The 126,934-nt window shown below is 38.6% G+C and overlaps 3 protein-coding genes and 1 long non-coding RNA gene across 8 annotated transcripts; 2 read left to right on the forward strand and 2 right to left on the reverse strand.

Moving 5' to 3' along the window:
• Positions 1 to 8,551: 8,551 nt before the first annotated feature.
• On the reverse strand, positions 8,552 to 65,997 carry SMAD4 (SMAD family member 4). 4 transcript variants are annotated; one of them, XR_014234412.1, is made up of 13 exons: positions 65,628 to 65,997; positions 50,147 to 50,523; positions 49,097 to 49,271; positions 48,640 to 48,669; positions 43,738 to 43,950; positions 40,604 to 40,723; positions 40,393 to 40,509; positions 38,913 to 38,966; positions 26,225 to 26,408; positions 25,031 to 25,199; positions 16,573 to 16,711; positions 15,923 to 16,035; positions 14,963 to 15,077 (listed from the first exon to the last, which is right to left on the reverse strand). XR_014234412.1 is itself a non-coding variant. In XM_082355432.1 (12 exons), exons 2-12 carry the CDS (start codon positions 50,393 to 50,395, stop codon positions 14,866 to 14,868), a joined length of 1,662 nt encoding a protein of 553 aa, XP_082211558.1. In that variant the 5' UTR covers positions 50,396 to 50,523; positions 65,628 to 65,995; the 3' UTR covers positions 8,552 to 14,865. The 4 variants fall into 4 exon arrangements, 3 of the variants coding, with proteins under 3 accessions (XP_082211558.1, XP_082211559.1, XP_082211560.1); XM_082355432.1 differs by lacking the exon at positions 15,923 to 16,035 and having other exon boundaries at positions 8,552 to 15,077; positions 65,628 to 65,995; XM_082355433.1 differs by lacking the exons at positions 15,923 to 16,035; positions 65,628 to 65,997 and adding an exon at positions 65,232 to 65,251 and having other exon boundaries at positions 8,552 to 15,077.
• LOC309611274 (uncharacterized protein) lies at positions 65,616 to 96,409 on the forward strand (the record flags this gene model as incomplete). Its single annotated transcript, XM_082355458.1, has 5 exons — positions 65,616 to 66,061; positions 88,364 to 88,476; positions 89,366 to 89,444; positions 91,972 to 92,061; positions 95,980 to 96,409. 5 exons carry the CDS (start codon positions 65,616 to 65,618, stop codon positions 96,155 to 96,157), a joined length of 906 nt encoding a protein of 301 aa, XP_082211584.1. The 3' UTR covers positions 96,158 to 96,409.
• A 4,282-nt stretch (positions 96,410 to 100,691) lies between these two features.
• On the reverse strand, positions 100,692 to 116,171 carry ELAC1 (elaC ribonuclease Z 1). Of its 2 annotated transcripts, XM_082355437.1 has the most exons (5): positions 116,046 to 116,150; positions 114,325 to 114,573; positions 110,084 to 110,248; positions 104,202 to 104,669; positions 100,692 to 102,206 (listed from the first exon to the last, which is right to left on the reverse strand). In XM_082355437.1, exons 3-5 carry the CDS (start codon positions 110,238 to 110,240, stop codon positions 101,740 to 101,742), a joined length of 1,092 nt encoding a protein of 363 aa, XP_082211563.1. In that variant the 5' UTR covers positions 110,241 to 110,248; positions 114,325 to 114,573; positions 116,046 to 116,150; the 3' UTR covers positions 100,692 to 101,739. The 2 variants fall into 2 exon arrangements, with proteins under 2 accessions (XP_082211563.1, XP_082211564.1); XM_082355438.1 differs by lacking the exon at positions 114,325 to 114,573 and having other exon boundaries at positions 116,046 to 116,171.
• Positions 116,172 to 116,180: 9 nt separating this feature from the next.
• On the forward strand, positions 116,181 to 117,655 carry LOC309611250. The gene is made up of 2 exons (XR_014234417.1): positions 116,181 to 116,351; positions 116,829 to 117,655. It is a non-coding gene; the product is annotated as an uncharacterized lncRNA (long non-coding RNA).
• The last annotated feature ends 9,279 nt before the right edge of the window (positions 117,656 to 126,934 follow it).

A 126,934-nucleotide genomic window follows, 5' to 3' on the forward strand; every position in this document is an offset into this window, starting at 1 on the left:
CAATGAGATACCACTACATACTCACTAGCATGGGTAAAATTAAAAAGACTCAAAATACCAAGTGTTGGTGAGGATGTGGAGAACTGAAATTTTCACAGTTTTCTAGTAGGAAAGTAAAATGATGTAAACACTTTGAAAAAGAATTTGGTACTTTCTCAAAATATGTGCATACAAGCAAGCAGTTTCACTCTTAGGTGTTTACTCAAGAGAAATAAAAACAGGTATCCATCCAAAAACTTGTACATTAATGTTCATAGCAGCCTGAGGCATAATAGGGAAAACCTAAAACAACCTTGACGTTTTGCCAAGATATTAGGTTTCTGACATTCTGAAATGCCTCCAGGTGGGCTGGTTCAATAAAGAACCAATTAAATTGAAAACCAGAAATAGTGACAAATGCATGAACCCTCTATTACTCTGTGGCTCATTCCTGGGCAAGATTTCAGCCGAGTCATGCCCCAATCACAAGTTGGGAACAACCTACTGATTACATATGACGGGTACCATTCTAGGCACTACAGAGCACACAAAGCAGTGCAAGTCATGGTCCTGCCTTAGCCTCTGAGCTCTCTAGTCTTAAGGAATTCCCGCCTGTCAGGCAGAGCCCACCTCCCGTTATAAAAGGAGAACCTGCCAAATACTCGCTCTCCCAGCCTCTCCTGCAGCCAAGATGTGGACCCAATGATCTAGGCTCTCCGATTATGTGTTCTTGACTCAGACTTCACTTGGTAGGCTACCGACAGAAGACCTGGGGACGGTGCAGAATCCGTGCTGGCAAGGGTGGCTGGAACTGCAGAGGCAGTTCCCCCAGGATCCAGGGGCAGCAACGACATCAGGCCAGCATGGGCAGCGCAGGCAAAGCTCGCTGCTGTTTCAGGGCCCAGCAGACAAGTTCTGCAATGTGACACAGGCAGTGCCTGGCTCTGTGGATTCCAAGCCCACATCTCCTGCTCTAGTTAGGATTCTAATTACCAAGCCGGATCCTTTTAACAAATTCCCTTTCCGCTTAAATTAACCAGAGTTGGTTTCTTTGCTTACTAGATAAACCAGGTCCTTAAGGGATTCACACTCCAGACAAGATGCTTACACAGATTCCCTGAAACAAGAGGGAACAAAGAAGATAGTATTACACAAGTGTTAAACTGGGTAGAATAAGCTAGAGGCTCAGAGCGAGAGGGATTGCTCAGTGATTGAGGGATTTTCAGAAGAGAGGCTTAGCGTGGAAGAGCCAGCATAAAGGTAGGAAGTGAGGGGTGCCCCGCCCCATAGCCACAGGGCTGTGAGACCTGCAGGCCCCGGGACCCCCTGTTCCCCAGGATTGCTCACGGTCTGGAGGAACATATCAGAGCATCCCTTTCTCTTCAGAGCCAGAGCCTCCGGGCAGCACCTTGGAGGACAGCTTCTCAGGGCTCACTCCGCAAGCAGCTCTAGAGTGTCCTGAAGAACGTGCTGATGACATCATTCAGGGAGAACAGCCCCACAGGAGCAAGTTCTAGTTCCTGGAGATCAGCCTCGAATGAAAGCAGCACAGAACTGAGAGGGATGCAGCTTATTTCAAGTCCACCAATCAACACATCTCAGGGAGCACCTAAAACATACAGCCAAGGGCTAGAACTCGTGTGTGGAACACGAAGTGTAAAGTGTGAGAACCCAGTGTGGCTGGAGAGACCTCCGGCTCTCCTGAGGACAGTCCCCTCTAGCACACGGGAGGTCTGAAGGGATGCTTCACAGCCAAGGTGGGCTCCCTCGGGTTGTGTCCCATGGGAACACCAGAGGGGAGGGCAGCAGTCGCAGGTGTCCCGGCCCTGCCCTCGTCCTGTTTCTGTGACCTGAGCTGCCTGAGGTGGCAGCTATGGCAGCCGGCTGTGTGCCATGGCAATCCTGCAAGTTTTGCCTCAACTAAAGTTTTCCCCAAGGTCCCAGCAGCCCTGGGCACCCAAACTCACATGAGATTTGTAAAAGGTTGTTCCTGACACAACTGTGCTGGTTCTGAACGTGGGGAGTGAGTTTGTGGGTGTTCATTTTCTCATTATACTCCATGTATCTTGTATATTATGTTCATTTGAATAGTACATGGTATTGCTTTAATTTAATTAAAAGTTTTACTTCCAAGAACTATAGCAAATGGGGATGTTTGCAAAGCTCTAAGGTATCTTGGGAAGCACACGACTAGCAAGCGCTGGACAGCGTGCCATGGACCGTGCATGGGTGGCAGTCCTGACTTCCGGTTTGAGGCTGGGTTAGATGTCACACCAGGCTGCTCTGATGCCAAGCTGGGGACGCCAGCTGTCACTGCTGCCAGGACCAGTGGGATGGACTCCATCCCTACTGGAACCCTTGCATCCCGGTCCCATCAGCTAGCTGCGTGGCTGCCTGACCTATTCTAAATCCCATCCTGCATATTCTGTTAAGCGTCTGTGTGAGGGGTGACTTCAGCTTTGCCCACTTCTCCAGGGTTTTCACCAGCAACTCACTACAGTGTCCTATCCCCCTCCTCCTACCTACACCTTCTGGTTCCAAGTAATCCTCAAGAATCCTATCACTAACAGTGAAGAGATGTCCATGGATGACAGCTAGGAGTCAGGCCTCATCCACACTGGAGCAGTGAAACAGGCCACCTCCAGAAAAGTAACTAATTAATGGAACTAAAAGGTTATCTGATGTGACTGACCATAATGAAAGGAGTTTCATCGTTCTTTTACAAAGTTGGAGGCTAAAGTAAGAGACACATAAACTAAGCAAATGTGCACATTAAAATACTGAGGCAATTAATTTTCAGGAAAAAAGCAAAAGCCAAAAAAAAATTATCCAAGAAAGAAAATACACACCAAGTGGCTCAGCTATGAATACTGAATTAATCAAAGTTATGACTTAATTCTATCAGTGAACGGGAAATAATGGTGGTAGTGATGGTGTGAGAGAGCCAAATCCTCATTTTTCAGAGTAGGAAGTCAGTGGATGTCTAAAAAAAACTTTTTTTAAACCAAGAAATGGCAACACAAGTATGCGATTTAGAAAGATGGAGGTAAACCCAGATAAAGAGCTAAGAAACAGGAATGGGAGTAGAGAGGGGTGAGGGTTAGGGTTAGGGCTTGAGAAAGAGAGACCTGTCTTTCATTATAAGCCTCACAGTATGACTTTTTTTAAGATTAAACTTTTTATTTTGAGAAAATTATAGAGTCACATGCAGTTGTAAGAAATGATACAGAGATTCCTCAGCAGTAACATCTTGCTAAATTATAGAGCAATTCCACACTGGGTTATCCACGTTAATACAGTTGACCCTTGAACAACACAGGTTAACCTGCGCTGGTCCACTTATACACAGTTGATTGAACGCACAGGTGTGGAACTTGTGGGGACTGTAAAGTGATACACAAATTTTCTACTGCTAAAGGGTCGGCACCCCTTGCCCCCCGGGTTGTCTAAGGTCAACTGTACAGTCAAGATACACATTTCCATCACTACAAGGATCCCTCTGTTACCTTTCTGCTGTATACCCACTGACCTCCAACCTTGGCCTCTAGCAACCACTAATCTGCTCTTCATTTCTGTACTTCTGTCATTTCAAGAATGTTCTATAATTGGAATAATTTGTAATTGGGAGGAATTGTCTTTTTTTTTACTCAGCAGCATACTCTGGAGATTCATCTAGATGTGCATGTATCAATTGTTTTTTCCTTTTTATTGCTGAGTAGTATTCCATGGTGTAGATGTATCACAGTTCGTTTAACCATTTGTCTGTTGAAGAACATCTGGGTTGTTTCCAGTTTTCAGCTATTACAAATAACGCTGCTATAAACATTCAGGTACAGGTTTTTTGTGTGAACATGACTTTTCAGTTCTCTGGGATAAATGCCCAGGAGTGCAGTTGGTGGACTTTGTGATTAGTTGCACGTTCGGTTTTTTAAAAAGAAACTGCCCGTTTTCCAGAGCGGTTGTAACATTTTACATCCCCACCAGCAATGTATGCGTGGTCCACTTTCTCTGCATCCCCATTAGCATATGACGTTGTATTTTTTAGTTTACCCATTATAGGTGTATAACGATATCTCATTGTGGTTTTAATTTGCATTTCTCTAATGGCTGGTGATGTTGAGTATCTTTTCATGTACTTATACGCCACCTGTATATCCTCTTCAGTGAAATGTCTCATGTCTTATGCCCATTTTCTAATGGGATTATTTGGTTTTTTTATTGTTGAGTTTTGAGAATTATTTATATATTCTAGATATTGTCATTTCATTCTCTTAACAGGGTCTTTCACAGAGCAAATATTTTTAATTTTGACAGAATGCAATTTATCAAATTTTCCATTTATGGATCTTGATTTTGGTGTCAAGTCTAAGAACTTCTTGCTTAATCCTAGATCCCAAAGATTTTTTTTCTAAAAGTTTTATAATTTTAGGTTTTACATGTTAAGTCTGTGATTCATTTTTAGTTAATTTACATATAAAGTATAAAACTTGGGTCAAGGTCCGTTTCCTTGTCTATGTGTGTCCAGCTTCTCCATCACCATTTGGTGAAAAAACTATCATTTCTCCATTGAATTGCTTTTGCACCTTTGTAAAAAGTCAGTTGTGCATATTTCTGTGGGTCTATTTCTGGGTTCTCTATTTCATCCTATTGATCTGTGTGTCTATCCCTCCAATACCACACAGTTTCGACTACAGTAATCAATATACAGTAATCATATATATATACACACACATATTCAGTATACACACACACACATACGCTATATTTATAACGTCTTGAATTCGAGTAAACTAACTCTTCCTACTTTATTCTTTTATCAAAATTGTCTTACCTTCTGGTTTGCCTTTCCATGTACATTTTAGAATAATCTTGTCTATACCTACAAAAAAAAAATCTTGCTGGGATTTTGACAGAAATTGCATTAAACCTGTATATCAATCTAGGGAGAATTGACATACTATATTGAGTGTTCCAATCCATGAACACACAGCATGTTTCTCCATTCATTTAGACGTTCTTCAATTTATTTCATCAGCATTTGCAGCATACAAGTCCTATCTATACATGTTTTGTTAGATTACACCTGTTTCTTTTTCAAGTGATTGTAAACAGTATTGTATTTTAATTTCAGCATCCACATGGTCATTGCTTATGATAAAACTACAGTTGACTTTTGTACGTAAATCTAGTATTCAGTGACCTCAGTAGACTCACTTATTAGTTCTAGGGGTTTTAAAATACATTCCTTGGGAATTTCTACATAGACAATCATGTCATCTACAAATAGGGATTGTTTTACTTCTTCCTTTTCAATCTGTATGCCTTTTATTTCCTTTTCTTGCTTTATTACACTGGCTAAAACTTTCAGCACTGTGCTGAATAAGAGTTGTGAAAGTAGACATCCTTGATTTGTTCCCGATCCTAGGTGGAAAGCATCTAGTTTCTCACCATTAAGTATTATGTTAGCTGTAGGTTTTTTTTGTTGATGTGCTTTATTAAATCGAGGAATTTCCCCTCTGTTCCTATTTTCTGAGTTTTTATCATGAATGTGTGTAGGATGATGAGATATTTTTCTTCTTTAGCCTGATAATGTGGTAGTTAGATTGATTTTCAAATACTGAGCCAGGTTGGCATTCCTAAAAGAAACTCCATTTGGTCATGGTGTATAATTTTTTGTATGTTGCTGAATTCTATTTGCTAATATTTTGTTAAGGATTTTTGCATATATATTCATGAGGGATATTGGTCTGTTGTTTTTTCTTTTTTTGTATTGTCTTCGTCTGGTTTTTTATCAGGGTAATACTAGCTTCATAAAATGAATGGGGAAGCATTCTCTTCTATTTTCTGGATAATATTGTGTAACTGGTATTAATTCTTCCTTGGTAGAATCTTCAGTGAAACCATCTGGGGACTGGAGATTTCTTTTCAGGGATTTTAAAATTATTTCCATCTCAATAGCTATAAGGCTATTCAAATAATTGATTTCATGTTGGGTGAGTGCTGGTAATTTGTGTTTTTCAACATTGGTCAATTTCATCTAAGTTGTCAAACTTACATGTGTAAAGTTATCTGTAGTATTCCCTTCTTATCCTTTTGATGTCTATAGTGGCTGTATTGATATCCCATTTTATTCCCCATATTGGTAATTTGTGTCTTGTCTTTTTCTGTCAGTCTTGGTAGAGGTTTGTTGATATTACTGATCTTTCCAAAGAACCTGTTGTTTCATTGATTTTCTGTTGGTTTTGTTTCAATTGTACTGATTTCTGCTCCAACTTTATTTCCTTCCTTCTGCTTGCTTTAGGTTTTTCTAAGTGTTTGAAGTGGAAGCTTTAAAGTATTGATTTGAGATGTTTTTTTCTCTGTTTGCATTTAGTGCTATAAATTTCCCTTTCAGCACTGCTTTAACTGAATCCCACAGATGTTGATGCTTTCATCTCATTCAGTTCAGTGTATTTTAAAAAAACTTCCCTTGAGACTTGCTCTTTAACCCATGGTTTAGAAATATACTGTTTAGTTTCTAAGTGCTTGGAGATTTTCCTGTTATCTATTACTGATTTCTAGTTGATTCCACTGTGGTTGGAGAACATTTTATATGATTTCAATTCTTTTAAATTTGTTAAGTTTTGAGTCTATCTTGGTATATGTTCTGTCTGCACTTGAAAAGCATAGTATTTTGCTGTTGTTGGATGACTTGTTCTGTAAGTGTCAGTTAGATCATATTGGTTGATGGGGGTGTTGAGTTCTTCTATATTATTGATGATTTTATGTTTAGCTATTCTATCAACTGTTTAAAAAGCTGTGTTGAAGTCCCCAACTATGGTTGTGGATATATTTCTCCATTCAATTCTATCATTTTTTGCTTCCCATATTTTGCTCTGTTGCTTGGTGTATACACACTTAGGATTAACTCTGTCTGGATGAATTACCTCTTTATCATTACATACTGTCCCTCTCTATCTGGCATTTTTCTTTGCTCTTAAATCTACTTTATCTGATATTAACATAGCCAATCCTGCTTTTCTTTGATTGTTTACCTAATATATTTTTTCCTATAAACTTTTTTCTTTCAGATTGCCTATTGTTATATTTGAAGTTTCTTGTAGACAGTATATAGTTGGGTCATGTTTCTTAATACAGTCTACCAATATCTGTCTTTTAATTAGTGTATTTAAACCATTTACATTTAATGTAATCATTAATATGTTAGATAATAAGTCTGACATTTTTAAAAACATTTTCTTTTTGTTCTGTTTTTTTGCTTGTTTTTTTCTCCCCCCTGCCTCATTGTGAGTTACCTGAAAATGTTTTAGGATTCCATTTTGATTTATCTATAGTATTTCTGAGTTTATCTCTTTGGTTAGCTTTTTCATAGTTTTAAATATTTACTCTGTATACATTTAGAATCACCTTAGGCAGTGTTGCAATTTTTGCTTCAACTAGCAAACATAATTTAGAAAACTCAAGATGAGATTTATGTATTAACACATATTTTTGCTTACCATATATATGTATTGTTTTGCTTACCATATTTTTAATTTCTTCTTGATATTACCTTTCTTCTTTTATCATTTCCTTTCTGTTTAGAGAAACTCCTTTAACCATTCTTTTAGGGTAGGTCTGCTGGTGACAAATTCCCTGAACCCATCCTGTCCATCTGTCTGGCCCAAAAGGACTACATCAAAATAAAGAAGTGGATGCCATCCCCAAAGTAGGGCCAGAACTAAAAGAATTGTTCTTTTAGAACAGAAAGGGCTGAGGGTAAAGGGCACTACAATTTATCACAGTGAGAAGACAGGGTGAGAAGGGTTTGAAGAGGAGTTGGGACTTTTCAGGTTGTCATTTGTGGGAGCTGTGATAAGGCAGGAGACGGAATAAAGCACAAAGAATCAAGGGTCAAAAGCAGAGGGCAGAGAGAGATGAAGAATACATAAAACTGCCCTTACACCTGAAGAGTTTCACAAAGGAATGTTTTTTTGTGTTTTGTTTTTTTCCCCTCAACAGAATGCCAATCGACAACCTCTTCAAGTTCAGCTTAAAATACTGTAAATTTTAGGTCAGGCGAGAACGAGTCTCTCGGCCTGATAAATGTCTCTGGAACTCACATCAGCAAGACCAGAAAGAAAATACTGGTTTGGTCGTGCGTTTTTTTTTTTTTTTTTTGCAAGCCATTGCCAAAGAATCACCTTACCTGACCACCCCCTGCCCCACATTGACCCTTCATTTCATAAAGGAGGCAGCTAGGGGGGAATAGCTTTCTTTATCCTTAGATGGGCAATGATAGGGTTGGTCTCCAATTTCCAATTTCTGTCTCTCCTTTAAGCATCTTGGTTCTCATAATTCCCTAGTACCTACCTCTTCAACCACCATCATTCCACTCTCTCCTTTTAGAAATGAGGAAAGAATGGGGACTGTTCTCCCATGGTCATATTTGCAATGCTGTAGTTCCCGTTTCAATGGTCACAAAGCAATGAAGGAAAATGTCCTCAAGTCTGAGAACTCACTACGTGATTAGAAATTCTTTCTAGATCTAAAACATCCACAGGCTTTAAGAAAAAGAATGAGCACATAATGATTTAATTGGCTTTCTCTTTTAATCAAAAACATACTTTGTTACAGAGTTCTCAGGAAAGGTTCAACTATTTTTTAGCCACAGACTTCAACCAGGCAAAAGTATACAGAAAGCCACAAAGGAACTACCAGAGCCTTAGCTGACCAGTTTTCCCAAAAGCAGAAGCTAAGTGTGGCTCTTCTCTGAGTTTTGGCATAGCTGCATTCCTCTGACTTCAGAGGAGGAGACAGAGTTGGGAAATACTATCACCAAATCTGTTCCCAATCCCCAGTCACCTCCTCCAAATGGTTCTGCAGCTCACCAGGTTTCCATCATCCAGGAGCTTTCACACTTTTCCCTTAAATCACATGTCCAAGGCATTGGCCAGAACCCATACTTGGAAGAAGTTTGCTGACTCCATGTTTGGCTTTTCAACCAATCCAAGCCCATGAGTCCTTCTATCAATGACAAGCAGCCACAGCAACAGCAGCTGGTTTCATTCCTTCCTTTCCAGCTACCACAGAGCTGGCCTCTACCAGGACTCCCCAGTCCCCTACCCTTGACCCCACCCCCAAGGAAGGTTCTCAAGGTCCTTGAAAAAGACAAGTCCATTAATTATACTCATCCAAGGATAGGCTGGAAGAGAACTCTGAAAGGAATGCTCCAGCCAAAAGTCTTCTAATCAAAACGGACCTAAAAAGAGCCAAAAATAAAGTGAAAAATCATCCACTGGTATTGATTTCTTGAGTCATATAAACCATTTTAATTGACACAGTTCAAGGGAATTTCCCTGTTTTGAGAACAGAAGAGTTAAGAAACCAAAGACCCAAAGCAATGACCTCTAATAACCATTAGGCATTTACAATAAGTTTTCAATCCATTTTAGTTTAAAAAAAAAAATTACCAGCACACAGTACTTAAGAGGATGGTGTCACACACATAGCAACCCAAAAGGTAGAATATCATGACTCCAAAAAAAGCCTTAATACACCTTGAATAGAGATGATGGGAAAATAAAATGAAGGCTTTTCTCCATTTTTTTTTTTTTTTAAGTATTTATTGCAGCCTCCAAGGCGGTGCTAGGCCTTTGGTTGAATTTAAGTTTTAAGGACATATTATGTAACTTCTTGTCCACAGAACAGTAATAAAATATCAAGCCTAGTCTCATTTGAATAATGTGGAAATAAGTAAAAAGCCCCCTCAGACAGCAGACCAAAGGTAAGGAAGAAATCAAAAACTGCTGCAAGGTAGGCAAGGTCACTTAAACTTCAGAGCTGGAAGAACTCATCTAGTCCAACTCCCTCATTTTACAGATGAGGCAACTGAGGCCCAAAGAAGGTAAATGACTTGCCCAAGGTCATACATCAAATTAGTGGCAGAGCACAAACTAGAGAGTGCAACTGTCTGGCCCCAGCCCAGAGCCACTACTAGTTTCAGGTTGAACAAGAACACTAGTTCTCAGACCTATTGAGAAAGCATCTGAAATAAACTGAAAATTATCCACACCAATAGAGAGAAATGATTGTCTTCACTGGAGTTTTCTCCTTAGTTCTTCCTATTTAAAAAAAAAAAAAAGATGATGATGAAAGGAAAAGAAAAAAAGGTTCATTCACTCATTCAAGTCTGATGTTAAAATCCCTGAAAACATCAGCAATCACTTTAGCTACTCCTTGGGGCAGGATATCAGACCCTCAATTCTCATAAAGGCACCTAAAGGTCAAAAATATCTGTAGAGGAGGAAGGCCAGAAGATAGGACTCAAAAAGGGGACACCAAAACAAAACAAAAATGACCCCCTCATTTTCCAAGGTTTTTGTTTTTTTGCTTTTTTTGCTGGTGTCCTCTAGGCAATGGTATTGCCTCTGGCTATTGACGCTAACTTAGTAACCAACACTTGTAACCCCAGTTTTCGTTTGAGCAGCATTCAAGTGGAAGCAACAAAACCTTTCAAAGGGGAAAATTATGAATACGACTCATTTCTCTCTATGTCAACTACCTGAAACTCAGCACGAATCAGGAAGCACACTAAGCAGTCAAACTGATATCAAACGCCAAAGCACCGAAGTTCTTTTCAATACTTTACAGGATACTTCCTCGGCTCCTGTCCCAGTTTGCCCTGGTGTTTTAAAGAAAGTTCTAATAAGTATGGTTATCTGGCTTCCTTGCCCAGTCGGGAAAATGAATCAGAAAGGGAAGAAGGAACTAAGGGGAGGTATACTAGTAACACACAGGAAGTGGTTGCCGTCATTAAAGGGGCGGGGGGAGTATAACAAAACCAAACATTCCAAACCATAGGAGTCTGCGACCATTTAGTGCAGGTAAAACAGTCCCGCATGTCTTAGCAGCCTCTGAAGTCTACAAGACAGGAGGCACAAAAGAAACACTGTATCTAGTATGTTCTCTAATATACATATAACCTCCACCCAAAAAAATGGCCAAAGTAAAAAAAGTTTTACTGCTTAAATAAGGCAAGTTTGGATTATGCAGAAAATTCCATTCCACAGTGATACCAGATAAATAAGATAAACAAGCTAGCAACACTGGGACAAGTGCTTACAGACAAGGCTGGGCCTGAGGGTGCTATGAATAAGGCCACTAACTTTCTACATCCTTCCTGATATATCTTCGGAGAAAAGAAATTATCTAGTTGTGAGGAAAAAATAGAAAGGGTGCACACAAGATTCTCATATCCCGTCTTCAATAATCTTGCAAAGGAGGACTTAGGTGATTATTTACAGATAGCTATCCGCAACAATGGGTTCTGCCTTTAGGAAGGAAAAAAAAAAAAAGCATTTCTTCTATCTGCTAGTCTTAGCCAAACCCCATCCACAAAAGAGTTGTTAACTGACTTTACAGGTAATTGCTTTCATACACTCATTTACCCCAGTAACCTAAAATTCACCATTTTCCCATTTCCCAATCTGCTATTATTAAATGCCAGTAAAATGACTCAATGATGGAGGGAGCAACCTATAGACATTAGCAACAAAAAGGATTCTGCCTTACTGAGAATAAAACTTCTTCTTCCAAAAGGCTCTCAAAGAGGTTCTGAACTAGACTGATTTTGCATAATAGCTAGTAACTACTAACTAGTTACCACCAAACCAGGAATCGAAATACTTCACCATATATTCTTTAACCTCCACATATACTTAAGGAGCACCATGGAACATGTAAAATTTCCCTTCTTCAGATGGGCATGGTCAAAAAGACAACTGCAATAAACTTTTAAAATAAGATATTTATCATCTGGAAGACAGGACATTTTATTTTGCCTTCAATGTTCTATTACAAATACCCCCTCCTCTCTACACTACACCCTTCCACACGAAAGTGGATTTTTAACTTTGAAATACAACACAGCTCATATGTGTTCAGTTTATTAGGGTATTCTGAGTATGGTTATCCCTAAGCCAGGTCACTCAACCTGTAAACCTACAATGCTTACAGGAGGAATGGGACAGGCAACCTATTTGCCTGTTAGGTCAATACAAACGAGCCATGCTTCTAGAAAAGCAAGGTTATATGGCAGTGATTTATCATCATTATCTTTGTATACCAGGGGTAGTATACTATAAAAAATGATAGACTATATCCCACAAAAGAATCTACTCCCTGGAAAATAAAGGCAACACCATTTTGGATTTAAGGATTTCCCTTTGATAATGCACTGAAAGGCACTAGACAAAAGTGGAATGGGCCTCATACTGGATTGATTATAAAGGTACAAACCTGGTTCATCTCTCTCTCAGCTTCCACTGAAATTCAATATTCTGAGAGTCTCTGAGATATGAACTAGCTAGAGAAAACCCACCCAGAACCATATACTCAGAGCAATCAGATTCCAAGAACTGTGGACACTATTCTACTCTTAAAATAGCCATAAAATCTTAAACACTGCGATTCTTTTAGTCTTACTCATCAAAGATGACTACCACTAAGAAACGTAAATACTGTTCAACAACTAAGCCCTCAGAAATAACTGATTATAATATACTAGATGTTTTCTCAAAAGCATGTGACTGAACCTAGGCACAAGTATAAAGCAATTAATAACTAGAAGTACTTCTGTGTACTTGTCGTATTTTTATGGCTCTTTGCAAAAAGAAACCAAAGTGGGTGGCTTGCCCAGAAAGACAGACTACTTAGCAAATATCTTCCACAATACTTTCCCTAGATGATTACACATGTAAACCTTCTTTAAAGTAGAATAGGAGGCAATGGATTATATCATAGCATGCTTATGGTTCTAATCAAATAACCTCGATTTTTAAAATCTGTTATTCTAAAACTCTCTCCTCTTGCTCCTATTCTTCATTCACAATAAAATAGACCTAAGTCAAAAATTTCTAGAGAATGAAGATACCTTTTAAAAAATCTGCCAATAAAACGTAAAATCACCAAACTTTACAGATTAAGATTAGGTCTTTAACAGAAGTATCTGTAAGTACTCCAGAGTATAAATGAGTTGGTAGAAATGTTATTTTAAAAAACAAAATACAAGTAGCTTGGATCAAGATATGTTTAAATCACAGCAATAAGCAAACTCAGTGGTTTCTAGGATGGTCTTAATAAGAAGACCTAAGCAAAGAAGTAGAAGATTTGTTGATTTAAGTTGATATAAGGATGACTATCATGCATTAAGTGTTTCTCATGTCTCAAACTTGTAACACACCTGAAATAATCTTATTACACTTAGAAAGGCCCTCCATGAAGAAAGCAAAAACATCTGAAAGATAATCCTTGATTTATTTCACACTATTTATCCTGTAGACAACCTATTTATCTTATAGACAATCAGGCCTAGTTTTGCTACAGTAAAATAAAAGTTAAAAAAAATAACCAACCCTACACTTGATACATAATGTCCATAGGGAAGTCCTGGTAGAGTGGGAGAAAAAAACCAAAGCTGCCCAATAGTACTGGCTGTTGCCTGTCATTTAGTAGAAGGTGTCTCGCCACTAAGGTTGGACTCAAAAGTGCAAAAGAAAAAAACCTTAAAAATCAAACCTAGAATTCAACTTTGCATGTTGAGATTCAGTTTTATTTATGCTACTAGCTAAGTAAAAAGCATACATATTGTATCTGTGGTACAGTCAATACATTTGCAACTTTTCTACTTAAATTCTCTATACAAAGTCACTGCCAATTGATATGATCATTGATGGCAAAGGGCTTAGAATAACCAAAAGGTATAAAAAAGTTTGCAGTCTTGCCCCAAGATACAAAAACTGAATTTTAAACAATGTCATAACATACATGATTTAAACAGTATACGAAAAAAAAGTCACACATCAAATCAAGTACAAAAATATCCAAACTACCTATTATGAACGGTAATGTTTCCATTATTCTGCACAGTATTTAACACAGAATTTAGCAGTTTCCAAAATACTCACTATTTAGTTTAAGCACTGCCACCTTTGCAGAACGGTAAGATATTAGATGGAGTGACACTGCTTTTAGTGTTTTTAAAAATACAAAAACTTTCCCTATGTTAATGAAGGAAAGAAATTCCTCCTCTAGGCTTCTTAGTAACCAACCCTGTGCCTAGAAATATAGAATACATCTACTGTTTAACAGGGCTAAAGTAGATTTCGTGATAAATAGTTATCCAACAAAGATAACAAATGTAATTTTAAATGATATTCCTTTGGTAATTTTAAGGAATTCTCAATATACAGAGATTAGTGTTTTGCCTTGGCAAAAGAAAAACTGAAGTCGCAAGACAATCTGAATTGAAATCATCTTCACTAGTTTAACTTGAAAAAAACATTTTGCATAAAAGGTTATAATACATTACTATCTTCTTTTTTAAACACAGAGTAAAGCTGCTCTTGGTAAAATTAACTCACCCACACGGCACAATATTTTGGAGTAAAGTGTGCTCAACGATAACAACTCACGCACGAGATAACATATAGGTGAATTAACTTTGAGAACTTCTCTGCCTTTAAAATCAGCAATATTGAATTTATTCTGTAGAATAACACACATATTAATGTTCTGCATATAAAAGGCTCTAAAACATTTTAAAGGGCTAAATTTTCCAGCATTGGAATGATTCCTTCATACATAACTGGTGAAGATATAATAAGAATGTGTTTTTCCTGATCTTCAAGCTCTGAGCCATGCCTGAAAAGTTCTAAATAGGAAAAAAAAATTGTTTTAATCCAGTTTCTGTCTGCTAGGAGCAAGGCAGCAAACACATTTTTCAACCCCTTATGAAAAGATAAAGCAGAACAAAAGTGAAATATATCTTCAGATTATAAACAGGATTGCATTTTATAGTCCACCATCCTGATAATGTTAAGGGCCCCAACATTAAGTTAAAAGACCTCAGTCTAAAGGCTGTGGGTCGGCAATAGGCATGGTGTGAAGTACTTCATCTAGGAGCTGGAGGGCCCGGTGTAAGTGAATCTCAATCCAGCAAGGTGTTTCCTTGATGCTCTGTCTTGGGTAATCAGGCCCCCAGCCTTTCACAAAACTCATCCTGAGTATGCATAAACGACGAAGGTCATCAACACCGATTCCAGCAGCAGCTGACAAACCTAACAGAAAAGATTTGGATGACGTCAGAGGGACAGTTGATCTCTTCCCATCCTCCCTAAATCTTACATTAATAAGGTGACCAGCTTTCTTTACTTCATTCTCCCCAGCATATAACTTCTCTGTCAAGGTGCCAAAAAGTAAGTGTAGATCTATACTTTATCAACAGGGACTGAAAACTTTTGGTTAAGACCATCTACATTCCACATGGGTCTTTCCAGCTACCATCAATTATGAATTACCACAATCCACCAACACCCCACCTGTTTTTCTCTTTAGAAGTAGAGGTGAAGGAATAAAAAACAACTTGTTTTTAAGAGGTAGTGCATGCCTACAGGTTGGTTCTAAGAACCTTACTGTCTGTCTAAACAGTCTAGTTCAGAGTAAGACATGACTAATAATGAGACAGTTAACAGTCCTGGTTCCACTAAGACTTCTTGGATGACCCAGATGATGTCTGTCTCTCAGTTTCACAATGTAACAGAGGTAATATGTAATTACTCAACAGGGGGCAGTAGATGAGAATGAAAAATTTAATAATAGTTCTGGATTCTTTAGTAGAAGTATGTTTGTAACATCAAAACTAGCAAATTAATGGTTTAGATGCCCAAATCTTTTAAAAAATAAAATTTTCTAAATGAGTATGCCTTATCTACCTCTAAATTGTAAACTCCTGAACATAAGTCACAACGTAGACTCTGCATCTAATTTTCCAGTCAGAACATACAGTCATATAGTCAATCTGCATTCATCAATATTACAATGAAACTAATGGGAGGAATTTGTATGTACTGTAGAGAAACCTGCAGGGCCACTGCAGTTTTCTTAGCCAGTGTGATTTGCTTACCACACTGAAGAGGTTAAGAACAGGGGTTGAATGAATCACTAGTTATGCCTTCAGACGTGGAAGATGGGTGCCACGTGTTTCCATCATAAAAGTCTATAGTCAGGAGTTTAACTCTGCAGTAAAAAATTCCCCATCAGTGTGAAACCTGGCACACAGTTCAATTTTACCCTAAAATTAAAAAAAAGTCTACAAGTTACCAAAATACCACCCTCACTTAGTTTTCTCTCCATGCTTAGCATACTTAAGAAAAAACTGGAGAGGTGCCTAACTCTGAAACTGAAATATGCTTTCCTTCTAGAATAAAGCAAAGCATGTCAGTGATCTCAACCCACCCTGGCTGGTGAGGCAAGAATTAAAAGCATCAGCAAAAAAAAGGGGAGACTGATCAATATAATATAATAACCCCCTTTCTCCTTTATCCCATAGTCCCTTTTTTGATACAAAAAGAATGAACACAGGGTCCTAGACAAAGGGCAACTATTACAGAAGAACAGTTCTTTTTTTTTTTTGTTTACAAATTCAAAAATGTTATCCCAGTAAAAAGAACTTTAATTTCTATTATTGTTTAAAGTAACTAATCAACTGAGTCAATCAAGATAAAACGCCAACTATTACACTTAAAAAAAAAAAAAAATCAAAAGTATACTTACTGATAGCTGGGGCTATTCCACCTACTGATCCGGGGCCAGGGATGTTTCCTGCCACGGCTGCTGCCTGGGCAGCTGCTGCAGCTTGTGCAGTAGCTGCCTGTTGTTGCATCTGACGATGACACTGACGCAAATCAAAGACCTTAAAAAAAAGTATAAGTCTCATGCCATGAGTCCAGCAGAAAATATTCATACATCAAAAACCAATGCACAATTTATTTAAAACTCATAGCTTGATTTAGCTCTCAGAATTAAAGAATTCAAAATTTTAATTTTTTATGTATATGTAGTTCTTAGGAAAGGCGGCTTGAAGCTCACCAAGAGGCACATTTCACTATGAGGACAGCTTTGGCCACCACAGCTCTCTGTATCCTTTATCTAGAGTTCAGTGTGGGGCAGCCGTTATGGTCCTTGTGAAAAACCACACCACTGTGTAAAATGAACAGTTAAGAAATCATCCCTCCCTTTCATAACCAAATTGCTGAGAGTTTTCTTTAGGATGAATCGATGGCCTAGGTCAATATGGCCAACTTCTTTTCTTTATCATTCTATTTGGAGGACTGAATAAAAGCACCGTCACTATATAAGAAAACAACTACATTTCTCAGAGATGCATACTTTAATCCATAGGAGCAAAATAACATGATATTTAGGACTTGTTTTAAAATACTTTAGAAACAGAGGAAAAAGAATAAATCAAGTAAATGTAAAATCTTAACAACTACTGAATCTCAGTGATAGATACATGGGATTTCATTAACTAGTTTCTCATTACTTTCTGTATGCTCGTGATTAAAAAAAAAAATGCTTAGCTTTGAATCCTATCACTGATACCTGCTACCTACATGTGTTAAATTTCTTAACCTCTCCAAGGCCTCAATTTTCTTATCTATAAAATGGGAATGCTAAGTGTACATGCTGTTTTATAAGGTTGTTATAAACTTGGCATAGTATACAGTAAGCTGTCAATAAATGTTACTTATTATATTTTATTTTATTTTTGGCCTCTCATGTAGCCATTGACCTTTCAGGATAAGTTAAGGAGTTCATAAGTAATTTCAATGTTCTTTATCAGCCATGCCAAGGGCTGGCATTTTTTAAAGCACTGGAAGATTACACAAGCAGAGTGATCATCTTAGAAGTTGTAGGAAAGGAAGACAAGGACAGAGTAGAAGCAAGACTGTTCAATGCACTCTTTTTATATCATTTTAATTTCTGAACCATGTGACTATATTCCTTTGTCAGGAGTAAATTACATTAAAAAAAACATCCTTCTAGTATGCACAAAACCCAAATATAAGCAAGCATAATTATCCTTGACAATAAAAAAAATCAAAGAATGCATAACATAGTACTTTATCAGATAAACAACAGGTTTGGAGCCCAAACCATTAGTTTTCAGATGCCTGAAAAAATTGTGACTGTCTTTAGCCATGGTATTTACATGAAACATAAGAGCACACAACAACAATAAACAAGAGAACCCTCTCCAAATAGCAAACCACATTCCTATTTACTTATTTCTCTACTCAATGCCAATCTTCCAGCATCAATGACGGAAAAACTTAGACTATCCCATTCTCTGAAGAGACAGAAATTTGTCACATATAGATGTATTTATTACCTGACCAAACTATCAGTCCTAAAAGGCTTCAGAACAGAAAGCATGACAAAGTCAGGTCTGGAAATCAGAAATCCCGCAATGCCCAGAACAAAAACCACTGTTTTTTCAAGATTCCCAAGAGTCCATTAGATTCTGAAATTTTCCACTGGGCTCTCTGACCTCTTAGAAGGCATCACTCAGCACAGTACAAAGTGGGACTCAAATATCTGAAACGTCAAACAGCTCTACAAGCACTTTCTTTTTTTTAAAGAAACTAACAAACCTTAGTTTTTAGAGCAGTTTTAGGCTCACGATAGAACTGAGTAAAAAGTAAAGCGAGCTCTGCCTCCTACTCAAGCACAGCCTCCCCCACCGTCAACGCCCCGCACCACAGTGGTGCCCCTGCTACATCGATGAACCTACCCTGACACAGCGTTATCACCCCAAATCATAGGCTACATTAGGGTTCACTCTTGGTTTTATAATTCTATGGGTTTAGACAAATGTATAACAACACGTATCCAATGTTGTAGTGCCATAGAGTATTTTCACTGCCCTAAAAATACTCTGCGCACTGCCTATGAGTTTTTCCCTCCTCTCTATCCCTGGAAACCACTCATCTTCTTACCGTCTCCATAGTTTTACCTTTTCCAGAATGTCACAGAGTTGGAGTCATACAACATGTATGTAGCCTTTTCAGATTGGCTTCTTTCACTTAGTAATATGCATTTTAGGTTCCTCCATGTCTTTTCATGACTTAATAGCTCATTTCTTTTTAGTGCTGAATAACATTCCACTCTGTGGATGTACCACAGTTTATTTACCCATTCACCTACTGAAGGACATGTTGGTTGCTTCTAAGTTTTTGGCAGCTGTGAATAAAGCTGCTATAAACATCCATGTGTAGGTTTTCGTGTGGACATATGTTTTCAAATCATTTGGGTAGATATTAAGGAGTGTGACTGATGGATCATATGGTTAGAATACATGTAGCTATGTAAGAAACTACCAAACTGTCTTCCAAAGCAACTGTACCATTTTGCATTTCCACCAGTAATGAATGAGAGTTCCTGTTGCTCCACATCCTGGCCAACATTTGGTTTTGTCAGTGTTTTGGATTTTAGCCATTCTACTAGTATGTAGTGGTATCTCACTGTTGTTTTAATTCACAATTCCCTAATGACATATGAACTTGAACATCTATTCATATGCTTACTTGCTATCAATGTATCCTCTTCACTGAAGCATCTATTCAGGTCTTTTGCCCACTTTTTAATCAGGTTGTTTTCTTACTGTTGAGTTTTAAGTGTTTTCTATATTTTCGATAACAGTCCTTTATCAGATGTGTCTTTTGCAAATATATTCTCCCAGTCTGTGGCTAATCATCTCATTCTCTTGACACTGTCCTTCGTAGAGCAGACATTTTTAATTTTAATGAAGTCCAGCCTATCAACTGTTTCTTTCATGGATCCTGCCTTTGATGTTGTATCTAAAAAGTCATTGCCATACCCAAGGTCATCTCCTATGTTATCCTCTAAGAGTTTTATTTTTTACATTTAGGTCTTTACAACCACTTAAAAAAAATTTTTTTTAACCATCATTAACCTAGTATGGCCCGGGAGGAGGGAATACAGCTTAAATTCCCAGGGTTCAAATATGTTCTCAACATATCCCCACCTCCACCATGAGTTATTAAAAATAACCAAGAGATATTCACACATAGGTTCTTTACAATATGTTATAAACAATCATAATTACGATTGTCTTAATCTAAATCTATGCTAACACCAGCAGCACATATTAACCACAAAGATGACATTTTAAAACTTTTATCTGCAGATGTAGTAAAAATGATTCATTAAGCACCTCAGCAAACCTTCTTTCCACATGGGTTATTTATGTAATTACAGCACCCACACCGAAAGACATAATTATTGGCTATACTGCTAACTAAAACTCAGGCTGCCTCCTCACTGTATACTCTGTCTGTCTATACCATAATAGGTTTCATCTGTTATACTGGATAGTAAAATTAAGGCTTTCATTGAAATGTAACCATCTTCCTTTCAAAATCTGACTGAGTTGTTGATAAAAACAATTCAAAGTAACCAAAGGTTTTAAATATTTTTTTTGGCTCAGATCCAAAACATATTTCTGATCACGACCCCTGGGCTAATCAACAATTTACCTCTGATTTCATTATTTAAACACATTTCCTGTGGTTACTCTCATATAAGTTTATTACAAACCTATTATTTAACAAAGGTGAGTGTCTTATAAAGATCACTGTCAACATCTTCAGGATATTCTCTTTCAACCAGGAGTCAAATTTTGGCATTCTTCTTTATAAGGCTCAATTACAGTACTCTGTTTAAATTAACACCAAAAAATAGTAATCGAGAAAGAGAAACAGATGATTGTGTTGGTGGTATACTGGGCATCTGAATATAAGACTGCTTTAAGGACTTGCTAAGTAATCTGACCTGGAGGTAAGAATCATGATATATAGTAACTGGGAATAAATTTAAGTGGGATCATAATAACCTTCAACCTAGTCCAGCTGTGGTTTAGAAACACAGCCTGCCCCCTGTCCCTAACATATATGTGTTCAAAAACAAACCTGACTCATCATCATAAGAGAAATGCATATCAAAAACCACCACAACGAGATACCACTTTACACCCTCTAGGATGGCTAAAATCAAAAAGACAGATAACAACAAGTATTCGTGAGACTGTAGAGAAATCAGAAACTTCATACACTGCTGCTGTAAATATAAAATGCTACAGCCACTTTGGAAAACGGTTTGGCAGTCACTTAAAAAGTTACACATAGAGTTACTTTATGATCCAGCAATTCCACTCCTTGGTATATGCAAGAGAAATGAAGACATATGTTCGCACAAAAATCTGTACATGAATGTTCATAGCGGTATTATTCATAATATAGCCAAAAAGTAGAAACTCTATGTCCATCAACTGATGTATGGATAAACAAAATGTGGTATATGAAATATTATTCAGCCCTAAAAGGAATGAAGTACAGATATATGCTACATGGATGAAGCTTGAAAACATTATGCTTAGTGAAAGAAGTCACAAAAGACCACATTATATGATTCCATTTATAAAAATTGTTCAGAGTAGGCAAATCTATACAGAGAAAAAGTAGATTAGTGGTTGTCTAGGGCTGGGGGAAATGGGGTGTTGGGAGGTAACAGATAAGGGTACAAGGTTTCTTTCTGGGGTGAAGAAAATGTTCTAAAATTGATTGTGGTGATGGTTGCACAACTCTGTGAATAAACTAAAAATCACTGAATTGTACTCTTTTAATGGGTGAATTACATGGTATGTGAATTATCTCAGTATCCCAATAAAGCTCTTTAAAAACCTGAGTGTCTACTGCTTAAGCAACACAAACAAAACAGACCTTACTTTTGAAAGCAAAAGAGCAATGCCACTTAAAGAGAATTCAAACATTTGCTCCATTTAAAGCTTGTAAAATGGCATTTTGTTACATCAGATTTTCATAAATATAAGGTGACTGCTATGTCATGAGAGAAGCAGGAAAAAAATATCAACATCTTCGGAGAAAAAAAATACAATTTAGTCCTAGCTTCTTGGTTTATAAAATGAAAGAATGGTTCTTCAAACCTATGTTTTCCTCATTTCAACTAAAAAGAAAAAAATGTGTTTGTGTGTATGTATGTGTATTGGGGGTAGGGATGGATTCCCCCATGTGGACTCCCCAATGTAAGGGCACTCCTTCCAAGGGTTCATGTATCTGTACGCAATTCACCCCAGTAACATGATTTCTGGTGAAAATCTACCTAACAACCTAAACTTTAGTTACTGCGGCCCAAAAAATTAGTAAATGAAGAAAAGGCCAATGGTTAGATTTAGGATAAACTTGCATCTCTTTCTGGCTAATAAGAAGACTCTTCTGAAGAACAATATACTTAGTAAACAGAAATAACTATTTTTAAATCTTAGTTAATACAACAAAAATGGGATGTTTTTTACTCCACTAAAATGTATCACAAGATAGTTATTTATTGTTCAAGGCAAAAGTCTGAGATTGCTATAAAAATCTCTCCATGACAGCGGTTTATCAAGTGATGACATGTCTCATACCTGGGTGGCTTTTCAAGGACCATTTGTACCAAAATAGAGATACTACATTATTTGACAATCTTAGAAATTAATTATACAAGATTCCACATTTTTTAAGCTTAAATGTTTTAAATACTACCTCATATCCGTTAAGTTCATAACTACTGTCTGGCACAAAGTATATATTCAACACTGTAGTCCTCTGTCCATTCACTTCTAATTGCACAAGTAATCCAGAGACTTGCAGTCAAGAGAGAGAAGGTGATTATGCATAGTTACGCATAATCACCTTCTCTCTCTGCTCCAAACATATACAAAGGCTAGAAAAACTATTAAAAATAGATATCTTCCAAGCCAATCATAAAATTCATGTGGAAATCCAAGGGGCTGGCAACAGCCAAAATAATCCTGAAAAATAACAAAGTTGGAGAGCTCACACTCCCCAATTTCAAAACTTCCTACAAAGCTACAGCAATCAAGAAAGGGTAGTACTGTCACAAGGATAGATATATACAGCAACGAAACAGAACTGATGGCCCAGAAAAAAAACCTTTATCACTTAAGGTCAACTGAGTTTTCAACAGGGTGTCAAGATAATTCAGTAAGGGAAAGAACAGTCTTTTGAACAAATGGTTGCTGGAACAACTGGTTCTCATACAAAAGAACGAAGTGGGATCCTTTCCCTACACCATACACAAAAATTCACTCAAAATGGATCATAGACCTAAATGTAAGACCTAAAAGTATAAAACGCTTAGAAGAAAACATAGGCATAAATCTTCATGACCTTGCCTTAGGCAATGGTTTCTTAGATATGACACCAAAAGCACAAGCAACCGAAGAATAGATGGACTATACCAAATTTTAAAACTTTTGTGCTGCAAATCATTAGCATGAAAAAAGTGAAAGATGAGCCAAAGAACGGAAGAAAATATTTGCAAATCATGTATCTGATAAAGGACTGATACCCAGAATATACAAAGAACGCTTACAAGAATAATAAAAAGACTAAAAGACCCAATTAAAAAATGGGAAAAGATCTGAACAGACATTTCTCCAAAGAAGATACACAAATGGCCAATAAACACACAAAAAGAAGTTCAACATTATTAGCCATTAAGGAAATGCAAATCAAAACCACAAAACCACTTCATATCCACTAGGATGGCTAAAATAAAAAAGGCAGATAATAACAAGTGTTGGTGAGAATACAGAGAAACAGAAACCCTCCATATACATTGCTGGTGGAAATGTAAAACAGCACTGCCATTCTGGAACACAGTCTGGCAGTCCCTCAGAAAGTCAGACATAGAGTTATCTTATGATACAGCAACTCCACTCCTAGGCATATATCCAAGAAAATGAAAAAATACATCTACCTAAAAACTTGTACATGACTATTCATAGCAGCATTATTCATAACAGCCAAAAAGTAGAAACAACTCATGTCCATTAACTTATGATGGATAAACAAAATCCACAGTGGAGAGCAAGGACGAAAGACAGAAGGTACTTGGGGTACCAGCACCAAACAGGTGTGGAGGACAGGAATTTGACTTCTCAGAGTGATATGGAAAGAGAAAACAGGCTCTCCAAGGGCTACAACTGGGCACCTGCCCATAAATCAAGTGCTGGTAAAACAGTTTGACAGTTAATTCAGAAATGCAACTAGGAATAAAATTCTTGTCCATGGCATAGGTAAGCATCAGAGAAATCTATGCAACAGGAATTAGGCCCTGAGCATACCTGGGGATTGGAACTCAATTTCCTCAAGGGACAAAAATTCCTCTACCTTCTAAATATAAGAATTGGTCCTGAGATGTGGATCCCAGGGTGCCAGACTAAGGCAAAACTGCCCTACAGGGAGAAGCAATGACAGGGAGGAAAAAAAAAAAAAATCTCTTGAGACAAACTTGCCAACAAATATTAACTAGATTACAAAGCATACGAGGAAACACAGCACCACTTAAAAATAATAACAAAGCACAAATAAGCAAAATTCCTTGTGGAAAAATTAGAAAACACAAATAAAGATAATTCTATTTGTGTGCTAAGCAATTTCCTAGGACTAAGTGATGAGGTAGAGTTAATTCCACTAACTTACAATAGCTAATCTTAAAGATGCTGAGGATGATGGTGAAAAATCTGAAATTAGAAATATATTTAGGGTATCTAATTACCATCTTCCGCTTTCAAAAACAGTGTATGTTATAAATTAAAATTAAAATAGGTTGAATATGTAATAATTAATGAAAAATACCTCAGGCTTAATTTGCAAAATAATATAGTAAATAAAACTATTTAATGCACAAAATAACCTTAAAAAAAGTGGTACTGAAGAATTTTTCATTTCTCAGTTCTTAATCCGAAAAGCTATACTTTTAGAATTCCCTTCCATAAAATCCTAAAGGTTGGCTAAGATGCAATTTCAGAGTCTGAGTTTTACATATTTTATATCAAAGGAAATTTGGAGGTTTCACTCAGTATTTTCAAGAGCCTGTGTATTACTCTAAAACATTTAACAAATTTGCTAATAAAACAATAGGGCATGAATGCATCCACAAAACTAGATAACCAATCATGTCAATAAAAGTCCCCAGGAAATGTGTTTTATATACAAACATAATTTCTGATTATTTAATACATAAAAAGACATTTTTACACTCCTCCCACCTCCATCTCAATTCTTGAAACAACAAACAGAGCTTCCCAAGTCTAAAATATTTGAGTAAAACTGCAACTAACCTTTATATATGCACTTGGGTAGATCTTATGAACAGCGTCTCCAGGTGCACGCCCAGCTTCTCTGTCTAAGTAGTAGCTCTGTACAAAGACTGCGTGGTCACTAAGGCACCTGACCCAAACATCACCTTCACCTTTACATTCCAACTGCACACCTTTGCCTATGTGCAACCTTAGGAAGAAAAAGTGAATCACATTTCATTTTGATAAGTATTTAAAAATAAATTTTAGTTCAGATTATACAGCATACCCAATACTGAAAAATTTTAAAGAATAAAGGACATTATATAACACCATAACCAAAAGATAGCCACTGTTAACATTTCTGTATGTTTCTTTCTTTTTTTAGTATCCTATTCATGTGTAATAATGATGAACATTCACATAATGCTTATTATGTGTCAGGAACATTCAATATAAATTCTCACTTAACCGTCACAATTCAATTAATTTAAAAATTCAGTTAATTACATGAGCCAAATTTTAACTGCTCAACAGCTACATGTGGCTGGAAGTTACTATACTGGACTGCACAGATATAAACCATTTCCTTCATCACAGAAAATTCTATTAGACAGCACTGGCTTAGAGAGTAGATAATCTGCCAAAATCACACAGCTAGTGATAGAGCCAAGATTATGTGCTTATGCACACACACATTTCCTTAAAGAGTTGAGATCACACAGTACCTAAAATTGTGTATGTTTTCCTCTAATATTTCATCTTAAGTATTTACATTTGATTACATAAACTTTTTATATTTTAATGACTGCATAAAAATGAAAGTTTATTAAAATTTACTTAACCATTTCCCTTTTATTATCAGTCTTCCATTATAAATAACACTTGTGGAAACATGTCTTCATTTTATGTTATTTCCTCTCAATAAATTTGTAGAAATACCATACAATCAGAGGAGATAAAAACTAGTTTTCAAATCGGGTTCCAAAAGGTCTAGTTACTATTCAAAACACAGAAACCTCACTAACTTTTAAAAAAAGACTGTATTTTATCATCTTTTAAATAACAAACATCTACAATTAAAATGAAATGCTTACAAATTCTGAATTTTCAAGACGATCTTTATTCTTTTATCTATATTCGAAAACATAATTTACATTGAAAGATATCTTTGAATAAAAGACAATGTACTATGTTTAATTTTTAAAATTAACTATCTAACTATACAATCAATACCTTGCTCTCTCAATGGCTTCTGTCCTGTGGACATTGGAGAGTTGACCCAAGCAAAAGCGATCTCCTCCAGAAGGGTCTACATAACCATCAACAGTAACAACAGGACAGCTTGAAGGAACCTTAAACGTCTCTCCTACTTGAACATCCATTTCAAAGTAAGCAATGGAACACCAATACTCAGGAGCTATAGGAGATAAATGGGAGAGAAGAGCCAATCATGTGAGAAAGATTTAAGGCTTTCACTTTCACTCCATATGACAAAGCTTTTCTTAAAGGGTGAAGGAAGGGGAGAGCACCCAAATGAATATATAATGCATTATAAAGTAGGCACTGCCATGTCTTCTACTTTTCAGCTTAGTATCTAACATTCTTGAAACTTAAAAAAAGTCATTTTTAAAATCTGGAATTTGGTTCTTACCTGAAAGTACCCAATCAACAAGAAATTTAAAGATGGGAAATGATTAGAATCATAAATTTTTTTACCATGATGTTTCATCTAACTGCACATAGTATTTTCTATGTAGTCTGAACTTTTATTTTTTTTTAAAGCACACTAATTCTAATACGTATTTCAGAGAAGTGTTCTTGAATAACATCAATCTATGGTATATATTATAGATCCCTAAATGAGAGAGAGGGCATAACCAAGTCAGACATCACAGACTAGAGTCAAGGTTAATTACACTCCAACTAGACAGTTTCTATGAGCAGAAATTTTCAATTGTCTCTTGGATGAAAGGTCATTTGTCCCATCTGTATTTTTAGTGAAGTCCATTCATGTTAACTACTACAATTTTTTCAAATTATTTTTTTACACAGCAGGTTCTTATTAGTCATCCATTTTATACACATCAGTGTATACATGTCAATCCCAATCTCCCAGTTCATCACACCACCATCCCCACCCCCCTGCCGCTTTCCCCCCTTGGTGTCCATATGTTTGTTCTCTACATCTGTGTCTCAATTTCTGCCCTGCTAACTGGTTCATCTGCACCATTTTTCTAGGTTCCACATATATGCGTTAATATACGATATTTGTTTTTCTCTGTCTCACTTACTTCACTCTGTATGAGAGTCTCTAGATCCATCCACGTTTCTACAAATGACCCAATGCGTTCCTTTTTATGGCTGAGTAATATTCCACTGTATATATGTACCACAACTTCTTTATCCATTCGTCTGTTGATGGGCATTTAGGTTACTTCCATGTCCTGGCTATTGTAAACAGTGCTGCAATGAACATTGGGGTGCATGTGTCCTTTTGAATTATGGTTTTCTCTGGGTATATGCCCGGTAGTGGGATTGCTGGGTCATATGGTAATTCTATTTTTAGTTTTTTAAAGAACCTTCATACTGTCCTCCATAGTGGCTGTATCAATTTACATTCCCACCAACAGTGCAAGAGGGTTCCCTTTTCTCCACACCCTCTCCAGCATCTGCTGTTTGTAGATTTTCTGATGATACCCATTCTAACTGGTGTGAGGTGATACCTCATTGTAGTTTTGATTTGCATTTCTCTAATAATTAGTGATGTTGAGCAGCTTTTCATGTGCTTCTTGGCCATCTGTATGTCTTCTTTGGAGAAATGTCTAGGTCTTCTGCCCATTTTTGGATTGGGTTGTTTGTTTCTTTAATATTGAGCTGAATGAGCTGTTTATATATTTTGGAGATTAATCCTTTGTCCGTTGATTCCTTTGCAAATATTTTCTCCCATTCTGAGGGTTGTCTTTTTGTCTTCTTTGTAGTTTCCTTTGCTGTGCAAATGTTTTAAGTTACATTAGGTCCCATTTGTTTATTTCTGTTATTTCCATTACTCTAGGAGGTGGATCAAAAAAGATCTTGCTGTAACGTATGTCAAAGAGTGTTCTTCCTATGTTTTCCTCTAAGAGTTTTATAGTGTCTGGTCTTACATTTAGGTCTCTAATCCATTTTGAGTTTATTTTTGTGTATGGTGTTAGGGAGTGTTCTAATTTCATTCTTTTACATGTAGCTGTCCAGTTTTCGCAGCACCACTTATTGAAGAGACTGTCTTTTCTCCATTGTATATCCTTGCCTCCTTTGTCATGGATTAGTTGACCATAGGTGCGTGGGTTTGCCTCTGGGCTTTCTATCTTGTTCCACTGATCTCTGTTTCTGTTTTTGTGCCAGTACCATATTGTCTTGATTACTGAAGCTTTGTAGTATAGCCTGAAGTCAGGAAGTCTGATTCCTCCAGCTCCGTTTTTTTCCCTCAAGACTCCCTTGGCTATTCGGGGTCTTTTGTGATTCCATACAAATTTTAAGATTTTTCCTTCTAGTTCTGCAAAAAATGCCATCGGTAATTTGATAGGGATTGCATTGAATCTGTAGATTGCTTTGGGTAGTAGAATCATCTTCACAATATTGATTCTTCCAAACCAAGAACATGGTATATCTCTCCATCTGTTGGTATCATCTTTAATTTCTTTCATCAGTGTCTTATACTTTTCTGCATACAGGTCTTTTGTCTCCCTGGGTAGGTTTATTCCTAGGTATTTTATTTTTTTTGTTGCAATGGTAAATGGGAGTGTTTCCTTAATTTCTCTTTCAGATTTTTCATCATTAGTGTATAGGAATGCAAGAGATTTCTGTGCATTAATTTTGTATCCTGCAACTTTACCAAATCCATTGATTAGCTCTAGTAGTTTTCTGGTAGCATCTTTGGGATTCTCTACGTATAGTTCATGTCATCTGCAAACAGTGATAGTTTTACTTCTTCTTTTCCAATCTGTATTCCTTTTACTTCTCTTTCTTGTCTGATTGCGGCGGCTAGGACTTCCAAAACTATGTTGAATAATAATGGTGAGAGTGGACATCCCTGTCTTCTTCCTGATCTTAGAGGAAATGCATTCACTTTTTCACCACTGAGAATGTTTGCTGTGGGTTTGTCGTATATGGCCTTTATTTTGTTGAGGTAGGTTCCCTCTATGCCCACTTTCTGGGGAGTTTTTATCATAAATAGGTGTTGAATTTTGTCAAAAGCTTTTTCTGCATCTATTGAGATGATCATATGGTTTTTATTCTTCAATTTGTTAATATGGTGTATCACACTGATTGATTTGCATATATTGAAGAATCCTTGCATCCCTGGGATAAATCCCACTTGATCGTGGTGTATGATCCTTTTAATGTGTTGTTGGATTCTGTTTGCTAGTATTTTGTTGAGGATTTTTGCATCTATATTCATCAGTGATATCGGTCTGTAATTTTCTTTTTTTGTAGTATCTTTGTCTGGTTTTGGTATCAGGGTGATGGTGGCCTCACAGAATGAGTTTGGGAGTGTTCCTTCCTCTGCAATTTTTTGGAAGAGTTTGAGAAGGATGGGTGTTAGCTCTTCTCTAAACGTTTGATAGAATTCACCTGTGAAGCCATCTGGTCCTGGACTTGTTTGTTGGAAGATTTTTAATCACAGTTTTAATTTCATTACTTGTGATTGGTCTGTTCATATTTTCTATTTCTTTCTGGTTCAGTCTTGGAAGGTTATACCTTTCTAAGAATTTGTCCATTTCTTCCAGGTTGTCCATTTTATTAGCATGGAGTTGCTTGCAGTAGTCTCTTAGGATGCTTCGTATTTCTGTGGTCTCTGTTGTAACTTCTCCTTTTTCATTTCTAATTTTATTGATTTGATTCCTCTCCCTCTTCTTGATGAGTCTGGCTAAAAGTTTATCAATTTTGTTTATCTTCTCAAAGAACCAGCTTTTAGCTTTATTGATTTTTGCTATTGTTTTCTTTGTCTCTCTTTCATTTATTTCTGCTCTGATCTTTATGATTTCTTTCCTTCTACTAACTTTGGGTTTTGTTTGTTCTTCTTTCTCTAGTTCCTTTCGGTGTAAGGTTAGATTGTTTATTTGAGATGTTTGTTGTTTCTTGAGGTAGGATTGTATTGCTATAAACTTCCCTCTTAGAACTGCTTTTGCTGCATCCCATAGGTTTTGGATCGTCGTGTTTTCATTGTCATTTGTCTCTAGGTATTTTTTGATTTCCTCTTTGATTTCTTCAGTGATCTCTTGGTTATTTAATAACATATTGTTTAGCTTCCATGTGTCTGTGTTTTTTACGTTTTTTTCCCTGTAACTGATTTCTAATCTCATAGCGTTGTGGTCAGAAAAGATGCTTGATATGATCTCAATATTCTTAAATTTACTGAGGCTTGATTTGTGACCCAAGATGTGATCTACCCTGGAGAATGTTCCGTGCGCACTTGAGAAGAAAGTGTAATCTGCTGTTTTGGGATGGAATGTCCTAAAAATATCAATTAAATCTATCTGTTCTACTGTGTCATTTAAAGCTTGTGTTTCCTTATTAATTTTCTGTTTGGATGATCTGTCCACTGGTGTAAGTGAGGTGTTAAAGTCCCCCACTATTATTGTGTTACTGTCAATTTCCTCTTTTAGAGCTGTCAGCAGTTGCCTTATGTATTGAGGTGCTCCTATGTTGGGTGCATATATAAGTGTTATATCTTCTTCTTGGACTGACCCCTTGATCATTCTGTAGTGTCCTTCCTTGTCTCTTGTAACCTTCTTTACTTTAAAGTCCATTTTATCTGATATGAGTATTGCTACTCCAGCTTTCTTTTGATTTCCATTTGCATGGAATATCTTTTTCCATCCCCTCACTTTCAGTCTGTATGTGTCCCGAGGTCTGAAGTGGGTCTCTTGTAGACAGCATATAGATGGGTCTTGTTTTTGTATCCATTCAGTGAGCCTGTGTCTTTTGGTTGGAGCATTTAATCCTTTCACGTTTAAGGTAATTATCGATATGTATGTTCCTATGACCATTTTCTTAATTGTTTTGGGTTTGTTTTTGTAGGTCCTTTTCTTCTCTTGTGTTTCCCACTTAGAGAAGTTCCTTTAGCATTTGTTGTAGAGCTGGTTTGGTGGTGCTGAATTCTCTTCGCTTTTGCTTGTCTGTAAAGCTTTTGATTTCTCCATCAAATCTGAATGAGATCCTTGCCGGGTAGAGTAATCCTGGTTGTAGGTTCTTCCCTTTCATCACTTTAAATATGTCATGCCACTCCTTTCCAGCTTGTAGAGTTTCTGCTGAGAAATCAGCTGTTAACGTTATGGGAGTTTCCTTGTATATGTTGTCATTTTTCCCTTGCTGCTTTCAATAATTTTTCTCTTTAATTTTTGCCAATTTGATTACTATGTGTCTCGGTGTGTTTCTCCTTGGGCTTATCCTGTATGGGACTCTCTGCACTTCCTTGACTTGGGTGGCTATTTCCTTTCCCATGTTAGGGAAGTTTTCAACTATATCTCTTCAAATATTTTCTCGGGTCCTTTCTCTCTCTCTTCTCCTTCTGAGACCCCTATAGTGAGAATGTTGCTGCATTTAATGTTGTCCCAGAGGTCTCTTAGGCTGCCTTCATTTCTTTTCATTCTTTTTTTTAAATTCTGTTCTGCAGCCGTATATTCCACCATTCTGTCTTCCAGGTCACTTATCCGTTCTTCTGCTTCAGTTATTCTGCTATTGACTCCTTCTAGTGTATTTTTCACTTCAGTTATTGTATTGTTCATCTCTGTTTGTCTGGTCTTTAATTCTTCTAGGTCTTTGTTAAACATTTCTTACATCTTCTCGATCTTTGCCTCCATTCTTTTTCCGAGGTCCTGGATCATCTTCACTATCATTATTCTGAATTCTTTTTCTGGAAGGTTGCCTATCTCCACTTCATTTAGTTGTTTTTCTAGGGTTTTATCTTGTTCCTTCATCTGGTACATAGACAAGATGAAAAGGCAGAGGGTTGTCTTTCTGTGAATGTGGTTTTAGTTCCACAGGCTGTAGGACTGTAGTTCTTCTTGCTTCTGCTGTCTGCCCTCTCTACAATTGGTTTTTAAACCTTTATTGGAGTATAATTGCTTTACAATGGTGTGCTAGTTTCTGCTGTATAACAAAGTGAATCAGCTATACATATACATACATCCCCATATCTCCTCCCTCTTGTGTCTCCCTCCTACCCTCCCTATCCCACCCCTCTAGGTGGTCGGAAAGCACCAAGCTGATCTCCCTGTGCTATGCGGCTGCTTCCCACTAGCTATCTATTTTACATTTGGTAGTGTACATATGTCCATGCCACTCTCTCACTTCGTCCCAGCTTACCCTTCCCCCTCCCCGTGTCCTCAAGTCCATTCTCTATGTCTGTGTCTTTATTCCTGTCCTGCCCCTAGGTTCTTCAGAACCATTTTTTTTTTTTAGATTCCACATATATGTGTTAGCATACGGTATTTGTTTTTCTCTTTCTGACTTAGTTCACTCTGTATGACAGTCTCTAGGTCCATCCACCTCACTATACATAACTCAAACGACTACAATTTTAACTCTGAAAATGTGTTTAATGTATTCATTTGAACTAGAATAAATGATTTTAAATAACTGAGGAAAAGAGAGCCACTACTAGGTTTGGTTTGCAAATATAGCTGATCAAGTATTTCTAATTTTTGTTTGAATAGAGTTATTACATAGAGCCCACATACATGCAGATTATTTGATTTTCCTTTTTTAAATAACAGGTATTTATGGGGTACATAAGAATCACTGTAGGCACACACAGCAGTAAACAAGGCAGCTACTGTCCTATTTTCATGGAGGTGCAGAGGCAGACAAGTAAGCAAATAAATGAACAAGATAACTCAGGTAATGATAAACACTGTGAAGAAAATAAAACAGGGTATGGGACAGAAGATGACTGGAAAGGTACTTCAGACTAGACAGTAGGGGCACATCCTATCTGAAAAAGTCAGACCTGAAAGACCATGTATCTATGTGGAGACTGAATGAACATCTCAAGAGGAAAGCAAATGCAAAAGCCCTAGAGCAGAAAGGGGTCTGACATAAGGGGGGAAAAAAGGCCAGTGCCATTTATTAGAGATTGAAAGTTTTCTATGATAAACCAATTATTTATCTGCATCTCACTGTGCCATTTATGAACTTTGGCTGACCTAGAATTTTCAACAATATGAGAAGATACTCAGAATGACAAAAAAAATACGTTTTTTCAAACCTCCCAAAAGATGTTAAAATGAAGTATGATTAATGCTTAAAATATATTAAAAACAAAAATCCTGTAAAGTCTATGTATCCAATTGCTTTTCAGAATGTTGTCAAGGAAAAAAGTACTTTCCAATGAAGTATTAGTAAAAGAGACCACATGAAAACTGGGTGATTCAAAAAGTTAATAATTCAAATGTTTTGCCATACAGAACAACCAACTAATCACAAACACTCCTTTAAATATTTTTATTATCATGAGAACATGAAAACTAGCGATATACTGAAGTGCCTTCTTAAAAAGCTAGTTTTGAAATATTTATGCAGCTGTTCCTTACAGTAAAGTTCTTTCTTAAAGGCATCACATTATGCTATGGACAAGAAGGTTCAGCCAACACAACAGGCAGGTATACTGGCTGAAGCGAAAACTAAAGAGGTTGTTTAAGACAAGATAACAATTACCCGATGTTTTGGCAGCAATAAACAGTAACAGCACTTTAAAAAGGTCTTTAAACAATCAGCCCAAACAGTAAATTTGGTTACAAACAATATCCTGAAGTCACGAATGTTTTCAACGCTGGTTAAAAAAATGAGATCCAAGTACATGCATTTCCTAGTTCATACTGAAGAACACTATTTACAAGTAAAGTTCCATGGCAAGCAATCTTTTTTCCAAGAGAGTCAACTGAGGGGGAAAAGGGGAGCTGTATAATCCCCATGTTTAAATACGAAAAATAACTTTTATCATCATAAATTGCAACATCTGCAACTACACTTAAACATTATGTTATTATTTCCCAGTCACCAAAGGGGTTTTTGTTTGCCTAATATTTCAGACACCATACAACAATGATGGTTACATAAAGCTGCATTTGGCAAGCTCTGAATATAAAAAAGAAAGTGACATCAGAGTTGCACTATGGACCAGGGATGAAAAATGACCATCTAATTAAAAGGATTATTAAGGCCCAGGAAAGCAGGAGGAAGGGGGTTACTATCTGTGAGGAGAGACAGGGCTAGAGGTAACCTAATAGGTAATCCAGAGAAGTTAGTGGTGTTGGGATACAAAATACCCCGTGAAAACCTTTTCTAGTCCACTCTCAATTTGCTATACAACCAGGAGGGAACACTCTTATTTTTAAAACAGGAGAAGGTAATAGGAAACGCTCATTAAGCCTTTCTGGATCTCTCTGTGCTCTTTTGCTCCAAGGACCAAATGTCACATAAGTGACAAGTCTGCAGCCTCTCAAAACTAGTATCAACAGCAAGACAGAATTTACTCATTTCCAAGAGAGCTTTCTTAACGTCCCAACTCATTTGAAAGGGAGTGGGATTGTTATGTGCTTGCTGACGTTGCTATTTTTAGTTTCTTGTTCCTTAAATTAGTGAGGTTGAACTGGTCCCATGAAGTCTATGGGCTGCTTGCTCATCACTGACCAGAGGAAAGGTTTTGAAAGACGAGTTAAGAACATGAATTTTTTTTAATATAAAAACTCAGCTAAATATTTTCTGTAATGAGAAAACGTATTACAAAGCACAGCTTTATCAAAAAATTGTTATTCAATTATAATAGAAAATGTAAGTCTCCAAGGCATTATCTTTAATTTCTGAAACAAGAGTCATTCAAGAAAAAGTTAGAAATTTCGTTGAAGCATCTAAATGACTCATTATGAAGTATTCCTTTTATTATTTATATCTGAACGAGATGTCCTATGAGAATCTTTCATGAACAAATAAAGGTACTCTCTTAAATGGTAGTTAGTTCCAAAGTACTAGAACACAACCTGAATTTGAAAATCTGTGAATTCTGTATTCATTTATCAGTGACCAAAACGACCTCAAAGACGCTGAGGAAACTCTTCGCTTTAATTTGCAATCAATATTTAATTTAATGAATATATCTCAGCTTTACAAAAAAGCAAAAGAGTGTTAGTCCATACAAAGAAATGATTAAAAATGAAATGATTAACTTTTTCCAAAAATATTTTTCAACTTAGTTATCGAAGCCTAGAAATCACTAAGTATATGTCCTGTCTGAAATCTTTTATACCAAGGTAAAGACCAATACTAATTTTTTTTCACTTTCAACAATTTATATTACTTATATTTCCTAAGACATACATGCAATTATATTCAAAAACACTTTGTCAAAATAGATATACTATATATTATTGATGATTTTTAATTATTAAAAATATTTTACGTATTCAGAGATACGCATATTTCCCAACTATACAGTCCTAAGTCAGTGGTAGAATATTTTAGCAGGTCTTAATCAAATCTTAAAGGGTTGCATTAACCATACACCTAATACAAAATATTTTTACTTTGGTTTCCTTTTCTATTTGTTCATGAAACAAGGATAGCAGATCTTGTAAACTACTAACTAGGGTTTACAAAGTACTAGATAGCAGGGGACACGAGGGATTAGGGAATGCTTCTTCACAACAGTGGTGTACTTGAGCTGGACTTTAAAAGAGGTCACCACACTTAAGAGGGTAGGGGTGTGAGGTATGGGCATCAAGATGGCCCCAATGATTCTCACCTCCTGATATTCACATCCTTGTATAGTCCCCTCTCCACAAAACAGGATCTTACAAAAATGAAGATGTGATTTATGAGGTTAAGTCTTAAAAGACCCCAAGGTTCTGTCTTGCTTTTTCTTGATCACTCAACTTTGAAGGAAGCAAGCTGCCATGTGAAGACACTCAAGAAACTCTACAGAGAGGTCCATGCAGAAAGAAACTGGAGCTTCCTGCCCACAATACCACTAACTTGCCAGGTATGTGGTAAGCCACCCTGAAAGTGAATTCCCCAACCCCAGAAAAGCTTTCAGATGGTGGCAGCCTGAGCCAACAACTTGACTGCAAGCTCAAGAGACTATGAGCCAGAGCAGACAACAGACAACTAATACAGAGTATATAACATAGCTGGCAGAGAACACCATGCACAAAAAAAGTACAGAGGGATGATATAGTGAAGCAAGCTTGGGTAAGCAGTTCAGGATGGTTAAAGTATGAAGAGATGAAGCTAGAGAAGTATGCAGGGTCCCAGATCAGAGATTCTTTACTGCCCAGCTAAGGAATTTGGACTTTATCCTATAGGCTAAGCAATAAGTAGGGAAGTCAGTGCAAGTTCTTCAACAGAGAAATAACATAACTAGATTCAAATTTTAAAAGAAATACTGAGTAGCAATAGAGATTAAATGGTATGGAGGATGGCACTATGACTGGAAGCTGTCCCATTAGGGAGACCAGTCGGCATATTCTCTTACCAGTGCAAGAGGAGAAATGAAGAACAGCTGTGAGGTAGAACTCTTCTGGGGCCCATCCGTATTCAGTCAGAGAGTTCACAGCCAGCTGGGTTCCAACAAGCTGACTCCATTAATGGTACAGGTGCAGAGCTGACCCCTCCCACAACCACGTGGACAAAGACCTTTCAGTATCATCCTCGCCATTAAGTCACTTCTCGTTCTACTCAAAAACAGAGGCTTTAATGCCAGTGCAGGGTCCTACAGATGCATATCCTCAAAACTACTGAATGCTATTCCCTAACCACCAAGAGCTGTTAGGCCTCAACATGAGTTCTACCATGAGAATGAAGTAAATCCATCAAGAGGCCAAAGCAATTGCTGAATCCAAAACGGAGTCCAAATAACTAGTTAAATGCCACCATTCCCAACCCCACTCCACCATTCATCCACGGTAGATCTTTCTTCAGAGCCCTGATTATCCCTACTCCTGTGGACCACCTTCTGCCAAGCCATATGAACATTGAGAACCACATCCCCCGATTTGCCAGGGGTCCCTACTGATTCTCAATGATGCTGCCTTGAAGCCAGCAAAATTCTCATTCTTAAGACTCTAGATTTCCCTCTTTTAACACAATATATTTATTAACACGAATTAAGATACTGATACAATGATTTCATCTATATAATTTCAAAAAGCAGTAAAACCAAACTACTGGATTGTTTAGGGATGCATTCATCGTTTTCAAAGAGCAAAAAAATAAAATCCATAAAAAGCAGGATAGTGGTTATCTCTGCAGGAGGAGATGAAAAGTTTTTCACTGAGACAAAATGCATGGGGAGGGAATATTTCTGGGGGTGCTGCAATGTTTTAATTTTCAGTCTGGGTGTTGGTTACACACGTGTTGGCTTTAATGTTATTCATCAGACTGTATGTATACTGGTTTTATGTACCTTCTGTTTATTACATTTCTTAATAAAAATGTTTATAGAAAGGCAAGACCCCTTGACCCACAAAAAATGTTTAGAACCACAAAAATATGCATATAACATACAGAAAATCCACTTAAGTGGATAATTTAACTAGTAATATGTATGATTTTAAAATATGTATGTTAAAAAATGTAAACATGTAACTAGTAAATATGTATCGTTAAAAAATATTTCTGTCCCACCAGCATTTTTCTCCTTATCAAAACAAATATTTGCCTCCCAAATCAGTAAAAGTTAATTAAAGTATCACATCTTCCGCTGGTGAGCATGACAAAACTGGTTCTCATACTCTGATGTGATCACTAAAGCAATGTGGCCTTTTGATCCAGAAATTCTTCAAATCCCCGAAACTGAAATATGAGAAGAATTATAAGCATAAAGATCTTACCCTCAATGTTTTTTTTTCTTTAAGAGCTAGAAGAAAAGTTAGAACCAACATAAATAATAAATAGCAGAACACTGTTTAAGAAAATTATGTATCTATTTGAGGAACTATAAGTTACTCTTTAAATTGACCATTATGGTTACTGTAGTTATATTTTAAAAAAATCTTCAATGGAAATATATACTGAAATATTTATGTATCAAATGATTATATAGTATTTCCATCAAAATAATAGGTAAGGATATGAAAAGTAGGTGAGGGTATAAATGAAACAAGATAGGCCATTAGTTGATAATAGCTGAAACTGAGGAATGAGTACAATGAGGAGGATTTTCTGTATTGGTATTTGGTATATGTTGAAATTCTCCATAATAAAATTTTTGTAAAACTAGGGGGAAAATTAAGGTGATGAACTGAAATTATATAGCTGCATCTTTCTAAGCTAAGAAAAACAGATATGATAGGATGGAGGGAAGAAAAGCAAATCAAAATCCACTGTTTATGTTAAGAAGCCTTCAATATTTTCTTTTATTTCCAAACTTTATTACTTCTATAGTTTACTTAGCTATTTGATCTACTCTTTTGAACATAATTTAGTGCAAATAGTTTCTAAATTCCAGTTAACCAGAGATTCCTGAATCTATCTTCTAAGACAGATACAGTGAATTATTTTTCTGTTCAGCATCTACTTCAGATTCTTCCTGGCTTTTTAAGCTACAGTTTTACAGCTGTTCTATTTTGAAACCTAGTTTCTTCTATTGCATATTTATGTATTACATGCATCTTAAAACCGGCATTTTGGTACTTTATATTTTAGCCGAAAATGCAGTTCTTGTCTTTTCTTTCAGAGACAGTTAAAAAGAATCAAATATGTACAGTTTATGTGTGCTTATATTGGTTACTCATAAACTGTTGATTAACTAATGCCATAATGAGTATTGTACTTATCTGAAAAGTTAAGTTACTCTGCAGTTATATTAAAACCTCTCTGTGTATATGTGTTTCAATTGCCATAAAGAAAAGCTAAATGTAGGGAATTCATTTTGAAATACACTTACCAGGATGGTTAGAAATGGGAGGCTGGAATGCAAGCTCATTGTGAACTGGCGGCCCTAAAGAAGAGACAATAAAAATCCCATTTTCATTTATTAAAAGTTTTCCAATGCTGAAACTTTTAATAAACCTTAAATATAACTATCATACCTTAGGAATTGTTTAGATCAAGCTTATGTAATGTCTAAGAACTTATAAGCTTAGTTTACCTTATAATTATAATAAGCAAATACTCTTGAATTACTTTTGTAGCTATTTAATAGCCAACATTTTAGTGCTGTATGCCAACTGTTAAACAATTTACTATAGTTGTACATGCAAAATTTAATGTAATTATAAATTATCCATGTAATACAGTACAATTCATAATGTAATATATAATAATTCAAATTGTTAGGTCCATTTTAAAACAAGTGTTTATGGTTTATTAAATTAAGAATATTTACAAAATGGCACAGTAGCTAACATAACTGAGAGATTATTATGTGTTAAGACATGTGCTAAACACCTCACATGAATTATTACATTTACTTCTTACAACATCCCTTGAGATAGATACTACTATTACTACCCTTAAGGTTTAGGGAGGTTAAATAACTTGCCAGTGGTCACACAGCCAGTTAAGGGTCCAAACTCAGCACCCTTAACAACTATGCTGGCCCAGGCAGCCATTAAAAATTACATTCTCTTAAGACATGGAAAAATAGTAACATAACTGTAAAAAAGCAGGGTACAACAACATAGTCACAGTCTGATGTCCTCCTCCCCCCAAATTTATATATATACCCGACTATATGACTGGAAGGAAAAATGTGACAAAATATTAGAAGTAGATATCTCTGGGTAGTAGGATTCTGGATAATTTTTATTTTCTTATTTACTCCTCTGTGTATTTTCCAAGTTTTCTTTGGTATTATTAAACTTATAATTGAGGAAAAGGGATTTAATATATATGAAAGATTTATACTCTTGATTTTACTAGGCCAAATGAACAATGTTCCTATTCTGCCTGAAACTACAAGCTATGGTTATCAGTAGGGTATCCCTCCCAATCAAGCCTGCACAGAGTAGAGGAATGAGATTCAACATCTGAGTGTCTATGGTATGCTGAACTCTGTGGTGAGAGAAACCTTGAGATCTTCGACACTCAAGGAGTTTCAATCCACTTAGGGTGGATATACAGATACACATGAGATCTAAGAACGTACACAAAACAAACAAACAAATGAATGGCAATCAATGTGGTGTTAATGAAATATCAGCAACAAAGAAATAAAAGTATTTTGTAAATATCAATCCTCTAAAACAAAGGTATAACACAACTATGAAAAATAAAACTGTTTACAAAAAATACTGAAAAGCACTAATCATTTAATGAAACTAAACTGTAAGATGAATAAAAGATGTAAAAACATTTTCTAAAAAATAGAAAGCAAACAAAGCTCTCAAAAAGAAAAGGCCCTTACAACAGACACAAGAGCTTACAGTAATGTCCGGGATGGGGCGGCAGAGGCGGGTGGTGCTGAAGGTGGCCGTTTTGGTGGTGAGGCAAATTAGGTGTGTATGGTGCAGTCCTACTTCCAGTCCAGGTGGTAGTGCTGTCTAAAAATTAAGGCCCACATGGATTAATTTGCTTTTATAAACTCTGCCTATTGTTTCTCAACTACTTAGAAGATTTTAAAAAGCATATACATACTATGATGGTAAGTAGCTGGCTGACCAGTAAATCCATTCTGCTGCTGTCCTGGCTGAGGCCCTGAAGCTATCTGCAACAATCCTTCACTATGGCTGCCTGCCAGTATACTGGCAGGCTGACCTAGAGGAACAAGAAGACATTAATATGGTACATTTATAGAGGCAATCCTATGGTTTTATACAGTAAATGAAGGATCAATTATATCTGATAGTCACAATTATAAAGATGAGCAAAAAGTGGAATTCACCCATGGCCTATATAATAAAAAACCCTACAGTCATCTATAAAGGCAAACCTTAACTTGAAGAAGTTCAAAATTATTCTATCTTTAAGTAATATCTAGCTAATTTTATTGGCCCATTTCTTCACAAATATTCTTCAAATGCCAGCAAAACCGCACTATAGGTCTAGCCTATCATAATAACTTCTTCAGAAGCACATCAGCTCACTCCCAGCCACTCCATCTAGCTCTGGACCTTTCTGACTAGGACTCCAAAAGTCCAGGCTCAAGAAAATGTTGAAAACTGGAAAGTTCATTATTATCAGCACTGGTACTGGTAATGGCAGAATGCTAGAGGGTGATCAAAGAAAAGGAGAGCAGGCAAATATTTTAAATGGAATGCGATGGGTAAGGTGGGAAAGTTAAAAAAAAAAAAAAAGGTAAGCTCCACTGTCCAATCAACACAGCATCTGCTAGTTAAAACAAAACAAAACAAAAAATCAGTCTATTTTGAAATTTTTTCATGTGCTTTTAAAAATAAAGAATTGCCTCTAAGAACACTATCATACTCCTGGATTCACAAGAAATTAGTTGCTCTCTCTGTATGTAATATACCAGGAGAACTATTCTATTCAAAACCATTCTAAGAAATTGCTTACATTTTAGGGCTTTATTTTTTGTACAGGAAAAGCTTAATTTCTTCAAGCAAGTATTAATTAAGTCAACTGTGATCTCACTTGGAAAGCAATGAAATTCCATAATTGTTATTTGTTACTGGCATTACCTCAGTCTTTTCTCATCTATATGGGAGTATAATCAGATAGAAGAGAGTAAATGACACCATTGCTCGAATATGCAATGAACAGCTCAAAGTATCAAGAAAAAGGAACATTTTTCTCCTCTCTACAACTCACATTTCCTTAAGGCTAAGATTATAAAATTAAAAGCTAAAGAGACTACTTCAATACTCCCTAAATTATTTTTTTTTAAGACGATGTTTTCAGCTACCATCCTATCCATCCCCCTCAAATTTTTGCAGGTTATCTTTAAAGGTTAATTACATTTTTACTCTTGCTTTTTAACAACTGTACATGTTACATACTCTTAGCTACCTTACAAAAATTGTCACTATGCAGAAGAAATTAAATTATTTTAATTTACTACAGATATTTAGAAAGAAACCCTGAAGATATTCAGGTACCAAATGAACATAAAGTGGGCTTAGCATAAAGCCCACTGCAGTTATCTGTACTGAGTATTTCCATTACACAATTCCAAGTACATAAAATGAAATTAAACAACTAAATCAGCTCATGTAGTCTTCCAATTCCCCTATTTTAGTCCAATTTCTTTTCTTTCTTCTAATTTTATCAATACACTTTTTGAGATCTAAGGAAACATTCTGAAACAAATTCTAAAACTTACGGTAATCATAACTCATTGTGAAAATATATCCAAAAAACACCAAGACAAAATTATCCACATTTCATTCATATCACTTTATTTGATCTTGAAAAGGACTCGGCCCCAGGGAATGTAACAGTTAAAATGAAGTCACTTTAGCAAGCATCAACAAAGGCATGCAAATTCAACCTCCAGGTGGTATCAACAGAGGTTAAGCGGCACTAATCTATGCTGAAGTGGCTGTAAGTACCTTCTCTTATTCTCCTTCCCTACCCACTGTTTGTCAACTATATTCCCAAATTGGTGAATAAAGAGTAGACAGATAACAGAAGCACCAAGTGGTTAAAGGTTCATGTTCTAAAGTATGTGTTTAACCTATATGGCCCACTTGGAATATGCTGTCTATAGTGAGACTGTCATCTCATGCAGCAAATCCAAAAGATACTGTTTGAAGAGGTAAAATGAATTAAAGAGGGGGAAATTTGGTATACTTTATTTGAAACTCAATTGTAGAAATCAGTCCTCCATTTATTCCAAAGATCAACTTTCTATGTTGAATCTGATCTGATATTAAAGTAAACAGAATAATGCTTCCTTTGATATCAACTAACAAAGTATCAGGCCAGATCTATCAACAATTCACTGCTGATGTGGGCTTAGATACAATCTCCTTAGCAAGCAGGTACAAATAACACAATACAAATGCCAAGACCCTGTTCTGTGATTAATTTAAAAACAAAAAAAAGGCCACTCAACTTGCCAAGTTGAAAACTGTCCAACCTTTGGTGGCTATGAAAATAAGGTCATTATTTCCTTGACCAGGCCCCAAGAAAAGCTGAACCTAATAGCACTCTGCCTCCATGACATGGCAGAGAAGGTGAGTACCTCTTTAATGGGAAGAATCTTTTGAAAATAGACTTGTTAGAAAAAAAATAAAGTTAGATACACAGAATTTAGCTTTATTTCAAAGTTGACTAAAATACTTAACATCTATCTTGAGGGTTATATGTTACAAACAAATTTGTCAAGATTCCTTTTTCTAAGTCTGCACAATTGGAGACTGAGATGACTATTATAAAGTAATATTCTGCCAGTAAAGCAAAATAAAAATACTGATTAGAGGAAAGCTTGCAATTCCATTAACACAGATTTTTATAAACCTCTTGGTTCAAAACTACTTGTTGGTAACTTAAATATTTCTCTAAAATAAATCTGAAAACTTAAGAGACTTCTTACTTCTGCATGTAATAAGGTACAAATTACACCATTAATTTAAATCATTACTTAAATTCCAAGTGACTGTACATCAACATAAGAACATTTAAATAAATTACAAACACCATTTTTTCCAGGACAACTCAAACACCTATTTAATGCTTGTTTACCTATGAAAGATACCATAGTAATTTTAATTTTCACTTGCTTGGAGGTTTCCTCCAAGTGGCTACCTATAAATATTTAATAGTTAGGAAAATTTATCTTGCTGACTACATCTGACTCTACAACTCACTTGTGGAAGCCACAGGAATGTTGGGAAAGTTGGTGGTGCTGGTAGCGTTAGACTCAGATGGGGCTAAGAGAGCTGGGGCGCTGTAGGTCTCCGTCGATGCACGATTACTTGGTGGATGCTGGATGGTTTGAATTGAATGCCCTTCAGTGGATAATGATGGCTGTCCCTCAAAGTCATGAACATATTCATCCTTCACCAACATACTAGGTGGAGCTATACAGAAAAGCAAACATATTTTAAAATCTTATAAGCCTCTATTCCCAGAAAAAAAAATCTTATAACTAATATAGCAACACCTAAAATCAACTATAGTGTGTATCAGTCTAACTCAGAATTTTCTCGTACTATTTATAAAGCATACTATTCTATCAGCAAAAGCTATTTATTTAGAGGTAGTGGCATCAGATCAACCTGACTGACTCCTTGAAATCTGAGGTAGACTATATTCCAACAACCTCCAGCAATGGTCCTAAAGAGGTATTTTTAGTTTCTTGATTAATAATCTAAAAGTAATAATCACCTTAAATACACAACATAAAGTAGACAAAAAATCAAGTGGCTGGGGAAAATATTTACCTAGTTAAGACGACCAAATTGAGATCAAATAATTACTTTTTTTAATCTTTTTGCTAATTTCACGGTGTAAAAATATGAGTGGGATCTGACAGCTATCCAATTCCAGATCTAGAATTACTGTTAAGTAACATATTCTTTGAAAGTGAAGTATACTGAATGTCCCCTAAAGGATTAGAATGAGCAGAAAAATCCCAACTGGTAAGTCAAACTGAAATTTCCTTCTAGAAACCCAATCCAAATAATGATGTTTGATAAATATGTAGTGTGAAAAAACTCGATAAACAACATCTTTCACCCACGTGGTTACACCTTAATAAGCAAAGCCAGGCTCTAGCTGATATAACACCTTTTCTTGAACAAACCAGGGAATAGTTAGTTGGCTTTGTTGTGAGGAAAAAAAGGAAAATTGAAACTGCATTTATAATAATCAATGGTTCTCTGCCCAGAACCTCCCCACTTCTTTTTAGGCTATAGTTTTGGGGTTTGCTTTTTATCTTTAGCAAACAACGCTTTACTGCATCTAAACTAACACTACCCTAGAATTTTATAATCCGTTGAACTCTAACACTAGGTTCTTTTCTTAGAGCAGTTAGCAGTCCACAAAAAGACATTCTCTTTTCATTGAGAATCAGCATATAATGCTCCTTATCTTTCTCTATGTTAATCTTTGAAAAAATCCATTACACATAAATACTAACTAGTTACACAGCTACTTTTTTATTAAACTGAGAATATTTCAAAGAGGTAAGAATCATCTATTGTTCAGATTTCCACATACAATCTCTTAAAGGGCTTTTTCATGCATCAAAAGTAATGAAGACATTGATATTTTTAAGACCCATAAATTTCACTACGAAGAGTTTCTCTTTAGAAAATTCTATGGAAACAGAGATAACCAAAAGGAGCTCAACATATCATTATATGTCAGTAAAAAAAGTGGATCTAACCACTCACCACTAATGTTGGCCAAATTATAAAAATGCAAAGAAAAAATCATTTGAGACATAAAGTGGGTATGACTGTATTTATTCAATTTTTAAAAACTTATACTCTTCAACAAAGTCCTATGATTTTCTGCATATAGATCCTGACATCTCTTATTAAATTCTTGGAAATTTTAGGGTTCTTTGCTGTTTATAGTGACTGGGATCTTTTTACCAAGATATTGGTATTGCTAGTACATAAGGAGAAATTTACTGATTTGAGGATATAGCTGGTCAACTTGATACTCATTATTTCTGCTTTTCAGTTGACGCTTTGGCTTCATGGGCAATCATAACAACTGAATTCTGGGCGTTCCCTGGTGGTCCAGTGCTTAGGACTCGGTGCTTTCACTGCTGTGGCCCGGGTTCAATCAATCCCTGGTCGGGAACTAAGATCCCACAAGCCACATGATGCAGCACCACCCCCACCCCCCAAAAAAAAGAAAGATTTGAAAATAACAACTGAATTCTGCTTTTAAACAGTTATGCCTCATAACTTTTTCTTGCCTAATACGTTGGTTAAACCTTCCCAAGTGTAAGTCTGGGACTTCTACCAGTCTACAGGTCTCTTTAATCAAATAACTTAAAACATAAGTTTCTTAGGTAAAACTGGGTATCAACAAGGATAGATGTCTGCAATATACTTTTGCCAAGAGAAAAAAAGTAGGTTATAAAACACTACTGTACACTATGATCATACTCATGTTTAAAAAATCATATAAGTAAAAAAGCAAGGTCCAGTACAGTGCACAATATGCTTTTTGTGTAAGAAAGAAGGGAAATAATACATGTATTTTTGCACAAAGAAACCCTGGAAGGAAACACCAGAAACTAATAAAAGTGATTACCTGAGGTAGGGGGGAATGGGGACAGGGGTGGGAGCACTTCTTTTCACTGTATACCTTTTTATAGTATTTTGATTTATGGACCATGTATTGCCTATTCAAAAAAATAAGATTAAAAAAAACATATAGTATATATTTTTAAAGTCCAGGAAACAGACACCAAACTATTAAGTATTTCTCTTTATGGACTAGCATTCAACAAATTAATTCACTGAAAAAATATTTATTGAGCACCTATGTTCCAGGTACTGTTCTAGCACTTGGGATACAACAGTAAACAAAAGAAAGATCACTGCCCTCACAGAGCTTACAGTCTTCTATGATATTTTTCTATTGTTTAAATATCTAATAGTGAGCACAAATTACTCCAGCCCCTCCTAGCTGTCTAATCTTGGGGAAGTTCCTTGATCTCTCCAGGCACCAGTCTCTACATCTGATAAAATGTAAATAATGCCACCTACCATGTAGGAGTATTATAAGAATGATGATACAATATTTGTAAATTATTTTGACACAAAATAAATACTTAGAAAGTGTTAGCTATTATGATTTAACCATACCCTTAGAGCGGTCATACGTGTATACAGAGATTGTAAAATGTTCTGTGAGGAGTAAAGAACACATAGCAGACAGAAAAGCTGAAGACACTGAGCTCATCCTAGGTCTCTGCTCTTTATTACCACCAGCAAGCAGGTCACAGCTTGTCTATGGTACTGTCACTGTCCTATTTACCTTTTCTTTCCTCCACTAGACTATGAGCTCCCTCAAGTGGAAAAAACATACTTTATTTATCTTATCGTCCCTGGAACCTAACACAGTACCAGGCAATACATGCTCATTAAATATTTGTTTAAATCAACACACAAGTCAATGTGGTCATGGAAAGTTTCATGAGAGAGATGAGACAGGCTGGAAATGATTACCACCAAGATTCCCACTCAAAAGTGAAGGAATTATCCCATTTGCTTAACTTTTAACTACCTGGCCTTATATTATTTCTTTGTCCAAATCTAAAAGGCCCTGTGAGAAACACCTGTTGTTTTCTGAGGAAAGAAGCCACTGAAGCCAGCCTTTACAAAGCCACCACTAGGGGGATCCATAAGGCTGAATATAGGGCTAGAGCAACTAAAACGGGCTATCAACCCACACAAGCCCATCAATAAGAGGTACTCATAACAGCAGTATTTTAGGACAGGAAGCAGTGTAATGAGTCTTCAGAATCAGATCTCCTCACAACCACCCCCCGAGGAAGATTCTGATATAGTTATCACTACAGCTGCCCAACCCCTAACACCCACTGAGCTAAAAGCTTTCATTCTCCAAAAACATAGATGGAGAATGGTGAAGATCTGAAGAGTGTTTACTTTCAAAAAGAGGTGATATGATATCAACGTCTGTGCGGTGAAGAGACTGGGCTTTACCCAATCAATCGTAAAGCTACCCTTCTCAGACCACCACAACAGCTTCCCTTATCAGCCCACTGTTCTCAGAAACCAACCAACCCTTAACAAGTATTAAAAGGCACTAGAGTCTTCCTTTATTATTACTGACATAGAAGAGAAGTGGAGAATAAAAACAAGTAGACTTCCATGCTCTTCCTAAATTTTAAGGTCAGATGATATTTCTGACCCACCTCTTAAGATTCTGCAACGAAAGAGGTGCTGAGCCACTAATCTGCCTTCAAAACAATGGCACACCTTACTAAGATGACAGTGGCTCTTTTATCAGAATTTCTCTGCAAATTAGTTCTTACAGAAATTTCAGTTCATTAACATGTTCCAAGAAACAGAGCTAAAGTTTTAACAGACCTCTGTCCTCAAATATTAGACACAAAAAACACCTCCCATATGTTACATTTCCGCACCTCAAAACACTCTCTCCTTTTAAAAATAGGATTAGAACATCTGTGATTGGCAGATACTTTAAAGTAGCCTTGTTTTATTTACTCAAAATGTAACAAGACTGAAAAAAATTAATACAGTATACAATTTTAAGTCCTTCATAAAATTACCATTCATAAAAATAAGTTAGGCTGAAATGAAGAAAAATGAGAATTTTGGTGTTTTTAAACTATATTACACATGATTCGAAATTATCAAACAGAGGTTATTTATACCCATTTAAATTAAAATAAATACTTTGAGGATTTTCAAAAAAATAAAAATAAAAAAATAAACTGGCTCTGTGAGATTTTCTTCCAAAATAGCCAGTTTTTACCAATTCAAAAACTATTCTTCTTTTGTATGTTTTATGTTCCCCTATCACATTTTTTAGACTACTTTCGGTCATAAACAGCAGTTCAAAGCCAAAGAGCCAACAGCCTATTTAAATCCAGTTTTAAATGCTGATGCCTGCCCCCCACAAATCTACATTTCCAAAGCAGTAAGTTTTTTTCTTGTCAATGTTACCAGCACCCACACAAACTAGTTCTAGGTCAATAAAGAATAAAGAGGATGGGGTAAAAGAAAAGAGAAAGTTATAAGAAACGAATTACCTACCATTACTCTGCAGTGTTAATCCTGAGAGATCTTAAATTTTTAAAGGGGAAAAGAAAATAAAACATTAATCATTAACATGAAAATAATTTCCATTATATTTAAAATAACAGATTGTAAATTTAAGCCAGGGATTCAAAACTTCCATGAACCATTTCAATTCAAGAATAGTAGTATAAATGCTATCTAACAATGCATAAATGCTTTCCATCTTATTTTTCAAAAACAATGTTCTAAATGGGCAAAATACCAACTATGCATACTTAGTTTTGGCAGTCAAAATACAAGTTTGTTCTGAATTCAAATTTAAATATTTGTATTTCATTAAAAATGTCTGATTCTTTAACCTTAGCTGAAGTCCTGGGCTATCTCCAAATCTGTAATTTAACTTAGAAAAATTAAAACACTATTGAGATCTTTTCCCTTTGTGCTTCTAAGCATAAAAGCAAAGTCTACTTACCAATTCCAGGTGATACAACTCGTTCATAGTGATATGGATTCACACAGACACTATCACATTTTAAGTCAAATGCATACTGACAATATTTAACATGTTTTAATTCGTTTTTGTGAAGATCAGGCCACCTCCAGAGACGGGCATAGATCACATGAGGAAATCCTTTCCGACCAGCCACCTAAGAAAAATAAATGACCATTTATTGAGCATCAGTTATACAGCACATGTTATACAAGACACTTTATATGTTCTCATTTAATCCTTACAGTCCTACAAAGTCAGTATTATAATCCCCATTTCTTAAATGAGAAAAACTAACGCTCAAAATAACTTACTTGGTCATGGTCACAAAGCAATAAACATAGGTATGATTTCAAGGCTTATGCTCAGGTTTTAAAAATGCAAAGAAAAGTAGAAGTTTGAAGAAGAAACCATGCCTAAAATCTAGAAATAAAAAATTTTAATCTAACAATATAAGCTTTCTATATGTTTCTTTAAAAATATTAAATACAGGAGATGTATTATGTAGTTCTATATGAAAAATCTGATCAGTGAAAATAAAAGGTAAAGAAAATTTGTAAATGTAAGTTTTTAACTCCGCAAGTATTAAAAATATGCTTGAATTCTTCTGGATTGTTTTTCATATGAAAAGTACCGAACATACAATATCAGATTTCTAAATTATAAAAGAACTGAGTATAACTCAGTTTTTTAAATGTGCATATAATACCAAAAAAAAAAAGGATACAAGGATGAATACCTAGTTACTAAAGATGTGGCTTTTCTTCTGATTTTTATTTTTATTTTCCAAATTTTCTACACAGAACATTTTTTTTCAGTCAAAACATTTAAAAAGTTTTAAGCTATATCTCTGTTGTATGGAAGATACATTCTTCCATGTGTTCCCATAATATGTACTGGTACAGGATGTACTATGATATCTAAAGAGACGGAGCAAGCATTAGATTTCCCATAGTAACTTAAGAGGAAACAAGAATTTGTAAAAATCTGCCACTATAGAAGATACAGAAAAGCTTCTAGAACAAGACTAACCTGAAGCCTTCCATCCAATGTTCTCTGTATAGTAACACATTTGCTAGGGTGAGCTCCATTTGTAGTTATAGCTGTTATTAAAGAATCCAATTCATCTTTTTTCTCCTTCAGTTTCTTTACCAAACTTTCAATTGCTCTTTTTGCAAATGTTTCACTCTCTCCACCTTGTCTATGGCACATCAAACTATGTACAATGCTCAGACAGGCATCATTACTTGTTGGTGTATTCGTAATAGACATATTGTCCATTTGTTAGTTATTTCTTTTAAATCAAATATGTTTCCAATTTCCGGAGCAATTTTGATCTTTTGGAGGCAGTGAAAAACAACAGCTAATGTTGCAATGAAAATTATTAGACATGTGGTATTCAGGATAACCTAAAAAAAAAAATGAGACACAGATATTAGAACACATTTCACAAACTAGATTCAATTTCTTGGGAAAAGATGGAATTGCTCCAGTTAAGTCAAAGACTGAATGGACATAATTAAAATGTGGTGCTTAGCATTTTAAATGACTTAATTAAACTGTTGCTGTTTTTGACATTCCCAAAATGTTAAAGTTAGGCCTTCTCATTATTATAGAGATATGTTCAATCAAGTCTTGTCGACTGTACTACACCCTAAAGTAAAATCTTAACACAACTTCTTAAAAAGATTACTTATGAAGACCAGCACTTTAAAATATTCTTGATCAACAACTAGCTAAACCTAGAAGTCTATCACTACACATGAAAAATTCACCATCACCTGGTACCAAATGCTGTTTATCAGTTAACAACACACAACTTTGTTATAAGAGACCACTGACAACAATAAAAAAATGAATAATTTTTAAATGGGCAAAGGATTCTAATACTCATTTCTCCAAAGAAGAATGGCCAATAAGCACATGAAAGGTACTCAGTATCATTAGTCATTACTGAATTGCAAATCGAAACTACAAAGAGATACCACTTCACATCCACATTTTGGATAAATCAAAAGAATAGACAAAAAGTATTGGCGAGGGACTTCCCTGGTGGTCCAGTGGTTAAGAATCTGTCTTGCAATGCAGGGGACACCAGTTCGATCCCTGGTCGGGGAACTAAGATCCCACATGCTACTGGGCAACTAAGCCCGCACACCACAACTAGAGAGCTCAAGTGCCACAACTACAGAGACCACACGCTCTGCAGCCCGCACCACAGCTAGAGAAGCCCGCACGCCACAACAAAAAGCCCACTCACTGCAATGAAAGATCCCACGTGCCGCAACTAAGACCCAATAAATAAATAAATAAATATTAAAAAAAAAAAAAAACTTTTGGCAAGAAAGTGGAGAAAATGGAACCCTCGTATGTTGCTGGTGGGATTGTAAAACGGTACAGCCACCTTGGAAAGAAGTCTGACAATTCCTCGAAATGTTAAACACAGAATTACCATATAACCCAGCAATCCTACCCTTAGTAATTCCATCCAAAATTACCAGAAACCTATGTCCACACAAAATATGTACATAAATGTTCACAGCAGTATCATTTATAACAGCCAAAAAGTAAATATAACCCAATGCCCCTCAACTGACGAATGTATAAATGAGTATGTCTATACAATGCAATATTATCCAGTCATAAAAAGGAATGAAGTACTGATATATGCTTCAACATGGATGAACCTGGAAAACATGTTAGGTGAAAGAAGCCACTCACAAAAGGCCATGTGTTGTATAATCCCATTTATATAAAATATTCGGAACAGGCAAATGACCAAAACAGAAAGTAGATTAGTGGCTGCCAAAGGCTGGGCGGGGGGATGAGTGACTGCTAATGGGCATGGAGTGTCTTGTGGGAGTGATGAAAATGTTCTAAAATTGATGGTTGTACAACTCTGTCACTATAGTGAAAACCATCAAATCATACACTTTAAAAGAGTGAATTTTATAGTATGTGAATTATATATCAATAAAGTTGTTATTTTTAAAAAAGAGAGACCACTGAATTCCTCAAACGATTTTACCCATAAAAGCAACAGGGTAAATTATTTTCAAAAAAATTAAAATATAGAAAATGAATATTAATTAAAAATCCATTCAACACTCATAACACAAACTAACTTATCTAACCTCAAAATCTCACATGGAATAAGAAAAGGCCATCAGCCTAAGAATAAACGAGATAAAGCAGGAGCAGAGGCTGTACTTACGCCAGGTTGTTTTTCATTTGTTTGTTGATGGTGTTGCATTCCATGCTTATTTTGCTTTTATTTTCTTTGGCTATTTACCTGAATTTTAAAAGCCTACCCTCCACGACCAAATTAATAAAACTAACTCATCAGTCCCTACCACAACCTGTTCCTTTTCTGACGACCTTTACTTGTACAGCTTAAACTCCACTCGATTACCCAGCGTTGGAAAGCCTGGTAAATCATTTTTGACCTACCTCTTTCTTTGACTACCCCCTACATTCTCTCACAAAGTTACATGATTCTTTACGTTAGTCATTTTAATTTCTATTCTACCAGACACTGCTGTAGTTTTGGGCTTCCTTTAAATTTATATCACTTGCTATTTAACACGTGTTCCCCTCTATTGTTATCTATTTTACATAAATGCCTGACCTAGGCAGAGAAAAAGCAGTTTTTCTTATACCTTTGATACTTAACCACTTGCCCACATGCAGAGGGTACACTTTCCAGATAACCAACGATTACCTGCCTGGTAGGTTTTGGAGTTAGAGATCTGGATTAGAATCCCAGCTCTCACACTAAGTAGTGGGCCAAACTAAGTTACTTAAATTCTCTCTGAACATGGATTAAAAGGAGAGCATACAAAGTGAAAAATCTATATTAATGTATAGTAAAAAGTAGCTACTGTCTGAATACTAAAATGTTTGTTTTAAAAAGAGATTTTCCTAAAACACATTATGTATTTTTCTGCATTTTCTCCTATTAAAATTTGTCAAAGAAAATTTAGAAGGGCAGAAACAGTAGTAAACCACCCATCCAGGACTCACAACACAAAGGCATACAGGAGCCAGGCAAATTATATAAACGAATAAAACGTGCCAGGTGTAAAGAAAAGTACTGAGGAGGACAAGTGCGTGTCCATCTAAAGTGAGTAGCTGTGGGACTTCCCTGCTGGTCCAGTGGTTAAGACTCCATGCGCTCAATGCAGGGGGCCTGGGTTCGACCCCTGGTCAGGGAATTAGATCCCACATGCCACAACTAAAAAAGATCCCGAATGCCACAACTAAGACCCGGCACAGCCAAATAAATAAATAAAGTGAATAGCTGCTACTCACTTCCAGCAGAAGTGGCATTTGAGCTGCCACATCTTCAATGCCTATTTATATGTCAAAAATAAGTATTGGCAACACACCTGCAGGGAAAGGGAAGGAAGGAAGGAGAAAGAGCAACCACTGTGTATGCCAAACCAAACCCACCTTCAACTCACATCTGGCCCAAGAGAATCACCAGTTTGAAATCTCAGAATGCCAACCTCACAATTATAATTTCTAGACTTCAAAAGCTCTCAGGGACAGGGAGTGTACTCGTCTTAGTCATCATTATATGCCCAATTCCTAGGACATATAACCGTCTCTTATTGTTCAATGAATGCATTTCTGCATGTGCTTTCAGATTCATGCTCAGGCTATTTCTTTTGCCTAAAATATCCAGTCCCATTTTATCTACTTGGTAAAGCCCTAGCCACCCTTCAAAGTGCAGCTTAAATGTCTCAATTTCTCCAAGAGTTTCCCCTAACACACTGTCTCCTCTCCCCACAATACTGAAGGAGAATTACTTCCCTGGTATGTTTACTGTGTGCCCTAGTATATTACCTGATGCCTCCATCAAATTAAACACACACCCCAATTACAACACATTATATTATAGTTATTTGATTATGTATTTGTTTCACACCCTGTTGCCGTTACGTTTAGAAGAAAACAGCAACACCTTCTCATCTTAAAAATTCCTAGTACAGTGCACATTCCTTTCATATACCAGGCAAATGCTTGCAAGTTGACTACAGCTTTTTCATTTGGTGTCATTTCCTTGCAACAAATTTTGAAGAATGCAAATACTTATGTTGTTGAAATCATCTTCTGATATTATATTCCAAAAGATTTGTTCCAATTTATAATGTAATTAAAGTGTTTGTAACTATTTCATCACAATATCCCTGTTGGATGTTATCATCTCTAAAATTTAAGCTATTTTTGGCCCTAACAGTTTCTCAGAAACTGTTTTAATTGCATATTTCTTTGAACACTAGTGGAAATATTCCTATGACCACAGGTGCCTGAAACATAATTTAAAAGTTCCTTGTATAAAAAATAATACCAGCAGGGGTATATAGGTGTTGTTCTACATTAAATAGCTCTAGATTATAATTTTTTAAAGAGTGGTATGGAATGATAGTAGACAAGGGCACTGAACTGGTATAAACAAAATTATGTATTCTAATCAAAGCTCTAGCAGCATGATTGGGCAAGTTAACATCTCTTTCAATTCTCTTATCTATAAAATGGAAACAATATCTGCCTTGCCAAGTTTATAGACTGGCCATGGTAATCAAATGCAACAGGATATAAAAGCAATCTGGGGACCATAAATTGGCCAATTCAGCAAACACTGTATCCGCTAGGAGCAAAGCACTACAGATAAAAAAACAAGTAGCACATAATCAGAAAGTGGTTCTCAATGCTACACAGCAGCCGTCCCCAACCTTTTTGGCACCAGGGACCGGTTTCATGGAAGACAATGTTTCCATGCACGGGGGAGGGAAGGGAATGGTTCAGGCTGTAATGCAAGCGATGGAGAGCGGCAGATGAAGCTACCCTCCCTCACCTGCCACTTACCTCCTGCTGTGCGGCCCAGGGGGTTGGGGACCCCTGCTTTTGAGAACACCCCATTTTTGTAACAAATAATTTATATCACCCCATTAGCTCTCCTGAAACAAAGTTCTAACCTACTTACGTTTTTTAAAAATTTAACAATGCCCTAATTATAATATAAAGGGGGAAAAGATTAATATATAATGAAGTGTGTACTTCAATAAAAATGCTCAGGCATATCAACAAAATCAGAAAGTATAATAAAGAGGTCAGATGCCTAAACTTATATAGTAAATCACCATAAACATGACAACTACAAATTCTGACCCTCCAAGACAGGTGTGTTGTTTTGGCACAATGGCATTGCAGTTGGTGACATGGATTTTCCAAAACAGTTAACTGTCGATAAAGTTCCAAACAAAACAACTTCAATTAAACTGAATTAATGGGATTGACATGTACACACTACTATACATATGTAAAATAGATAAATAAGAACCTACTGTATAGCACAGGGAACTCTATTCAGTACTCTGTAATGACCTATATGTGAAAAGAATCTAAAAAAGAGTGGATGTGTGTCTATGTATAACTGATTCACTTTACTGTACAGCAGAAACTAATTCAACATTGTACATCACCTATACTCCATTAAAAATTAATTAAAAAAACAAACAAAAAAAGAAATGAATTATGAGAAACTTAATTCCCGAAAACTGAATATATATTAAGATGGAGTTAGGTTCTAGGCTAATTATACGTTTTCCTCCTACATGAATATTCTGGGCATTTGAAAGTGTTGTGGGATGCAAAAAATTCTTCACAGTCTCTCACGTGCAGGATGGCATCCCTAGCCCCCATGCACCAAAGCCCCTCCCAGTAACTTCCACAACATCTCTTAAAGAGGCAGTACTTACTCCACTGAGAACCACTGATCCAGACGATCCAACATATCATTACACTAAGTAACAGATGCCTAAAAGAGGTAGGAATTAAAGTGATCTGGAAATAGGAATGCATGGAAAATCCACAGGTAAGCTAAGTCTTAGCATGATGTATCAGTCAGGCTAAGCTAGTCTATGTCACAGTGACAACCAACTCCCAAATATCAGTAGCTTAAAACAAAGGTTTCTTTTCTGCATAAACTATATGTCAATCACAGATACATGCCCATAACAGCAGTGTCCATCACTGCTCACTGTCATCTCTCATGGATTAGGCTAACAAAGTCTCCATTTCTACATATGTCCTTAAATGGCAGGGGAAAAGATAGGTAACTCATGCACTGGCTTTTAAAGGTTGACTATCACTTCTGCTCACACTGGATGGACCAAGTCATATGGCCATGCCAGTGGTTCTCAACCAGGGCAACTCTGTCCCTCCAGGGCCATTTGGCAATGTCTAGAGACAATGCTGACTGCCACAACTGGAAGGGGGAGGTGGAAGGCAGAGCAGTACACTGGCATCTAGTGGGCGGAGGCCAGGGCTGCTGCTAAACATTCAACAACACACAGGACAGCCCCTCCAACAAAGGATGATTTGGCCCCAAATGTCACTAGTGCCCAAGCTGAGAACCCAGGACCATGCCTAATTTCAAGGTGGGGGAGGGAGACAGAGAAGTAAATATTAACCATGTGCCAGAAGAGAGCCATCAGAATATGGACGGGAGAGTACTTGCAACTACCACATGTGAATAAGAATTTGCCAGACTGAAGGAAAATCATAGGAAAAAGCAGAGGGACAAGAGTGCAGATGTTTTGTCTAGAGCAGGTTTATGGTAGAGAGGGGGAGGAATAACAGCATTAGATCTGTATTAGAAAGAAAACTATAGTGAGAGCATGGAGAAGAGCTTTGCAAAGCGGAACAGAAAACCAGTCAGGAGACAGTGATCAGAAGAGTGACGGCCTAGATTAGGGGCACGAGCAATGGAAACAAAAGGGGAACCAGTAAGGCGTTTCTAGGTAGAACAGACTAGATTTTTTAGTCAACTAAGTATAAGGAGTAAAAAGGAGAGAGTCAAAAGATGGCCTATTTCCTAGATAGGTTAACTGAATATAAAGAAAGAAGAAAAGATTTAAAAGAGGTTAAGTAACAAATTCAGCTTTAAATATGCTGAGTTTGAAGAGCTCATTAGAGAAGTTAAGGCTACTTGAAAATCTCCAACACGCAGGTATTAGATAAAATCACCGTAATAGAACAAGCCATCCCACAGCGATGGGGTAACGGGAGGCAGGAAGTCAGCAAAAGGGACAGAGGTTTGTTCTTATATCTACCTATTTTGTGTTTTGTCTCTAGCCTTGCTGTTAAACATAAGCTGTCACCTGAAGTTGACCATAGGTGTAAAAGCAACTCCATGGACTACAAAGCCAAATTAATTAAAATACTCTCTAAAATTAAAAAGGCTGAGTACTGACCTGAGAGGCTCTCACGGAAATTCATAAACTGTAGTTAATGAATGTTGACATTTTTTTATTTCTCGGATGTGTTTACTTTTGGATTACTGACTACACTATGTGAAACAAACATGTATATTTTCTAGAAGTTATACTTTGGTCAAGGATCAAATATGGGAATATTTGAGAAAGTGCTTAAGTTTAACAAGAAAAAAAAAAAAAAAAAAAGCCTGGCCTGGTGAAGTATCACTAGAAAGAAATTCTAATCATAGGCTTACAAGCTGGGGCAGGGGGCAGGGGTCGGTGCACAGGATTAGTTCAACTGCCTGCAGTACAAGTTACAGCCTAGATTGAGCTTTGTCAAAATAAGTGCAATTGGAGGAGAACCTCCAAGAGCATAAAGAATTATATGTGCAGGTATTAATTATTACAAAGATATGAGATGGGAATAACACAATCAAAGAAACAAAAAGAACTTTTTTTGTGTGGTAACTTTTAAGATGAACTACAGGGACAAATTTAGAGATGTGCTTCTTGTTTACCCATTGGGATTAGATTTAAATGTCATACTGGTACACCAATTTCACCTTAAATAATCTAATTTAAAAATTAACATTTTTCTGAATGAATAAATTAAAGGTTGTTAAAAGAAGAATCAACAAAGTCCTCTAGTTGACATCTGTTTTTTGTCTGCCAGCATATAATTCCCCTTCTATAACAGTACTCTGATTTCCCAAGGAGAATCTCCCCATCTGTACAGATGGGACAATCCCAGTCCTAACCAGAGCTACCTCTTAGGTACATTAGCTGTTTCAAAGATGGGAGAGGACCCAAGTCAGGCTAATAACACAGCTCCAGGACTTTTGTTGGAACTACAGAGCGGGGGAAAACAAATAGCTCTTTGCTGGGCTTGAACTTGAAGCTGAGAATAGTTAGTCTGGAACCTACCTGAGACTTAAACTAACAGAAAGGAAAGCAAAGCCAAGAGATAGAATCCTGATGATATTGGCTTCTTGTGACCCTGGATCCAGCACTCTGAGGCCAGCTCTGATTCCAGACAAAGCCAATGAATTCCCTTTTTACTTAACTTGACTGCTACATATTTCCCAGTACATAACTGAACAAAAATTGAGTTAATCAAGGACCTATGGTATAGCACAGGGAACTATACTCAATATCCTGTAATAACCTATAAGGGAAAAAAAAAATCTGAAAAAGAATATATATATACTATCTATATATCTACATCCATATATATGTATCTGAATCACTGTGCTGCACACCTGAAACTAACACATTGTAAACCAACTATATACTTCAATTTTTTTAAAACTGAGTTAATATTCTCAGAAACAGCAGCAATATAATACAAACCACATATATAAACAATGGAACCAACCCGTAATCTTGTCAATGATACAGATAACGAGTTACTTTAAAATAGCAGTTGCCAAACTCTCTGGTCTCCAGTCCACTTACCTACATTCTTAATTATTGAGAATTCCAAATAGCCTTTGTTTATATGAGTTACATCTATTAATATTTACCATATCACAAATTAAAACAAATGTTTATTTACTCAAATTAATTTAAAATAATAAAGCCATTACATATTAATAACTTTTATGAAAAATAACTATTTTCTAAAACAAACAAAAAAGTCAGTATTCAGAGGCTTCCCTGGTGGCGCAGTGGTTAAGAATCCACCTGCCAATGCGGGGGTCACGGGTTCGAGCCCTGGTCTGGGAAGATCCCATATGCCGCGGAGCAACTAAGCCCGTGCACCACAACTACTGAGCCTGTGCTCTAGAGCCCGTGAGCCACAACTACTGAGCCCACGTGCCACAACTACTGAAGCCCGCGTGCCTAGAGCCCGTGCTCCGCAACAAGAGAAGCCACCGCAATGAGAAGCCCGTGCACCGCAACGAAGTGTAGCCCCCACTCGCCGCAACTAGAGAAAGCCCAGGCGCAGCAGCAAAGACCCAACGCAGCCAAAAATAAAATAAATAAAAATTTTTTAAAAGTCAGTATTCAGAGTGACATTGTTTTCCATTTTTGCAAATTTCTTTAATGTCCAGCTTAAGAGAAGCCAGCTGGATTTGCATATCTGCTTCTGCATTCAATCTATTGTGATATGTTGTTTTGGTTAACGCTTATGAAGAAAATATGCCTCACACAGATAATTAGAAAAGAGAAGAATATTTTAATGGCCCTTTTAGATAATGATGGATATTCATCTTTTATTCAACACCAAAATGCAACAAATGGCAATTCCTAAAGGTTAGTTGCAATGTGGAATCTGAAACTGCATCAGTGAACTTCTTGGCTCTGCTATATAAAAATCCATTGGTCCATATTGTGCTTTGAATGGATCTCCTACCCATGCATGATTTGTAACATCATACATTGGTCATCTGGAAAAACACTGGTTCGATGATTTATACGGACCTTCCTAATGTTGATACATTTCCTTACACAATGTATTTTTAAAAATCACATTCCTAAATCTCATCACCAATCTCATCAGAAAAATCTTTAAGTACTGGGAAGCTGGCAAGCCCATGGTGGTAGATACAAGTTTTCCAAAAATCTAATTTTCACTTGAAAGATCGTATTTTTATCATTGGCAGCAAATAGTTATTTTCCTTGAGTGGCAGGCTCACTTCACTTATTTTCAAGGAAATGCCTGCCAAATATCCAAGTCTAAGTAACTACAGTTTACCTATCAGTCATTCTTTTAAGTAAAAATAAAAAAGCAGATAGTTTAGCGTGCAGCTCAATCACACACGTGCTTTTCCTAGAGGTGAACCTTGTACACTGATGTGCAGAAGAACTTTATGCACACTTCCATTTAATCACACCGAATACTGAAAAGACATGCACTCCAGGGTAGATATTTTAAAAATTAAAACTTTTTACTGCTTCACCAAGGATATTAAGTGAAACTGGCATTTTTTCAAATGCTTAAAGTGTGTTTGGTGCCACTGCCTTGACTCAAGCTAAGGTGCCAGCAGTTTACCCACCACTGCTTCCCTACCATCAGTGCAAATGTCAACACAGTAAAAGGGCACATAATGTCTCAATTTTATTATGGGAATAATTTTGATTTCATGAACCCCTAGAAGATAAGGGTCATGGGGACCCCCAAGAGTCTGTGGACCACACTTTGGAAAATACCGTTTTAAAAGATTCGTGAAGTAGGATGAATTTTAATAACTGATAACTGAAAAATACATTTCATAAAACCTTCTAAATGAAGGGGACTATCAAGTCATCTAGCTTATTCTTTCAAAAGGGGCTGTATCAGACTTCCCCCTGAAGTAGGCCCAGGCCTACTAAGTATATATTGAGTGGGGCCCTACCTTTAAAAAGCACCCTGGGAGTCTGAGGTGTTGTCAGTTTTACAAAGCACTGACGTAGTCTATGCTAGTCCACATGCTTCACTTTACGAATTACCAAAAAGATAGTGAAACAAATTGCAATGTCAAGAATTTATGAAACTAATTTAAAAGATTAATTACACAGAAGTTATGCCATTTTTCTTACTATTAGCCAGCTGCTTAATTTCAACATCTATACACATAAAATTCTTCCTTCAACTAGTTTTGGTAGGAGACCTCTATGACACAGATGCACCTAGTGTGCTTATGTACAGTAATCCTTTCACCAGATGATTCAATGACTGGCCACATACTGATATCAAATGCTCCAGAATTCACTAGTGAATACCGCTGATAAATAACCTTAATCCAGTCTTACGTTTAGAAATACATTTTGACTTGAAAAAGACCTGAATTACATACATTCATCTACACTAAGATACAAAAATCATACCTTACTACATACCAAAAACAAAATATTCAGTAGAAGTCCTTTTTTTGACATCATAAATAAGATTTGCATTCTAAACATGCAGATTGGGGTTTGATGAACCCCAATGAATTTTAAGTAAATTACTCCAGTGCACCAATGATTGCAAAGTAAAGCTTGTACTGTATCAAAACAAATGAAGCAATAAAGATAAGCACACTAAAATATCCAAAGGCTTTAAAATCAAGAGGTCTTTTTTTTAACAATACAGATTCCCATGCCTCCTCCACTCCATTCTCACCCTGAATCTGTGTGTTTTGGGATGAGACAAAGAATATTTTGTTCTATTTTTTTTAAATAGCTCTTCCAGAGACGCAGATGCAACTACTTGTAGACCAGCACTTATGAACTACTTCAAGTAATATACTGATAAATGGAGAACTGAACATGCCCCCCCAGATGATCTCTAAAGAACTGCGATCTAGCTGGGCTTGTTGAGCAACTGTCTCACAGTGTGTAAGTTAACCTCTGATAGTAAAACCTAAATCAATGCAACTTGCTTCTCAGGAACCAGCAAAGTGACCAGTTAATTGATGCCTAGAAAATGTGATGGTTTCCAAGCAGATTAACCTCTAGGAAGATCAAATTCCCACTGGGAATTTAGATGCAAAGTTTGGCATCTAAACAAAGTCATTAGTCTTTAAAAGGAGCCCAAGTAAGCATTTTAGAATATGTCAAAATATCAACTTCCTATTTAGGATAGCAATGATAAACCAACTTCTCATCAGGGGAGATACAGCTTCCTATAACTTGCCACCAGACAATTCAAATTAATTGAAAAATGAAGAAAGAGATTCAAAGAGGAGAGAGACAGACAAGAGGGACAGATTTGGAAGCAAAACAAATGTGGCAATACCTTCAAGGAACCCGTTAAGTCGAAAGTGAGATAATTATATCACGCATGTGTATATCACTGTGTTAAAGAATGTAAAGCTGACACAAATGAAACAATTAAAAAAAAAAAAAAAAAAGAAGAAGTTAGAGGACCCTAACAGCTCAACCATTTCGGAACTCTGATCTGGCTGCACCCCAAGCCATTTGAGTCACAATTTCTGGAGGTGGGTTCCAGCCATCGGTATTTTGTAAAGCTCCCCAAGAGATTTCAAAATGTAGCCAAGGTTGAGAACCACTGCCCTAAACCTTGGGAGTGAAAAAGCAATAAAAAGACGAACCCCACACAGTTACAAGTTTTCCAAACGGCAAACAATTCTCATTTAAAATGTAAATAATGAAGTACAGTCTTTAAGCTTAAAGGTCTTTACAATTATCACCAACTTTAAATTAAGATGTAAAAATAGGCACTCTTTACAATCTCTAGTAGCTATCTGACCTATAATCTGCAGTAGTAAATAATCAAGACTTAAATTATAAGATTCTGATGACCTATCATCTTAGTTTTACATAAGTAAGTACTACCCTAGTTTTTATCCACTGTCATGGTTAAAACAAATTTTCCTGGATGCCAAGTACACCACGTAATAGTGTCAAGGTGACACAACCTAAAATATCTTGTTCCTGAGAAACTGGAATTTAGCCACATTTCCTATCACCAAAATTACACATATTAGGATGAGAAAAAAAATCCAAAAATTCTAAATCTAACTCATTATTAAGCATATGTTTTGGCATATTATGATGGTAATAGTACCATACTAAAATTTGCTCAAATGAATAATATCTAGACATTTTTGTCAACTGTTTGAATTCTCTTTTTAAAACAATTGAATATTCATCAACTGTGGAACAAAAAAGCCAAAATTTGATAATTTAACAGTGGTATTAAATTCTGTGTTATGCTGAGCTAACTCCTTTAACTTTAGTGTAGAAAATAATGATATCAATCAAACTCATTTCAGTCAAGTTAGTTTTATACATGATTGTCACCTCACCTTTAATCATCACTGAAACAAAACAAAAATTTCTGCCTAACTACACTATCTTCTAGGGGAAAAAAAGGAAATCCAAACATGTACAACGAGCAGGGAAATGGCTAACATGTTTAAAGAACGATTCACTCTAAAATCACTGAATAAAAAATTGAAAAAAAAGTCAGGCATAAGCTAGAAGGCGACACAACAGGACTGAAATAAGTAAAGCTTAATAAACGTAAGAAAAATAATGTATGTTCTCACCAAAATAGACAAAATTTTAGATAAGACTAAATATGCATTTTAAATGTAATGAGTGAGGCAGATCCTGTAGGGTTAACTGCCCTAGTAGAGGCCTCAGCAATTCACAGCTCAATTAGAATACTGTCTACTGATGTTACTATAACACCGGCTCAATCAGAAAAAACAGCTTCCAAGCCAGAGAGCTGGAGTGTGACTGGACAGCATAAATTAGTTTAATACTTGCTCTTTAATTTGGGGGGAAAAATCTGAAGGGGAATGCAGAAAAATGAATTCACACACAAATGGTGAAACAGCTCAACTAAAATGTAGCTTAAGAAAGTGTAGTATAGGTTTTTAGAAATAAGATTTGCTGCTTCCTAGCACAAGTAGAATTGCTTCGAGCAGCAAAGACTTCGGAAAAGGTCAATGATGCATACAAAACTTACTCCGAAAAATTTCAAAGTGACTTTCTCAGCACAAGTTTTCATTAAATCTGAAACGGGTTTGCAGTTTTTTCTACGCTCAAGATATACAACGAAGAAACTCAGCTAAACACGGAAGTTTCTACTTAGGCACTTCCACTTCAAAAATAAAAAAATTAAGATGCAATACCTCCTTAAAGCAACCTCACCCAAAAACCTGGAAAGCAAAGAAAAAGTCACTTCTATTAATAGACTCACAAAATGTTATATAAATTTTCTCTAGAACTACTCTTAGTTTTAATTCCAACAACTTATACCTACATAATTCATCACCACCCTTAGACTAAAGATACTCCAAATTTTAAACGCTTGGCCTACCTGTATTACACTTGTACTGTAACAAACTCAAAATCATAACACTATGGGAGAAACATTGTAACTAAAAAATCATATTTTAAGATGTTAATTGTATCAATCGTTTACAACTTGAAATGTCACGTACTAACCATATCAGAACTTTCCAAAAGAGAAAATAAATCCTTAGCAGAAAAAGAAAAATTGCACATTAGAACTCCCCAGGCTATATTTCAGCTGAAATATAGTCTAAGTACAACTTAGCAAAGACAATTTATGAAAACTACAATAAAAACTATTCAAGTGCAACGTTCTAAATCTAATTACTTTAACACCCGAATAATCAAACTGCTACTAGGACTAAAAGGATGCTAATTCTTGCAAAACTCAAATGTTGTTAAAAATCAGCCAAGACAACATGCTTTTAGAAAGTCAATTCAGACTAATTAAAATGATTCCCCATTATCTTATATTTATTATTCCTAAATAACTGGCAGCTTCACCTTAAACTACAGTCCAAAAACTAAAGGCGTTAAGAAACTAAATTCAAAATAAACTATTTGAAAATAGGCAGTTTCACCTTAAACTACAGTCCAAAAACTAAAGGCGTTAAGAAACTAAATTCAAAATAAACTATTTGAAAATATAAAAATATATATATTTTTAATTTTACTAAGGTTTTCGGGGGCGGAATAACTATCAATTTTCAATAGGGTTTTTTTTAAACCTCTCTATTCCCCCCCCCCCAAAAACCGTTGAAGTTAACAAAACACACCAATTTCTTTGAAAATCTTTTAAAATCTAGCTTAAGAAATCGTAACAGCAGTTTGGGGCATGTGATGGAGCCACCGCCCTACACACCCCACACCAATTTCACGCTCAGTACTTGTAGTCCTAGCAATAAGATAAACTATGCCTTTTATTTTTCATTAGGAGTGCGGGGGGCGGGTGTCAGTTAGCTGCTAAGAATGTTTCCTGCATACCGCCATCACCCACAGTACTCAAAAACTAAGTAAACAAACCAAAGCCAGAAACATAACTGGAATGACTCAACCAGGAAGAGAAAATAAGGGACAAAGAGCAAACAAAAATTTGCTTGAGAAAAGAAATTAAGACAAACCATTTACAACTTTCATTTAGACCTAAGGCAGTACACTCCGACCCGACTCGCTTGGCCAGGAGGGACACTGAAACTACTCAGAACAACAAAGAGCAGCGGCGGCCGCTGCAGGAGTCCCAGTCCGAGTTCAACTTGATTCCGCGACAAACTGCGAAGGGAGTTCGGGGCCGGAGGACCGACCCCGGAGACCGACGGACGCGAGGCACCAGGGCTCGGTCCGACCCGCGCCGGGGCCGCCGGCCCGTCAGGCGGCCGCCCTGGTTCTCCCGGCCGGCCCGCCGGCCTCCCGCGCGCTCCACGCCGCCGCCACCGCCGGGAGCCCGCCCCGGGGCGGGGAAGCCGCGGGCGGGGTGCGCGGGCCCGGTCGGGAGAAGGGGAGGGGACATGGCGCGTTACCTGGGCTCGGGCGACAGCGAGGGGCGTCCGCTCTCCCGCGGCGGCTCGTCCGCGGGGGCGCCGGGCCCGTCGTTCCCCCGGCGGCCCGGAGCGCTCCTCGGCCCCCGCGCCGAGGCGTCCGGGCCAGGCCGCCCCTCCTCGGCGCCGCGCCGCTGCCCGCGCGGGCCGGGCCGCCTCGAGCTCCCGGGCCGCCCCGCGGCAGGGGGTCCCTCTCGCGGGGCGCCCGGCTCCCCTCACCCGCTCCCGCCCCCTGGGCGGCCGTGGAGCCGAGGGGAGGGCAGGAAGGGCCTCCAGAGGAGAGCGGGCGGCCGCGAACGCGGGCTCCGCCACCCGAGCCGCTCCGTTACCGCAGCGGCGACGACGACCAGGGCCGTGTTGTTGCTGCCAACTTGTCGAGAGGACACTGAGCATGCGCGCGCAGACACCACATCCGGGTAATTTCAGGGTTTGGCTCTTTTCCCCCCGCAGCTTTCCTTTCTCTTGGCTGCCCCCGCCTCCAGCCGGAGTGACTAGGGTCGTTCTGCGCAGGCGCCCGCGGGGCAGCACAGTCGGCGGGGAGCCCAGAGTCCCAGCCTGGGATCGCCCTGGCCGAGGGCGCTTCCCGCAAAGGTCGGGGGAAAGGCTGCTTGGAGGGAGTGGTCATCAGACAAATGGGCGTCCCTTTGCCAAAAAGTACCCAAGCAGCGCGGGAGAACTCGACGTGTAGTGGGCGTCCAGTAAGTTTATAAATAGCGATCAAGCGGGCCTCGTTTATGAGGACCAGCGTGGGCACAAAAATTAGACTTTAACAGCTTGCTCTGGGGAGAAGGTAGTTGTAGCAGTTTAGTACTTTGGAAAGAGGCTAGGATGACTGCAGCCCTGGGTCACTAGAGACAAAGGTGTTTAAACTCTCGAGATGCCTTGTTAGGTTGAAAAGGTGCGCAGGCCAATCATAGAACCATAGATTTGAGAGCCTGGACAGGTGTTACGAAAAGTCAGTGGTTTCTGTTGGAAGAGATTTAGTCAGACCTCGGAGTTGTAAGGGACTTTCAAGGTCCTACAAGACACCTGTTAACTAGGTTACCTGCTGGGTAGGGAAAGGTGTAAACTCTGCTCTTGACTTTATATTTCTTTTATTTGAAAAATTTACAGGATGAATGCATTTATTTGATATTCTTAAAGTTTCAGAAAACATATACTAATTACATATATATTTTTTCACCAACCAGGAAATATTTCTGTTGGAGTCCCACCAAGACTTATTACTATCGGAAGGCTCTAAAGTCATGTCTTAAGTCTTGTCGCCCAGAAACTGTCTATTCCCCCACCTATGTTTTACACCCAGTTCCCTAATCCCATGCTGTCCTCTCTTTCACAGCTTGGGCTCTTTCCTCTTCTGCACGACAGCCTCTAAAACTGTCGTCTTCAAACTGGTGTTCCCTGGGGTTTATGAAGACGTCCCAAGACTAGTTTTAAGGGAACTCATTTCCAGATGCCTCACTGCAATGTGTACTATAGTCTAAAATTTCTCAGCTTGGGACTTTCCTGGCCGTCCAGTGGTTAACACTCCATGCTCCCAATGCAGGGGGCACGGGTTCGATCCCTGGTGGGGGAACTAAGATCCCGCATGCCGCATGCGGGCAAAGATTTAGAAAAAAAAAAAAAAATTGCTCAGCTTGAGAAAGCACCTGAAGACACAGCATCCCCTTTCAAAACTGTTCTACTCCCGCCATCCAACCAAAGTAAAAACTCTCACCCATTACTAAGGCACATCGATCCAAGATGTAAAAAACCTCCAGGACAATTCAGAGGAACAAGTCAGAAATTGGTGTCTGTGCTGAGAAAGTGAATGACTCAAAGCGAATGGTTATAAGTTATCTTGCAAGTTAGGTGGCTTTCAGTTATTTGCTATCAACAAAATTGAAGGAAAACCTAACTATGTGAGTTGATAATAGATCAACATGTGATTCTTGGCAGTATACCTCAGAAGGAGTTAAAAGAATTGAGTAACATTGCTATATCTGAACTTCTTCCATTGCTATCTCTAGCAATTATCTATACACATGCATCTTGTCATCTTTGCCGTACTCTGTTGGCCAGAAGCAAATCACAAGTCCCACCGCCTCTCAGGGGAAAGAGAGCACACAGGACATGAACACCTGGAGGCGGGATCATATGGGGCCACATTAGAGTCTCTATTTATTTATTCAAAGGACAATTCCTATAAGCTCAACCTCCTCAGAATTTCTTCAGTTTCCGTTGCCTCCTTGTTTAAAGGAAACCTGCCTTTCCCCTGGGACACTGCTTCCCCTCCCCCTCTCAAGTAGTAGGTCCTGTATTTTCAACCATGAGCCTCATAGACTGGGCCTGGAGGTGAGGTAGGCCTCCTGCTTGCTCCTCCACAATGCTTCCAGACCATCCCTCTCTCTCCTCCCCATTAACCTGCAGCTTTAAATCTTGTCATTCAGTATCCCTCATCATTGCTCTCATTCCCCTTCATTTTTTCATCATTTGCTCTTGTCAGTCACTCCAATACCATTTCAGTCTTAATCCTAAGCGGTTATAATATATAACCGATGATCATCCCCATTCCCTGCCCTCTCAGTTCCTTGACGTCTCCTCCAAGGATCTTGTCCTACCCTAACTCAGCCACTTATTCCCTTGGCATAATCACGGGAGCCTCATCAAACTCAATAACTTCTTCACAATTTCAAACACCTCACACTCTGAACACCCCCTCCTATTTCCATATTTCCCTGTAGTACTCGAACTCCAACAACTCTGCAATCCACTTATCCTCTCTCCCATCCTTACCCAGCTTACACTCCTGGCCAGTCATTACAATCACTCCCTGGCACATACTCTCAACCCCCTCTCCTCTTCCCCCTTTGCCGTGCTTACTGGGCAAAACCACAATCCTGATTCAAGCCAGCTCTCCATCTACTTCACATCAGCCCCCGTGCATCTGAATGTGGCTAAAGAAAAACACAATCACGCTGACTAGTTTCACTTTAATTTCATCACCTGGAACTTCAAGTGGGTCCTTAGTGCTGCCCAGGAATTCTACTTCCCTCTTCCATTCTTCTGGATGTCATACCTCTCTGTCCTCCAACCTGTACCTCCTTCCCTCTCATCCTCGTTTTTGATTCATAACCTTGTTTCCTATTCCAGTGAGAAAGTTGAAGCAATGAGACGAAAACTTACACAGAATCTCGCCATCTCATCTACCCATACCCACATACCAGCATCTGTAACCTCTTCTCCACCTTCCCTTCCATTACGTAGGTGAATTTTCCATGCTGCTAGCTAAAGCCAGTCCCTCTGCTAAGGCAATAGACCCCAATATCATCTTGCTTAATCAAGGGTGTCACCATCACTCCACCAATTATCCTCCCTCTATCTTATCAATGTTTCCCTCTCTACTGGGTGATTCCCATAAACTTTTATAAGCAGCTGTTATTTCTCCAGTCCTACAAAATCTTCTCTTTGACCCACTTCCACTGGCAGTAACTGCCCCATTTCTCTGCTTCCTTTGCAACAAAACTCCTAAAAGAGTTTTCTGTGCTGTCTCTAGTTCTTCTCCCATTCTAGAGCAACAGAATACATACCATATGATACAATTAATATAAAGTTGAAAAACATGCCAAATATGATGTATATGTTAAGACTAATACATAGGTAATAGAATCATAACAACACACATGAGATTACGTATGTGGGATATTTTAGGTCTTCAGCTGAGAGGGTCTCCCACCCTCTCTTAAACCCACTCCATTCATGCTTTCATCTTTATCACTTTGTCAAAACTGTTCTTGTCAAGGTCAACAATGAACTTCACATTGCCTAAGTCCAATGACCTATTCTCAATTATCATCTTAAATTGACCTCTTTATAACAACTGATACAGCTAACCACTTGATTCACCTTTTTTTTTAACTACACCCTCTTGGTTTTCCTCCTCATCACTTCATCAGATCCCTCATTCCCTTACTTCTTTCTTCTTTGTTGATTCCATCTCTTCTCCCAGACCTTGTAATGGCTCAGGGCTCATTCCTTGGATTTCTTCTCTTTTCTATCTCTACTCACATTTCATTGGTGATCTAATCAAGCCTCCTGACTTTCAGTACCATCTAAGATACATGAGATCATCATATATGATGACAACTCCCAAATTTATATCTTCAGCTCAGACCTCTCATTTAAATTCCAGATTATGATACCCAGCAGCCTACTGCACATATCCTCCCTCAAATCTGTTCAGCTCAACGACCTCCCTGTCTCAGTTGATGACAAGTCCATCCTTCAAGTTGCTCAGATCAAAAGCCCTGGAGTCATGCTGGACTTCCCTCTTTCTTATTCATCCCATGTCTAGTCCAGAGTCAGAATATCCCTCACCACCTCCACTGCTGCCCCTGGTCTGTTTCACCATCATCTCATGCTTGGCTTAGTCTTCTAAAAGCTCTCCCTGCTTTCATGCTTGCCCCTTAGAGTCTATTCTCAACATAACGGCCAGAGTGATCCTCCTAAAATATAAGTCAGATCATATCATTCCTCTGCTTAAATCCCTGCAATGGCTCCTCATTTCACTCAGAGTAAAAGTCTATATCCTTAAAATAGTCTACAGGGTTCTATGAGACCTACACCATCACCACATTTCTGATCATTACCTCTCTAATCGCATCTCCTGTTACTCTTCTCCTGGATGACTCTGCTGTAGACTTACTGACCTCCTAGCTGACCTTAGAAGACACCAGCCAGGTTCCCAAGGTAGGACCTTTGCATTAGCTGTTTCCTCTGCCTAGCACACGTTTCCCCAGATATCTGCATTGCTAATTCCCTCACTTACTTTAGTCAAATGTCATCTTCTCAGTGAGGCCCACCCTGACCTTTTTGAAATCACAACCTATTCTGAACCCTCATTCTGCACCCCAGATCACCCTTACCCTGCTCTATCTTTTCCCATAGCTCTTTTCTTCTAACATACTGTCTTATTTACTTACGTGTTATGCTTAGTGCTTATTGTCTATCATCTCCCCCTAGAATGAAAGCTCCACAAGAGCAGGGATTTATCTGTAGTGTTTACTAAGTTATCCCAAGTGCCTAGAGTTCCTATTGACATATAGGAGGTCTTCAATAAATATTTGTTGAATGAATGAACAAGGTGTTTCATGCTTCTATCCATACAAGTGGAAATGAGAAATAGAGTTCACTCTGAACCCTATTTTATTCTGGCAAAAATATTCTACACTTTAATGGTTGATCAAAATTCATAGTATGTAATTTAGATAAATTAGATATTCAAAACTGAACCAAAAGAATAACAAAATTATATTGGTAATACCATCGAGATAAATGTTTTAAACTTAGAGACTCAAAGTTTTTTTTTTAAATTTTTATAGGGAAATAAAATAGGCTGATCAATAAAAGACTTTCCAGCCTAAAATATTACATTAAAATATTCCGGGGCAAGTGGAATGGAAATATAAAGAGATAAAGAATGATGTTAAACTTCTTTTAAAGAAATGCTTGTTTATGTATTTTTTAAATGGATAATAGATGCATCATGATATTTAGATTCCCTTGGATACACTTAAAGAATGATGTAACAATCTTATTTTTAAATGCCAGTACCTATAATATGCCAAAAATAACAAACTTTGCCATTATTTAAACTTAAGATGAAACATTTTACATATGACCTTTAAAAATACAAGAAGAAACATAGTTTGTCAGATTTCTTTTAGGAAGTAAGCAAGAAATTTTGAAGACCACAGCCCCCAAAGGATCTAAGCTACCACCTTTCCTGAGACCTCCCTGGGTGAAACGTCTCAATTCCTAGATGCATCTCTGTCCTGGGCAGGCAAAGGCTTGAAATCTTTCTTTCCCTTTTATTTTCTTTGATGGCTCCACCTCCTGTGAACTGGAGCTTCCCCAGGGTGAGGAGAATACAGAGTTTTAACCTTTTCATCCCAGAGGTGGAGACAGAGAGCTCTCACCTCCTGTACTGCCCACCTAGGAAGGAATAGAATAATATACAGTATTCTTGTGGAAATGACATAGCAATTAACAGCTCCAGGCAAGAGTTAGTACATGAACATTTTGGGGTTAACCCAGTGTTTTGGTTTTGTTTTCCAATTATCCAAGTTGCCTCTGAAGATCACTTAACATTGATTAACCACTGTGTTTCCCACATTCCTAAAAGCACTATAGTAAACTCTGTCATCTCCTCTGGCTTAAAGCGTAGGAAGTTATGCTTGAGGGTGACTGATGTGCATTTGACTATCAGGTGATTTGTTGTTTTAGCTTTAGAGGCGGCCAAAGCCAGACTTGATGAGGAAGAGAGAAGATGGGTGGAGCCATGGCTCCAGTTCCCTTCTTTCTTGCTTGCTTGCTTGCTTTCTTCCTTGCCCTTTCTTTCTTTTCTTTTCTCTTTCTTTTCTTCCGCTTTCTTTTCTTTCTCTTCCTCCCCTTCCTTCCTTCCCAAACCGCTGTAATAGCTAGATCCAGCAAGGGCCACAAGGGCAGCTGTGGACAGATTCCCGAGGGGGGAAGGGGGTGAAGGCAGGAAGGAAGGAATTAGGTGGGAGGGGAAGGGAAATCACGGCCCACCTTTGTCTGGTGGCAGTCCTCTAAGTATAAACAGAGGCTGGGAGGCAGCTGAAAGTGTGGGACAGGAGCAATACGAGCCCTCTTCGTCAGTCCTAACCATTCATGCGATGAACGTTTTATTCAACATCTACCAGGTACCGAGTTCTAAGGGATTCTGAGATAAATCTACTATAGCACATGCCCTTGAGTACCTCCCAGTCAAGTGTGGGAAGAGTGAAGTGTTAGTAGACAATTCTGGTGATGTGGGGATGGAATATGTGAGAGAAAAGAGGGCAACCCCATCTTGCCTGAGGGAGTTCAGAAGTCTTCACAAGACAGTGACATTTGAGCTAGATCTTGAGGTAAAGTAGGAGTTTGCCAGTAGAAAGGGATTGAGCGGGGACTTTCAAGGCAGAGAAAACAGCCTAGAGATGTGGAAGCGGTTGGTGTGTTTGTGAATGATTAAAAAAAATTTCAATATGTAGCCACAGATATATTTGGCCTTATACAAAACAAAACATAGTACACTACTTATAAGAGGGTACTTATAGTGGCATTGTTTGCCGTAACAGGCTGTTGGGAATAACTCAAATGCCTACCAAAAGGAGGCTGGTTAAATAAATTATGGCACATCCATACAAAGGAACACTATATAACTGTCAGAGTAAACTTTTTTGCTGTACCTGTATGGAAAGATCTCCAAGGTTTACTGCCAAATGACAAAGCAAGGCCCAGGACAATGTGTATATTATGCTATCTTTTCTGTTAAAAAGGAGGAAAAGTAATGTGTATTTATGACAGCTGTGGTTGTGTGGAGTGGAGTGGGAACTGGGCAGATGGGGGATGGGTGGGAGGAAAGTTTTCACTGTACACTTTCTTTTATTTTTGAACCATGTGAATGTGTTCCCTATTGAAAAAATTAAATTGAAACTTGTTTGCAACTTGAAATTCAAAGCGACTGGAACGTATCTTCTTCTTCCTCTCCTATAAGACTCAGTGACCCTCTAGGACCCCTGATGTTTTTCAAGGTTGAGCACCCTTTCTTTCTGCTTCCAGAATAAGCTGTGAGTTCCCTGAGGACAGAGGTTCTCTTCTCTCACTCTCTCCAGAGTGCCTAACACTGGGCCTTGCATGGAATGTTAGAATATTTGTTGAGTGAATGCACGGAGGGGAGAGGTGGGAGATGAGGCTGGGAAGATAGATTTGGTGCCAGCCTATGAAGGAAGACATGCTGATGAGTTGAACAATGGAAGACAGGTATGTTTGGGGTTTTTTTTTTTACAGTTTTATTGAGGTATAATTTTACATTTACAAACTTTTTTAGGTAGAGAGATGAATTTGGGTAAATGTATACATCGTATAACCTCCACCACAATCCAGTTTTAGAACACTTTCATCACTCCAAAATGTTCCCTTCTGTCCCTCTGCAGTTAATCCCCACCTCTGTACTCCAGACCCCAGGTAACCACTGACATGCCTCCTGTTGCTAAGGTTTTGGTTTTTCTAGAATTTCATATAAATGAAATCTTAGAGTATGCAGATTTTTGTATCTGGATTCTTTCACTCAGTTGTTTTTGAGATCCAAAATGTTATTGTGTGTATCAGTAGTTAGTTCCTTTTTACTGTTCAGTAGTGTTATATTGTATGTATATGCAAATCCATAGAAACAGGAAGTAGATTATTGGTTGTCTGGGGATAGGAGAGAGGGGACTTGGGAGATATAGTGTTTCTTTTTAGGGTGATGGAAATGTTCTGGCATTAGATGGTGCTGAGGGTTGTACAAAATTGTGACTGTACTAAAAGACACTGAATTGTACACTTTAAAATATTAAAACTCGTAGAAACAGAGAATAAAGTGGTGGTTGACAGGGGATGGGGGGCAGGGGAAGTAGGGAGATGTTGGCCAAAAGGTACCAGTTTCTAGTTATAAGATGAATAAGTTCTGGGGACCTAATATTATATGCTGACTATTGTTAACAATACTGTATTGTATACTTAAAAGTCGCTAAGAGAGTAGATCTTACATGTTCTCACCACAAAAGAAAAAACAATGTAATTATGTGAGGTGATAGATTTATTAACCTTATAATGGTAATCATTTTGTGATATATACATGTATCAAATCATCACTTTGTACACTTGAAACTTAAATGATGTTATATATCAATTATATCTCAATATTGTCCCCATGTTGAGGGACATTCTATAAGAGAACTGATCTTTATTTTTCAAAAATGTCAATGTCATGACAGACTAAAGAACGGTTCTAGATTGAAGGAGACTCAATAGACATGACAACTAAACTCTACGCGTGATTCTGAATTGGGTATGGGGAAAAAATTGCTATCGAGGACATTATTGGGACAATTGACAAAATTGTAATATGGACAACAGAATCAATATTAGATTTCCTGATTTTGATGACTGTAGTGTGTGGGGCCAGGACTAGGTGTGGCAAGCAAGGCTCCTAGAGTGCAAAATTTAAGGAAGCCCCCCCTTGGGATCACTCACTCCCAGGCCTTGCTTGCCTCCCCCTAGATCTGGCCCTGCTGTTGTGATGATGTAAGAGAATGTCCTTGTTCTTAGGAAGTACACACTGAAGTATTAAGGGGAAAGGCATACCAATGTATGCAACTAACCCTCCAAGAGTTCAGAAATATTAATAATATTTATATTGGTAGAGAGAGAAAATATTAAAGCATATGTGGCAAAATGTTAATATTATAATTGGTGAATAGGGATAAAGGTATACAGAAGTTCTTTGTACTATTCTTGCAAGTTTTCTGTAAGTTGAATTTTTTAAGTCACTTGCCCATGTGATAAAGTTCCTTTAGCAGCAGAGCTGGAATTTGAACCCTCTGTAGCCTCCAGCCCGCCGCACACTGTACCGTGTGGAGCTGCCCGGTGACCCTTATAGTTATAAGCTGAAGCCAGGGCCTCGGAGGGCCTCCTGACCAGGTGCCTCAGGAAGGAGGTGGCCCAGGTGCCTTAGAGCAGTGTTTCTCCAACTTTTAACATGCACACAAATCTCTTGGGGATCTTGTTAAAAATGCAGATTCTGATTCAGTGGATCCCAGGTGGGGCTGGAGTGTCTGCATTTCTAACAAGTTCCCAGATGAGGTTGGTACTGCTGCTCCCTAGATCAGAGTTCCGGAGGCAAGGCCCTAGACTCTAGGGCCCAGAACTATAGGGTCTAAAATGCAAATTGTATTGGGGAAGGCAATAATGGTAAGGAACATTTAGGAGACAGTCCACAGTTGTGATTCTATGCACTTCAAATGGTTTTCAATCATAAAGTCAGCTTTCTTTTTTCAAACATCCTTTCATTCAATGTACATGCAGAGTGAGCCTACTGGATGCCATACTTTAGAGTAAGGAATTGAATGGTGATGAACATTAACTGAAAGGGTTATAATTTATCCAGTCTTTCCCCTTCCCTAGGAGACTCCAAATCAGCCTTAAATCTAGACAGTTTTTAGTCCAACAAGTGAACTTGGCATCTAACAGTCTCACAAAGCACCGAGCTGATCTCCCTGTGCTGTGCAGCTGCTTCCCACTAGCTATCTATTTTACATTTGGTAGTGTATACATGTCCATGCCACTCTCTCACTTCGTCCCAGCTTACCTTTCCTCCTCCCCATGTCCTCAGGTCACAGGCACAAGAGGGAACATTGCAGGCAGGGAGTGCTATAAATGATGATATCATCAAAAGCAAAAACAAACAAAAAAAAGAGTTGGCATCTGTGCTATGGTATCATTTTAGGGATGTAAGAATTTTATAATGAATATTTGTACAAAGGGTTTGTAGCTTTCAGCTCTAAGGGGGAAACTATCATACCTTAACATCACCAACGTCTTTTATTTTTGACGCATTTTTCCTGGGAGACAACCTTGAGGAAAATCATTAGCTCTACCTTGAACCAAAATTACAGTTACGATTTTCTTAGAGATTTGAGGATAATCAAGTGCCCCCTTTTAGAGGGGAGGTACTTGAAGGAGAAGAAGGATGCTGTGAGCATCTCAGCAGCACATACCCCACATCTAACCCTCAGGAAGGAGCCGTGTGAAGGGTGAGGATACCTGGTTCCAAGACTCAGCCTTTCAGTCCCCCTCTTCCAAGAGGAGGAGGCTGGCAGAGCCCTCACCTCTCTGAGGCTCCCAGAACACTTGCCACTGCTCTGAGCATTTTCTTTCCCTTTTTCCCAGTGGCAGCTGCTGCCTCTCTGCTTTTGCTTCTTCCCCTTTCCTTTGCCTGGCTGACTTTCACTTCCCTGGCACTTCTGATAAGCTGCACCCAGCTGCTGCCTTTTTTTTTTTTTTAATTTTTATTTATTTATTTATTTATTTATTTTTGGCTGTGTTGGGTCTTCGTTTCTGTGCGAGGGCTTTCTCTAGTTGTGGCAAGCAGGGGCCACTCTTCATCGCGGTGCGCGGGCCTCTCACTGTCGCGGCCTCTCTTGTTGCGGAGCACAGGCTCCAGACGCGCAGGCTCAGCAATTGTGGCTCACGGGCCTAGTTGCTCCGCGGCATGTGGGATCTTCCCAGACCAGGGCTCGAACCCATGTCCCCTGCACCGGCAGGCAGACTCTCAACCACTGCGCCACCAGGGAAGCCCTTTTTAACATCTTTATTGGAGTATAATTGCTTTACAATGGTGTGTTAGTTTCTGCTGTATCACAAAGTGAATCAGCTATACATATACATATATCCCCGTATCCCCGCGCTCTTGCGTCTTCCTCCCACCCTCCCTATCCCACCCCTCTAGGTGGTCACAAAGCACCGAGCTGATCTCCCTGTGCTGTGTGGCTGCTTCCCACTAGCTATCTATTTTACGTTTGGTAGTGTACATATGTCCATGCCACTCTTTCACTTCGTCCCAGCTTACCCTTCCCCCTCCCCGTGTCCTCAAGTCCATTCTCTACGTCTGTATCTTTTTTCCTGTCCTGCCCCTAGGTTCTTCAGAACTTTTTTTTTTTGAGATTCCATATATATGTGTTAGCATACGGTATTTATTTTTCTCTTTCTGACTTAGTTCACTCTGTATGACAGTCTCTAGGTCCATCTACCTCATTACAAATAACTCAATTTTGTTTCCTTTTATGGCGGAGTAATATTCCATTGTATATATGTGCCACATCTTCTTTATCCATTCATCTGTCGATGGACACTTAGGTTGCTTCCATGTCCTGGCTATTGTAAGTAGAGCTGCAATGAACATTGTGGTACATGACTCTTTTTGAATTATGGTTTTCTCCAAAATATACAAGCAGCTCATGCAGCTCAGCTGCTACCTTTTAACTGTCCCTACACTTCCTGCCCTCCGCTCCCTCCCTGCCTATGGCTACCCAGAGCTTGCCGGAGCCTGGCCTGCAAGGTGAACCCGGTGGAGAAGCACTGCAGGATCCAGGGTCTGCTCCTAAGTTGCGAGGGGGCCACAGCCCTTTCTGAGTTCGAGCAAGACTCTCCTCCATTGCTGGGTACCTGCATATCCATGCACGCATCTTTAATCGCCAAGGAAATGAGAAGGCCCTGGAGGCCACTGGTGGTCAGAGCTGTTTCCTCTCTCTCCTTTTCAGGGATGCTGGTTATCAGGTCAGCTCCTACCTGGTTCAACAATAACACCTATCCTCTCTAAAAAAGATGCCCTGGCTCAGGAGCCCCCTCCAGACTGGATGTCCCATCTGCCCTCCCCAGCACAGAGATAAATGGCTTTGCAGGGGAGCTTTCTGGTCTGAACCTGCCTGAGGCTACGCCGGTTAGTTAGAACGCAGGTCCTAAATCCTATCCTAACCGCAGTCCACAAAGTCCCCTGGGATAGGGTTCTTTGTTGGACAGTTTGACCCAAAGGCCCTGGAAGGCAGGCTTATGCCCTCCTCCCCTACAGCCTGCCCTCCATCCTAACTGCTCCCCCAGGGAGCAAATCAAAACTGATTCTTCAGCAAAGGAAAAAGCCACAGTGGGCAATCACAGGCCAGGGCTAGGGTTTGCCTCCCTCCCTTCCCCACTTTCCCAACTCTCAGTCATCCGTAGAGCCCAACCCTCTGTCTACCAGTGACTCCGTCTCAGCTGATCTCATCCAAAAAACCACAAGCCCGCAACTGGCACTTGATTTCCTACCATCTTGTGTGTTTGCATTCTCCTTCATTAGGAGACAATGAAATAGCGGTGGGCATTATGGATGAGCTTTGGAGTCAAAGGGACCTATGTTCAAATCCTTCTCCATCACTGTGTTCCTAGGCAAGTTACTGAATCTTCTCAGCTTTAGTTACTTCATCTGTAAAAATAGGTATCATCATACTTCTTTAAAGTTTTTTCCTTGAGAATTAACTGAAAATTCTCTCCAACAAAAATTTATTGTGTCTACTGTTTGCCAGGCCCTGCTCTAGATGGGTATGTAGTGGTGTATGAGACAAATCCTTTGTCTTTAAAGCACTTACATTCTACAGACAATAAACATGTAGCCAAACAAGTAATATAATATTAAATAGTGATTTTTTTGTTTTCAAAAAGATCATAGAGAATGACTAAATTTGGAGAGAGGGTGGAGTACTATTTTAAATAGGGTGATTAGGGAAGGTTGTCTGAAGAGGTGACATCTGAGCAGACCTGAGGTGTACAGGAGTGAGCTATGCAAAAATCTGGGGAGAGCAGGTTTAAAGATCCTGAAGCAGAAATGAACCTAGTGTGTTAATGTAACAACAGTAGGATCAGTGCAGATAGGACAGGGTAAGAGAGAGGAGCAAGGTTGGAGATAAGATCAAAGAGGTAATATGCGTGGGAAAGATTTAGCATGTAGTAAGTGTTCCATAAATTATTCTTGAAGGGATCTCATTTTCCTAACAAGGCTGTATGCTCTTGAGGGCGTTCATATTGAACAAATATTTACTGAGTGCCTACTAGGTGTCAGCTACAGTGCTGCAAGATAGGGATATAATAATGAACAAGACAGTCGTGGGAGAGAAAAATAATAAGAAAATGAGCAGGGTGCAGTGCAGGATTGTAACCTTAGGAGCTGAACTTGGACTCAGGGGCATCCTGACGCTTGCCATGCTATTATACAACACTGCTTAGGAAAGTGCCCAGTGAATCATTATTTGAATATTAAGAGATGGAAAAAGAGATACAGGGTAAATATGAACCAAAAGAACTCCATTTAATATCGCTCAATATAGACCTTAAAGTAGAAAACATCATAAGGGACAAAGAGGACTTCATATGCAGTATAGACTGAGAAGCTATAAAGATTATAAACTATATGCACCTAACAATATCACTTCAAAAAAATATAAAGCAACAACTGATAGAAGAATCAACAACCATAATTGGACATTTAATATAGAGTTCTTCCTTAACTTACTATGGGGTTATATCCTGATAAAAAGTTGAAAACACGTTTAATACACCTAACCTATTGATCATAGCTTAGCCTAGCCTACCTTAAGCATGCTCAGAACACTTAACATTAGCCAACAGTTGGGTAAAATTATCTAACACAAAGCATATTTTATAATAAAGTGTTGAATATTTCATGTAATTTATTGAATACCATACTGAAAGTGAAAAACAAAGTGGTTGTATGGGTACAGAATGGTTGTAAATGTATCAGTTGTTCATCTGGTGATGAACAAGCCTGGTGATCTTGTGGCTGACTGGGAACTATGACTCACTGCCACTGCCCAGCATTAGGAGAGAGTATTGTACTGCATGTCGATAGCCCAGGAAAAGATTAAATTTCAAAATTCAAAGTACAGTTTCTACTGAAACTGTATAGCTTTCCCATCATCGCATATTTGAAAAATCTTAAGTTGAACCATCATAGGTCAGGGACTGTGTGTATTACCTTAGAAACTGATAGATCAAATAGTTTGTTTTTTAAAAGTGAAGATAAAAAAAATATATATTTTAAATAAATTTATTTATTTTATTTATTTATTTTTGGCTGCATTGGGTCTTCGTTGTGGTGCGTCGGCTTCTCATTGCGGTGGCTTCTCGTTGCAGAGCACGGACTCTAGGCGAGTGGGCTTCAGTAGTTGTGGCACGGGGGCTCAGTAGTTGTGGCTCACGGGCTCTAGAGCACAGGCTCAGTAGTTGTGGCACACAGGCTTAGTTGCTCCGCGGCATGTGGGATCTTCCCAGACCAGGGCTTGAACCTGTGTCCCCTGCATTGGCAGGCGGATTCCTAACCACTGTGCCACCGGGGAAGCCCCACATACTTTCAATTCAGGTTCAGAACTGTGTAACCTCATCCATCTTACATGTATGTCTCCTTTCTGCCATGTCAAAATCTCAGTTCTCAATGACATCACAAATTACTGCAATGAGAAGCCTGTGCACCACAACGAAAGAGTAGTTGTGGCGAGCCGGGGCACAGTACACGCACAGTAATGAAGACCCAACACAGCCAAAAATAAATAAACAAAATAAATTTTAAAAAGAGGCCAAATGCACAAATTTTAAGGGGAAAAAAAATCCATAGATTTGATGAAATCAAAATTAAATATTTCTGTCCTATGGAGGCCATCATAAATGGAACTAACAGACAAGTGGTCAATTGGGAAAAGTTATTTGTAATATTCAAAATCAACACAAAATGAATATTTATAATATACAAAAAAACTCCTTTAAGATAGCTTTAAGGAAAAGACAGGGAATCTGACAGAAAACTAAATGAGCATAGGATACGAAGAGGCAATTCACAGAAGGAGAAACCTGAATGACTAATAAGTCTAGGAAGAGATGTTTAACCTCATTAGTAATCAGTGAAATGTAAATCAAAACTAAATACCATTTTACACCTCTCAGATTGGAGAAAAGAAAATCAGATGCCATTAACTGCTGGCAGTGGGTAGGGCGACAGGACGCTTAAGGTACTCCCGATGGGAGTGTAAGTGACTGCTCCTGGCGTGATCATTCAGGAGAGCCCTGGGCATTACTGCATGAGGATAAGGCTGGGTAGCCCTAAACCCCAGCAGTTCCACTCCTGAGCTTATCCTCAAAAGAAACTTAAGGTTGTTGTGAGAATCAAATGAGCTACATTCAGGAATCAAAGATTAGTTCTCTTGCCCCATCCCTTTTTGGCAAACACTTATTTCCAAGTGGCTCTCAGACTTTTTCACCTGGATGTACATAATGAAGTTGGCAAAAGGGATCTAGAAAGGGAATACCCTTTCACAAGATGACTGATTGCCAGCACTTGTCAGTCACTTCCTGGTTAACAATCATAGGAGCAACAACACTTTACACCCTTTGGGCACTTAAAAATTTGCTAAGCATTTTTGCATGTGTGATCTCATGTCAGCTATTCAATAATTCTGTGAGGAAGGTGCTGTTAACATTTTAAATTAATTTATTAAATTTTTAAAAAAATTTTTAATTGAAATATAGTTGATTTACAATATTTTGTTAGTTGCAGGTGTACAGCAAAGTGATTCGGTTATGCTTATGTATGTATATATCTATATTCTTTTCCATTATAGTTTATTTATTACAAGATACTGAATATAGGTCCCTGTGCTATACAGTAAATCATTGTTGTTTATCTATTTTATATATGGTAGCATGCATCTGTTAATCCCATACTCCCAATTTATCCCTGCCCCTTCCCCTTTGGTAACCATAAGTTTGTTTTCTCTGTCTGTGAGTCTGTTTCTGTTTTATAAATAAGTTCATTTGTACTAATTTTTATATTCCACATATAAGTGATATCATATAATATTTGTCTTTCTCTGTCTGTCTTCACTTAGTATGATCATCTCTAGGTCCATTTGTGTTGCTGCAAATGGCATTATTTCATTATTTTCTATGGCTTAGTAATATTCCACTGTATATATATACCACATCTTCTTTATCCATTCATCTGTCAATGGACACTTAGGTTGGCTCTTGTAAATAGTGCCTCTATGAACATTGGGGTGCATGTATCTTTTCGAATTAGAGCTTTCTTGTTTTCCAGATATATGCCCAGGAGTGGGATTGCAGGATCACATGGTAGTTCTATTTTTAGTTTTTTAAGGAACCTTCGTACTGTTCTCCACAGTGACTGCACCAATCTACATTCCCACCAGCAGTGTAGGAGGGTTCCCTTTTCTCCACACCTTCTCCAGCATTTATTATTTGTAGACTTTTTGATGATGGCCATTAACTCTTTTTTTTATAGATAAGGAAACAGAGGCTCAGAAGATAAAAATCCAAAGAAGTCTGATAGCTACTCCTCAGGATTGTCAGGATTTATATTGGATCAGATGGCTAGGGAGCACAGTGACCTGTTAGGTTATAGTAGTTACTACTCTTTTGGTTGCAAATAATAAAACTTTGACAGGAACAACTGAGGGAGGAAAGCCCTAAGGTGATGGGGAAGGCTTTCATTTCTACCCAAACTACAGCTGCTCTTGTCCTAGCTTTCCCTGATCTGTAACCTCTCACTGCTCCTCCCCACTCTGCCCTCAGCATCAAACACACCAGACCCCACCTGCTCAATCTCATCTACCATCATCACTTCCTTCCAAGGCCTCACTTAGCAGAAACCACCACGGATGAAGCCACCACTGCTACTTCGAGGGCATTTGCATTAGCAGGATCTTAAAAAAAAAAAAAAGAAAATCAGGAAAAAGTGATGGGAGAGAAATAAGACAAAGAAAACAAAATGCCAAAAGAAAATATACAAATGGCAAAAATATACTATTGAAAAGAGGCTCAATAGTAATAGTCATCAGTGAAATGCAAATTAAAACCACAATGAGACACCTCTTTATGCCTACTAGGATAGATAAAATTAAAATGATTTGCCATGCCAAGAGCTAACAAGGATGTGGAGCACCTGGAATGCTGGTAGGTGTGTAAAATGGGACAGTCACTTTGGAAAGCAGTTTGGCAGTATCTTAAAAAATTAAATATACATTTACCATATGACCCAGAAATTCCACTCTTAGATGTTTATCCCACTGCCCCAAGTTGAAAATGTATGTCTTCACAAGGACTTGTACACAAATGTTCATAGCATCTTTATTCAAAATAGCCAAAAACTGGAAATAACCCATATGTCCATCCACAGGTGAATGTACAAACAGATTGTGGTAAATTCATTCAATGACCTACTATGCAACAATAAAATGTCATGAATTATTGATACATGCCAAAACATGGTGGTTGGGACACCCAATTTGGGCATCTATATATTATATACTGTTAAATAATTAATTATTCTTCTACAGTATTTATAGTTTGGAATATTTATGTTGCAGTTCTTATGTTAACTAACCATTCCTTGTGGTGTTTCTCAACCTTACCTGATAATAAGAATTACCTGGTGCAATAGGCTGAATGATGGCCCAACTGTGTCCATGTCCTAATCTCTGGAACTTATGAATATTACCTTATATGGCAAAAGGGACTTTACGGATGCGATTAAATTAAGGATATTGAGGTGGAGAGATTATCCTGGATTATCTGGGTGGGCCTCATGTAATCATAATGGTCCTGACTAAAGAGACACAGGAGGATTTGGAGTCAAAGGGAAAGCAATGTGATGTTGCAAGCAGAAGTTGAAGTGGTGCACTTTGAAGATGGAAAATGGAGCCACAAGGCAAGGAATACCACTAGAAAGCCACTAGGAGGGACTTCCCTGGTGGCGCAGTAGTTAAGAATCCGCCTGCCAATGCAGGGCACACAGGTTTGATCCCTGGTCTGGGAAGATCCCACATGCCGCAGAGTAACTAAGCCTGTGTACCACAACTACTGAGCCTGCGCTCTAGAGCCCGTGAGCCACAACTACTGAGCCCACATGCCACAACTACTGAAGTCCGCACGCCTAGAGCCCATGCTCCGCAACAAGAGAAGCCACCACAATGAGAAGCCCGCGCACTGCAACGAAGAGTAGCCCCCGCTCGCCGCAGCTAGAGAAAGCCCACGTGCAGCAACAAAGACCCAACGCAGCCAAAGATAAAAAGGAAAAAAAAAAAAAAAAAAAAGCCTTGTTTTTAGAAAGCCACTAGGAGCTGAAAAAGGCAAGAAATTAATTTTCCCCTCAGAGTCTACTGAAGAAACCAGTCCTTTCCACCTTCTGACATTCGTCCATTGAAACTGATTCTGGACTTCTCGTCTCCAGAGCTATAAGATAATAAATTTATGTTGTTTTAAGTCACTAAGGATTTTGGTAATTAGTTACAGCAGCAGTAGTAAACTAATACACCTGGGTTATTTGTTAAACGTACAAATTACCATTCTTCTCCCCTGTAAATTCTGATTCCATTGGTCTGAGTGGGGAGCCCAGGAATCTGTTTTCTAACAAAGGTCCAGGTGATTTTTACCTTCAGGCAAATTTTGGAACTACTACTATAGTGGATTGTGATAGCCCAGCCAAATTCCTCATCACCAATTTTCTGGTAACAGACCCCATCTGCTTTGATTCGCGTGTGGAGACGTGACCAAGTATTGATGAATCCTGGAACTCACTTGAGTGCTTGAGACTGGTCCACGGGTGGACATATGGCTCACATTGGCCAATCACAATCTTTCTCTGTGAATTTATACATGGAAGCCATGCTTTTTCTTTGTACTGGGATTGCTATGCTAGGATGGATCATTGGACTGCCATTGCTGGCAACCGTCTCTGACTACACGGAGGAAGCCCATCTGCAGTAGGAAAGGGGATAACAAACAGAGGAGAGCAGAGTTAAAAGTTAGAAGGAGAGAGAGGGAAAACCCTGATTCCTCTGAGCTCTGGATCCAGTTGCATCTGATGCTGGTACCATCCCTGTTCTTTGGACTTATAAGAAATCGATAAATTCTGTTATTGTTCAAACTCATTGAATGGGTATTCAGTCCTTTGAAATATAAAGGCTTCTAACTATCATACTGGGGTGTTATGTGGAATAGATCCCTTACATTGTCTGGCTTTCTCTTCACCCATTTCTGTGTCCAACATCAAATGTTTCATACTTGTCTATGCCAGTTTACACTCATCTGATCAGAATATATATGCTAATTGCATGGAGATTTTAGTCATTCTGTCTCTACCACTCACGCTAACTCCTTTACATCATAAACCAAGTAGAGTCCATGCCCATCAGCTATATGTTCAGGATACTTCTCTTTCTACTTCAGATCCTGCTCCCTCCTAACTATTTAGTGACAAGAAATTCTGGGGTAGTGGCTCTCTTCCAGTGGAAACAGACTCTTCAAAACTATGATCGCTTTTGTTCAAAGTTCTGTCTACAAAAATATCTTCTGCTGCCACATTATGTGGGGTTTCATAGGCATCTTTAGCTTGAAGTGAGGAGCAAAGAGATTGAGTACTTGACTGGAAGATTCCCCGCCATTATTCAAGTTATTTCTTCAATGATTGTTTTTGATCTTTCAATTCCAAAGTTTCTCAGTTCTAGCAGGTGCAGTTAAACATGGTTATCTGCAACATTTTCCTGGTATAAATCCTCATTGCCAAGGGGATGGGCCTATAGCATTACAAACTGGGACTGACCAAAGGAGGCTTTACACACAGACCACCGTTGGCAAGTACTGTCAGGTCCTTTGTACAGTCTGGCTGTAAAACTTGGTGGAAGAATTCCTAACTTTTCCCTCTGCCCGGAGAGTGGAAAAGGATACTGGCTAATAGTCAGAAAACTGAGTTTAGTCTTGGCTCTGCCATTTATTACCACTTAGTAAACTTAGGCAAGTCAGTTAACACCTCTTGGTTCTAATTTCTTCATCTGTAAAATGAGATTCATGATACTCCCCTACCTGCCTACCTCACTGAGTGATTGTAAACATTAAACAAGTTGTACAGACATAAGGTATTATTATGCACTAAAACAAATGTAAAGTTTAATAATGGAACCCTACTCCTAGACATTTTTATTTAAACCTGGGATTGTAGAATTGTGACTATTTCTAAGATTGAAAAAGTGGATTGCTTCTCATAAATCAATTTATTTAATATCCATACATTATAATGAGTTAGGAATTATGCGGGCTCATACACAGAGTAGCATCAAATTTGGAATATCAGAATATTACCATATGCAAATGGTTGAAGATTCAAAGTATGGATACACATAACAATGTAAATAGATGCTACAAATTTCTGCAACACATGCCTAAAAACAGTCTTCAGCAGATATTTCTAAATTCTGTCTAGATTACAGCTTTTGAACAAAACAAAAGCCCAGTGGATTTGGACCAGAGCTCTCTAAAATCTCCTCCACCCGACAACTGTCTTTATTTAGTACTAAATTTAGAGCAGATGGAGAAACCAGCGAGCAAGACAATGCCTGCATCTGCTAATAAATTAATACCGCTGAGCCAAACCAGTAGAAAAATCTTAAGTGGGCTCTACATGTTAGCTGAGCTACAAAGAATGCAGGGCTCCTGCTTTTGAGGAGTTTCTAGTCTATATAATTTACATATGCTATTGTTTACCAACATTTTTTGAGAACTTACTATATGCCAGGCACTATTCTTAGTGTTTTATTCATATTAACCCATTTAATCCTCCCAACACCCCTGTGAGATAGATAACTGTTATATTATCCAGTTTACAGAGGAAGACACTGACTCTCATAGAAACTAAGTGACTTTGCCCAAGGTCACATGCTACTGACAGAGCTAGGATTTCAAACATCGCACTCTTAGCCACCATGCTAAACTGCTCTTCTAGAAAGACACAGATAGAAAGGAACAGAATGTCCTATGACTTCACTTCATATTTACTATGAGGATATGGGCTGGGGGTGCAGAGTGAATTATTTCCTTGAAGAAATGATTTCATATTGAAAAATGATAGGGCCTCCCTGTCATTCAGTTTATATACATTCATTCATTCAACAGATTTTTTTGAGTGTCTATCTAGGTCAGGCTGCTCTGATGAAATGACATTTGAGCAGAGACCTGAAGGGAATGAGAGGGCGAGCTCTGAATGTAGCTGGGGATGGAATGTTTCAAGCTCAGGAAACAGTAAGTAGAAAAGCCCTAAGGTGGGCACACACTTGGTGTGAGGAACAGCGAGGTGACAGAAAGAGTGGAGGATGATAGGAGATGAGATTGGAGCAGAGTGAGATTTACCACGAAGCCAATGGCACTTGCCTGGACCTCTCTTCCTGAGGGGAATTTTGGGAGTTGTGGAGAGTTCTAGATGGGGTGGTGGAGCCAGGCTGCAATCTGGAAGAATTTCTGTGTAAGCACGTCTGATAAATTGCCTAAAGAGATATCAGAAGAAAGGGATCTGAATTAAATTGTTGAGATTTATTTTCTAATTCTAAATTAACATCAGTTCTGTACCTAATTTTATATTTGTAGTTTGCATTCTTTTCCTTAGCAAGGACCCACGTCCCTCTTTCCTTTCCCTCCTATTCACCTATGGTGTAAGCCTCAGGTTTGGCAAAATCTGGGTCCCACCCTAGACCAGCGAGATTGGAGGTGGCAGTAGATAGGGCTGATCACTTAGGACCTGGTAGAACTTGGTTGGGATTTTGACCTTTACTCTTGAGTGAGATGCAATGTTATTGGGGAATTTTGAGCAGAGCAGTGACGTGACCTTAATTAATTATCTTTCTAAAGGGTCACTCTGACTGCTGACCTTGAGGCGGACTGTGTAAAGAAGAACTGTCCAGTTGAAATACAAGGAGAACCACATATGTCATTTAAAATTGTTTAGTAGGCACATTAAAAAAGTCAAGTGACAGGTGAAATTAATTTTAATAATACATTTTATTTAACCTAATATGTCCAAAATATCATTTCAACACATAATCGACGTAAAAAATGATTGAAATATTTTATATTCTTTTTCTCATATTGTCTGAAATCCAGGGAATATTTTCCACTTATAGTACATCTTGGTTTGGACTAGTCACATTTCAGATGTTCAGTAGCACATGTGGCTAGTTGCCTAAACAGATTCAAAGCAATGTGTCCTGGCCCCAACCTTCCTAAACTGGGGGTTTGTAGGTACTCCCTACCCACCCTCTGGGCTGGTCGAGTACTCTGAGGGCAGTTTCCAAACTCCATGGGAGTTAAAGGTGAAGTGAATGATGAGGGAACACCCCAGGCTCAAATATGAGGTTTGACAATGATAATGTCTAATTTGTATATAGTACTTTTGGTTTTAATTGTTTATCTATGTTAAATCATTTAATCTTCATAACAATTTATTCATGGCAATCCTATTACCATTCCAGATTCACAGATGAAGAAACTAAGGCAAAAGAGAGACGAAATAATTTATTCAAGACCACACTGCAGTTTTACTTCAGAGTCTGTGCTCCCATCTACTACACCAGTGGTCCTCCCGGTAAAATATTTCATCATTCCTGTTCTCCTTTTGCTTGTTTTCCATTCTACTTACCTTTATTAATAGTATTCTTATGCTTTTTTGCATACTTTTATCGATCATTCTATCATATTTTTCTGTAACAAAAATCTGAATATATTGAAAACAATTTTTTTATATTTCTTGTGACCAAAAAATTTCTTATGGATTGACTTATCATTAAAATTATAAGTAGTTATAATTGATCAAAATAACCTAATTACAAGTTACTAATATGAAAAGTTAAATTTTATTGGAAATACATTTCTTTTTTTTAAAATTTATTTTTGGCTGCGTTGGGTCTTCGTTGCTGTGCGTGGGCTTTCTTTTTAGTTGCGATGAGCGGGGGCTACTCTTCATTGAAGTGTGCGGGCCTCTCATTGCGGTGGCCTCTCTCGTCTTGGAGCACCGGCTCTAGGTGCGCGAGCTCTAGAACGCAGGCTCAGTAGTTGTGGCGCACGGGCCTAGCTGCTCTGCGGCATGTGGGATCTTCCTGAACTAGGGCTCGAAACCGTGTCCCCTGCATTGGCAGGCAGATTCCTAACCACCGTGCCACCAGGGAAGCCCCGGAAATACATTTCTTAAGTGAGATCAATGAGTCTTTTTTTTTTCTTTTTTACAATCAGTTCTGTGTCCATTTTTATGGTCAGAACACTTAAGATGGTTGTACATCCCCTGCTAGATCAGTGCCTGCTTTACCAAAACCCTACGCACATGACTGACCTTCCTATGTATTAGGTCCAGGCCCCAGCTGGTGACTGTTCTTATCAAAGAGGCAGTGAGGGGCGTGCCCCTCTACTGGTTTCCCTGGTAACTAATGAGTCCACCTGACATTAATTCCCCTATAACTGGTAATCTCCCCTTCCCCCAGAGGCGAAGACTGCCACCATGTCCTGCCTGCTGGCCGCCACACACGATGGGGTGTCGCTCCAGGACCTTGCTTCAGACGTGTAAGCTCCACCATCCATTAAACCATTGATGTCTCTGTTGCTGACTCCGGGCTCTTTCTTCGGTCTTGAAGCTGGGCAAGCACAGGCTTTGTAGGCCCGTGGGGTGCAGCCCAAGACCATTGATAAATATTACTTAACACTAGAGCATGACCAGGTTCAATACCCATACTATCTCTAGTTTTCATTTTTATAGATGTGAGCCCTGAGAATCTTGTTTTTTAAGTGAGTAAATGGGGATGAAAATAACTTTGTAATAATAATGTTACTCAAATTTTTGAACCATGTCCAAATTGTGTACAAAAAATTACATAGCGATTGGTGATTGCCAGGGGCTGGGGGAATGGGGAAGCAGGGGGTTGTTGTTCAATGGGTATAAAGTTTCAGTCATGCAAGATGAAAAAGTACTTGAGATCCATTGTACAACAATGTGTATATAGTTAACAATACTGTAATATACACTTGAAAATTGTTAGGGTAAATTTATATTATGCGGGTTTTTTGTGGGTTTTTTTAACCACAATTACAGAAAAAAAGAGTCAAGCCTGATCCATCAACTGATGAATAGCTAAACAAAATATGGTATATCCACACAACGGACTATTTATTATTCAGTCATAAAAAGGAATGAAGTTCCGATACATGGACATAAACTTGGATGAACCTTGAAACATTATGCTAAGTGAAAGAAACCAGGCGCAGAAGATCACGTATGATTCCATTTATATGAAATGTCCAGAATAGGCAAATCCACAGAGACAGAAAGTAAATTTGGTGCTTGCCTAGGGCTAGGGGGATGGGAAGCTGAGGGGTGATAGTTAGAGAGTAAGGGGTTTCTTTTCTGGGTGATGAAAATGTTCTAAAATTAATGATGGTGATGGTTGTACAACTCTGTGAATATACTGAAAGTCATTGAATTGTACACTTGAAATGAGTAAATTGTGAGGTATGTAAATTATATCTCAATAGAACCGTGTTTGAAAATTACATAGTGACTGTATTCATTTTCTATTGTTGCATAACAAAATACCAACAAAATTAGCAGCTTAAAATACCATATATTTATTATCTCACAATTTTGTAGATGAGAAGTACGTTGTGAGGGAGGAGGTTTGTAGTTGTTGACTGAGTTTTCTGCTTAGGGTCTCACAATCCCAAAATTAAGGTGTTAACAGGGGCTGGGCTCTTATCTGGAGGCTCTGGGGAAGCATGTTTCATTCTTGCTGTTGGGAGAATTAAGCTCCTTGCAGCTGTAGGACTGAAGTCCTGTTTTCTCACTGGCTGTTGGCTGGGCACCACTCTCAGCTCCTAGAGGCCACTCTCAGGTCCTTGAATGTGCCCCCCTGCAGCCTGCAATAAACTGTCAAATCCTTATGCTTCAAACCTCTCTAACTTATCCTTCTCCCTCTAGCCTGAGAAACAGGCTAGAACAGTACTGCTCTCAAACAGTACCCCTGATTGGGTCAGGTCAACTAAGATAATTTCCATATCTTGCAGTCAACTGACTTGGGACTTTAATTATATTTGCAAAATCCATTTACAACCAGCACCTAAGATCAGTGCTTGACTGAATAGCCAGAAGATAAGAATCTTTAGAATTCTGCCTGAATTTTTCATCAAAAATGTTCTTTTTTTACAAGCTTTATTGGATATAGTTGACATATAACTCAAAAATGTTCTTAAGTCAACTTTTCATTGATGTATAACCCACGTACAGAAAAATGCCCAAATCACAGCTGAATAGCTCGATTATTTTCACACCAGGAATATACCCATATAACCCCCGTCTAAGTCAAGATTTTTAAGAGTTTTTTTTAATGTATTATTGTGGTAGGCAGCCTCTCAGATGGTCCCCCACAATGACCCCTGCCTCCTGGTATTTATGCCCTTGTGTAATGCCTTTCCCTTGAGTGTGAGCTGGACTTACTGATTTACTTCTAATGAATAGAATATGGAAGAAGTAATAGGATGTCACTTTCAAGGTTAAGTTGTGAAAAGACTGTGGCTTCTGTCTTGGTGCTCACTTTCTCTTGGGTTGCTTGCCCTGTAGGAAACCAGTTGCCATATTATGAGGCAGCCGCATGGAGAGGCCCATGAGGCAAGGGACCAAGGTCTGCCAACAACTACATAAGCTTCCTTATGTAGGAGCTGTGGACCCCCTCGGTTGTCTTTAGATGAACCCACAGCTCTAACTGGCAGCTTGACTACAACCTAATGACAGATCTAGAATCAGAAGCACCTTGCTAAGCTGTACTGATTCCTGACCTACCAAACTGTGAGATAATAAATAACAATGTTTTGGGGTAATTTGTTATGCAGCAACACATAACTACTATTAAATCCTAGATCCAAATCCTTTATCAGCTATAGGCATCATCAAATATGTTCTACAACTCTGTGGCTTGCCTTTTCACTCTTTTGATAATATCTTTAGTGAATAGAAGTCCCTAATTTTAATATCCAACTTAACAATCTTTTCCTTTATTTGTTAGTGGTTGTATTCTCTTCAAGAAATCTTTGCTTTTCCTAGGTCAAGGAGCTATTCTATGTTATCTTCACATTTACATAAAAGCCATTTGGAACTGATTTTTGTGTACCATCATTTAATGCAGGCATCAAGGTAACTATTTTTCATTATAGATATCTGACTGACCCTCCATTTATTGAGAAGGCAATCCTTTCCCCATTGCATAGGAATTCCAAATTTGTATCAATAAAGTGACCATATATGAGAGGAGTTTTTTTTCTGGACATTATCCTACTCCACTGGTTGATTTGTCCTTCTTAAAATAATATCACATTGTCTTAATCACTGCAATTTTACACTAAGTAAAATATCTGCTAGTGTTAAGTCTTCCAATTTTTTTTCTTCTTTCAAGACTTTCCTGGCTATTTTTGATCCTTTGCATGTCCATATAAATTTCAGAAATAGCTTATCAATTTTATCATATGTATATCCACATAAAATGCTGCAGAGCTTTTGATTGGGATTGCTACAGATAAATTTAGGGATAAATGACATCTTTCCAATACTGAATCTTCCAAATTTACTAACATGGTATACCATTCTAAGTTTTTGAGTCTTCTTTAATAAATATCAATGTTTTGTAGTTTTCAATGGAGGGGTTTCACATACCTTTCATTAGATTTATTCCTAGCTTCTTGATGGTTTTGATGTTCCTGTAAATGGCGTCATTAAATAAAATTTCAATCTGTTTGTTGTTGGAATATAGAAATAAAATTGATTTTCTTTATACTGACTGAGTATCCAGCAACCTTGCAAATTCACTTGCTAATTCTAACAAGTTATCTGCTCATCCTTTTGGAGTTCCTATGTACATAATCATATCATATGCTAACAATGAGAGTTTTATTTCTTCCTTCCCAATCGTTAGACCTTTCATTCCTTTTTCTTGCCCTAATACATTGGATGAGACCTTCAAAACAATGTTGTATAGAGGTGGTATTAAGTGAGCCTCCTAGTCTGTTTTTCTTCCCGTGGAAAAAGCTTTCAATATTTTATTACTAAACGTATGTAATATTTACTGTATATTTTGCAGATAATATTTATCAGATTAAGACATTCCCTCCTGTTCTTAATAATGCTAAGAGTTCTTATTATACATGAGTATTAAATTTTACTGAAGAAAATTTTGTACCTGTGTAGATTATTTTACCACTTTCCCCCATTTTTTAAAATTGGGGGTATAGTTGCTTTACAATGTTGTGTTAGTTTCTCTGTACAATGACGTGAATCAGCCATATGTATATCTATATCCCTTTCCTCTTGGACCTCCCTCTCCCCTACCCCATCCCACCCACCTGGGTCACCCAAGACCACTGAGCTGAGCTCCCTGTGCTGTACAGCAGGTTCCCACTAGCTATCTATTTTACACATGGTAGTGTATTTATGTCAAACCTAATCTCCCAATTCGTCCCACCTCCCCTTCCCCCCACCCCCCGTGTCCACATGTCCGTTCTCTACGTCTGCGTCTCTATTCCTGCCCTGCAAATAGGTTCATCTGTACCACTTTTCTAGATTCCACATATATGCATTAATATACGATATTTGTTTTTCTCTTTCTGACTTACTTCACTCTGTATGACAGTCTCTAGGTCCATCCACACCTCTACAAATGACCCAATTTCGTTCCTTTTTATGTCTGAGTAATATTCCATTGTATATATGCACCACATCTTCTTTATCCATTCCTGTCGATGGATTTAGGTTGCTTCCACGTTCTGGCTATTGTAAATAGTGCTGCAATGAACATTGGGGTGCATGTGTCTTTTTGAATTATGGCTTTCTCTGGGTATATGCCCAGTAGTTTTTGTTAATGTGGTGAATAGTATTGATTTTCAAATGTTAAACAAAACTGCCATTCTTAAATAAACTCCCTTTGTCAAATGTCTTATTCTTTTTACATGTCACTGGATTCAATTAGCTAATTATTTTCTTAAGAGTTTTTATGAGAGAAATTAGCCTGTAATTTTCCTGTCTTTTGATGTCCTTAAGTTTTGCCATCAAGGTTATGCTGACCTTAGAAAATGAGTTAGGAAATGGTTCCCTCTTTTTCTGTTTCCTGCAGGTGTCTGTGGAAGAAAGGTATATTTCTTCCTTAATTGTTTAGAATGATTCACTAGCGAAACCATCTGGGCCTGGAGTTTTGTTTTTTTATAAGAAGGGTTTAATCACAAATTCAGTTTCCTTAATAAATAGAAAATGTGAATAGTCCTATATTTTTCTTGTGTCAGTTCTAGCAAATTGTGTTTTTTAAGGAAGGTGTTTTAGTAATTTACTTTAAAATTAAAGTTATTTATATCATCTTCTTTTAACTTATTAAAAGATCTGTAGCCATGTCTCATTTTGCATTCCTGATATAAGTATATTGTAAAAAATACTTTTAATAATCTATCATTGGGTCAACTGATGAATGGATAAATAAAATGTGGTATGTCTACACAATAAAATATTATTTGGCCATAAAAAGGATGAAGTAGTGATACAAGCTACAACATGGATACATCTTGAGAACATTAAGCTAAGTGAAAAAAGCCAGTCACAAGGGACCACATATTATATGATTCAATTTGTATGAAATGTCCAGAATAGACAAATCTATTGAGACAGAAAGTAGATTAGTAGGTAAAAGTAGATTAGTGGTAGAAAGTAGCTTAGGGCCATGGGGTTTGGGAAGAAAGTGAGAGTGACTACCAAAGGGTAGAGAGTTTCTTTTGGGGATAATTGAAAGGTTCTAAAATTGATAGTGGTGATAGTTGCACAACCTCATGAATATATGAAAACCCATTGAATTGTATGGTATGTGAATTATATCTCAATAAAGCAATTAAAGTCTATCATTGGACAGATTAGCTACTCCTTGATCTGAACTTAGTTAGATCCTCCTTCAGTTTTATTCAAAGCAACACACTGGAAACTACCCAACTTGAAAAGAATTTGTTACCCAGTCATTCATGTTTTCACCCCAATGCCAATAATTCAATTATCCCCTTCTTTGGTATCCTGGAGCATTGCACAATTGAACCAGTAAGACACTTTGCCTATGCTAGTCCTCAGAAAGATTGATTTTAGGAAATGTTTCATATGAAAGCATGCCTGTATACCCTTAGAAAAATTTTTGCATATCTCCAGGGGTACAGATACCCTAGTTTGAAGACCACTTGCGGTAGGCGATACTACCTTTCAGTGTAGGTGTGTGGGGGAGAAAATCGATCCCAGTCCAGTAGCTACTAGCTGTGTGAAGATGTGTTCCACGCAAGACCCTTTGTAAGCCAGTTAGGAACAACACTTGGATTGCTGCCCCAGATGCCCCAGACATGGATATGTCTACAAGGTCAACTCCAGTCCAGGATGTTTGATGGAGATATGGTGTCATTCAGACAAGCCTATGATCTGGAAGCCACAACAATGAGGAGAACAACCTAGACAAAATAGCCTTGGTTACATTTCGTGACACTGAACTCAGTGTTGCTTAGCTCTACCTGAGTCTGCCTGAATAGTTTCTGGCAGTTACAGGGGGATTTATATAGCTGGGAAACTTGATCCTTCGCCTTTCCCCTTTTACTTTTTTGTGGGCGAATTTAATCTTTGTACCTGCTATGTCTGCTGAGTATGATTAGCATGCTGACATCAGAGCAACAGTGTTTCTCAGCTAGCTTTATTTAGGAGCAGAAATATTCTTTACTTTGGATAAACTTAGGCACCCCCTTCAACTTCCTTATCCTCGATGTGATAGCTTTTTAATCCTTAAAAATATGTCTGTCGAGGGCACCTAAATATCTGTGTCCAGGTGTCAGCTAGAGTTACCCTGTCCTTTAAGATATATGTGAAATTGGCTCAACCCTCTATTACCTCCCCATTCCATGGGTTATGTAAAGGTCAGTGCCCTCCTTACAATCTTCTGAAAATTCCTGGGAGACTTAGGTTCTTGTGGTCACCTCTGACTCTGCTCCTTCTGAACCGTATTAGTTTGGGATTGTCTCATTCTTTCACTCCTGCTGTTCTTTTCCCACCCAGGTCAACCCAGTCATGGAATTCAGAACTTGTTCTAGTTTGGTGGTGTGAAGTGTTGAGGAGAGATCCCCAAATCCTATGTGTCCAGCAGACTTCAAAGAAAGTTTGCGGGAAATGGAGGGACTTACTTTCAAGCAACGCAGCCACGATAAAATTGAACATCAGACCTCTGTGTTCGTAAGGTTCTTCCACCGTTTCCCTACCCTGCATGGGGCTCCAGACTCCCACATGGGGCTTGGCCTTCTCCCCTCATTCTTTATACCTTTGTTCTGAGTTTCCTATGCATAGTGAAGGCCAACATCCCACTTTCTCAGGCAGAGAAACTCCTTTTTCCAGCCCTTTCCCTGAGTCTAGGTTATCTGTCTGCATATCTTAGGACACCAAGCTAAAGCTTTAGAATTAGTATTTATAAAGATTTGCCTCACCATTGTAAAGCAATTATACTCCAATAAAGATGTTAAAAAAGAAAAAAAGATTTGCCTCATTTTAAGGTCATAGGCAACCATTCTCTTCCTCCCTATTTTTAGTTCAGAGATTAAGGGTAGGGATTTTTGCTTTTTTTGTTTTTAACATTAATCAGGAAAAATCCCTAGGAGAACAAGGTATTGCATCTTATAGAATAACAGGATGGCAAGGAAAATTGAACCAGTCACCATTCCTTATTGAATGCCTAATTTGTTCCAGGGGCTGAGCTAGGCGCTAGGGCACAAAGGGTGACAAAATCAGACACAGTTCTGCTCTTGTGAAGCTTACAGTGCTAGTGGGAAAGAGAAACATCAACTGAATATTCACAGGAACAAAATGAAAATCTGAAGTGACAGGCAACTGGGATGTGGGGTGCCGGTACTGTTGAGAGTCACACGCGCCCTAGTGGGGAAGTCTGGGAAGGCTTCCAGGAGCATGTGACTGCAGAGCTGGGAGCAGAAGGGCCAGCAAGGGTTAACTTGGGGAGAGGAGGAAGAGCGCTCCAGGCAGATGGAGCAGGGTCCAGGCCCAGCGAGCAGTCCATGCCAAGACTGTGCACCAACACGAGCCTCTGACAAAGGACTAAAGGCCCACGTGGCCAGGGCTGCACAAACGAGTGGCGCCGCGCAGTAAGATTAGCTTGGAAGGGAGGGCAAGGCAAGAACGTTAAAATCTGCGCGCTAGGCTCAGATCTGCATTTTGAAAAAAATCTCTCTGTGGTATGGAGAATGGATCGGAATGTTAAGAAGTCTTGAAAGGAACTGTCAACTGCCTGGAGCACCCATCTGGAGACACCAACTGACAGAATTATTTGGAGCAGGGTCTTATCTATGTTTATGTGTTTTAATGTAATTTTTAAACTAAATGACACACACATACACGCATAAGTAGTTCCAAATACGAAACAGTACTAGGGCTCTTAGGCTTATAGAAAACAGTCCTCTGCCTGTCCCTCCCCACGTCCCTTGCACCTGCCGCTGTGAATCCTCCACTCTTATTCACCCAGTATTTACTGCCACCTGCCCCTTTTTAAAAAACATAATATGGTCAAAGCGCTCTTTATTTTTTACTTCGTACTATGGAAGAAAAGAATTTCTCACTCTTACCCATGTCCCACCGCACCCCCCTTAAACTCTATTCTTATCCTGCCAAAGAGTGAACATCACCAGCGTTTCCTTTTTATTCTCCCCATATAAAAAAAAAAAAATACTGACTCATTCGGTACCTAAAAAATCCATCGGTCAGTAAGGACAGAATCAATACATTTCACCATAAATTTATATCTTTGTGAAGCAAAAGTTACCTTCACTGTTACATGTCATGAACATATTTGAAGCAGGAAGGATTTTTACCCCTTTAAGAAAGGTCAGATTTTAATGTGGCATAAGAATATTCAAGGAAATCACAGTTGAATTATATGTGGTGGTTGAAAGACATAATAAAGTTACTTTCACCAGAAGGCAAAAATAATCTTTATAAGACAAATGTCTTGGAAGAGAAGTGTTAGAAAAGTCATTAATTGATGATATTCAATATCATCTGTCAATGGAGTAGTGAAACAGGCCTCTCCCATGCTGCTGCGGTTTGAGCTAGAAAACAAGTGGGAGATTCTTACCCAGAGTCCAAAACAATAAGTCAGATGTTTTGACCTTCAGAGAAATCAATCCTAAGGAAATACTCAGCGATACAAAGATTTATGCCCAAGAATATTCATGATAGTATTACTCATAATAATGGAAAACAATCTCAATGCCCCAAAAGTAGGAAAACAGATAAATTATATTACCTCTATAGAATGGAATAATATAAAATCATTACATTCATGCTTTCAAAGAACAGTTAATACTGTGAGGAAATGTTCATGTTAAGTGAGAAAAACAGTTGAGGTCAACCTACATGTAAAAAATATGCATGTGTGTAATATACATAGATCTATAAGCATGTTTAAATATAAAATATTTATAGCACCTCAATTTTTCAAAGTGCATAAATAAAGACAGCTTTTTCTCCTCATGTGTTCTACCACTCATATACTTCAGAATCACCTGGGGGTGGTTTTTTAAAAATGCAGATTCTTGGGTTCCACCCCAGACCTACTGAATTAGAGTCTTCGGAATCAGAGCCCAAGGATCTCTGGCTACCTATGCACCCTTGTCCACCTATGTACTACCTTGAGTTATACTGACTCACATCTCAGTTTGAGGATCACTGGACCAAAGCGGTAGCTCTCTGGATGCTGGAATTATGAGTAACCATCTTCTTTTCTTGAATCTTTAAAAATAATTAACTACTGAGCATATGCTGCTTTTATGTTTAAACGTTTATTAGAAGTATATTAATGAGGCATGGGTATTTGAAAACAGAGATGATTTGGGGTGTATTTGGGCAAGTCTAAATACCTTTTGAGAAACAGAAAGTGCATATTTATTTAAAATAAGCAAGAACCTATGAATTCCTGACAATTGGAAAGTCAGTTTAAGACAAAGAAAATACTATACTCGGTGTAGATATGGAACTTATTACTTCAATAAATTGTGCAGGTAATAAATATAATACTTTTCAGAAGTATTAAGAAACAGCATTTCTCAGTGTTCCAAGGTGCTCCTTGGCAAAAGAGGATTCAGTGATCAAATAAATTTGGGGAACACCACATATTCTAATCCCATCTGGAGTCACATAACCATGAACAAATTACAAGCTCTAGGAAGTCCAATTTAAGATTCACTCTTAATTCTAGCTCCACAAATTCTTAGAATGTGTTCTACCATTAAGAACAAATTCTAGGCCAGAAGAGAGTCCAGGAAAGAACTCTCACCATGAACTGATACCCTACACTTAGTCCAACATATCAATTTGTTCCACATTCCCATGTTCTCTGAGGGCTTAGCCCACACATATTAATAGAGCCTGATTCTAAAGGCTTGAGCTCAAGTCAGCTCTCAAGAAATGCTCAGGAACAGCAAAATTGAGTGGTAGGCTACAGAAACACTTGAAGGAACTGCATGTTTACTTTGGTTTACCTATCAGTCTTTAGCACTTAGACAGTGAGCCTGAAATTTTGTCTTATATTCATTTATGTACTCCCAACACAGTGAATGGGGTACCACCAATCAGGCAGCTAAAATTTTTGGACAAATACAGTAATAAAATGGGCTAGGCACAGGTTCTGAACTTTAGGTCATAAATTTTGTGCATTCATGACATCAAGGCCTCATTTCATTGAATAAATATTTCTGAGTGCATACTACAGGTGGGTATTTCCAAGAATGCAGAGGTGACTAAGATACAATCTTTACCCACAAGAGCTCCAGGCATTAGAGGTACTAGTACTAGCCATTCCCTCTTGCACAGGTTTGGGCACACCGTTGGTATCTAATAAATGCTTGTTTGAATTGAGTTCAGAAATCAAGATACACTTGAAGTCTGGTCAACTTTGGTACTTTGGCAGGCCGGGAGCCTGGAGTGGGGCTGAATCAGACCATTCTGGAGACTGCTTCAGAATGACTGAGATATTGAGTAACTAGACCCATCTTGATTATCACTACTCTAGGGATTCCAGACCCATCCAGGAGTCAGTTTTTACTAGAAAAGCCCCAGAACCCAAAGGAATTTAATAGTATACACCATGACAGTATTTCTGAATAAGTGTACAATAAACTCTTAGGTTCTTGAGATGTTAATAGATAGTATACAGTGAAATATGACTCAGAAAGGGGTTCAATAGAGTTGACAGGCCTCTGTACTTTAGGACTTTATGCCTTGAAGCAATGTGCTATGCTCCTTTTATACACTGTCTTATTTAATTTTTTCCCTGTCTTATTTTTCAGTGAGAATTTTTCACTGTCTTATTCTTATTTTTCCCATTTTTAGAGATGAGCAAGCTAAAGCTCAGAGAGTAAGTAATCCGCTCCAGAGCACACAGGGACCATCATAAGGTAAAGAATGGGACTCTGAAATCAGGTCTTTCTGGCACTAAAGACTGGCTGGTGATCCCTGAAGCAGTGCTGTTTTTAATGTATTCGTGGGCACTAGAACTCTGCCAGAGGGACACATAGCATACAGTTTGCGTTTCCCAAACTGATTTGATTAGGGAATCCTTTTGACTGAATCAGTACTTGAGACTACCTTTCCATTAACACATTTTGAGAAATATTGTGGGCAAATGACTCAGAGATACCCCATGAAAGACAGAAGGGAGGTGGAAGGCAACTCAGGAAGAAAAGCTATTGTCGAAAGAACATTTCCTAAAATTGTGCTCAAAGAATGATTTATTGGAAAGCATAAACGCAAGTTGGACAGGTATCATTTTTTAACCTACAGATTCATAAGCTCCAGCTGATAGCTCATTTCTGACAAATAATATTTGATATGACGTTCCAATTCCAACATATTCACTTAGCTAGTTTTTTAGGATTTGTTGTAGAATTTGACTTACCTCGTAGTTCAACTCAGGATGTCACTAATTTTTATAAAGTATATTCACAGTGGGAGTATAAGTTTTAACTTGCTGTGTGTCTCAGCAGGCCTGCAATATGCATTTTGGGATGAGATAATTCTTCACTGTTTAGGACTCACCAAACTTTGTAGGATCTAGCATCCTGGCCCCTACTGACTAAATACCAGTAGTAACCCCCCTTAGTTTTGACAAGAGACATCCCCACAATTTCAAAATTCCATCTAAGGGAGAGTATCACCTCCAACTGAGAACCACAGGTTTAAAGCAAACTGGAAAGTTCAATAAGATATTAATTGGAGGATAAACACCTCGCCTGACTCTGCATTCAGTATTCAAGCAAAGAATTCAAGACTTAACGTGCCAGCTTCAATCCTTCATATCCAATGTCTCATTACATTTCTCTCTATTCTGTTAATAACATGAACAGATTCAACACAAACTGCCAAAATACCATTTTTAGCCAGGAGGGCCAAGCCCTGCTACTGCTTTGCCAACAACAGCAATAAAGCCGGGCAGAAGCTAAGCCCAGGATTGCATGGCGTATTGGCTACCCTCTGAGGCAGCAGCCACAAAACATGTACACCTGAATAGTCTATCATTTTGTCAAGTGTGGACTTGAAGAAGGATTCTGGTTTTATTCTTTTTAAAGTGATTTATTATCACAAAGCTTGCTCCCTTCTCAATGCTGAGTTAGTTCAGCAATGCAGCGCCATCCTTGTTAGGACTGTTAGGACCCAAATAATTTTAGACCAAAACGACGACGACGACAACAACAACAAACTTGACTGTTGGTTCAGTAACATATTCACAGACACATCAGGATGCATTCAGGAACGCTGGCTTCATTTCTTGATTGGAATGCCAATCACCATAAAATCTTCTGCTAGAGTCACTTCTTGGAGATCTAACACTGATTCAGCTTGCTTTTTAAGCTCTACGATCCCATCTGTTTCTCCTTCTCTGGCCAAGGCAACTGGTTTGTACCTCTGACTGAAGTGAGTCAGAACGAGCCTCTTTGCTTGGCACAGCTTTGCAAATGCTGCTGCCATGTGTGGCGTGCTGTGGCCGTGTTCCTTTGCTTTGTCCATCTGGGTGTCATCCAGGGTTGCTTCGTGGATCAACAGGTCTGCTTCAAAGCACAGCTTCACTCCTCCATCATCCACAACCCCAGAACAGTCACCCAAAATGCAGATTTTTCTTCCAACAATAGGCTTTTTTAAGACATCTTGGGGAGAAATTGTAACTCCATTTTCCAGAACAACAGAAATTCCATTTTTCAGCTTCCCATAGGCAGGACCTGGCGGAACACCTAATGACAGAGGCAGATAACATCACGTCATGGGAATGGCATTTATGACTTGTTAAGAGAGTCTGTTTCAACAGCACAGCAAATAGCAAATGGAAAAGGCATCCAATTCTTTTCATAATTGTTATAAATATTTTATTACTTGTGGAAAACTGGAATATTTATACATTTTTAAAAGTTCACTGTTGGCTATTGATATAAGCAATGCCCGAGTACTTAAAACATTTCCAAGCACACGTGTCAGATGAGTTTTAAGCTCTTAAGTCCCACTAAAACCTTATTACAGTCAAGATAACAGCCTTGATTCTCTGCTGTGCATGGGAATAACATTATTTGAGAGTGCTGTATTTAATAAGCTCATCTTTGGGTAAAATTAAAGAGCCCATTTAAATGACAAGGTACCAACAAACTAATATAATAAAAAAAAACTGTTAGAGGGGATTGTCTGGGTCACAAGATCAAGCAGAGTTTCAGGCAGTTATTAATAATCAATCTTCTTTGTAGATAGGGGCAGTTCCATGTTTACCAAACTGGGCTTAAATCTCATATTAATCGAGAATAACACCTGATCATCACTCTGGGCAACACATACAAACAAACAGAATGTGTTCACTAATTCCAACATAGATCATGTTTAAAGTTTCCCAATACAACAGTATTTTCACAGGTTTTTTTTTTTTTTTTTTTTCAGGACATGGCTATGTAATAATGTATGTACTGTGACTTGATACATTTTGATACATTTGAAGCAGGTAAATGAACATCGTCATGTAGGAGAGGGGCCTTTGGTGGCCCAAATGCTTCTTTTTTTTTTTTTTTTTTTAAATAAACAGCCAACTCTTTTTTTTTTTTTTTAATCAGAACATTTTAAACCCCACATTTGTTTTATTTATTTTTTTATTTTTGGCTGTGTTGGGTCTTCGTTTCTGTGCGAGGGCTTTCTCTAGTTGTGGCAAGGGGGGGCCACTCTTCATCGCGGTGCGCGGGCCTCTCACTATCGCGGCCTCTCTTGTTGCGGAGCACAGGCTCCAGACGCACAGGCAGAGTAATTATGGCTCACGGGCCCAGTTGCTCCATGGCACGTGGGATCCTCCCAGACCAGGGTTCGAACCCGTGTCCCCTGCATTAGCAGGCAGATTCTCAACCACTGCGCCACCAGGGAAGCCCTTTTCACAGGTTTTTAGACAATAAAAATACCTTTGGCCTAAGGCACTTTTCCTCATTACTTAGCATTTTGTTTTAGTTGGGAAAGAAAGAAGACATTGTGTAAATAAAGAAGAGACACACAAAAAACCATCACCATCACCATGTTTTCACAGGCTCTGTTGTAGCCATGCCAAGGAAGGTGGTATGCTGGAGGAATGATGTACCCGGACACTGCTTTGGGAGAGGCGCTGAAGAACTCTCACACATGATGGCCTAGCATGGAGGAGGTATGAAGCCTTTGATGGGCCCCAAGCCAATCTTTGAATGCTTGCTTCCGAGCGTGATGAACCCAGGTATATAAAACTGGTTAAGGCAGTGTTCTAAACACCAAATTAACTTAATCAAGGTTGATTGACCAGGCAAAGTCAATAAAAAAGGAAAACCCAGAGAGCAGTTGGTTGGAGTTGCAAGGTTAAGAACTATGGCAAAAAGTCTCTGGCCAAAGATGTCATTGCAAACATATTTCAAAAAGATGACATGAAAAAATAAAAGCCTAGACCTGAGACAGCAGGTCTACTCCACCAACCAAGATAGTAAAAGCTGAAGATAAGACAGATCAAGAATGTGCATTTAGGGAGCTGAAGAGAGAACTCAAATAGATACTTGGTTTTTGCTCTGTATAGCATATTTTGGCCCCAAGAATTTCCCTTAATAAACAAACTTTGGGCAAAGGAAGTAAGTAGAGAAAATGTCAGTTTTAGGCCTGGGAGACAAGAAAAGGTTTCTATGACACTTCTAACTGCTTTGGTTAACAACAACTAGACTGACGAGAAAGGAAAAAAAAACACTTACCAAGGTCTTTCAGTTTCTGTGCATTGAGTTTACCTGGGCGTTTCTTCTCCACAACTGAAAATCCAAAGGAGGGTATTCGATGAAAGAGGCGAAATGCTTTCACAACAAACTGTTCATCATCAACCAGGAGGTATGAGTTTTCTTCTGAGTCTAACAGGATAGTTCTTCCTTGTCCGTCTTTGGGAGGGTTGTCTGCTTTATTCACGTGTACAAATTCTTTCAGTTCTTCTGTAGGACACTGATCCGCTGTAGGCACCAGCTCATGGACCACATAAGGGAAGACCAACTCCGTGTGAGAAAGTTCCATGGTTTGCCAGATAAAGTCTCGAAGCCCTGCAGGGCCATAGATTTCGATCGGCTGTTTGGTGACCATGGAGCCACTCTGCAGGCTGATTGTGCAGAGGAGGCCAGGAAGGCCAAAGAAATGGTCTCCATGAAGATGCGTGATGAAGATCTTAGTAATTCTCCCTTTTGATTGAGGCAGAGAAATAAATTTGGGAATTTTTCAGAAGTAAAACCCATACAAAGCTACTTGAAACATGCATAACAACTTACATAGAAAGCAATAAAATGAATTTAGAAATTCTACTTATCACCATAAACTCTTTATATTCTTCTACATGATTCTAGAAGTAAGAAAGACAGGTATTATTATTTCACTAGATGGTTTTAATAAGATATAACTTTTTTTCATAAAACATCTTCAAATTACACAGTGTTACAGTGTTAAGAGTATTTTCCTACACATCCTCTTACTGAAAAAAAAAAAAAAGGAAAAAGTGTACCAAAATGATTCACATAAGTAACCAGATAGGCCACAAGTGTTAAAAACATCTGGCAGTTACACTGCCCCCTACTGCTCCCTCTGAGAACAGCAAATATGAACAGTACTTCCAGCATAAAAATGTTCCCCTGGCTCCAACGGACTGGACCAGTGCCTGAATTCAAAATTGCCTTTTAAGGACTCCACACTGGACAGAGATTAACTAACCAAGCCAGAGCCTGCTTGTCTGGGTGAGGCTGAAGAGGGAGAAAAAGGAAGGGGGATGAGGGAGGGAGAGGAAAGGAAGGAGGGAGAAGGAGGGAGGTGGAAAGGGAGTGGGGTGAAGAACCGAGGGGGAGGAAGTGGGCAATAGACGCAGAGTGCAGTTTAGAGGGTAGATAGATCCCCATGGTGCTATGTAAAGGCATGTGGGCCCCTCCCTTTCTCTCAATCTGAACTAATACAACAGCTTTTCCAGTGCATACTGACTTAGGTTGTAACTTGATTTAGCCATTGGTAAACTGAATTTACTCCTGGTATGTGGCAGGATGCCACATCAACATTTTTCTCAGATGCACCACAAGGCCTTTTAAAAGCAACAATCACAATTAACACATTTTTAGTGTAACAGTGGCTTCCAGTCCTAGCTCATGGCCCACCCATTTCAAACATTTGATACCATAAAAGAACAGGAACAGTTTATCGATGCCATAAAAGAACAGGAATTGTTTACTGTGATGGGATTTGTCCTGTGACCTCTAGGTAACAGTGTTCCCCAAGCAAGTGTTCCCAGTGTTACTACACCAAGCCAGGCCCCTGTGGCAGAGAATAGACTGGGCAGAGGCTGATCTTGAACCTTGAAAATCGCCAGGAGGCACGCTAGAAGTTTCCTCAACATGCTCCTTTTTGTTTTCTCTTTTTAGTCCTCGTTTTTGCAGTTTTTTGACTTCTGGAACCCTTTCCTTTCCCCCTTCCTGCTGTCTGGGCTGCCAACACACCCCCAAGTGTGACCTGAGGACTCAACAGACAAAAAAACTACAACAGTTGTTGAGTCTCACGCTGACCTCAAAACTGCCAGATCAGACTTTCTGGGCCTCTCCCTATCTACTGCAAAACACAGCCAAAACTGAACACCAAAACAATCTGTGAACTCAAAGCAAGTGAGATAAATTAAGTAAGAAAAGGTACTTCCCACAGATATCACAGTTTCAGGGAAGACAAACATTTCATTTTTCAAGAAAGTTGATTTCAGAGGGAGAAGGAATGGCAACCACAATTATCAAAGGTAAGAGGAAGCTATCAAATGAAAAAAGAAACATGCATGAGTTCCCTTTCACTTAAGATCACGAAAGTTACCAGGGAAAATGTCATCCATATAGGACTAAGCATCCTCTAAGGGATAATGCAGTGATATTTACTGCCGTAGGAAAACGTCTGCAATACATCGTTCATACGTAATATTCAGTTGAAAAAAAGCAGATCACACCAAGGATAGTTTGATTCCATTTATGCAAAATTATACACAAACACACACACAAATACACCTACACCATTACCATGTCTACATGTATAGAAAATTCACCAAAGAGAGGGGGATTTAGGCTTTTCTTATTTATATTTTTCTGCTTTGTTTGAACTTTTACAATGAGCATGTATACTTATTATAATCATTTTTAAAATTATACTTTTATAATACTTTTTGTAATCATTTTTGAGGAAAAAAAGGCTTAAGCTCACTCTTTAAAATTATGAAAAAAATAGATATGGCAAACCTACACTTTTTAATTAGATGCTTGCATATTAGGACCAAGGAAACTTGCAAGAAGTATATCTAGAGAAACAGAAAATACTTCCTTATGAAACCCATAAAACATTATTACCCCAGGAGGTAGTATAAGCTAAAAGGGCTTCAATGACTCCAATAGTGATAGGTCCATATTGGGTTATTGAGAGAAACCAAGATGTATGGAGGGTGCTGCATTCCAGGTTGAGACTGGGGCTTTTGAAGCACTAGAGTGTCTGAGCTAATGTTCTGGGATTACCATATCACCCTCCTCTCTGAGGCCAGGAAATTTTTTCTGAAGTCAACAAAAATTTTGTAAACTAAAGGTTCCCTTAGATTTTATTTTATTATTATTACTATTTTTTTGCCAAACTTTTATTTTAAAAAGCTCGAGCTTTGTGAACTGTTTACAAAAATATATAAAATAGCTGTAAAATATAAAACACTAGAGAAAGGTATTGTGGCAGATAGAGTTAAGGTAGTACATGGGTACCACCATGGCCCCTGCCTCCTGCTGTTCATATCCTTCTATAATCCCTTCCCCTTGAGTGTGGGTGGGACTGGGGACTTACTCCTAACCAGTAAAATACAGCACAAGGATACAATACGATTATGTCGTTTACAGGACTCCATCTTGCTGGCAGACTTGCTCTGGAGTCTCTCTCCCTTGCTGGCAGTAATCGAGCAAGCTACCCTGAAGCAGAAACCCCCATGACGAGGAACTATAGGAGGCCTCTAGTTGCTGCGGGCAGCCTCAGTCCTACAACTACAAGGATTCTGCCGACAACCTGAGTGAGCATTAAAAACAGATTCTTCCCCTAGTGGATGAGAGCGCAGCCCTGGCCAAGACCTGGATTGCAGCCTAGTGAGACCCTGAAGCAGAGAATCCAGCTAAGCCAGGCCCGAACTCCCTGACCCACAGAAACTATGAGATAATAAATGCAAATAACCCACTAAATTGATAATCTGCTATGCAGCATTAGATAACTGATACAGGTACTAAGTAAAAAGTGAAGACTTACCCTATACCCAAACCTCTTAACACAACAGTTACTTGTTTCTATTTTAATCACCCTGCCACCTTAACCCCTACTCTCTAAAATGTTAAATATTACAGCCTCCACTTTGGCATGTGGAGGCATGTTCTCGTGAAAGGAACCCCTGTGTGATCCAAGGGAAGTAAAGCATAATACCTGCTCTGACCTCAGGGTTTCAACATAAGACAGTATATAATTAGGGTTGAACTGTGTACACCTCAAGGCCACATGTCCCAAGTGATATGCATTAGTCCCTTCTTCCAACAGCTCTTTTCCTAACTCCCAATCTTGGTCTGGGACATCATCACCTGTAACTTGTAATAATTCTTCACTTCTTCACATACTAGACATTTACTCAGTCACCACCTCCTGTTGGCTCTATAAGTATCTCTTTGAGTCTCTCATCTTCATCCTTATCCCTACTTCCTGCTTCAACGTCTTCATCCTTATCCCTACTTCCTGCTTCAACATCTTCATCTCTCTCTCTCAGGTGAATGCCACTGCCTTGGAACTGGTCTCCTGATGCCAATCTCTCTCTCCCAATATATTTGCCGTTGGAAAACTGTCCTAAAACACAAATCAGACCATGTCATTGCTCGGCTTAAAATTTTTTAATGATTCCTTGTTGCCAATAGAATAATAAGGTCCAGATACCTTAGAATACCACAGGAGTCCTCATAGTCTGCCCTTACTTCCTTAAGCATTCTTATCTCTCATCTATCCAGCCAAGTACTGAAAGTTCTGGATAGCTTAATATTCCCCAAACATGTCATTTCTCTCCTAGAAACTCTTGCTCACTTTGTTGTCTGTTCCTTGAAGGTCCATCCCTACTCCTCTCCCCAGAGAAACTTCTATTCATCTCCTACATCCTAGCTCACTGCTACCATCTCTAGGTTGCTTTCCCTGAACACACAGATACAGTTAGTGTCCCCCTCCTTAGTGCTTCAAAAGTAGTTAGAAAACACCTCCATTATTCTTACTTATCAAATTACACCATGACTGTTTGCATGTCAGTTTTCACCACTAGACCAAGGAATCCTTGGATGATAGAACTATACTTCCTTTAGTCATCAAATGCTAGGTACTGTGACGAGTGGTAGGAATTTCAATAACTACCATTTGCCAAGACCTAACAAGTGAGAGGCACTGTACTAAGTGCTGAACATCTTATTCATGCATTAACTGAACAGATATTACTAGGCATCTACTAGGTATGTAAGTGATCACTGAGTTTACCTTATTGTACAGGGAAATACACAGTGACCACAGAAACAACTATTTAAATAGCATAATTTTAGATACTGAGGATGCTAAGAAGTCAATAAAAATAGCACAAAACAGTAGAATGCCTGGGGTGAGGAGACATTACTTAACCCCGGAGGTTCAGCCTTTGAGAAGACAGCGTTTGAGCTAAGATTTAACTGATGAGAAGGAGACAACCACACAGAGAAGGGATTATTATATACAATTCTCACAACACCCCTTCTACGTCGAGTTTTTAACCCCATTTTCAAGGTGAGGAAAGCAAAGCTTAAGCTGGCTGATCTGCTAAGGTAATAAGCCGAGACACAGCTGGGACTGGAACCCTGGTCTGCCTGACTCTGGGCCAAGGCTCTGGCGGACACTGTACTCTTCAGTCTACCGGTGCCAAGCTCACCCTGTTCCCTATGGCTGGAATGCCCTTCTTCTCCCCAGCCCAGGGAACCCTTCCTCCTCCTTTAACAACTCACAGGTCACCTTCTCTGAGAATGACCCCAAGGGGAAAAGAACATTTCACTCCCCAGAACATCTACCACCCTTTGTATTCTCTCATGATACTTACACCTAGCTCCTGGTGGACGTAAGTATGTTCCTTTGCTTGGGCAGTGTCTATTTAATATGTCTGATGTAACCCACTCCATCCTCCATGCCCTAAGCCTATAGAAATCCTTGCTCTCAACATTTACAGGAAGAATGAAAAGTAAATACATAAATAAGGAAGGAAGGGAGGGAGGGAGGAAGGAAGGAAGGAAGGGAGGAAGGAAGGGAGGAAGAAAGGAAGAAAGTAAGAAAGGAAGGAAGGAAGGGAGGGAGGGAGGGAGGAAGGAAGGAAAGAAGGAAGGAAGGAAGGAAAGAAGGAAGAAAGATAGTTTAGTGGGTGTGGCCAGATACCCCAGCACCTTCCAAGTATTGCCGGGGCTCCAGCACTGAAATGGGGTGCAACTGTCAGGGCTGTTTCTAAGCAAAAGGCCCAAGGAAAGCCAAGAAAATGAAGCAGAACAAGAGACAGCCTTAATGAGAGAGCTGAATGCACACTAACCTGCTTTAAGTTGGCTTTTCATAAGCTGTGTCTGGGTTCCCTCCCCACAGTCAAAGAGCCAGCACTCGCCTTCACACCGAAGGACCAGAGCAGAGGCACCCCGGGTTGGGGATGGGTATGCTGCGCCTGTCCCCAGAAATGTCACATCCATAGACATCTTCTACCCTGGAACGAGAAGATCCCTTAGGGATTATTACACATCACTGCTCAAAATCACCAAAAACAGGTTCTTGTGAGTTTTACTATTACCTATGTTTTGGTTATTAAGAATAGTTTGCATTCCTGTTCTCTAATAGCTTTCCACAGAAATCTGAAGAAAGATTTTAGTAACTCTTAATCAGTTAAAACCACAAATTACCAAACTTTGTATGACTGCTCACACAAACAAAAATAAATTTTAAAAAAGCCAAACCCAGTCAATTAATAACTATAATTGAATTCCAACTATATGAGATTCTGGAAAAGGCAAAACTATGGGAGTGGACACAGTGGTTTGACTCTACAAGGTGGGTACTATATCATCATCCCCATTTTAGAGATGGGGAAGCTGAGGCACAGAGAGGTAGTGACTTGCCTAGGGTCCCACGGCTAGTAAGTGGCAGAGCTGGGATTCAGACACCAGGATACTAGCTCCAGGGCAACTCTATCATGTCACCTTCTGTCTTAAGCATTCCTTATGTTGTAGCTTTATTATCCATAACAAAGGTCCAGGTGACACCTTAATTTCAGATGTCTAGCCTCTAGAATTGTGCAAGAATAAATTTCTGTTGTTTAAAAAAAAAAAAGACAGTGGTTTGGGGGAAGGGAGGGAGGGATGAATAGGTAGAGCACACGGGATTTTTAGGACATGGGATTTAGCACATGGGATTTTTTAGCAAAACTATTCTATATGATGCAGTAAACACAGACACACATCATTGTACATTGGTCAAAACCCACAGAATATACAATACAGAGTGAATGAACCCTAATGTAAACTTTAGTTAACAATAATGTATCAGGGAACCAGATCTCACGTGCATGCTGCAACTAAGAGTTCACTTGCCACAACTAAGGAGCCCACGAGCTGCAACTAAGGAGCCCGCCTGCTGCAACTAAGACCCAGTGCAACCAAATAAATAAATAAATAAATATTTTAAAAAAGAATGTATCAATATTGGCTCATCACTACCACACTAATGTAAGATGTTAATATTAGTGGAAATTGGGGGGAGGCGTGGGTATATAAGAACTCTGTACTTTCTCCTTATTAATTTTTTAAAAAAGTCTTTCTAATAAATAAACAACTCTAGTGAGATTCTGGGCAAGAGCTGGAATTTAATTATGCTCACTAAGTGATATCTCTGGTGCCCGTGGTGAGCAGCCCTTTCTCTGAACCATCATAAACCACAGCAATGCTCTACAACACTCTACAGTAATGCTAATACCACACAGTAATGCTGAGTGAATGTCTCACTCCCCTAATAATAGAGTCCATGAGGGGTTAGCACCTGGGCTTCTGCTCTTATAAGTCATCAGCAATAACCTGTTGAGTGTGTAGATTCCTGCCAACTCCTGAGATCTCTTTTTCCTTTTACTACTTTTGGGCACATCTATCTCTGATATACTTCTGTGATAGGAGATATGCATCAAATAAAATAAACACAAACTCAAACTTATATATCAATATAAACAATTATAGAGCATCCACACTGATGACAGGGAAGAAAACAAACATATAAGTTTAAGAAAAACTACTAAAACAAGAAAATTGGACAGCAAGCTGGATAAATATATCATCTATAGGGAAAAAAAATCTATCAAAAACTTTTCTCAGTCCTAGCAATAACCAGATAAAAATAAAAATAAGGAAAAAAACCCTCAGTCACAAGAGAAAAAGAAGCCTTATAAAATAACTAGAAAGTTAATAGGAAAGGAATAGACCATAAAAGACCCAAAAAGAGATACACATTAGCTTCCCTGATAGGAAGATTTACTATCACAGAAATGTCTATCTTTTCATAATTAATGTATATATATTTAATGTAATTTCTATCAGATTTCCAGTGGGATTTATCTTGGAACAAAAGCAACCCAAAGATCACATGGAAGAAAAAATACATGTCTGAGAATGGGCAAGAAAAGTACACAAAGCATTGAGTAGTGACTTAACTTTTCTAGATATTAACACATACTACACTAATCAGGCATAAAGAAAACAGAATAATATTGGCACAAAAATAGACAGAGAAGGGACAGTCCAGAAATAAACCCAGGTACGTACAGAAATCAATATACAACAAAAGTGTAAAAAGGGTGGCTTTTTTAATGAACAACACTGACGTAATTGGCTATTTCTGCAGAAAAAAGAAAGCAAGATTCTTATTTTGCATTGTATATAAAAATACATTCCATATGGTTTAGAAATATAAATGTGAAAGGTCCAAAAAAATATGTTCAAAAAATTACGAGAATATGTATATAACTTTGGGGATGAGAAAGCCCTTACTGGCAAGACATGAAACCCAGAAAATTTTTAAGACGACATTTTTACTACACTTTCATATATCAAGATTCTTAAAGTCAAAGGACCAAAAAAAACACCTGGAGAAAACTATACTGTATGATAAAGGGTTAATGCCCCTAAAAATTGGTCCAAGTAAATGCATTAATAAAAACAAAAAAACTGATAAAATAGAAAAATAAGCAAGGAATATACACAGGAAATTCACAGTAGAAATCCAAACGGCCAATAAGCATGAAAAGTGCTCAGTCACCCAGTAGTTAGAAGAAATGCAAATTAAAGAAAAAGATACATTATTTTCCACACATCAGCTGGCAAATATTAATGCTATCCAGTGCTGACCAAGACAAGGGAAAATGGGTACCTGCATTTTACTAGTGGTGTTAGTATGAATTGCTATTATGTTTTGGGAGAGTAATCTGGCAATATATATTACCAATAATAATGATGCTGCTAATAGCAACATACTTTAACCCAGCAATCCCATTTTTGGGAATCGACCTTACAGAAATAAAGGATCTGTGTACAATGATGTTTATTGTGCTACTTTTAAGGTGGCTAAAATTTGGAAACCATCTGAATATACATACATATATACATATATATATACACATATATATGTGTATATATATATATATATATATATATATCAATAGGGAAACAACTGAATATTTTATTGTATATTCATATCATGAACTGTTTATTCTACAGTTCAGTCAGGTCTGTAACTCTTGTCCTGAAGGAATGACAATGAGAAAAGTTACAGATGGCTATGGCATAATCTCATTTTTATAACAATGCCCAAACCCCTACATTATACAAGACAGTCTGGTGAGGAAGGATATACACCATATTGCTAATATTGGTTATCTCAGGGGTGATTAAAATGATGGTGGTGATGGTGGAGATTATTAACTTTTCTTTTAAATCTTTGAATTGTTTTTGGTTGCAATAAGCAGCATTTCATTTATTTATTTTTAATTTATATTTAATTTACTTAATTTATATTTAATTTACTTAATATTGATGATTTTTAAGAAATGTGTCATAATGCTGAACATGCTCTTCTAACTACATATCACCTGATCTCCCTTTCCATTTGGGGATACAGTCACCTCACACAGCAGGTGGGTGGTACATCTCTCCAACCCCCACACAAGCCTTTAGGTTATTGCTAGTGTCCTTTCCATGTGTCACTCCACTTTTTCACCTCCAAGATCAAGACTTCCTCTGATAATATTTGCAGAGGCTTTCTTATTGGATTGCAGTTTGCAAGAGGCAGAAGAATACACAGAATGTAGAAAGTTGAAAATTTAAGGTAATAAATGCAGAAAGTATAATAGAATATAATCACTTTGCATGTGTAACAAATAATAGATCTAAGCCAGTGGTACAGAACCCTGGAGAGTATGAGAGTATTAGAATCACCTAGAGAGCTTTTAAAACATATCAATGATTGGGCTCCATCCCAGAACAATTAAACAGGAAATTCTGCAAGAGACCTGTGTTTTAGAATTAAAAAAAAAAAATTCTTCCCCTGTGATTCTAACATGCAGTCAGTTTTGAGAACCACTTAGTGAAAGGCTAGTGGAGAACTATAATGGATGGATCAGGCTGACGTGAGCTCACTAGTCAACCTTTTTTTAAAAAAAACTTTTGTTATGAAAAATTTCAAACACAGATTAGTATAATGCACTGTCACATACCCATCACCGAGCTTCAACAATTATCAACTCACAGTCAATCCTGTTTCATCTTTATCCCTCACCCATCGTCTAAGAACACTTGACAAGTGGTACTATTGGGTACTTCCATCAGGGAGCACACGCTGTCTGGCTGTCTCTCTTTTTCTGACGTTAACGGCCACTAATGATCATTTCCAGGATCAATGATTTCATTAGGGGTTGCCAAGGTGATATTCTCTCATTCCTTCTGTAGTTATTAGCTGGCATCCTTCTGTAATTCCCTGATCAATTAGTCAGTCACCCTGCAATACAATTTGTACGGAAAAGGTCCAGTGATCAATCTTGACACCACAAAGAGAGACAACACCTAATCCAACTCCTGATGCGATGTAATATGAAGTACACAGTAATTTAGGTTTTCTTGCCAAAAAGTATAACCTGCATCTGGAAAAGGCTGTCATCTAAATACCAGTTTATTAAAGGACACCACAGGGATGGAAAAAGCAAATTTCAGTATGTAAGAAACATTACAGGACAAATGACTTGGCTTCTTCAACAAGTGAAATACAAGGAAAAACAATAATAAAGAGGAAGGAGATGAAGAGATATGAGCCGTCAACCAAGTGTAGCATGTGTAGCTTGTTTGACTCCTGATTTGGACAACCAGATAATGGGAGGGAAAAAAAGAGACAACAGGGGATATGTAAACGTTCACTGGATAGATGGTAACATGAAATTCTTACGAGATTGATAATGGTTTTATATTTAAGGAGTTACTGTGTTCTGTAAACAAACAAGTATTTAATGGATGAAATGGTACATTTAGATTTACTTTAAAATAATCCAGTGGGGGGTGAAGGTACCAGATGAAACTGATTGATTGTGAGTTGGCACATGAGTTGGTACATTCAGTACAGGATTCTATTTTGGTATATATTTGAAAGTTTCCATAACAAAAAGTTGAAAAACAAGCCAAATAATCAACTCTTCCACTAGGTCGGAAGTAATCAGAAGTTAATTTATTTAATCAGTGGTGCATGTTTTGTGACATGCACCATTCTAAGCACTAGGAAATAAGTGACCAAACCAGATTGCGATCCCTGTCTTTTTGGACAAAAAAAGAAAAACCCCAGCCGCTGGCTTTCTCATGACCATGATCCACTTTGGAGGAAGTGCACACTCCGGGCGAGAACACAGCACACGATCGATCGCAGTACTGTCACTTGACACTCTGGGCCAGTGGTTCTCAGTCCCGGCTCCACATCACAAACACCTGGTGATTCTGGGGCCTCAGCACTTGGAAGGCTTCCCAGAAGATTCTAAAGGCTGCCGGGTTCAGAGCGAGTTTCTAGGCAGGCAGTGCCAGCCCTGCAATCACCCAGTGGTGCAGGCACGGCACATACTGCCAGCCTCCATTTTAGAGATGAATAAAGCGTGGCCCGCGACATAGAGTGAACGGCCAAGGCCGAGCCAGGGCCAGAGGCCAGGTCTCCAACCGTTGGCCAGTCCAGCCTCTCCTCCAAGTCAGCATCAGTGTAGCAAAAGGAGGGGTGGGCGTCGGCAGGAGGGCCGGGCGACTGAGGCCCCCGTCTGGGGGTGGGGGTGGACGAGGCGCGTCCTCGCTCCCCGGCGCTCCCGAGCCTGGGTCCTCTGCTCCGGTCCCGGCCCGCGAGTCCGCAGGAAGCGCGCCCTCAGCCCGCTCGGCGGGCGCGTGGGAGGCCTCGGCGGCGCAGACCCTGGCCCGCCCCCCTCCGGCGCGCCCTGCCCCACTCACCCACTCCCCGAGACCCGCGGCAAGAGCCGAGGGAGGCGCAGGCCCGCAGCGAGGCCCAGCCGTCCACGGGGAGACGACGCGCGCGGGCGGAAGTGCGCCGCCGGCGGTGCCCGCGTGAGGCCGCTCTAGGAGGCGCCGGAGGTCCGCGCTCGGTGGTTCCCGCTGGAGCTCAACCGCACCTGGAGGCTGGGCAGCGGCCCTGGGCATCTGCTCTGTCCTGCAGTGGGGCTCCCTCTCCTTCACTCGCCCGCACCAGCGCGCTGGGTTCGATGGTGGCGGCAACCCGTGAGGACCAGAGCCCCCAAGGTGAAAAACGTCTACTGTTCAGCTTTTTATTTTCCGTGTAATGTTTTCAAACAAGAGTGTTCTACCAGATGCTTTGCTCTGGCATATCTTTGTGTAAAGTCTGTTCTTTCGTGGGGATGAATCGTTCTATCTTAATCACTAAATCTGAAAGTGTAAGCTTGCGCTGCCTTAGAATCAGAGTTCATAGCAGCGTTACTATAGATCCTGAGTCTCCGCTCCATTTCACTTTGCTGTTCCAGGGATACAGCGGAATGTTTGCTGAAAATCTGAAGCTGCCTGTGCTGTGGGAATGTTTGCTGAAAATCTGAAGCGGCCTGTGCTGTGCACGCACGAGCGTCGCAGGTGTGTTCACTTAGTGAACGCACAGCATAGCCTGCTGGACGCGCGAGTGAAGGGCCGGGGCCTAAACTGCATGTAGTGACTACAAACCACGGGGAAAACACTCATTGATTTAAATCCCAATTTTCAAAATTTCAGGCTTGGGACTTCCCTGGTGGCGCAGTGGTTAAGATTCCCCCTGCCAATGCAGGGGACATGGGTTCGAGACCTGGTCCGGGAGGATCCCACATGCTGAAGAGCAGCTAAGCCCATGTGCCACAACTACTGAGCCTGCACTCTAGAGCCTACGAGCCACAACTACTGAGCCCACGTGCCACAACTACTGAAGTCCGTGCAGCTAGAGCCTGTCCTCTGCAACAAGAGAAGCCACCACAAGGAGAAGCCTGCACACCGCAACGAAGACCCAACTCAGGCAAAAAATAATAATAATAATTTTAAAATTTCATGCTCCTATGCAGTGCTAGATGCACTGGCATTTGCTCACATGCTCAAAGTGGTCAAAGTATCCAACAGCTTCATAACAGGAATAGAAGTGCTGTGGATGTGAGGTTTTTAAAACTACCTGGATAGGGGGATCAAGATCCCATTCTCCCCCCGACCCCGACTGTTTTGCTCAGTAAATCATTAGATCATTTACTTTTGGGCCTCTTCAAAGCTTTTATTTATTCAAGTGTTAACTGAGCTCCTACTTTGTGGATAGTATTATTTTTGATGCTGAGAGAGTTTTTTAAGTATGTCATGGCCCCTGGTTTTAGGAGCATACACTGAGGTTGGGAAAAGAGGTATCAGGAAGCCACTAACAATATGAGGGAACAAAAGAGAAGCCAAAAGGAGTGATAAGACGATAGAAATAGGGAGATCACTCAGTTAAGAAAGGGTTAGGGAAAACCCTGGCCGTCCAGCTTAGGACCCTGCGCTTTCACTGTCGAGGGGTCCCACAAGCTGCGCTGGGTGCCCCCCACCCCCCCCAAAAAAGAAACGGACTTGAACTGGTTCTTGTAGGATGGTCGAGACTTGGATTAGTGTTCTGGAAATGGAAAAATAAGGTGGATTTGTTTGTGTGGGGACTGGTTTAGCAAAGTATTAAAAACTGGACCTTTAACGTTATTTATTCTGACACTTGCCTAGCTAAGAAGTGCTCAGAAAGACACATTTTACAGCTAGGTCTCGATCACAACTCAGCTAGGGCTTCCCCACAGCGGTACCCTCCATAGATCTGCCCACTCCAGAGGTTCCTGGCTGGTTCCTGCCACCCACCACCCATACCCCAGTCAAGGTTTCTTACAACTCCTCAGAGGTTCTTATAGCTTTAGAGAATACTGGATAGTGCTTTTTGTTCATTTTTAAAACTTTACATTATGGGAAATTTTTAACATACACAAAAGTTGAGAAAATGTTTAATGAACCATTATGTGTAATCGTCACTCATCTTCAACAGTTAGTAACACCTGGTCCAATTTGTTTCACCTAGAAGCCCTGCCCCTCCAAAGGCAACAGAAAGCCCTGGATTATTTTCATTTCCAGGCACAGTATCATTTTTTCCATAAACACTTCTAAAACATTTAAGGATCTTTTCTTTTTTAAAACATCTCATCTCTGTATAATGATGGTGGACAGTTCAGTATATAAATAGAAATATAAAGATAAGGACTTTAAAAAGTGCAACCATAATATCATTATCATACAAAGACAATAATTGTTAACATCATCAAATATACAGTCACTGTTCAAATTTTCCTGATCATCTCATAACTTTTTGCAGCTCGTTTGTTCTAGTCATAAAATCAAAATATAAAATAAAAGAAATTCAAAACTCTCTTTAAAAACTTAGCTACAGGGAGATTGGTTCAAGATGGCGGAGTAGAAGGACATGCTCTCACTCCCTCTTGCAAGAGCACCGAAATCACAACTAACTGCTGAACAATCATCGACAGGAAGACACTGGAACTCACCAAAAAAGATACCCCACATCCAAAGACAAAGGAGAAGCCACAATGAGATGGTAGGAGGGGCGCAATCACAATAAAATCAAATCCCATAACTGCTGGGTGGGTGACTCACAGACTGGAGAACACTTATACCACAGAAGTCCACCCACTGGAGTGAAGGTTCTGAGCCCCACATCAGGCTTCCCAACCTGGGGGTCCGGCAATGGGAGGAGGAATTCCTAGAGAATCAGATTTTGAAGGCTAGCAGGATTTGATTACAGGACTTTGACAGGACTGGGGGAAACAGAGATTCCACTCTTGGAGGGCACACACAAAGTAGTGTGTGCATTGGGACCCAGGGGAAGGAGCAGTGACCCCAGGGGAGACTGAACCAGACCTACCTGCTAGTGTTGGAGGGTCTCCTGCAGAGGTGGGGGGGTGGCTGTGGCTCACTGTGGGGACAAGGACATGGGCAGCAGAAGTTCTGGGAAGTACTCCTTGGCGTGAGCCCTCCCAGAGTCTGCCATTAGCCTCACCAAAGAGCCCGGGTAGGCTCCAGTGTTGGGTCCCCTCAGGCCAAACAACCAACAGGGAGGGAACCCAGCCCCACCCATCAGCAGACAAGCGGATTAAAGTTTTACTGAGCTCTGCCCACCAGAGCAACAGCCAGCTCTACCCACCACCAGTCCCTCCCATCAGGAAACTGGCACAAGCCTCTTAGATAGCCTCATCCACCAGAGGGCAGACAGCAGAAGCAAGAAGAACTACAATCCTGCAGCCTGTGGAACAAAAACCACATTCACAGAAAGATAGACAAGATGAAAAGGCAGAGGGCTAGGTACCAGATGAAGGAACAAGATAAAACCCCAGTAAAACAACTAAATGAAGTGGAGATAGGCAACATTCCAGAAAAAGAATTCAGAATAATGATAGTGAAGATGATCCAGGACCTCGGAAAAAGAATGGAGGCAAAGATCAAGAAGGTGCAAGAAATGTTTAACAAAGACCCAGAAGAATTAAAGAACAAACAAACAGAGATGAACAATACAATAACTGAAATGGAAAATACACTAGAAGGAATCTATAGCAGAATAACTGAGGCAGAAGAACGGAGCAGAATAAAGAAAAAAGAATGAAAAGAAATGAAGACAGCCTAAGAGACCTCTGGGACAATATTAAATGCAACAACATTTGCATTACACGGGTCCCAGAAGGAGAAGAGAGAGAGAAAGGACCCAAGAAAATCTTTGAAGAGATTATAGTCGAAAACTTCCCTAACATGGGAAAGGAAATAGCCACCCAAGTCCAGGAAGCACAGAGATAAGCCCACAGAAAACATCATTCTCAATGGTGAAAAACTGAAAGCATTTCCTCTAAGATCAGGAACAAGACAAGGATGTCCACTGTCACCACAATTATTCAACATAGTTTTGGAAGTCCTAGCCATGGCAATCAGAGAAGAAAAAGAAATAAAAGGAATACAAATTGGAAAAGAAGAAGTAAAACTCTGTTTGCAGATGACATGATACTATACATAAATAATCCTATTCTGTGATTATGTGAGAGAATACCTTTGGTCTTAGGAAATGCACACAGAAGTACTTAGGAGTAAAGGGGCATCATGTCTGCAATTTATTCTTAAATCATTCAGCAAATAAATATTTATATAGTGAGAGAGAAAGAGAGAATGACGAAACTAATAGAGCAAAATGTAAACAATTGGTGAATCTCGGTAAAGGCGCTTGGGAGTTCTTTGCACTGTTCTTGCAACATTTCTATAAGTTTGAAATTATATCTATATTAAAAAATAATAACAATGAAAAGGAGGGAGTGATCAACTGTGACAAATGATGCTTACGGATACAGTAAAATTAAAATAAAAGTGTGACCTTTGAATTTGGCAGTGTGTAGGTTTCTGTGGATGCTGGCTATGAAGGCCTGATTGCAGAGGTTCAAGAGCAAGTGGAAGGAGAAGGATGGAAGTCAGGAAGTATAGAGGAAGTAGTGAAGGGTTTTGATTTAAAGAATAGTGACTTGGGGCAATAGCTGGAGGGGAAGAAGAGTCAAGAGTCCTCCGGCCCCAGTCAGCATGACAGTGATCCAATAGAGGGAAAATGGATGATGCGGAGAGGGGAGAATTGATGAGCAAGGCCCTTAAGCAGGTGAGAGGAGATGGTACCTCATGCCCAAGTGGGGGGCTGGTCCTGGCTGACAGGAGTGTGGCCCATTCCTAAGCACGTGGGTGCAGATGCAGGTTGCCACTGCCCTCCAGCCAAAGAGCACCAGGAACACAGCTGTAACTGTGACCAAGTTGGGTTTCTCACTCACTGCAGCTGGGGAGAGCGCACACATGGGGAACTCTGGGGTGTCCGTATGAGTGTGTTAGGAAGCACCTATTACAGGATTTGGGGTTTCGTTGGGTAGTTTTGCAGAGGGCCCACGGAAGCTGGGGTTCACTCTGGATTGGGTGCTGTCAGGAAGCGAGGACACACCTATGATTGATTATCTCAATAAACCTTTTCTATAGGGAATGCAGACTAGAGTGAGGCTAAAACTGTAATTGGTAAAGTCTTGTAGTCAAGCATATTAGCCAGGATGTGGGGGCCGGGGGGAGGGCGCGAGGGAGGTTATTTCTGTGGTTTGGACGATGCTCAGGTTTGTCCGTGTGTAGACGTGATGGTGGAGTAGCCTTGTTTTGATCTTGATCCGTTGCGGTCAGAGTGGCCTTGTCTGATGTCGACGTTCCTGTCTGACGTGAGATGGTTTCCATTCAACAGGAGAGCACCGGCTGAGGCCTAGCTGTGAGTTCCTAGTATCAGGCCAGCTCCTGGAAGTTAGGAGCTGCTGCTTTTCACTTTCTCAAGGTTCCTGGGGAGATGGGAGAAGGGGAGCTCGAGGACATTCTCTTCTGATCGTCTTATTTGTCTGTGAAATAGGAAGCAAAGCTGTCTTGAGAGCAAGGATGTGGGAGGATGTCAGGGAATCTGACAGCAGGGAAGGTATCGGAGTCGCTGGACGGGCAAGTGCCAGGAGCATTGAGGGTGTCTTGAAATTAGTGATTTTGACTGAGCACGACTGGAATGTTCTACAGCCGTGTTGTGCTGCTCAGCCTGTGCTCAGAGGACGTGGAGAATCTAGTTTAAACAGGATCAGAGTTTTGTCAAAACAGGACGCAAGAGCTCTGCATAGTGGCTTTGCCATTTTAAGTAGCTATGTGACCCTAAGAGTTCTGCGCCTCAGACCTTACATCTGTAAAATGGGGACAATATCAGTACCTAACACCTCATAAGGTTGTTGTGAAGTTTAAATGAGTAAATGGGTATCAGGTACTTAGAACAGTGCCTGGCTTGAAGGAAGTACTCAGTAAGTATGAGCTATTATAGCATTTCCCCCTTTATCACAAAATCAACATAGTTTTCCTGCTTTAGTATCCCAGCATTAGGGTCTTAGAATCTGTATGTGGTAGGGGGAAGAGGTGAGAACTCATTCCTTTACTCCTCTGATTAAACAAAATAAGGAGAGAAAGGGAGTAGGGAACCAAACAGAAGGAAATGAAAAAATGGGGAGCATGACTAGCTCCACAGTGAATTTCAGTCTAACAAACAGCATAGTCCCAAGGGATCAAGTATTCTGAGTGTGCATGTGTTTTAAGGTTTAAAATAATACCAAGTTTTAGGAGTGCCCTATATACAGCAGCCTTTAAAAACAAGGTCATACATTTCTGATGCATATAAAATTTTATTAAGAAAATACACACATCTCGAAGTTTTGGATGAACACATACACACTACTATATTTAAAAGAGATAACCAACATGGACCTACTGTATAGCATAGGGAACTATATTCCATATCTTGTAATATCCTATAAGGGAAAAGAATCTGATAAAGAATATGTGTATATATAAAAACTGAATCATTGTGCTGTACACCTAACACAACATTGTAAATCAACTATACTTCGATTTAAAAAAAGAAAACACACACATCTCTGTAGAATATATGAGAAGAAATTTATAACAAATGAGAAGAAAACAGTTCACACCATTAGGAAGTTTTCAGACTGACTCCTGGAACCATCTGGAGTAAGTCAATCTGGTAAAATACACTCTACACAAGGCATTCCCCTTAAACTGGTATTCCCATAAGCTATTACCAGAAGACGGCTTATTCCATCTCCTTATCTTAAATACAAAGGTGAGAAAGGGTAAGCAATGACTTTTGCTACGTGTGGCTTCCTTCAAGTCAATAATGAATGCTTGGGATGCTATCAAAGGAAACACAATATCAATTGCAAAATATGGTTTTAATTTCAGTTAAAGGTCATTAGGCAAAGTATAATAAAACATTAGGCAGAAATTTTACTTTGTCAAATATTTAGCTAAAATAGATCTCAGAAATTCCTTATTCCACACATACATTTTTATATTACTACTTTCTGTTATGACCTTTTAGTGGAAGAAGTTATAGATATGGATGTAATACAATAGACATAATTAAAAATATATCTTACAATTCCAATTCATATCGACATTGGCAGATGTCAAGATACAAAGTGTATAAGCACTATTGAAACTGATTTGCACAGAGTGATAGCAGTTGGTGGTTTTGTGAAGATTAGCAAATCTAAAGATGTTAGTGAGCTGGAATTTTTGGTGTAATTTATCAAATTCAAAACCAAATCTTTTGTTTACATCCAGTACTTAAAATGCTTAAGACTAACAAATTAAATAGGTTTATGTTGTATTTGAATTATAAATGGGAAAAAGTAAAAATCACAGGAACTGGTAAAACACGTTAAAAAGGACCTAAGACTAATATCATAATAGGTGAACAATTTTCATCTGAAATAACAATTCTTGAAGATAAGGTATTTAAGATCCAGATAAAATCGCCGGTCACAGAGGCCCTTCTTCCCTGAGAAGGGCTGAGGTGACACACAGCTCTGCCTCTCACCAGCAGAGAACTTGGGCAAATCTTTTAACCTATCTGAGCATCTGTGTCCTTCTCCGTAAAAGAGGCACAGTGACAGAAGGTGGCTTTGAGGATTAAATACGCTGATGCATGTGAGATGCTTAGAACAGTGCCCGGCAGAGTAGGTGCTATCCATAAAATTTAGTTTATCAGCATTTGCTAACTGAACATACCTAACGTGTTGGTGATAATTCAGTGACTATGTAGGAATCAGTGATTTGCCAGGACGTACACTTAAAATTAGGAAAATAAAGGGGAACAGTTTTCCTGGAACATAAAAGGACATACTGAAAATTGGGTAGTATATACCCATAAATTTCCCCTTCGTCTTAAAACTTCTAAAAGTGTGCTGAATGTAGGGGTAATTTCCCAAAGAGCAAAGTGGAAAATAAGTTTTTATTTGGGAAAACCAAGATTGATTAAATAGCCATATCAAAGAGTCAGTTTACTGGCAAAAAGCTGTTACAGAAATATACAAAGCATCCCAGTCATTTGACGTAATTTGTGTGTTTTACGTCACTGAACTATGTACACATTTCCAGACCCTGACTTTTTCTCTTTGAGAGGCACTATTTTCCATATCCAAGTAACGAAAATAATTATTGTTTTAAAATCTAATCACTGGTTTATTTGAGAAACTGCTGGCAAGGATTAAGGGAATTATGCAATAAGAGTCCTGTCCTAATCAGGCCCAGATTAATTTATACAATTTGGAACAAAGCATTGAGCTTTCTGTCCACTTATATTAAAACATCTTGACTTCAGATGAGAGGTAAGTTTTCTGTAGTAAAATTGTCTTGAATATTTTAAATATTAAGTATGTTACTTTATTTAGCTTGTCTGTGGAGGATTTATTTCATTTTAACATCTAGATGTACATGAAAGTACAAATCATATATCAGTTGAGAGCCCAAGTAGATAATGAATCTCTCTGCCATTTTCTATAAAGTCAGCAATGTACCTGCACCTGTGGAGAGGAAATACAATATTGGTGTTACTTCATTCTTTAGGACAGTCCCTTTAAATGGAATCCCAGTAGAGAGCTTTGAGCTTTATATTAATGTTCTCAAGTATGTACACGCAACAGAGCTGATCCCATTTTGGTGAATTCAACCTTGGAGCTGTTCAAAGTTTGAAGAGGTTATTTTTGAGGAATACTGAATGGGCTTGGGAAAAGCAACAGGAGCATTTGGATGGAGTATTTTTTCTAAGGCAAGACTTCTCCCACTCCTCTACTCTCCCCTTTGGGCTTTCTCAGTTATCTGAGAGTAAATAATGCCCCATACCCCTTGATAATTATTATGCTTTGGTCTTAATTCATTAGCAACTCCTTACCAAAGGAGAATGTAGAATCTCATTTCTCCAGAGGCTGATAATTTAGAGAAAGAAAAGACAAAGGATAGGGTAAGTCATATCATAAGACAAATAATAATAGAGAACAAATATCCACTTGATAATCTTTTATAAATGAAAACTAGTTGCTAGGGTTTCCTTAACAAGTATATTTAAAATCTAATTTAGAATTGAACAATGTTCTATTTACATATTTTCAGAATAAGCTGTTTAAAAGTTCTGTATTTTTGTTCTTATGAACATCCTATGTAAGTTATACATAACAAAAAATAGATGAAAGAACAGAATTTCAGTTTTCTTTTTCATAGAAAGTATATACTATCTGAGCACTAAACTTAAACGCACACCACACTCAGTACTCTGGAGCAGTGCCACTCAGTGTGTTCTCTATACCAGCAGCACGGACATCACCTGGGAGCTTGTCAGAAATGCAGAATCTCAGGCCCCACCCCAGACCCACCGCATCAGCAGGAGGAATTAGTTAGCTCTCCACATGATTTGGACATCCACTTTAAGACAGTGATTGGGAGGGGAGGGGAAGTGTGTGCATCAGAATCACCTGGGGACCTACTGAAACTACACCTGCCACAGCCCTGCTCCAGGTGGTCCAGGGGGCCTTAAAGGAGGGGGCGGAGGCATCTGCATTTTAAAGCTTCACAGTGACTTGGTGGCAACTTCCTGGTTAAGAATCCATCCCTTAAGAAAGTTTTAACCAAAATCTTTAACACTTTTCCCCTTATAGTCAATAAACCTTACCCTCATTAGTTATCCAATTTATTTCACAGTACAGGTGGTGGTCTCAGATTAGAAAAATATGTATTCTCACTTTTCCCACTAAATAATTTGACAGACTAATCTACAGGATGTCTTCTTTTTTCAAAAGAATAAAAATGACTGTCCATTGCTATTTTTCAAATTAATTACCTTTTCGCTAGGTAAGTTTCCAGAGAAGGTCCATTTCTTTTCCAATTTGCTGCCATTATGCCACCTCCCTTCCCACCACGCTGACAGTTCGTTGCTGCCTGTATTCTTAGCTTATATACGAAAACATTTTAATTGATATCTAAAAAATTGTTACTTCTTAAAATACTGGTTTGTAAATAACACATAATAAGTAGCTTCTAAAGTATAAATATGATTTCTGTCTTATTTAAGTAAGCAGGCTATATGCCATTTGGCCTTGTTTTTTCCTTAAAATATTTTTAATTTCCACGTATACTGTATTAGGCATATTTAATAAGCAAACATCTTAGTAAAATTACTTTAATTCTACATTTTCCTGTCTTCAATAAGCATTAGGTGAAAAACAGGTCTGTAATTATTTTACTTGTAATGTTAAACTAAAATCAAGATTTCACAGAAAATATTTTTGTGGATGACTTTGTTTTGACAAAGGTAATATGAAAAACATAAACCTTTCATCCTTAATTGAAAAAAACAAATTGTGACCTGATTGCTTTTTTTACAAAACAGACTGATGATATAACATACCTCTGACTTTACTCATCTGTTAAGTGGATTTAACCAACTGCATTTTCCCATACTCCAAATGGCAATGCTATTTCAAGCATTCTTAAAAACACTGAATTATATTCAAAATTATTGTGAATCAATCTCTACCTATAGGTAAAAGGAGACAGGAACATAAAAATGAAGCCTTTTTATCTCCCTACAGAATATCACATCTAACATATCAAGGACTGTGGAGGGAAATATCAAATAATGTGCACACTGATATGTAGCTATGAATAATTTTTTGTAGTTAATATTCTAGAATGGGCATTTAAGTTTTGTTTGTTCCCCCAAAGCAAACTATGTTAGGCTCATATATTGCAATACTACTTCTCAAAATGTTTGGGATTGTTCTTTAGGAACTCTCCAATGTGTAAGCCACATAAGAAAACTGGTCTCACTAGCCAGTTATTACCCATTTTACTGGGATTAAAAATGACATTTACTGGTCTGAACACCTACTTTATTCATTCCCACT

The sequence above is a fragment of the Balaenoptera borealis genome (assembly GCF_965194805.1).
Source record: "Balaenoptera borealis genome assembly, chromosome: 14".
Lineage (NCBI taxonomy): Eukaryota > Metazoa > Chordata > Mammalia > Artiodactyla > Balaenopteridae > Balaenoptera > Balaenoptera borealis.

What these genes read in the sequence shown, in the direction of transcription:
- SMAD4 (XM_082355432.1), bottom strand. Translation starts at nt 50,395, where the DNA reads ATGGACAATATGTCTATTACGAATACACCAACAAGTAATGATGCCTGT. An exon ending in CATTCCTGTGGCTTCCACAA is followed by an intron (nt 40,724 to 43,737) that starts GTGAGTTGTAGA and finishes TTGTTCCTCTAG; the next exon opens with GTCAGCCTGCCAGTATACTG. An exon ending in TCCCATTTCTAACCATCCTG is followed by an intron (nt 26,409 to 38,912) that starts GTAAGTGTATTT and finishes TATCTCCTATAG; the next exon opens with CTCCTGAGTATTGGTGTTCC.
- ELAC1 (XM_082355438.1), bottom strand. Translation starts at nt 110,240, where the DNA reads ATGTCTATGGATGTGACATTTCTGGGGACAGGCGCAGCATACCCATCC. An exon ending in GAAAAGCCAACTTAAAGCAG is followed by an intron (nt 104,670 to 110,083) that starts GTTAGTGTGCAT and finishes CTCAATCAAAAG; the next exon opens with GGAGAATTACTAAGATCTTC. An exon ending in ACAGAAACTGAAAGACCTTG is followed by an intron (nt 102,207 to 104,201) that starts GTAAGTGTTTTT and finishes CTCTGTCATTAG; the next exon opens with GTGTTCCGCCAGGTCCTGCC.